The 124,819-nt window shown below is 45.8% G+C and overlaps 1 protein-coding gene and 1 long non-coding RNA gene across 2 annotated transcripts; both read right to left on the reverse strand.

Annotated features, from left to right (window-relative positions):
* Positions 1 to 1,529: 1,529 nt before the first annotated feature.
* LOC135917098 (protein mini spindles-like) lies at positions 1,530 to 75,757 on the reverse strand. The gene is made up of 15 exons (XM_070529270.1): positions 75,729 to 75,757; positions 73,862 to 74,713; positions 71,161 to 71,451; positions 63,633 to 64,484; positions 60,931 to 61,221; positions 57,352 to 57,577; positions 56,550 to 56,659; positions 53,109 to 53,228; positions 43,515 to 43,667; positions 36,680 to 36,889; positions 34,614 to 34,749; positions 13,910 to 14,103; positions 12,960 to 13,150; positions 7,306 to 7,477; positions 1,530 to 2,156 (listed from the first exon to the last, which is right to left on the reverse strand). Exons 2-15 carry the CDS (start codon positions 74,693 to 74,695, stop codon positions 1,959 to 1,961), a joined length of 3,978 nt encoding a protein of 1,325 aa, XP_070385371.1. The 5' UTR covers positions 74,696 to 74,713; positions 75,729 to 75,757; the 3' UTR covers positions 1,530 to 1,958.
* Positions 15,452 to 26,747, reverse strand: LOC139052114 (uncharacterized). The gene is made up of 5 exons (XR_011509701.1): positions 26,389 to 26,747; positions 25,373 to 25,478; positions 23,840 to 23,957; positions 21,336 to 21,448; positions 15,452 to 15,575 (listed from the first exon to the last, which is right to left on the reverse strand). It is a non-coding gene; the product is annotated as an uncharacterized lncRNA (long non-coding RNA).
* Positions 75,758 to 124,819: the final 49,062 nt, after the last annotated feature.

Genomic DNA, 124,819 nt, shown 5'->3' on the forward strand with positions numbered 1-124,819 from the left:
ACGTGCACAGCGGTCACAACGAAAACACTCGTACGTGTCCGGAAATACTTCAGTGCTTGCGACAGTTGGGTCAAGCCAAGATTCTGTTCCCAAAACAATGGTCGGTTGGATAGTACGAAGAAAAAAGTGAAAATCATCAATTTTATTTTTGACACTGCGGCAGTTGACTAACAGAACGCTGACGGGGCACATCGCAGCATTAACAGTAATTTGTCATTGCTCCCGTGCAACGCCGGCTTTACCGTCCCATTGAAAGCGCCTGCTCCCCAAGTGAAGCGTATCAAACTTCAGAACTGGTTTCAAGCCTTCTTCGCTGTTTTGTTTGGCATACGCCCATAATTTCTTTCGCTTATCACGGACAGTACGGGAAAAGTCTTCAGATATAGCAACGCTCGATCCCTTGAGCTTGAATGCTTTTGCAAGCACGGCTTGGCGGTCTTTGAAAGAATTGAAACACACAATGAGGGCCGATTTTTTCCTGCGCAGAATTTACCCAGCATATGTGCACGTTCAATAGCCAACGAAGGCAATTCAAGCTTCGCAGTGCACAGACTTATTATGAGCTCCTCAGACTGGGCTGCCGTCTCATTGGCATTAGAATCTGCCAAGCCATAAAAAAGCAAATTATTGCGCCTCCCACGATTTTCCAAGTCGTCCAATTTTTTAATCATGCCTGCCAAAGCATCATGATCGTGTCGCTGCTGATCTTCAACGTTAGCCAAGGTTTTTTCAATTGTGTCGATCTTTGCTAGCTTAGCTTCCAACGGAAGAAGGCGAGCTTTAACGTCAGTAACGTCTGCGGTGAGCTGCGATAACTTCGAAAGTATTGCACTTTGACCCTTTAACAGTTCTTGGATTTGTTCAGCAGTTCATGGACCTGCGTTACACTCAATATCTCCGCCAAGAAGCAGCAAAATAAGTAGATAAAATGCCGCGCTACGAAAAAGTGAAAAATGCCGCTTAATAATCTCACCCTTGCCTCTTCAAATCCTACTCTCGGACTTATTAAACATAACTTAAAAGAAGCCCCAATGCATGTAAATAATTAGCATACACAACATTAATCCGTCCTAAACTAGAATACGCGTCTGCCATCTGGGATCATGAACAAACTTATATCATCAGTAACATCGAAGCCTTGCAGAACCGTGCTGTGCGATTTATATTTTCAAATTATTCACGTTACACCAGCGTCACCTCGTTAAAGAATAAAGCTGACTTGGACAACTAAGCACTTCGCCATAAAATTTCTCGCCTAACACTTTTCCATAAGCTTTATCGCCATCCATCACTTCATGATAATTTCTTTCGTTCACCAACAGTTATTTTTCCACGCCATGACCACCCATACAAAGTCAAACGAATTGACTGCCAGTCATCCCATTATGCATATTCGTTCTTACTACGCACAATAACTGAATGGAACGCCTTACCATCAGTCATTGCCACGGAACCAGACTTGACTAAGTTTCAACATTTAATTCGCTCACAACTCGTCGACTAATCATAATATTATTCTTTTTTGCGACTTTTACAGTTTTCGATGTTTGTTGGTGTTTTTCTTGCAGTTGCCTTATGTTCTCCTAATATGTACTAATGTTTTCTCTGTAATAATTGTGACCTAATTATCTTGCATATTACCTATATTACCTATGCATTACCTACACGTTCGGCCGCCTCGGTAATTGCGCCGACGTGTGTCCAAATCCAGGTGACGCTATTTGCCGTGGCTGTGGTGCCCCTAGTCCCGACGAGCAGCATCAGTGTACCCCCAAGTGTAAACTCTGTGGTGGCCAGCATCTCACGCCTAATAAGAACTGTGCTCAAAGGTTCAAGATCCCATACATCGTGCGTCGTCTTCGCAGTGAGCGCGCCAAGATGGCCGGTGCCACGTCACCGTCCCCTCAGCCGCGCTCGGGCACTGAGGAACTCGTCCAGGCTTCGTCCACTCCGGGTGGTCAGCGCAGAGGACGCTCCCGTTCCAGGGGCCGTTCGGGAGTCCGTTCCGTATTCAGGACCCACTCCGCCTCCAGGGCACGTTCCGGCTTCCGCCGTGGGTCCAGAGAACGGGCCTGTTCCCGGGGACGCTCCGGTTCTCGGCCTCGCTCCAGCTCCAGGCTGGGGCGCGACACGTCGAGGCGGACCAGGTCCCACTCCTGCACACCTACCACCCTTAGAAGCAAGTTAACGCTCTCCTGGGCCGACAAGGTTCGAGTGGGACATGAGGGTCCAAGAGGTGACGACTCGCCTCGCGATTCACACCACGCACATGCGCTCGAGGAGCTGCGACGAGTTAACGAGTAGTTGAGCAAAGAAAACGCGCAGGTTAAACAAGAAATGCGCTGGCTAGCTGCGGAGATGGCGGAGATTGGGAAACATGCGTTTTCACCCTTCTCACCGCAACCCCCTTTGGCCCCTGTCGCTATGGATACATCCGAGACATCCCACGCGGCGCGCGCGCCCAAGCGTCGAGCGGTAGAGAACAGAGAGGAAGACGAGTCTATAAAATTGCTCTCAGAACTCAAGAGTGCCTTCGCTAGCATGCAGGCTAGCTTAGCAAAGGTCCAGGAAGCTATATCGGACCCAACAATGGGCTTAGGTGCACTCAGTGAAAGGATAAGCAAACTAGAGGACGTTGATGCCAGGAGAGAACCCAGCCCCGCTCCTTCGCAGGTCGCAGCATGACGTCATGTACTAGCACCACCGACGGAGGGCGCGATTTTCAGGGCCATTCAAGCCTCCTCTCAGCCTAGCCATGGATAGTGCGGACAAGAACTTTAGTATCTGGCAATGAAACTGCGGAGGGTTTCCCGACAAGAAGCCGCTTCTGCAGCAATATTTAAGAACTCTCACGGTTAAGCCCCAAATCATCGCTATTCAGGAAGTTGTAAGTAGTACTCCTATCAAACTCGCAGGTTATCTGGTAGCATCCTCACATGCAGGAGGTAGGGGAGTTGCTACCCTTGTCAACAAAAGGTACAATTGCCTCTCTCGCGACCTCGGCGCAGTTGGTGATGGCATCGATCAGTACGTCATGACTGAAACCCTCATGAACCCACCCAGAAAGGGTCTCAGAAGAAACAGCCTCTTTATCCTCAATGTATACTGCAGCCCCAGCTACTGCAGGGCGAGGGTGAACTCTCTCCTCAAAAGGGCCGTCAGCCTAGCCGGTGGTCACCCCCTTGTAGTCGTCGGGGATTTCAACGACCCACATAGGGTGTGGGGGTACACCCATGACACGCCCAAGGGACGCGAACTGTGGCAGACTGCGATGGAAGTGGACTTGACCCTTATCACCGATAAGGATTTCCCCACTAGGAGAGGTAGCTCCGCATGCCGGGACATTACCCCAGACCTCTCTTTTGTCAAGAACGTAGGGGAGGTCAAGTGGGTAAACATGGCTCTAGACCTCGGAAGTGACCACAACGTCATCGAAGTTTCCCTCCCGATTGCCCGCTATAAGACGAGAAAATTCAAGTTCATCGACTGGGACGTTTTTCGCAAGATCAGAGCCGAGCGCGCACCGATGGCCGGGACAGATTTTGAAGGTTGGTGCAAAGGGATCAGGGATGACGCCGCGGCGGCAACCAAGGAGGTCGTCACTGAGCTCGACTTTGACAAGATGGATAGCAGGTTTGCGCACCCGCTGGAAGCCAAGCGAGCCCTCCTTACGAGATGGAAGGGGCAGAAGCATAACAGGAGGCTCCGCAAGAAGGTTTCGGAAGTTAACAGGGAGATCGAACATCACTGCAAGAACCTGTGTAAGCAACAATGAGATGAGCTCTGCGAATCCGTCGAGGGGCCGGTCAGATCAGGCAAGAGCTGGGGTCTGCTCAAACACTTTCTCAATGAGGGTAGCACCAGATCGAGCCAGAGACGATCCCTCGCACGAGCCATCCACCTCGCTACGGACTCTACCACGGACGAGTTGATTGTCGACAGGCTCATAGACAAGCACCTGCCGGTCGCGGATAGCTCTGACCCTACCCAGTTCCCGGACTACGCGGAGTGTGTGGTGCCGGAGTCGGACCAGGACTTTACCACGGCCGAGATCCGAGATGTCCTCTTCTCACTCAACGTCAAATCTGCCCCTGGCCCAGATGGCGTCACTAACAGGATGGTGAGGAATCTCGATGATGAGTCGATCGACTTCGTCACTGAAAGGATTAATGAAGTCTGGTGTAGTGGACAGGTCCCCCCACAGTGGAAGGCGGCCTGCACGGTACTCATCCCCAAACCCGATAAAGCACCAGGAATAGAGGATCTAAGAGCAATTTCCCTGACGTCGTGTGTCGGTAAGGTTGCAGGGCATCCCCTGCTCAACCGGCTCAAGGTGCACATCGAGGCCGATGACATCTATACCCACAATATGATTGGTTTCAGAGCCGGCCTCTCGACACAGGACGCCATGAAGCTGATAAAGCATCAGAGCATCGACCAGAGCACGGGTGATACCGGAACCATTCTTGGATTTGACCTGCAGAAGGCGTTCGACAATATCTCACACGAGTTCATTCTCCAGTCTATTGCCGACCTCGGGCTCGGGAAGAGGACCTACGACTTCGTCCGATCCTTCCTTAGCCAGAGAACTGCCAAGCTCAAGATAGAAGGATACCTTTCGCAAGAGATCACCCTCGGTTCACGCGGCACGCCTCAGGGCTGAGTCATCTCGCCAACTTTATTTAACATCGCAATGATCGGGCTTTCTAAGGAGCTCACGAAGATTCAAGGAATCTACCATACCATCTACGCAGATGACATCACCATCTGGTGCGTCGGCGGGAGCGACGGCCAAGTTGAAGCCGCCATGCAGAGCCCCATCGATGCGACCGAGCGCTTCCTCCGCCCCACTGGGCTCAGATGTTCTCCATAGAAATCTGAGCTACTTCTTTTCAAGAAAAGACCCAGAGGCGGCGGCCATCGTGATTGGAAACCGGCGTCTGAAAGCGAAATACGGCTTTTCACTGGTGACCGGTCTCCGGTGCCCAGAGTCGACTCAGTCCGAATATTGGGGATTTATATCGAGTCTAACGGTGCCAATGGAACCGCACCCAGAAAGATCACCGCAAAGACGGAGAGTGCTCTCGGCCTCATTCGGGGGATCGCCAACAGGCACCGGGGAATCAAGGAAGACAACCTCATCCGCATTATACATGCTTTTGTTCTCTGTCACCTTTCATACTCGGCGGCCATGCATAATTTGCATGTTGCAGAGAGGAACAAGCTCAATTCACTCATCAGAAAGGTCTTTAAGCTCGCGCTCGGCTTACCTGCAAGCACCCACACTGAAAACCTGGTGAAGCTCGGAGTCCACAACACACTCGAAGAAATTATCGAGGCACAAGAGCACTCACAGCTGCTCAGGCTATCCGGCATCCCGAGGGGCCGCAAGTTACTCGGCGAGATGGGCCTCAATCCTGTCGACCAGTGCCCTGAAGCCGTGCGGATTCCCAGAGACATCAGGTCTCAACTGCACATCGCACCTCTGTAGAGCTGTAGAGTAGAGCTGTAGAGTAGAGCTGTAGAGCTCGAGTAGAGCTGTACCCCGGGCACGTCGTGCCCGGGGTACAGCTCTACTCGAGCATGTCCGCCATAACCACATTGAAGCAAGCTTCGTGGATGCCGCGGCATATGTCCAACAAGAGGCATTCGCCGTCTCTACCGTAGACTCCAATTGAGGGCTCACTTGCCGCGCTACGGTACGCACTTCGGGGCCCGTGGTAGCCGAACAGGTTGCATTCGCACTGGCTGTGCTCGATAGTCGCAGAGAGGCAATATATAGTGATTCAAACGCAGCCATTAAGCCCTACCAAACCAGTATGATCTCCCCACAGGCCCTCCGCATTCTCCAAAGCGCCAAAAGTATCTCTCCGCATTCTCCCATTTGGTTTCCCGCTCACTTGGGGTCGATTGAGGGTTATCCCTCTAGCCCTAACGAGGGCGCACACGAGGCCACGCGAGGACTCACTGACCGCGCCGCCTCAGCAGTAACCCAGCCCCGCGGGGAACCCTAGCTTACGTTTGATGAAATCACCACACACTACTATCTGTCAAGACGGGTATTCCCCATCCCGCACCCAGCCTTATGCAGGGCGTGGGTGGTTACCCTTCGACTTCTACAAGCCCGTTCGTACCCTAACCTCGTGGTTCTTCATGCCATTTACCCTGAAAGATATCCCAGTGCGGACTGTCCTGCCTGTGGACTGAGGGCAACATTGGACCATGTGTTGTGGGAGTGTGAAGCCATCGGCTCCTCCTTCAGCGAGGATAGGTGGGCTGCGCTCTTGGGCAGCCCCGAACTCAACGACCAAACCCTGGCCGCCCAGAGTGCCCGCGATCGGGCCGTCCAGCTCGGCTTGGAGGTCCCTACGTGGGACTAGCCGGGTGGCGCGGGGTCTTCCCTGCGTCTTCTCTGGACCAAAATAAAGTTATTTCACTCACTCATTACTTCTGTCACACTCTCTTGTTTTTAGTATGTACAAACTATGACCAGTGCTTGTGATTGCCCCCCCCCCCATGTAATACCCTCGTAGTGAGGGCCTTTGGGGGTATTTTGAATAAGTAAACAAATAACACTTTACATCAGCTCAGCAAACACTGCCTTGCTGGCACCTTAAGCCACCGTAAAGCAGCTTACAGGAGAGATAGAACATCTCGTGTTAGTATTATAGGTCAATCTTGCACAATAGCAGTCCCCAAGTGATAGAGGCCATAAACAAACAATCAAGATGTTTGCAAAAGAAACGCTGCAACGAGGATCAGGAGAGAAAAAAAAGTAGGGGGGGAGGCTGTGCTAGCAGTTTGAGGGATCCTGGCCGGCTGATGTACACAAGGGACAAAGAGCCATGGCCGCAATGTAACAGATGCAGTTATACAAACGGATATACAAGAAAACATTGAAATACATAAAAGCATTATGAAATGCAGTATGTGCGTTCACGAAGAAGTTAAAATACGTAAATTACAGACATGTTCTCTACAGCCTTTTGAAAATGGCACTATTATGATTATTGCACTTTTACCCGTAAGATTACGGGTAGAGTAGTTCAGCATCTGATCTCCGTAGCTTGTATGGCTTTTACTTATGTGTACTGTTTTGGGTGTCGTGTAGCATACACTGGAATGTTCGTAAATCTGCTATACTGATTGTTATATTGCTTTTAGTTATTGCAACCTTATATTGGTGGCAGAGTTTTTAATAAGCGTCACCACTGATCTAAACATCAAAAGGTGAAAATAGATGTTGATAGCAGACAAAAAGAAATTGATAGCAGACAAAAATAAAAAAAATGAAAGTGGGCTTACCTGTGGGGCGACAGATGGCTCAGCCAATATGGCATCAGCATCCACCCCCTGAAGGCCTGCGACTTTGGATGGTGCCAAGGCCGCTTGCTCCAGCATACGTTCCGAGTCCGAGCTGACAGTTAGGGACAGCGACCGCGGACGTGCCCCTGACTGAGTGCCCCTCTTGGGACGTCTGCGGCGAGGTAACAAAAAGAAAAGCCATTCTTGGATACTGCAGTAGTTGGCACCTACACAGACTACAGTGTGGCCCCCTGTTAAAGCCGACTGCAACAAACTTTTACTTTGGCTAAACTTGTTATAAATAGGGATAGCTTTTTAAAATATGTGCCACAAACTACCTGCCGACTTAAATTTTAGGAATTCGATTAAAATTGAAAAGTCCAGACTTCAATAATTTGTTGTGGCTCATTACACTGGGTCCACACACTGGGTCTGCACTGGGCATTTTATGTTGCATAATAAGTAGAGGAATGCAAATATTCGAAAATGTTCGAATATTCAGTCGGATACGAATATTTGAATCAAATAGAATATATCGCTCACGGTGCAAGAGTAAACACTGTTCTTAGCATTTTTCCTATGTAATCTAAGAATATTGGGGCAATTTTCTGCTGAATCTTGCGATGATTTTGTGCTGCTAGCGAAATTTTGCCTGTAAAGCACACTTAGCCACTAAACGTTTCAGTTTACGGGAAAGTCAGTCTCTTAGCAGCAAGGGGCACGGGTTTGCGGACAGCGAGGGTGCACTTTTACAGTGAAGCTGTTTATGCGGATCCTGTTCCATCGTTGTGAGTTTCATCCATAGAGCTTGAGCTCATCTCGTAAGCTTCATCCGTAGAGAAGTTTCCAAAGGTGAAAAATGCAAGAAGCGCCAATCGACATATGTACCAAAAGAGATGGTATACTTCCAAGTTTCCAAACGTGAGTGCTAGCGAAATACTCAGTGCAATAGAAGAAATGGAGTCAGAGAGAACACTGGTGTGAGACATGCATCAGATTCCTCTCATCCTCATTGTTCGCCTAAATTGTCATTGTTACTGTGGCAGAAAAATGGAGACTAGGGCATTGAACTGAAAATGATGCTCGACATCAAAGACGAGGACACCTGTAGTGACCTTCAAGAATGATTATCTGCGTATACAAAAAGGCACCGAGAAATGGCAATGCAGAACGGAGTGCAAGCGGAGCGGTTGTATGCAGCTAAATGATGATTCTCATTTATTTTTTTTCGTGGTCTGTGTTCTAAACACAAATCTGAATAGCGAGCTGTCAAAGGACTCCAGTGTTTACCATTCGTTTTTATGCAAGGTGGAAAGCAAGGAAAAGATGCCGGAGACTACATAAAATTTTTTTAGATCACTGTAGAAGCACTGCAAAGTACTGCTCATACATTTTCAAGGAAAGAAATGTGAGAAAAAACGCGCTAACCAGCAAGACGTACTATCCAAAGTCACTAAAAAACTTGGCAGGCTCAGGTGTAGTTTACATTTACGTAATGCAAACCATGATGCGAATTGTTGCAGCATGAGACGCCTACGTGCACCGAACTAGTGGGGCTCAAGTGACCCGAGATCCATGCTGTAGTTATCCTAATGCAGAGTGTTTTAACCCTCTGAGGGTCAATGACGTAAATATACGGCACCGCGAACAAATCCAAAAATTGTCGATGCCGTATATTTACGGCACCGTCTGTACGTTTAAAAAGCGCGCCAAAATCCTAAAATTTTGTTTTGTATCATGTGTTGCCACTATGTGGAAATGCACGGAATTTCTTTCGCGTGCCTCCCTATTTCTGTTTACGCTGCATGGGTTGTTTTAGATGATGATGATGTGTGGTGTTTTATGGCGCAAGGGCCAGGTTTGACCAAAGAGCGCCATGACAGGTGGTAATGTTCACGATGTATTGTGGATGACATGCACAATGAACTCATCGTGGGAGATGTGATATGGCTGTAAAAGGGCCTAAAAAACTTACGCTGTAAGTGGAGTGGAATATAGAGGTGCTAAAGTAATGACGGTGACTAGGATGTGATGTGGGCTATGACAATGGGCTTTCGTTAAAAGATGATGCAACAAAACCATAACACTGACACGAGAGTTTCAAGAGAGCCCTTGAATGCAGGGCTGTTAGCCATGTGCTTAAAAGTTGCTTGGCCAGATGATATTCAGGGTGTCCGTTTCGGCTAAAAACTCTAAGACTGTTTGCAGATTAAAAAGCGGTTCATCGCTAAGAAAGAATGCAGGGTGAAAGGGTAATTTCTCGCGATATGCAGCAGGGAAATACTTTTTCCTCTCTGTTTCTATTGCAGGGCACTGAATAAGAGCATGGAGGACATTGATATTATTGCCGCACTTAACACAATTTGGAGGATCGCCCCCAGTCAAGAGATGAGAGTGGGTGCCGTATGTGTGGCCTATCCTTAATCGGCAAAGAAGTACTTCTTTGTACCTTGCTGTTTTCCCATTTATCCAGTTCCCCAGTTTTGGTTTTATTATGTGAAGCTTATTCATTGCTTGTTTATCCCATTCGCCTTGCCAATGATTCCGCAATTTACTGCGTAGAAAAGGCTTTAGGTCTGCGGCAGGGATGGCGATATTGGAATCTGCATCGCTAAAAATTACTGAACCAGCGCTTTCGTCAGCCGCTTCGTTGCCTTTATACCTTTGTAACCAGGTACCCAGCATATGACAATCACTTGATTGCACATTTATAGGGAGCACAGCAGACTGTACAGCTCACTAAAAACTGAGTTTTTATATTTTATTGGTCTAAGTAGGGCTCTGACTACACCTAATGAATCTGTAAATACAATAGCCCTAGCACGTTTTGTGAGCCTTATGTTTTGAACAGCCGATAGTATAGCGTAGGCTTCAGGTGTAAATATACTTGTGTGGAGATTTAGTGCTCCGGATACTGAAAATGAAGGTCCCAGAGCTGCGTAGGAGACTCCTTTAGAGGACTTGGAAGGTCCTGTATAATATTCTATACAGGAGTACTTCTCCTGAAGTTCACGAAAATGAAATTGTATATATGCTTCGGGGTACCCTCTTAGATATTTCTACGAAAGAGACGTCGCATTCAATGGTCTGCCATTCCCATGGTGGGGTTGTTTTAGAGCTAGTTTGCTCCCGCGCGTCTGTATACTACCGCTCGCGAATTGGTGTGCACACGGGCAGGCAGTGGTTTGGATTTCGTTCCACGGGGGGTTTCGGCTTCTTTCGCTTGCAAAATTGATGGCTGTCTCGTTACTAATCGCTCAAAGGGCTACCGCTTGTTTCTCACTCGTTCAGTGCTCGCAAGGGTGTGCATAGGAAGAATGCCGCCATGCATGCGCTTCCGTTTTTTTTTTTTGACACTCCCAACAACTAATTGCCTCTGGTTGACGATAAGATGAAGATTAGCGGAAGTTTGTCGCACGTTTTGCTTTTTTGACTGGCACACAACCACACAGTTTTCTTCGGTGCGCGCAACTACGCAGTTCGATTACGCTATGGACGTAAATATTAGTGTAATAGCAGGAACAGGTGAGAGTTGCGAAACATTCTCGTGTGCGCACTTTCAAAGCCTTGAACTATGTATACAACAATGCATCAAATTTTTTCATTCTTATAAGTTTACTTCCTTATTTACGGTGATTATTCAAGAATGAAGAGTAAACATATACCAATGCAAAATATTTTTTTCTCACTTTACGGTCACCCTAGAAATATTACGGTAAATTTTTTTCGAAATAGGTCCCTAAGAATAATTGGAATCTGCAATAAAAAAAATCGACCCTCGCCTGTCGCGTATGGCGAAAAAAATCGACCCTCGAAGGGTTAAGAGAGTGATGGGAAACCAGGGAAAAGTGAGCTGATGGCAACCCCAGAATCAGATGCATACGATGCTGCTAGAGCGAGACATTATGCTCACTTTGTGCTGTCTGCAGCAGGGAATAGTGGCACGATTGGGGTATCACCTAGTAAAGGCATGCAGTATGCCTCCTACGGCACATTGCCATATGTGTTTTGAAACAGATAGGCGAAGATGCTTATCGCAATAGGATTGGCGGCAATAGCTGTGAATGCCGTGTGTGACGACCTAGGAGGAGATTTGGTGATTCAGGAATAGAAATCTGAGTGCGTGCCGATGTCTTCTTGCGAGATGGCCTGGCGGGTATTGCGGGGAAGCTGCTGCAGTAGTCGGCTATTGCTCGGGCCTTTTCTTGTTTACACAGCGGCTGGAATACATATAATACGACTGCAAGTTTGGCTATGTACTGAAAGTTGGTGCCAAATAATGTATGAATGAATGTATGGACCACTAAAGAAGTGCACACTGTATTCGGTCATTTTTTGTGTTCTCAATTGTGAATGTTGGCACCGGGAAATCGTACGTAGTGGGATCATATCAATGAGGGTCTACTGCCTATGTTCTACACAGTGCAGGATAAAGCTGAAAAAAATGTAGCTCCGTGGAAACAGCTATCAAGATTTATGGAGAAATAATGGACCCAAAGCTCAGGCCAGCAGACCTCGGCCAGTACTATGTTGCTCTTTCTCTTCCATCGCGTACAATGGCACTGGAAGCGCTCGTTCCTGCAACATATTGCACTGAATTGTCACAGGTTAAAAGAAAAGAAAAAAATTGAATGGCTTTGTGGGGGTTGTTCAGATATTTCTTCAAGCCAGCTGTGGTTGCTGAATAGGATAGCTAGTTTTGTGGCATAGTTTATACTACACGGTCTCAAGCTACACGGTCTCAAAATTCTTATCCTATAATTGTAGCGGTCGCCCTCTGTTGCCGTGGGGACTTATGTTGAGCCTGTGGATTTGTTATTTTTTTGGGGGGGGGTTTCTTATATTTCCTCGTTCTTGAAACGCGGGAGATGGGGTGGGCCTAACGTTTCCCACTCCCCAAAAAGAAGAAATATAGGAAAACAGAGAAATCCGCAGACTCAATTTTAGCTCTCAAGGCAACAGAGGGCGACAGCTACAATTTGGGACAACCCCTCTTTATGCCAATGTTAGACTCCGGCAACTTTCGCCCGTTGGCCAACAAATGCGCACTATAGAAGCGGGAAATAAGTTTTTCTGTTCTTTCTGTGTCCCAAGTAAACGGAAGGAAAAGATGTGGGCAAGCTCATGGAGATGTCCCCGGTTCTGATAACTATAGATTACTCTGTTAAACGTATCAATCAGCCGAGCTATGACGTCATCTCTGTTACGGAAATGCCGTGCTTATTAGAGACCGCTCTCAATTATGTAGAAATACTTTGAGGTTTGGTTCTATCTTTTCATTTTAGCATTTATGCTAAATATATGTTAGCAGTGTTCGTATTTTGTTGGCAACACTGGAAGTAGCCTCAATGGGCCACTTTTGTTCACAGTCTATGTTGAGACGGCGTAGGTCAGACTATAATTTGGCCCATGTCTGTCGTGACTTTATTTGATTCTTTTTTTGATCAGGAGCCACTCTTCACGTCTAGCCAGCTTTATTTATTTATTTATTTATTTGGATGGACCGGCGGATGCACAGACACTTCGAGAGCTAAAGAACGTTTAAAAGCAGTAAGCTGTGCAAGGGATGACTTTGGTAAATTTGATATCTGTCACATCAAAGACATTCCCTTACACACTTTTTTCAAGACATCGCCAAACCAAATGCTTCGCACCTGTGCACCACTTCCTTTGGCTCAGGCTCTGGCTTCATCATCGTGGCAGATGCAAACACAGCCGACTGCTGTCGTGGTGGTGTCAGGTTCTTGACGGGCGGGGATTCCTCAGGTGGCAACGCCATCATGTGGCAGGTGCGTGACGCCCCCTTGATGCGTTCTTCCAATAATGGCTTAGCCTCGTCCGAAAGCTGCGCACAATTGGTTGCACCGCAGTCTTAACATTGTGTACTAATAGGTAAAGGTTTCTGCACAACACATTATAGACACTATAGAAAGGAAGTGCCGGCTTCTTTGATTTGTGATTGCAATATCTGCCCGTTATGAGCAGGCAACATTTCTCTAACCTACGACTTGCACTTGGAAACATCACAACGGCGCATTTTCCTTTTGCACCGCAGCAGAAAACCAGATGCTCTGCAAAGGCAAATTTCCTGTTAAAGTATTTTTTAAAGAACATCCAAATTCAAGACGATGACTTAGAGCACATCCATCAAGCATCAATATTGAACCAGATAACTACAATGGCCAAAAATTAATCAGCAGAAATTTTACAGCAAAATTCCTTTCCACCTACAACCAGCTGAAGCATGCCATTTCACAGATTGAGTTGTGAAAATGTAAACACAAATCTAATTGAAGTGCATTTACGGAATGCACACGACAAGGAATCTCTGGTTCTGCCATCAAATAAGCGAGAGAATGCATCTGAGCTTGGTGGACAACAACACAAAGCATGAAAACAAAGGAACAGAACAAGACAAAGAAAGAGACAAACCTTACGTATTATTACACTCACTGTGAGCTACAAGAGACCGCTTTGCCACATGTCTTTGCATTGTAGTTAATACCGAGTGTTATAGCACATTTCTCACTTTCTTGACATCCTGTTCACCACACTATTTTCTTGCTCGAGGGAGAAAGCTTGAATTCCACAGACACAAACCTACCTGGCCAACGTACTCGAACACCCTCTCCTCCTCGCAGAAGTAGGCCTGCACGATGCAATTCAGCGCTGCATTCCCGACAGCATTGTCCGTGTCCAAAATGTGCTTAGCCACTTCCTTGAGAAGCACTTGGGGTGTGGGTTCCAAGATCGGAAGGCCGAGAACTTCGAAAAGGAAGCGCACTTCCTCCAAGCACTCTAGAATACAGAGGGACAATCACCGGAAAAACCCCGCATAACTGTGAAGGCAGACACAGAGTTTTTATTTTTATTTTTTCCCCCAGTGTATTTCGTTCTCAGATAAAGGGACGCTAAAGAGAAACAGCAAATCAGTTTATAGACCTTCTACCATGCTCCTGCGGTGACACGGCCATCGCTTGCCTCAGCTTGCCTCCACTGGCTCTGTTTACACCGGCGTTACAATGCACCCTTCCGAGCTCATTACGCCTTGTCTATAACATTATTTTCTATGCAATCACTCAGAAATGCTGCAATCAATGCTACAAATCTTTACGCCATGCTCTGAGCTTAAAACATCCATGTATTGAAAGTTCTGCAGTAGCTTACAGAAAAAAGTAATATCGTCACTCGTGTACGTTGTGGTTCATGACGAAACATTCAGCTTTGAACATTGTTACATAGCATGTAAACCACTAATTAAATCATCGGCACTTTAAGAGTGCACTTTCAGTGAATGAGGCCAGACATGAGTGGAGACCAAATAATATTTACAAGCGTAAGAGAGTTTACTAAGTTTATTGTGTTATTTGGCCATCATATTTTTCTGGGAGCTTTGCCTTTGATAAACAATAATCGCAAAGTTGTTTTGCTAGAGCAAAACGTTAGTTTGGGTTAGATGAATGTGACAATCTATTCTGGGGTTGTGGGGGAAAGAAACAAGGATGAAGAAAATGTTGGAGGACGGTACTTACAATTAAGCAGACTCATCAGAATGCCGTTAACAAGTGGTACTTCATTTTTCAATGCCTCTTCATTGCGAACGCAAAACATTGACCTAAAGCTTTTAGTACGAAGATCAATGCGAGAATGCCACAGCTGCCAATCCACGAGATAGGAAGCAACCTTACCCAACCCTATTGAAAAAATATGTATGAGAATTTCACGAGAACTTCTGTACGCTATTATTGCTCCGTAGACTCGACGACGTCGTACATCACATGTGTACGAGTGGACATCGTCAATGAGCGAGATCGTTCTCGTGTGGGTATATTAAACGAGATTATTCTCGCATAGCTGTGCTTGACGAGATAGTTCTCGCACGGCAATGCGAAACGATATCGTTCTCGTTTGTGTATGCTACATGAAAATGTTCTCATTCAGCTATGCAAAATGACACCATTCTTGTTTAGCTGCATTCTACAAGTGTTCGCATTTGTGTTGAATGAGTTCTTTTGTTCATGCAATATTTTTGGTGAAGTTCCACACAGTAACACATTCTGCCAACATTGCAGCGATTAATTTCGATCACGTGAGTCGGCCGATGTGCCAGCTCAGAGACAAAGAGGACACTTTTTAGGGCCCACAATTAACACAAACCATCTTTATTTTGTATTCCGAAGCATCGTGGCCAGGTGCTTGTTCAGGTCCTTCAGCCTCCTTGCCTCCGTATCCACAGTGTTCGGCGTTTTTGAAACAGTGCTCGTATGCATCTGCACAAAAATGTAAACAAAGCAGCCGGCCCTGTTAGATTACAACAAGCCATTGGAACTGACATGCACAATAGGTAGCTCCACTGCATAACTGAGTTGGCTGGTTCTTGCATGATATTGTGTGTAAAGCGTGAACATCTCACAGAGAAACAGGAAAAAGAGAACACGGAGGCTCATGAGTTTTCTACCTACGTAAATTGATATTTCAAGATTAACCACAGCAGTTGAAAGCAAGTGCTCGTCCTCGCATTGTCTTGTTCTCGTCTGTTAAATGTTCGTGTTTCACAAAGAATAGAAATGGCTGCAGAATTGCAATACAAGACCACTGAAATAGTCTAATACTTTTCCACAAGTATTTTACATTAAATGAACAAGTATAACCAGCACAATGCGTTGGCGGGCTAGTTGGTGCGAATCCATGAATACTTTGTTTAGCGCGAAACGACACACACAAGAAAGACGACAGGACAAGGCGCTACTCTGAACTGACAGCATTTTATTGCGTCACTCCTTTATAGACCGCTCGAACCAAAGGAACATGCGCAGTGAGCACCATGCGGTGCAGCCACCAACAACATCCGATCCAAAGAGCGCACTCATGTGACAGAATCCAAAAAACCAAATTCAGCGCTGTACAAAGTTAAGGAAAGCACACTACTGCACTGCGACTCCAATGACTTAATGAAAAATGCTTCCGATAACTCTCGGGCGGTGGTGTCACGGCTCTTTTTCAAGATCGTGGTATCAGAAAACATGGGTTTGCATTTGGACGTTTTACAATGCTGAGCCAAATGGGAACCTTTGCCTGTTGCTATGGATCATGTATGGCTTATGTTCTCTAAGGCGCTCGTTAACACAGCGGCCTGACTGCCCTACATACACTTTGCCACATGACAAGGGAATCTTATATAAACGACACCGACGCTGCATTCTACAAACTTCACATAGTTCTTTTCACAATCAGGTTTTTAACTTATTTTAGAAATACGGCAGCACAACATTGACAGTTTCTGAGGAGCGGAAAACACTACCGGAATTTGGTATTTAGTGGCGACATTATTTAGATTGTGAGCCAGTCTGTGGCAATACGGCACAACTTCAGGCCTCTTCTTTTGTGTGATGCAGTTACTTTTGTGCCGCTTCCCTTTCAGTTTCTGAAGCAATACTTCCGAGACTGATGTTACCACCACACTTGGGTAACCAGCAGTCTGCAGCCTATTTAACTGTGCAATGAAACTCATGTTCGCAGAGTGATGACAAGATTGCATTAAGGAAGATTCTAAACACATCAAAGCAATGGCGCGTTTCACAGTCTTTGAGTGCGCAGACGCATAAGGTAAAAGTTCCTTACGTGCGCGTGGCGAGTAGATCCGACAGGCGTGGCCTGTTTGTAAGGATAGCTTCAAATCTAAAAACTGGAGTTTACCGTCCCTAGATAGCTCATGTGTGAAAGTTAAACCTTTGCCATTGTCATTGAAAAGTGTTAAAATATCAGCTACCGTCACGGAGCATTCGTTGTTGGTCTGTTTTATCACAACAAGAAAATCGTCAACATATCTAAAAATTTGAACCGAGTCATTGTTTAAGGCACTCTTAAGAGTGCGGTCGACAAAAGATAAAAAAATATTACAAAGAGCAGGCGCCACACATGAACCAATACACACACCATTTTTCTGGATAAAAAGGTTATTTTCGAACAGGATAAAAGTTGCACTTAAATAAAATTCAAGAAGGGACATGAAACCTTCTGAAGACAACCCGGTGGCATTGCAAAAATCTACCTCGCCACTTTCTTCGATGCACGTCATCACACTGCGAAATAGCTCATCATGCGGTATTGAATAGTAAAGATCTTCGACATCAACAGAAAAAATGTCGGCTACTGAATGGTTGTCTTCCAGAAAGGAAACAACATCGAAAGAATCCTTTATGCCATAAGGATGATCAATAGTTAAATGCTTCAACTGTTTTTGCAAAAAGCGGCTAACCAAAACCTGCCAATAGTTGTTTTCACTGACTATTGTACGGAAAGGCACATCCGGTTTGTGTGTTCTTGCAGTGAAAAAAAAACATCTAAAGCAAGTACCTTACATTGTTTACCATCTTTCACAATCTTGGTGAGGCCTATATTTTCCAACAAAGAAATGGCTTTGCGTTTTACCTTCTGAGCTTTCTCATTTGCCAGAATGAAGTGTTTGTTGACAGCCTCAATGGCTTTTTTGTTGAAGACAGCAGACGGAGCTATCACAAACCCGCCCTCTTTGTCACTCAGTAACAGCCGCAGTTCATTGTCTCTAAAGAAAGATACTGTCCTTTTGATCACAGCTGTCGAAGGTGGCGCGCTCCCAGTGGCGGTCCTACGAAGGTTGTACACCCTATCGAGGAGGCACCACTCCTGGTCCTCTAGTTCTGCTTTCCTTGCGATGCGCCTGTTCAAAGCCAGTAGCTCATGTGCAGGAATTCTTGGTTCCGTGCTGTACTTCGGCCCATTCTTTAGCAATGCAGCAACTTCGTCAGGAAGCCTGACGTCACCGAGTACCTGGAAACCAGCGGTGACCGGTTGCGTTTTTTCCTTTCTGCACGGTAGTCTGGACCGGAGGAGTAGCAGCAGCTGTGTCCACCAGAATTCTGTAGTCCAAGTTGATAGAAGTCTGTAGAAACGAAACTTCTTCTAGGCCACAATAGGTGCATCGCGCGAGTAGCACACAGGTCTCAACCAGTCGTACAGAAGGCGTACCTGCCCCCAAATTTCAGAACGAAGAATCCGACACATTCGCCGCACGTGACCGACGGAAGGCCTGACGTTCCCGAAGAGACTCGCCACATCTTGAGGAACATGTCCATTCTTCATGCAGAACGTAAGCATCCTTGCACGGCACACAGCAAAAGCTATGTGACTGACCAGAACAGCAGGATCAGGAGACAAATATCAGTGGGCCCTGATATTTGTGTGTCTGTGTCATAGGCCTCACCAAGATTGTGAAAGATGTAAAACAATGTAAGCTACTTGCTTTAGAGGTTTTTTCACTGCAAAAACGCACAAACTGGATGTGCCTTTCCGTACAATAGTCAGTGAAAACAACTGTTGGCAGGTTTTGGTTAGCCGCTTTTTGCAAAAACAGTTTAATCATTTAACTATTGACGATCCTTATGGCATAAAGGATTCTTTCGATGTTGTTTCCTTTCTGGAAGACAACCATTCATTAGCCAACATTTTTTCTGTTGACGTCGAAGATCTTTACGATTCTATACCGCATGATGAGCTATTTCGCAGTGTGATGATGTGCATCGAAGAAAGTGGCGAGGTAGATTTTTGCAATGCCACCGGGTTATCTTCGGAAAGTTTCATGTCCCTTCTTGAATTTTATTTAAGTGCAACTTTTATCCTGTTTGAAAATAACCTTTTTATCCAGAAAAATGGTGTGTGTATTGGTTCATGTGTGGCGCCTGCTCTTTGTAATATTTTTTTATCTTTTGTCAACCGCGCTCTTAAGAGTGCCTTAAACAATGACTCGGTTCAAATTGTTAGATATGTTGACGATTTTCTTGTTGTGATAAAACAGACTAACAACGAATGCTCCGTGACGGTAGCTGATATTTTAACACTTTTCAATGACAATGGCAAAGGTTTAACTTTCACACATGAGCTATCTAGGGACGGTAAACTCCAGTTTTTAGATTTGAAGCTATCCTTACAAACAGGCCACGCCTGTCAGATGTACTCGCCACGCGCACGTAAGGAACTTTTACCTTACGCGTCTGCGCACTCAAAGACTGTGAAACGCGCCATTGCTTTGATGTGTTTAGAATCTTCCTTAATGCAATCTTGTCATCACTCTGCGAACATGAGTTTCATTGCACAGTTAAATAGGCTGCAGGCTGCTGGTTACCCAAGTGTGGTGGTGACGTCAGTCTCGGAGGTATTGCTTCAGAAACTGAAAGGGAAGCGGCACAAAAGTAACTGCATCACACAAAAGAAGAGGCCTGAAGTTGTGCCGTATTGCCACAGAGTGGCTCACAATCTAAAGAATGTCGCCACTAAATACCAAATTCCGGTAGTGTTTTCCGCTCCTCAGAAACTGTCAATGTCGTGCAGCCGTATTTCTAAAACAAGTAAAAAACCTGATTGTGAAAAGAACCACGTGAAGTTTGTAGAATGCAGCGTCAGTGTCGTTTATAAGATTCCCTTGTCATGTGGCAAAGTGTATGTAGGGCAGCCAGGCCGCTGTGTTAACGAGCGCCTTAGAGAACATGAGCGATCCATACCAACAGGCACAGGTTCCCATTTGGCTCAGCATTGTAAAACATGCAAATGCAAACCCATGTTTCGTGATACCACGATTTTGAAAAAGAGCCGTGACACCACCGCCCGAGAGTTATCGGAAGCATTTTTCATTAAGTCACTGGAGTCACAGTGCATTAGTGTGCCTTCCTTAACCTAGTAAAGCACTGAATTTGGTTTTTTGGATTCTGTCACATGAGTGCGCTCTTTGGATCGGATGTTGGTGGTGGCTTCACCGCATTGTGCTCACTGCGCATGTTCCTCTGGTTTGAGCGGTCTATAAAGGAGTGACGCAATAAAATGATGTCAGTTGAGAGTAGCGCCTTGTCCTGTCGTCTTGTGTGTGTCGTTTTGCGCTAAACAAAGTATTCATGAAGCATAACCAGCTCATGCAAGTGAATACACAGATTTCACAGCTTTTTGCTACCGCACTGCGGAATATGCAGATGGAAAACACTGCATAGATGCCAGTGCAGAATTGTTTATAGGAAAGATTAATGCACCTTTAATACCACTATAGAAACTAAATGACAGTTTTTGTTAGCATGTTAGAGCACTCAATATGACCAGCTTCTATTACATAACATTTCAGCTGCTGTCTGGCCCTGCTCCCGATACTGCACTGGTCAAACATAGGTGCAACCACACTCTTCAATGGCTTTTTGTATTATTGCGTCAGTTTTTTAAGGCTAATTTTAGCCCCCCCCCCCAGTTATCTGGGAGCCGTTGCATCACAGTGACGACAGCTGAGACAAGGATCTGTTTGTACGACAAGGTTAATCTTCCTCTTTTGCTTACTTAAACCTCCCCTCACTTTACTAATTATGTGGCACAGCAACACAATTGTTATATGCCGCCTCTTTAAAAATGCCTAATTTATTGTACAGGCAGAAATAGCTTCGCTAACCGCAGCACTACTCAATTTTCATTAAAAAGAATATCTTACTCCTGAAGCAGTGCAACAACTACAGCTACCAAACTGGTTGTTTGCTGGTGCAAAATATTAATAAGCTTACCGGCTAATGTAAAAACTACAATATTTTTATCGTCATATCAGCATTCATAGTAGCCATGCCATGTGTCGCATTCGCAGTTGTGCAAGCAACATGCATTGCCGATTTATCTGTTAGCATTGCCCTTTCGCTTCTCGCTTGATATTGCTGGGCAAGCAGTCAAACTGGATAGTTAGACACTGCCTGTCACCTCCTTACCTTCCTTATGAATTGTGCATTAAATGAGGATTTTTTCTTGGTGAAACAGTTCTAGTTTGAGGCCTAAACAAGCTCCAAGGCAGTTTGCATTTAAGGAGTGTAACCATCCTCTGAAAACATGTACATGAGGAACACTGCAGAAAGAGCACTTCAAAAAAAAGAACACGAGTGTATTTATCCCCAAGGCCAAACCTTGTGTCTTCTTAAATATTTATCAAGTCAAACTCAAAATTGGTACTGAGGTGCAAGGTGTCCACAACATATTACCTTGTGAAAGCACAGTGGTGCCTGGATGTTGTGGGACCAGCTCGGACGTGGAGATCAGCACTGATCAGCAACACTGCAGTCTCCTTACAGCTTTTCTGCAGGCCCAGCCACACCTGCAATAAAACAAGTGAGCTTGGTGCCACAAAGTACTGTATTTACTCGCATAATGATCGCATTTTCTTGTAAAAAAAAATGGTCACAAATTCAGGTGTGTGATCATTATGCCGGTTAAATTTCCCGCAAAAAGAATTTTTTTCATCCCGCGTTTGCTGCGGGATGGCAATAGGTCAAGAAATAAGTGGCTGCCACTGTATGTAGTGCGGGACACCGAAACAAAAGTGGCGGCCAGCATAGCAAGCTGAAAACACCAAATGCGCCAAACGCGATTTTTTTTCTCTCGAGTACATTACTTGCATTGAAAGTTTCTTCCATATCAGTAATGAATAATATCGTTAATATCGGTAAGTTTGTGGCAATAACGTCGCCATGTCCACTATGAGGGGGCAGAAACAGATGGGCACGCTTAGCTGCCAGTGACATAGAAAGACACGGCGGGCATGCTGCAGAAACTGCGGCATTTGTCTTCACTACTATCCTAATACAGCACGTTTGTGCTAAGGGTGGGCAAATATCTTAGCTGTGTTACAAGTGTCGGCGTATGGATAGGGTACACTTCTAACGTATCAGTGTAAACGTGGCTGCTATTGTTGCCGCTCGTGATTTGTTGCGTGCCCACGAGTGCAGATGAGAAGAATCGAAAGGCATCTTTTTTGTTGCTGTTGACCACAACCATTACAAAGCCTACACATAATAAAGGCAATTTTGGTTGTAGCTTTTTTGTCATGGAAGTGCGGAAAGTAATGAAAGGAATGAAAACGAGCATCTGCTTAAAAATGTTTGGTGCGTGCAGACCACTTGGTTTATCTTGAAGAGTTGTTCGCGTAGCATTCGACAGATGGTAAGCGCGATCATTAATAGCTAGACTTGGCACATGACATATCGCTGCAGCAAGTTAGGGGTGCAATCATTACACAGGAAATAAAAAAAATCGAATTTGGACGACAAAATTCAGGGCTGCGATCATTACGTGAGTGCGATCATTATGAGAGTAAATACGGTAAATATAGAAAGTGACACTGTGAACAAAGCAATACTTATTAGGTATGAAATGCTGATATTCGCCCGTAGAAAGCTTTAAGTAACAAAGCCTGCAAGATAAGAAAAATGCAATGTATGGGCCATCTGTACAAGAACATTAATCAAAGGTCCCTTCATTTTTTAGTCCCTTCTCCTCCTCATGCATAGATGGCAGTCAGGTTAAGTAAACTGGACCAGATTGCCACATAGTGTAAGCAAAGGTGGTCACTTTGTGGGCCAATTATGATACAATAGCACAACATGCATCCCTACAGTTGTTTTAATGTGTTCCGTAATGCTAGCCACCTTGTAGGCCCTACAGTGTCAAAGCATCCATAACTTTAACAGCGTTACCCAGTAGGGATAACCAATAAGTGTCCACAGCAGCACAACTCAGCATATCTATCAGGAGGCTTTCGTTACACTTTTACAATTCTCCTCTTATGGCTTCATCCCAATTTTTGTCAATACAAGCTTGAAGCCTCTGCACAATCTGAATGCAACAGGGCACTATAAAAAATACCACATCTTCCTACCCAATTCCATGCTTAATATAAGACTGGAAAGTTCACTATCATGTGCAGAACAAGCCAAATTGTTCTGGAATCAAGTAATCTTCCACTACCTGTGAAAAAAAAGCATGCAAGAAAGAGTACGTCGAGCACAGGGGTGTTGATGGATATTAAATACCACTGTCGTGCAGTAGACACCACGTCAACAAAACAGGCCAATGTATAAATGACTGGATCTGCAACCATGTCAACTGAATGCTCAGGTCATTTGGTGGTGCAAAGCTCACTTGCATTATTTTGTTTGAAAACTATGCAACTGTGGCAATGTGTTACGAGCATAGGGCTGGCAAGATTTGTGAGCCTTTCCTTACATGTGTTACAGAGAATCTGCGAGTTGGCTCGCCCTCCAGTGGATTATCAGATAGCAAGACTGCTTATTTATCATTGTAAAACAAGTGTCATAGTAGCCATGCTTCTTTTCGCAGTTGTGTGAGCAACATACATTGTGGATTTATCTGTTCTTGCCCTTTCACCTCTCACTTTATATTGCTCTGCAAGCAGTAAAATTGGATGGCTGTTAGACTGTTATGTCCTGTCACCTCCTCACCTTTCTTATGAATTGTGCATTAAATAAGGCTTTTTTCTTGGTGAAAGAGTGCTACTTTAAGGCATAAACAAGTTCCATGGCAGTTTGCATTTAAGCATCCTCTGAAAACATGTACATGAGGAATACTGCAAGAAGAACGCTTAAAAAAAAGAACACGAGTGTATTTATCACCAAGGCCAACCCTTAATTGTGTCTTAGCATATTTCTCAAAACTGATACTGAGGTGCAAGGTGTCTATATCATATTACCTTGTCAATGAAGCAAAGCACAGTGGTGCCTGGATGTTGTGGGACCAGCTCGGACGTGGAGATCAGCACTGATCAGCAACACAGTAGTCTGCTTACTCTTTCTGCAGGCCCAGCCACACTTGCATTAAAACAAGTGAGCTTAGTCTCACAAAAGTATAATATAAAAAGTGACACTGTGAACTAAGTAATTCTTATTAGGTATAAATAGGAATGAAATGATATTCGCCCATAGAAAGCTTTGAGTTAACAAAGCATGCGAGATAAGAAAAGTGCAATGTATGAGCCATCTGTGCAAAAACATAAATCGAAGGTCCCTTTTTTCGCTTCTCTCCTCGTTTTCGTGCATAGATGGCAGACAGGTTAAGTAAACTGGACCAGACTGCCACGTAGCGTAAGCAAAGGTGGTCACTTCTTCGGGGAGCAGCCTGTAGGCTGCTTCTTGAAAGAGTATTAGAAAATGCTAATAATGCATATATGCATTATTCACAAGAGGCCTTGTTTCTCTCAGAATGCCACAGCCAATCACATATGTCAAACTGACCATTTTAAAATGCATGAAAAGTACAGCATAGCTTTGAGGGTACCCCAAACTACTGAAATTCACATCAGCCAAGTTCAGCAGACAACACCATAATCAAGCCTCTAGAAGTTGTGCATATTATTGCAAGTTGACAGAATAATGAGGAAGAGAAGGTGAGGGAGATGGTGCCACTATAGCATAGTTCAAACTCTATCCCACATCATGTGCAGAAGGGCAAAGAATGCGCAGCTTTCAGTTATACTCTCGCCTGTGACAACTGCACCAGGTTTACTGACATGCGTAACAAGCAGTATGTGATACCACGTTATTGCATCCTGCAACTGATGTGACATCAGAGATCAGCTTGAAGCTTGACGCTAAGCTATACTAGGGACACATAATGAACTGGCTACATTAAAATCTAAAGCAAAAGTGTTGAACATTGTTTGCCAGCTTGTGCACTTCATATTTTACAAAAATTCTAGACAGAAATCCTGTGTTGGAAAGACAGCACGCACTTTCCTAAAGCTTTCTCTCAGCATCCACACTTTTCTATGCATACATTATTAACCATTATTTACCTTGACACACTGTACACAAGCAGCACACTTGGAAAAGCAGAAACTAACATGTTTTTAGATCAGTGAGTTTTTCTCAGTGCTTTTGTTGCTGCAAACTTAGCCTGCTTCTGGAACGTATCTTAATGAACTTACCTAAAGCATGTGTCCCTTTGCTAATTTTACTAGGGATTTTTCATTGCTAGCAATTAAGAAAGCAAAGCGCCAGGACTATTTTTTACGTGCATTTTCGCAATCCTATGCCACCCCATTTCTCAGCAGCTTTAGAACATCTTCACAAATAAAACTTCGTTCTCATTACTTAATGGAACATTAGTAAAATTGTAGAATAGCAAGAATTTATAAATTGCATGAGAGACTCAGAAAAGTTGACAGGTGCCAAATACACGAACAGACCCTAGAACACATAAATGGCTGTGACCGTTTAGTACGTACCTTGTCAAAGCAGGCAGATCAGATGCTTTGTCGTGCTGTTCAAGCTGCATAGTGCCGCAGCCTATGTGGTGCAGAGATGCCTCCGTCTCAGGAAATTGTGACATCCCTAAACAATAAATGTTCAGTTTATTGTAATCACTGCTGAAACTGCAAACTTGTGATTTGACAACATCGCGTCAAATTGGGGAAAGCTCTCGTACAGCCAGCTACATGAAGCTGCATCCGCTTAGAGAAATTAAATATTTCATTCTTACATCACAGGCGGTTATTCAACGTGTCAAAGGCACGAAAACAAACAACACTAAACACAAGAAATACAGGTTGCCTTGGCGACAACCTATAAGCATCAAAGTTTGCATCCAAGCTAAAATCTTCTCACGAGTCAGATCATTTGGATGCCGTCGCGCGTTAACGTTAGCTGTGAAAACATTTGCGCAACACATCAACGTACTTCTAGAATTGTCTATACGATTTCTTGCTGAGAAATTACGTATAGAAGCAGTGACATTTCCTGCTTGAATTTTTTTGCCCGTTCAGACGAAGCGATGACCCGGCGCTAGCATACTTCATAACAAAAAGAAAATAAACAATAGATGAAGCACTTAGAACATTAACCTCGGGGTAATTTTCGTGAAACTTTTTGCTAAATGTGCACTCCGATATCGAACGAACATTAGGAAATCACTATTATTGTTCTTGTAGCTGTACTAATCATCTTGTGCTGCGCATGACAAGGTACAGTGCTCACGGAATGAAACGCGACACGGAGCATTTAGTAAAGCCTTGCAAACGTGCAAAGTACGCGAGAGGACCATGTCATGTCGCAAGGAATTTGGTGACCAAAGGTGACGAGGACTCCGATGTACGTGTACGCACCAAAATTACGTCGATGTGACACGAACTACAGCCGGTGAAAACGAATATATGCGCATTACTAAGCCCTAAATTGACGCGTTTCATTCCGTGAGCACTGTACACTACATGAACCATAAGAAGGCGCAAGGCGCCGGACTTACCGTCTGAGGCGAGCGCTCCTTTGTGTCCGTTCACGCCGCATCGACTGCACCAACAGTCCGTCCAGCGTAGTGTTGAATTGCGGTGAACTACAGCACGCGACAGCACAACTATCAACACATTCTTCCGTGCACTGTGACCCGATGCGGGAGCGGCGAGACAAAGAAGCGCGAATTGACCGCACTACGATAATCAACAACGGCGCACCGCAAGAAACATACAGCGAGCTAATAGCGTTGCACAGGCCCCAGGGCTTAGTGATCGTTAATTCACACAAAAAAAAAGGAGCACATGTTCTCTAAGCACCGCGTAAATATGATCAAACGATCAGCACCACATCGGCTGCCCGCCGCAACAACGCCTATAGAGCGATGGCCTATAGTCCTCTTTAAGTATCCCAATTCCTCGGCTATGCGCACCATGCAGCCCGCTGCCGTTCCCGCCACCGCAGCACTGCCATCGACCTCCGCGCCAAGCATCCGAGCGTCGTCTGCTATAGCCTGGCACAGTTATGGTTGTTAGTCGCGGCACTCGGCATTTACATGGTGCTCGCTGAATAAAGCAGCCGTTATTTCTTTCTGTTGTTGTTTAAGCTGAAGTATAATATTCTACAGACACCATACCTGAGAGTGCACGTCCGAAGAAAGTGAGATGGAAAAAAAGGTGGGCCTACAAACCAAAGTGCACACGCAATGTTAACGCTTGGTGACCCACACGTCGCCGGTACTGGCGTCTCCATGAGCGCAAAACTTGGACCGGACGCAAAAGACCTCGACCGCCAGCCACGTGCCCGAGGACAGTTACAAGGCACACGCAATGAGAAAATAAAATCGGCTACAGCACAAGAAGCGCAAACACCCGCAAGTAACGTGCACATGTCAGCAGAGCAGCGCCGCTCACTTGGTGCAGAGCTCGACCGCAGCGCCCTCACAGTCCCCGGAACAAGTCGCGCCCTGCTCGAAAGGAAGACTCGTGCAACTGAGAAACTACTTCGGTCCGAAATGAAGGGAAATGACGTCGTTTGTTTACTTCGCCGTCTGTGGTTCCGGTAACTGTGATCGCATGAGTAGCGTGGGTAGTAGAGGCGTATTATTTCCATGTTTTTGCGTGTTTCAGGCGGCCTTTTTCAACAACTTTGCTGACATTGCTTTCAACAGTGAGGACAGCCTGTGGAGCAGCCCTATCAACCGGACAGGGCCGTAAAATCTGTTTGAAGTTCGCAGCACATCGTCGTTTGGTTTGTGAATGTTAGAAGGTGTTCGTTTCTCAGCGGCGTAATCGACGACGGATTTGGCGTCGAGTGGTGTGCGCTTTGTTCCGGCTTGTGCGCCGTTCTACGGATGTGTACTGTTAATGAGTGGTGCTGTTTGTGCATCGGGAAATGGTGCCACGCCGGTGGGATTTGCTTTTTTGTAAAAACGTCCGTGCCGTCTTTGTCGAGTGCTTCCGGAAACTGCTCGCCTTTTGTGCGTGCGTGTGTGTGCGTGTGTATGTGTGTATGTGTGTGTGCGCGCGCGCGCGCTTCTGATATGCGTGGAACGCGTAGGAACGTCCGTACAGGCTTTCGCGAGTGCTTTCGGAAACTGCTCGCATTCTGTCTGTGTGCGCACGCGTGTGACATTCGTCGTTATTGCGATTTGCAAAGGTGTTTTTCATTTGGTGACTGCGTCTGCGAATGCCAGGATGCGATACACGTTCGTCATTTAGAGACGCTGCTTCAATGTAGGGTCACTTACATTTTGGTTGCTTGGAGGTCAGCTTTCAACGCATGGCAAGGCATTGCAGTGCGCTTAACCATCATTGGCACACGAACTGCTTTGTTATTTCTCCTTTAATTTCAAATTCAGTTTTGTGTAGTATGTAGGGAGATAATGGTCACCAAGATGCGACGCTCATCTCGTTTTTTGCCACTGCTGTGCACATATGAGGATTTTTTACTAGGTCAAGCCCTCTCAGCAAGTTGTGAAACACTTAGTGCAAATAATTTTTCACAGCAGTAACTGTGATCATTACCACAATTGATCACATGACATTTTTAGAGATTGTTATTTAATTACAATATTTTTAATTTATTTGTGACAAAGTGCGATGGATTTGACTGCTATTTTGGCTATCTGTTCACCAACCTATTTATACTGTCTTGTGGTTCTGCTTTTTATTTTTATATGTGGGCGTGCATGGCCAATCGCACGCTTGCCTTCTACAATTGGACATAAACAGGCACTAACATGCTCTTAGCAGATTTGTATTTGACACTATTGTGATTGACGCACTTGGCTATTTGGAAAATATGCAGGTTCAAGTTCGCCCTTATACTACCTCTGACTGATATATCTGATGCAAGCAATATTATTAGGATGTGACAAAGTGCATACATAATTTATCACTGATCAAACTGCTTGCAATAAACTTTGCCAACTCGTCCTTGTTTGAAGCATCTCCAAAGTGCTATAATCACATTGCCAGATTATTTTATTGCGTGCACAAACAAACATGTAACATTTTATTATGAAACTTTTATGGTACCTGACTCCTATATTGCAATAAAATCTTAGGCAGATCTACTCTCTGTACTAGGGATTCAAACTCTGCTGATAGCTTTTGACAATATCATTGTGCTATCCAGTGCTTACTGGCTGGTCGAGGAATGCGTCATGCAAAGGCAGTAGTATCGCCATAAGTGTTCATCCGAGAATATGTCCCCAAGTGAAAATCATTGCATCAAAAGTACCGACACCAGCTTTGATGGGGATGAAATTCCAGAAGTTGAGCTCTGAACGTCTTATTTGCTCTGTAGTTTATGCTGGTATATATGTGTCAGAATGATTCAATGTGATCATACAGCACATTGATCACACTCTTGCATTTACTACGAACAGCTCATAAATCTGACTGTCATTAATGAGCTTTTGTATGCACTACGACTTAAGTGCACACACTTTTTATACAATTCAGTCATCTTCAAAGATCAAGTTGCTCATACGACTACAGTGCGTACACATCACATGCCACCTCACACACGTCATACATAATCTCGTCAGGTCTACACAACTCATCGCACACATGTCACTCAAGCTCTATGCATTCATATCGCACATCGCATAAATCTCGTGCACTTCGTAAATGTCTGCGTAGCGCATCACACAGATCTCGCCCGTTTTCTCTGCGAGTTCGTTCAATATGCATTTCATATCGTTCTTTTCTCGTCAAATCTGTGCGACATGCATCCATCTCGTTCTATTTCTCGTCAAATCTGTGCGACATGCATACATCTCGTTCTATTTCTAACACAAATTTTTCAATAGGGAAGTGCGTACACGTACAGCATATTTAACAGATTTTCAAACCAAATTGGGTTTAGTGTGCTCATTTTCATTATTTGAAGAGAAAATGAAGGTCAATGTGCCGCTTTAAAATTCTGCACCAGAACAGCAGTGCTGGCACATATTATTGTCTGAACTCACAGTCCACTTTGTGATATTAGGACTCACAGTGCCACTAATCACAGCTGTTACAGCTCATGATCATGACAATGCTTTCTTTACTGTAGAGCCTTTATATAGGCACCCTAACCCCCCCAAAAGTGTCACATGCTTATTATACAGTGGTATCCCAGTCAAAAATTCCATCACGCTATTGGCTTACATTTCTGATGGCTATACGTAATTTCGGACCTTGAAGGTCTACCAGTCTGATGGTCTACCGGTCTGATGGTTTACCAGTCTGTTGGCCTACCAGTCTGATGGGCTACCAGTCTGATGGTCTACCAGTGTGATGGGCTACCAGTGTGACGGCCTACCAGTCTATTGGTCTCTACCAGTCTACTGGTCTACCAGTCTAGCGGTCCCTATTAGTTTGTCCGTTAATGGCAGAAATGCATGATTGCATCAATTTTAAGACATATTGGCACAGCTAGTCCTACGCAGGCTGAAGGAATAACATTCTTGTTGTGCGTCTCAACCAGCTTGTATGCCAGTAAGTAGGCAGGCATGTGCGCATTCCACACTCCATTGTTAACAGGACAAACAAAATTGAGGAAATTGAAGCTTTATTTGCACTCGACGTGACCAGTTCGGTTTTGTCGTTACATTGATGAAATCAGTAGTGCAAAAGAGCAACTGTCTGGAAGACTGGAACAGTTGCCTCCCCTTTTGAAGCAGATGGGAAGAGAAAAAAACATGAAATGCAGAATACTGTCCTAATGAAATATATACACCATTCATATTTTTCAGAAAGGGTACTTTTACGGAACTGTACGGAAGAAAACATATTAGATGTGGGCAAGAATACAGGCTTACAATATTAGAGATAATTAAAATGACAAAATTGTGCTAAATGCTTTATCATAAAGTCGCAATCATTCAATAACAACAAAGTGACATGAAAAACTGCCGCATTCTCTGCTGTTAAAGATGCTTCCTGTATTAACCGAAGATGGCATGAATGGAATGAAGCTTTCATTATTCTACTTTCTTTGGCACAGGCTCGGTGAAATGTTCCGCTAAAATGCCGCATTGTAGCAGGGTGGCAGCACAGAGGACTGCTCTTGCTGCAAATATCTTACCACTATGATTATTATATAACTACTTTGTTGTCATAGCAAGATTAAATGCCTGAGGATGCAGAAAACAAAAAAATACACAACTGACCAGAATATATTATCACTGGATAAATGAACAAAGGCATGCAGTTTACAGGTAACACAGAAGCCAGACTATAGATTTCAAAAGCTATATAGCATAACCACTGTCACATAACAAATAGGGCTGTACTATATATACAGTAGCCGACTTTAAAAGGTGCGGCAGACAACAGAGGGGATCACAAAAACATACATATAGTCAGGCAGCCTGGAAAAAAAAACTTGTTAACAGGCCAGTTTGTAAATTGCCACCTGCTTGCTCAAAAATAGCCAGCCTGTCCGAGACACTTTATTCCTGTTAAGGAACTTCTATATCACAGCAAGGTTTGGCTAAGGGCTAGTTCGTATTCCATGGTATCAATCGTCACTTACAGCGCATACATATACGTCGTCTATGTATGCGCTGTAAGTGACGATTCTATACCACAATCAGTTGTGACCAGTTAGAAGAGATGCAACAGTATCCTTTGGTAATAAATAAATCAATAAACAAATAAATAAATAAAAATTATTATATCCTTCCCACACTTGCATTGACTACACCTCTGGTTGGTGCAGCTTTAGCACAGTCCGTTTTTTTTTTGTAAAACGGATGTAACAGTTGCAACAAAACAGCACAGACAGTAGAGTAAAAGGGCAAGAACAAAAGAAGGACACAATGGGTAACACACACTTGTGCTTGAGTGTGTCCCATCCCATGTCATCTTGTTGGTGCTCTATTACTCTTTCTGGGCAACAAGCAACAGGAGGTTCAAAGGCACCAAAATTGCACATCACAACTTTCATGTTCAGCACCGTAGCGTCTGTCACACTCCCGAGACAATAGCTCAAGTATTTGTGTGTGCCCTCACTAAGCGGGCGAACGAAGAACACTTAAGTCTAGTGTTGACTGCTTGGACTATCGCCCCTTTTAGGAAGAAAAGATTCTGGGCATGTGATGAAGAGTTGACTGTGCCCAATGTGCCATGAAGTCTCTAGAACATTCTACATGAGACTGGTTTAGACGACTGCCTCTAGAACCTGCGAGACATGCAGACAGTGCAAAATGGGTTTGCATGATAACGTATTCTGTGGACAAGATTACTCTTGCGTGTATTGCGTCTACAGTGCGCCTCCGCATATTGGATGTGTATATATTAGCTCATATATTTGTGGGCTGCATGCATAGATAACAGCCTTTATCATGGAAAAAAATAAGTCAGCTAGCTGCTACAGCATTTGCCAGTCTATGTGGCATATGGCAGATTCTTCACGCTCACGTATGCATCTTGGGGGCTATAGAGCATATTTTCACTGTCTGGCTTTGTGTTACATGTTAACCTTGCAGTTTACACATTTTGTGACAGTTGCATTGCATGGGTGTGCTCCATGTTTACCAATAATCAATTGATGCACTGACTCAAAGCTAGACTTAAACACTCAATGTCTGCAGGAACATTGAGCCTTCTGCTTGAAGATAGTTCGGTGCACCCACAGCAACAATATGAGAACAGTATCCAATTGCTGTATATCCTAATGAAAATTTGTTAGCTGTTAAATTAATTGCTGTGCTGATAAAAATTTTGTTAACTCGCTTCAGAATGAAAGGCGTGCAATGGAATTCTGTTCATGCACCATTTAACGCGCATGCATGCAGAGCTATCGCATACGCTATAGTAATGATCGGCGATAGCATATATAGCCCAGTTAAGTACATGCAGACATTAGATTTCCCGTTTGTAATCGAATTGGGCCGCACGCAACATACGGCATTGCGTATACATTGTGAAAGCTCTTCGTTTTCCTAGCCGATGTATGTTTGGTGCATGAGATATACATCACAAAACTGCACAATCGCTCGCGCTCAGGGAGGTCGCGTTTAGACCACGATTCTACTTGTGAAATGCGCGCCGCAGTTGTCGCAGCGCTGCATTCAAATGGTGCGTACACTCGATTCGCTGTGAGACCTCAACAGCCGTTTACGCCAGTTCTGGACAGTTTCTTCACTAAATGATGCCTTGCCGATATACCGTTCTTTGCCGTCACGGAAATGCTTTGATCCTTTACTGAGGACGTGTTTGTTTAGCTGCCAAAGCTATAGGAACGCACCGCCGCGGCCTTATTGCACTGTGTATATATTGCGCAGTGACGTTGTAAGAGCGGACGGTTTGGAAAGACGCGCACACGGAGAAAACAAGCAAGCGCAGGCACAACCCACAGATACATAGTGTATTGCTCGGCAGCCACAAAAATTGAGTACGAGATCTTAATCACCCGCTGAGCTTATGAGTTGATGACAAGTCACCGAAAAAATTTGTAGCGCAGCCTTCATTCCGCTTCTAACTGGCCCAAGTTTGTGATGTCGATTATATGTACTATATATACATAATATACTCACGCGGTAGCTGTGATAAAATAGCGGCAATTAGTTTCTGCTTCCCTCGACAGTCTTAAGGAAGCGCAACTCATGTTATTGTGTAACCGTAATTAACATGAGGTGAAGATATATCCTTCACCGATGTACTGTGGAAAGCCACTCGGTTGCGAGTTGCCTCATGCATCTGCCGATTTCGGCACCACAAGGGGTAAATAAAAGTAAAAGCACTAAACAAAGACTGATCGCGGTTTTGATTACTGCAGATTTTTTATGAGGTTTTATACGTTCAACTTGGTTAATCAGCTGCGCCGACGTTTTCGTTTCGGATGGTCATGATGCCCGTAGAAATCTATCTAACCTTTAAGTGCCCTACTGGTGTACGAAAGCTACATGTAAAGGATCTCCAATAAACGACAAGACTCTTGGTGGCATTGGAGGGTTGCCTGTGAGAGTTTTTACATGACTTTTAAGAGCCCTGTTTGTATTGGGAGGGTGCATATAGACACTCTTGACTGAGCTTTAAGAACCCTATTGTTATTGGGAGAGTACCTGTAGGAATCCCTGACTGACCTTTAAGAATCCTATTGTTATTGGGGGAGTGCCTGTAAGAATTCCTGACTGACGTTTAAGAATGCTATTGGGTATTAGGAGAGAGCCTGTAGGAATCCCTGACTGACCTTTAGGAATCCTACTGCTATTGGGAGAGTGCCTGTAGAAACTCCTGACTGACCTTTAAGAATCCTATTGGTATTGGGAGACTACCTGTAAGAATTCCTGACTGACCTTCAAGAATTCTACAAGTCCATCAAGATAGCCCTGACGGATTTTTGGACCGGGATATGACGAGTACCTGGGAGGTTTCTTAGCAAAGAGCTTCTGCTGAAGGCATTGCCGACCTGGAAAGGACATCTCTGTTTACGATAAAGGCAGCATTACTATTAGTGCGGATATGTTGGCTTCTGATTAAATATTTAGGTACTACACTTCAGGCCGAGTTTGTGACTAAGTGTTAAACACAGCTTTGTTCACGAATCGCAAAGGCCCTGCAACCGACTGTAAGTAACTTGAGAGTTTTCACATAGCGCCCCCACTGGAACGCACCTAAAATAACTAGGTTTTGATCCTGCAACCTTGTTCTCAGCGTCACAATTCGGTGGGTGCCGAGCCACCGACACAAATAACGAGCTATACGAGGTCGAGCTGCTGAAAAGGACAAGTGCAGTACGCACCTGCCCGTTGGAGTGCGTTCTTGGATGAGAGACCCTGCATGAGGTAGTTGAACACCCTGAAGCCTGGGAAGACCTTATAGATGCGTCGGAATACATTATGCACCCCTTTGCGCACCATGTCCTTAGGATCCCCAGCCTACAAGAAACGGAGGCAAGCAAAACCTTTACAAACTTGTGCCATGCTATTCAATTCATAATAGAAAATTTGAATAGAGTTTGCTGAAGAGTTTGAATAGAGCCCCGTAAGTAGAGTTTGCTACTGTATTCATACTGGATTCTTGAAGTTTCTGTTTGAATATAAGATATAACAGCATTGGTTGAAGTTAGCAGGGAGACAGTAAAATGAAAAGAAGTTACTGTTCAGTTGTGAACAAGCCAATGCTGCTGCAGAGATGCACGAATCGCAAAGCAAAAGCACGGAGTACATAAAAAAACACCCACACCCTTTCAGAGCATATCTTGTCCCCAAACAATAATTCATCTGTCCTGCTTGTGCTTCCTTCCTTCAAAACTCTGCGCTTGCTACTTTCCCATAAAGACATGCTATTTCACGCTGATTACGTGCATGCAATTTGCAACTTAGAAATAGTACTAAGCGTACAGTGTTAAAGAAAGGAAAAGCTTGCAAGAAATGACGATTATTATTTGAGGACAAGATAAGTCTTAAAAATTGCCTACTTTTCTTGGATTAGCTCGTTCCTACTTAGCATTTTCTAGTAATTCAGTAAGGATGCATTGCTTTGAGGCTGTCCTATGGCTATTTTCATGTTTTAGGCAAAACTGCTTATTCATTCGACAATCTCGCCACCACGTTTCCTACGCTTTAAACAATCGGGTGATGTGCTGTTTTTATGTTTCATAATTGTCATGGTATGTCAGGTATGATCACGTCTAGTTTGTTTATATAGTTTACAAGCTTCTTAGTTGACAAGAAAGTCCATTTGTGAACTGAATTATATCAAGAAATGTTAATAAGCCTTCTTTTTCTTTACTACACCGACTTGCAATGCAACCTATATTTCATTTCAGAAATGAGGAAAAATTCAGTATCTTCAAATTAAAATTTAATTCATAACACAAGGTCATGCTGTAGGCTCCCCTTTATTTAAAGCTTATTTTTCTCCAACATTAATAAATTCCACAATTTCAACACCTTCACGACAAATGTTGAATTCAATGTGGTTTGCACAAATGAAGTTTTCATAAAGTGGTGAGACAAGATTGAATGAAAAGTAGCGAATGGAAGAGCTCCTTTTCCGTTCATAAAACAAATCGGCCATGCCTGCTTACTTCATCTCAAAAGCCGATAGCCTCAAGATATGTGATGCAGTTTTCAACTCAAAAGAAAGAGGGTGCAAAAAGAAAAAGAAAGAAAGATTTTCTATGTTCTTTCTTTCACTTGAATTGAGTCACTGCTTCTGTGACAAACTTGCAGCAAATGGTATGAAAGTATTTCTAAATGTGCCTACCACACAAATACTTCACAGAGTTATGAAACTTTCTTCTCTTCAGACAAAGTTCAGATAAAGATTAGCACATTGAAGATTTACAGTCCTGATCAGCACAGCAGCCATACAAAATGTGCAGCTGTACAAATAAGCTGGGCGTCCAAACGTAAGTGGCCCAGCTAATTCAGCTAATTTGGCCCGAAGATGTACCACAATATGTCATTTCCACGAGCTGCCACCTCACAGGACAAAAAGTACAATTTTGCAAGCAATTCGAGCTCTTATTCAGGAGCCCCAGACGTAAGATGTCAATGACTGCTGCACTGTCGATGAGAGCTTCAGTAATATTGCAATCATGAACATGTAGCGACTGTCCATCACTATGTTGTCCCCGCTTCATTAAAATCCAGTTCACCTTGCCTTGCCTTGCCATGGGGGTTATTGCCCCTTGCTCTTTCTTGGAACCGAAGCGGCCGCCCTTCTAGGCCGCCGTGCCACTCGGTAAACCTGCTTTTACTTTTGAATAAATCACTCGATTCTCCGTTCTGAACCTGTCAAAATGAACTCTTTGCCTCTGCTAAACCGAGCTCGCAACAAATAAACTATCATTTACAGCACCTTGAGGATCAGGTATGGCAAGAACGAAGATGCCTCAAGGTCATGCATCTTATAGCCCGCGTTGTACAGCGCTTGAAACAGCGCCTTCAGGTACTCCAGGGCGTGTTGCAGACTCTTTTGGTTGGTGTCAAAGAAGCGAAGAGTGAGCCACTTGAGCACCAGGTCTACATTGGCGCTGGTGGCTTCCACGCCACCGGAGCTGCTCAGAAACTGCATAGGAACACCCAAGAAAGATTGTGCATGAAGTAGGCTCCTAAAAAAACACAAAAAACAAACAGAGCCACTTATTCATCACCCATAGAAATCAATCAAATGATTCAGCTGATGTGATCAATTAAAATGCCTACTGATTTCAGGGTTGTATGAAGATACATTTAATAAAGCGGCCATGGCACCAAAATGTCTAGCTTGAGTTATGCGTTGCATATTAGAATATAAGCGTCCCACAGCGAGCTGGCAAAATTTGAGCACATCCTGGGTGATATAAAATTTGTCCTATTTTTTTTAAATGTCACAGCTGAACCATACAGCAGCCTGGCAACACTAAGTGACGACGAAATGAATTGGCACTCCAAGAAACTGCCTTGGAAACTGCACCAGGGATTGGCTCCTTTTCGCAGCTTGGGCTATTAAGCAAAATACAAGAAAGAAATTCAATCCCGACTGGGTTCAATCCGAATATAAATCGCATCGCGTGATACCTGTGTACGTAACAATGAAGCTGCACCTGCTCATTACCATGGGTGCCGACGTGGTTGACCTGTGCAGCGCAGTGATGGCTATGTGCGGAACGGTGATTGAGTCATGTGATGCACGGTTCATGCTTTCACTGGTTGCAGAGAAAGGCCTTACGATAACCTACCTACCGTAAAGATGGGACAGTCCTTTTATATTTTGGAGGAAATTTGGAAGGCAAATCTCTCTCCGCAATAAATGATTGCCATGAAACACGGATCAACTATTAAACTCAGAACCTCATTGGTATTCAGTACAACATCACGTCACCAGTTCTTTAGCCTCAGAGGGGAAAGTAAGCACCCGATTATACTGTATTCAACAGACAGTATATTGATAAAAGAATATTTTCCCGACCTTCATATACTAGAAATGAGCTGTAGTCAGCGCTGGCATACTAACTTGAAGTTCCCTTTATTGAAGGGAAAAAAAGGCAAATACTAAGTCAAACTAAAGTGATAGATTGGTGCCCAAGAATCTCCAAGGCATCAGTATTATCACAAACAAAGCATTAATAATTGAGAAGTTGAGGTAAATGCAGGACGTGATTAGAGAGTCCCGAAGGACATTCAAGCCTTTGCAAAATGAAGAAAGCACTCCTCAGTTAAATACCATCACTAGTACTCAACCACTCGTTGCAAAAAGACATCCTTGTATTGTATTACAAGACAAAATAAATGCTACTTGTCCAGTTCTATTTTATTTTTTAAAAAAAGCTCACTGAAATTACCCTTGACAATACCACGGGTGGTCGAAAGGTTTCGTTTTTGCTCGACTCCGTACCGCCCATGCTTTCGCGTGTCAGTAGTTTTGTTGTTGTGTAGTGCTGCACTTGTTTTGGTGGCTTGCGAAACTAGAATTATCTGCTACTTGCAGTTTGTGCAACTTCTATGTGATGTCACGGGATGCCCGAATGGTCTACGCGACTAGACCAAAAAACAGATGCAATGGTGAATCCGTCGCTCTGTCTTGGCTTGGTACAGCCATCTGTCGGGTGGTATTTTACTCAATGACGGCAGCAAAGGATGGTGATGGCGTACGCAACGTCACCACTCCCCCGGTTTGGTGGCGGGAGATTTGAATTTCAAAAAAAGGTATTCAGACCCTTCAGATGCAATTTTCTCATGAACTAAGTTTTTTCTTGGCATGAAACAGGCATGGTGAGGTTTCTGGAATGCTATTTTAAATCCTATTTTCACTTGCCACCGTGTTGACCTTGCAGCAGCAGCAATGGAAAACTCAAACTCAGCAAGGCCACAAGTCAGTTTCTCCACCAGGCTCCACTTCTCTGCGAATACCTTCATGGAAGTCAACGTAGTACTAGCTGCAATGGATACAGAAGGGCCATCATCCCCGATGTGATCCATGACGGCGACGTATAAGTGCTAAAAGCTACAGGAGCAGGAAACATGTCATGGCTACCATGTTTTAACGTTACTATTTGTGGTGACTGCAGTATAGGAAAGGTCCGTGCACCACATTTCACCAATTAGACGTTTGTGATCTTGTATGATGAGAAAAATAGCTCGTATAAGTGATTTAAAGCGCTTCAAAGTTCTTTCATGTTTGAAGGGCAGGCAGTAGCGCTGAAGTTCTGCAGTTTCTTAGCAACTCCAGGCACTGCATTCTTCGGTATCAGTAACTGAAATCGACAACTAGTATGCATTGGTGAATGCTAAGCCCAGGCGAAAACGAAAAAGTAGTGATACCTTATGTGAACAAAAAATTGTAACTATGGCTTAAGTGGTCAGCGATAACCTTAGGGTCAATGGCGACAGAGAGGGGGATTCATTGCAACTATATTTAAACTAGAATTACTTATTAAGTGGGGACACATTAACAAGGCTTTACTGTATCGGCTTACATACACCTGAGTTACGCGAAAGCTTTTAGAGACCTTCATAACTAGAACTGAGCTGTAATCAGTGCTGGCATACTAATTTGGACTTCCCTGTATTCAGAGTAGACCATACTGTATATCATGATTTAAATGTACCCAAGTTACTGATAACTTGCTACACCCTCTTTATGCAATGCTAGGAGATTCAAGCATGTGCAACACAGTCTTTTCTTGCACAAAACTTGCGCACATTAAAATTTTATGATAAATCTGCAGGTATTTGATTCAAAATTTACTATTTGCACATCCCTAGTCATCACTTTCTAGCATCTGCATGTGCAACAGAGAATAAACGCCCTAAAAGAGGTACTGTAATGCCAGCGAGTTGCAGCTGTCACACAAGTGACCTCGTTTCAAACACGCATTTTGACCGAACAGCAACTGCCTCAATCAGTAGCTAGCTGCTGAATTTTTTAAGCACACATCAGAATAACAATGACAACCTCTGAAAAGCACCACTGTATAAAAAAAATGCAAAAGAGAAAGCTAATGGTACATTTTCAGTCTGTCATTTTGCCATTTCCGTACTCGAAATGAACAAAGCCTAATATTGTATTTACTCGTGTAATGAACACACACCCCAAATTAGTTGCGAAAAATCTAATTTTTTCTTTTTCCCCTCACGTATTAAACAGACCTCCAACTTTACTACTGTGCAGTCTTATAATTGAACAGCCGTGCTCAAGCTTTTTGAAGAGGCTACCATCTGACTCGCGCACATGTGTTTGAAGCAAGCGCACTTAATACTTAACGCATCCTTACTGCCAGTGTTGGCGCAAAGGCACCTCGCAGATTCGACAAAGAAACATAACTGGCTCTCTGCAACATACGCAGTTTACGTACTTTACGCTGACGTAATAGAAGAGCGTGCGGGCGACATGTGTGGTCAGGCGTGGTGCACGGCAGAGTTAAAGGCCCCCTGAAATTGTTCGGACAAATATTGTAGACGCGTAGGGTACAGCTTAAGTACAACATTCGCACCATAATTTAAGGGAAGCGTTACGTAATAATGGAGCTGCAAGCTGTTACTACAAGTTACCCTCCTCCCTTGCCATGCTTTTCCTCCTCAACTCGTTCGCCGAGCGATCGGGACTAAGCTCGGCCTTCACTGGTTCTGCGTCATGATGCGACGTCACATCGTCCACTTCCGGTTGTTTTGGAGCCCGCCACCGCCCACACGAAACCTCTCCGCTAGCCGCTTGGACGTCGACGCCAAGTGAGGGCTATCGAAGCAGCGTGCGTTGCGAGCATTCTGTAGTAGCGCCGACCGTGTCTGGTATTACGGTAACCACAGGCAAGCTGGGTGTTTCGGCAGATGGCTGTAGGTATAAACTCAAGCTGGTGAAGGAACTTTAGCGTAGACGTACGTGAGCGGCCTGATCGGTCTGCACGATCCAGCCACTTGTTGGCGCAGAGCTTAACTAGCCAAACAAAGAGCTAGTATTGCTCTAACCAAGCAGAAAACATTTTAAACATCTACAAAAAAAAGTGTTCATGATTATACAAAAAAAATTACACCACCAGCAAAAAAGAATACGTTTTGTTACTGCTACTGTGTGGTTGAGTTGTATGCCACCAGGTGGCTGCACCATGCAGGCCATTCACATTTGCGCTTCTGCTCACCTGTTAAACGTCACAGTCAAGCGGCCAGGCCCTGTCCCCTTGCGCTTACCATAATACCGAACTCGCGAAACACTATTGCGTTAGTAATCTTCCGGTGTAAAGTGACGGCCGCAATCGTGCAAATCCTGGCACCGATCGGATAACGGCAGTCCGATGCGCTGCAGCCAGTCCGCTCGTCTACTGGCTTGCAGAGAAACAATGTCGCAGCTGGACGTTTGCAGCCCACAATGCAACAAAGTCGAACCATAGCGCTCGCGAAAAGACAGACCTACTCTGACCGCGGAGCTCTCGTCAAAATGAAGTACGTTGTAATACAAGCAGACGAGATTTGCTGTGTGCCGGAAGTGCTTAACTGTACTGAAAAATTGCTCTTGTGCATTCTCTTTATGTTACTTTCTTTTTATAAAAACACGTCAACAAACATTCTAACTATCACGAACATGATTTGTTCAACATAAAGTTGGAAAAATTATCGATCACGCGCCCTGATCAGCCAATCGGATAGTTCGCCCCACTGACGTCGTCTGGGTAGGGGCGGCCTAAAATTTCGCCGAGCAGTGTGCTGCAATCGGCAGCGATGTGCATTTTTAAAGCCTGATAATAAATTGCACGCTTTACGCGGAGCACTTAGATGTGTCAATTAATGATCAGAAGGACCTACTCTAACGACTCACTACTTTTGTAGAAAATCGTCCAAATCGTTTCAGGGTCCCTTTAAGTGAAAAAGGGGCGGCTGACACTTGATCGGCATAGTGGTTTATAGTCGGGCTTAGTGTCGAATTAGCGTGTCGGTGGCTCGCATTTCTGCCTGCCATGGGTTTCGACGTTTGTGATGAGACTTAAAAGGCCCCTCACCAAGTCTGGCCATGTTGAGCTGACAAGCACAGAGCATACGTTGCGTGATAACGATCATGTCTGCAAAGTACTACATCGCTACGTGCCCCGGAAAGATATGAAATTTCAAACTGAACACCGTTTTTCCTTCTCGTCATGGCCGCTGCGCTCCAAGCCGGAGGATGGTGTACTCGCATACCTGCGCATATGTGCTCGAGTCCTCAGTGTGACGTCGCTCGTGGTGACACGTGACTTCGAGAATTATTCAATGCACCATCTGTTATTTGTGTGATCTGTTGCTTGAATTGACGAACTGAAGTTTAGAGAAATAAAACACACAAACGGAACGTTTGTGTGCTATTTGCTTTACTTCACACCGAAGCAAGAGTTGTACATCCGCTTTGTCTGATTGTTCCCACGGTCGTGCGGTCACATGCGCAGGCACCGAAACTATGCCATTTTCTACCGTGTTCCAGCGCGTCATCATGCTCTGCAATCCACTTGTTCTGCCTCAGTATTCGTGTAGCACTGAATTATACTGATAGTCATGTGTCCTTGTGAATGGCGTGCAAAATCGTGTGCTGTGCGAAACGATAACAGCTCGCGTGCAACGCCTCCAGTAAAAATGTGCATCGCCGAAAAAAAAGAAAGAAAGCGAGGAGAAAAAAGAAAGTGAAGGCGGGGCCCGTGACGTATGTGTCACACGATTCTCGAGGTCCAGCATGGGAGAACGCACGGGAGGAATTTCGCTTGCGAAGGCTAGACAGGGGAAGTGGAGAGGAGTCTCGCTATGCAATGGAGCCCTCCTGCTGAAATCATGGGTTCGCGGCACTGAAATATTTGTATCTCGACTATTAACGAGCCGACATGAAAGATTTTTTTTCGGCAGAAAGCTTCCCAGAGGACACGTAACAACTTCCAGCATATAACCAAAATTTCCTATGGGGCCTGGTGAGGGTCCCTTTCAGTCGAGTTATACACCTGCTGCGGGACATAGAGTTTATTTGCTCACAAAACGGAAATGCTGATCAGACACCGATAAACTTTGATATGCAGACGAGCAGGATGGTCCAGGAAAGAGATGCACACAGAGTGCTTGTCAAAATAGGTGTGTGCTTCAATGTGATGCTTGCGATAACAGCAGACGGCCGGAAGCGGCTGCGAGGAAGAGCTGTGGCGCAATTGGAGATTGCAGACTTTGTGCAGCTGACGCGTTGGTTCTTTATTCTATGATGGAACCACTATGCGGATGACATGGCCAGCGACCTGAATGGCAGGTATGGTGGTTGCGATAGAAAATCAAGTTACAGGTTGCAAACGGTATACATGTATTTTTACTACAAAGATAAGTTACCTTATGCATGTTCCAAATCATTACCGTCTTACTTTACTATTTTTGCTGTTTTGAAAATGTCTCCATGAAATTTACCCCACATAACAAATGAAGCCCCAACTTTGCTTCAGTGAATTGGGAAAAAAGTGTGTTCATTACGTGACTACATACAGTACCGTAAAGTTAAGTTTTGGAGCAATTTTGACCACCCAGTGTTCAGCTTTATGCAAAATCCAGGCACAAGAACTTTTACATGTTGGCTCCGTTGAATAGTGGCCAAGAATCGATCCTCCCCCTGTAGTTCTGTGCAACGCCAAGCAGCATAACTCAATGATGACCAAGCCTCTGCAGTACACATTTAAACACAAGCCAGTCAATGAACAAAAAAACAGAACCATGAAAAGCCTGACCTCGTAGAGCATGTTAATGGCCTTGATGTGCATATTGAAATCAGTGCTGAAGCAATTGGCCACCAGTGAAGGGGCCCAGTTAGCCTCCACCACCTGCCCCTTCAGCTGCTGGTAGAACTCCTCACGTGGAGCGCTGAAGTTCCACTTGAGCAGCTGTGACAAAAGAAAGTAAAAAAAAGGAAAGGAGACTTTACTGAAAACATTTCCCAAATGAGAGTTATACATCCCATATTTCAAAACAAGTGGCAAACAAGCACATTTACGACAGCGGCACATTTATGAGAGCCGCCTTACATTTTATAGGCGCTTCCATGGACACATAGGCGGAATCAAAGAAGAATGGTGCGTCCCTGTTATGGCATGGTTTTGCTGATAAAGAGTTTTGGTATGAGCAGTCTTTCCACACTAGGTAACTACACTACTAACTACACAGCAGTAACTACACAGCGGAGCAGGCTTGCAATTTTTCTACATTTATAGCATTCAGGGAAATGCTTGTCGTCACTGTTCCATAATGAGGCTGTTTAGGCATGTTGGCAAGACATGACAAAAACACTTAAGCACACAACCATACGAGGACAGTGAAAGAAGACAGGAGACACGTGAGCACTAGTGTGTCTGCCTTCTTTCACCGTCCTTGTCTGATTGTGCACTTAAAAGCTTTCTGTTGCTGTTCCCATGTGGATGCATGCGTGGGTTGCACTTGGTGCCATAAACCAATTCCTTTTACAAGTTTTTATAAACATGTCCTACGTTCTGCCAGACAGCAGAAGCACGTAGCAGACGGTTTCAGTTTACTTCAGAAATTTGTTCTTTGTGTGCAGTCATAAATTTTCAGATGACATTGTCCTGTTCAGCAACACTCGGGACGAGTTACAACAAATGAGTGAGGATCTTAACACGTAGAGTGTAAGAGTGGGGTTGAAGATTAATATGCAGAAGACAAAGATAATGATCAATAGCTGGGCAAGTGAACAAGAGCTCAGAATCACCAGTCAGACTCTGGAGTCTGTGAAGGAGTTCGTTTACCTAGGTCAATTACTCACAGGGGACCCTGATCATGAGAAGGAAATATATGGAAGAACAAAAATGGGTTGGATTGCATACGGCAGGCTTTGCCAGATCCTGACTGGGAGCTTACCACTATCAATGAAAAGAAAGGTGTACAGTCACTACATTCTACCGGTGCTGACCATGTGGGGCAGAGACTTGGAGACTGACAAAGAAACTTGAGAACAAGTTAAGGACCGCGAAAAGAGCCATGGAACAAAGAACGTGAGGCATAAAGTAAAGAGACAGGAAGAGAGCAGTGTGGATCAGAGAGCAAGCAGGGATAACCGATATTCTAATTCATAATTAGAGAAAAAAATGGAGCTGAGCCGGTCATGGATTGCGTAGGTTAGATAACCGGTAGACCATTAGGGTTACAGAGTGGATGCTAAGAGAAGGGAAGCACAGTCAAGGACGGCAGAAGACCAGGTGGGGTGATGAAATTAAGAAATTCTCAGATGCTAACTGGAATCAGTTGGTGCAGGGCAGGGGTGATTGGAGATCGCAGGGACATAAATAACTGGAGATCGCCTTCGTCCTGCAGTGGACATAAAATAGGCTGCTGGTGATTATAACTGCTGCTCCAATACTGCATACTATATGGTGTACGTGGTATTAAAGGGTCCCTGAAATGGTTAGAACAAACTTTATGGACACGTAGGGCACAGCCACCTTTCATATGGGATGCGGTGCGGGGTGGCGGAATCCATGAAAGAATGGCAACAGCGACGCTTTTGTGGATCGCTCATACGGCGACAACTGATAAGGTGAAAGCCCTAAAATTAGCCATTTCAATCATCAGTTGAACGACCCGTCAGAATAATTAACAATTTGCCATGGTCTTCTGAAGTTTGTGATGTTGAGATTTCACTGTATTGCTCTCCCCAAGTAAAAAAAAAAGTTTGAGCAGCGTAATCGTGAACACTTTCTCTTTTTAAATGCACAAAATGTTCCAATTATTTATAACTAGGAGCTTCAAAATTCGGCTAATTATAGAGTTTCCTATGTAGCCGTTATAGTTTGAGTTATGCGAGGCACCGTGGCAAAATATAGTCATTAAATTTTATTTTATTTCCTTAAAGGCCCCAGTGAAGGGGTATTACATAAAGGGCGGGTATATATGAAAAATTGAAGGCCATATTTTTATTACAGGTTAAAGTATTTAATGTGCTAGGACAGGTTATGACTGATTTCGTTAGAAAGGCTGTTCCAGTCTGTTGCTGCACGAAAAAAAAATGAAGACGAAAAAGGTACAGTGTGCGTATGCAGGCGCGCGACTTGTGGATGACCGGTGCGACTGGAGATGCGTGCCAGGCGGAGAATGTATAGTGTATTGCCAAGTGAGCTGTAAAAGAAATTCTGAAAAAGAAAAAGACTACCAATGCGGTGGCGATATGCAAGCAATGATAAGCTGGAGTCTGTTTTAAGTGCCAATATACTCATGTCCTAGGAGTACTTAGAATGAATAAAACTTGCAGCTCGATTTTGAAGGCATTCCAGTTGATTGATGTGATATACTTGATGAGTGTTCGAAATGAGGGGTGCACTTCTAATTTCGCCCCGATGAGAGACTGATAGGCTAGTAATTTTACATTTTTGGGGGAGTGGCGCAAATGGAGTTTTAAAGACCCGAGTGTTCTGTTAGTAGATGAAATGATGTTCATAATATGCGTTTCCCAGATTAAATCACTACAAAGGGTTACTAAGAGATATTTGTAGGAAGGAACTAATTCAAGGTTGATGTCAGCAATTTGGTAAGAGAAAACAAGCGTATTTCTGCAGCGGTGGAAGGAGACAGTCTTACATTTGTTTGGGTTTAGTTCCACTAGCCAAAGGTTACACCATTCCTGTATACTTCGCAGGTAGGTCGCTTTGAAGGGACATGTTATCAGAAATGCTGTTAAATTTATGATAAATTACACAATCGTCTGCAAACACACTGATGTTAGAAGATACATGCATTGGTAGGTCATTAACGTAAATTAGAAATAGTAGTGTACCAAGGACAGTCCATCATTGTGGCCACTCTTTCTTATGTAAAAAATTTTCACAAAAAGCATCGCACTGTAGCTTATTTAGCTTTTTGTATAGCACCGCAAATTGCCAATGTCTAGCCAAACATTGTGTAAAATTACTGGAACTATGCAGAAGTCGGGACTTTTGAACAAATTTTTGTTTCCAGTTCCCTGCAATATAACCTTAAACTTTTGCTAATAGTGCTGAGAGATATCGCAATTTCAAGTAGATATCAGCATTGTTCCCATCTTCAAGAGTATGTATGTCGAGTTTCGTTAGTACTATAGGGCAATTATAAGTGTACAAGGTTATATTTATGGGATTGTGTAAAAAGTTAGTTGTGTCCCAAATACATGTATATTTTTCATAGTTCAAGTAATCGAACGCACTGTTCAGACATATACCGGTACTTGGGGGTCTACAAACAGCTATATAAGCTACAGCACAATAGTTTTCATGAAAATTTATTGCACAATAGATGCACAATAGAGTGCCCGCAAAATCCCAACATTTTGCCTTTGCGTAGGACATAGCTCAAGAACTATAGCAGCTACATAAGAACTATTGACGTACAGTCAAACCCACTTATAACAATTTTCAAGTGTGACATTCCATTGTTATAACCAGGTTGCACGAAAAGAAAAAAAAAGAAAGGAACATTGGGGATGGAAGAGCTGTTGTCAGAAAACTATAATGGAGGGGAGGCCAATTCCTTTCCCCACCACCTTCCTCCATCTGGCTATCAATTGTGTCGATTTCTGTAAGTGTTTAACTATGCTTCCTGCGCACTACGATCACGTGTAACAAGCCGCGGCTGTCGGCGTTCAAGAATGGCACTGCTATAACAACTAGAAAGAGGGGGTCATGGGCGGCAAGTGACATGCGAGCTCTGCTGAGGCATCACTTTGGGGGCCCCAAAAGGGGCCTTTTAAATAATGCGCGAAGATTGCCGCGGCAGCCTCTCAGCTTGAGAAATCCAGAAGAAACGCTGGGGTGAGATCGCCACAAGCATCTCGTCCTGTACTTCTCGCCGGCTTGCATGAGAAAACCCCCTGTCAGTCAGCCTTGCTTGATTTACGTGAACCTTGCCGACATCCTCCTCCAAGGCATCGACGTGCTCCATGTAGTGCAGCGGAAGGTCCCTTGTGAAAACGAAACCTCAGAGGGACTGAATCATCTGCAGAGCTTTGTGCGAGGACAACGTTGAGGCAGCCTGCCCTATTGCGTCATTGCTGCTGTTGTCACCGTCACTGTCTCTATTTGATGCAGGCACATTTGTGACGATGGCCTCATCGGTTAGAAGTTCCGATGTTTCTAATGCGTCGTCTGCATGTAGAAACTCTTCCTAGTCCTGAAGCATCCTTGTCAACTGTAGACCAAAGTTCACTTCTTCGGTGGGAGCTTCGCAGGCTTCGTATATGCCATTGCTGCCTTGGAAAAAGCATGTTTTCCTAAAGTAGTTCCCCACCATAAAAGCACTTACTTTGGACCACACACCGAAGATAAACTGCACGGCCGTCAATAGGTTGATCTTGAAGTCAGGTTGCTCCCCGCTTGTCTGTGTGGCCATGTCCATCAACAAGACTAACTTCTTTAGGAAGCAGCAACGATACATGACCCCAAATATGGTGATGACGTCGGTGCCGATGGGCTGCAAACGTGGAAGTTTCTTTCCTGCCCTCGTGTTCGGTAGCAGGAAAGAAACTTCCATGCTTGACAGCTTAGGATTGGAGTGGTGGGCACCACAAATATCTAGGATGAGAGCCACCTTTCACTTAAATCGCTCAATACATTGATTTAACTTGAAGAGCCACTCACGAAAAAGTTGAGTCATCCATGCCTTGCGTTTGTGACGGTAGTGTACCGGTAACCTGGCAACACCATGGAAGCAGCAGTGATTTTTTTATATCTCCCAATGACAAATGCAAGGCTCTTGTCGTTCTTGTCCATGTTGGTGCACAAAAACACAGTGAGGCACGCAGCTTGCCATTTTTTGTCGCCCTCACATGTGTCAGCTTCGAGTGCATACGTCTTGGACGACAACATCTGGAAGAATAGTCCTGTTACATCACCATTATTAATGTCGCTGTCAACGTAGTTGTCGACGATACATGGCAGCGTCTTCTTCACCCACTTCTGCTTTGCCTCCACGTCAAGTGAAGCGTCCTTGCCAGTGATGGCTTTGTAAACAATGCTGTGCCTCTCTCTGAAGAGCTGTACCCAGTCGCCACAGGGCTGGAAGTCCACATTGTTGACGAGTAAGGCAAACTGCTTCGCCTATGTGGCCAGAATTAGCCCACTGATGGGCAAGTTTATGGCACTGGTACCAAGAAACCACTTGTAGAAGGCCTCTTCTACCTCCTTATAGGCACCTTGTCGAACTTCTCTGCTGAGTGCCTGATTGTAGACACAATCGGTTGCGATAGTCCGTACTTCTTCATCAAGTCACAGACTTTTGCTGTCTTTGTAGCCCTTCACGATACTGCACTTTGTTTCCAAATGTAGAACAGCGCGTTCTTTTCACCGCCAATGTTGTGCATTGCTGATGATCAGGGGGGGATCAGCCATCTTTCGTTTCAGCGGCGAGTCAAACGAGGCGAAGAAACCATGTGGCCAGGAACGACTACGATGCAACCAACAAAGACATGCACGAGTGACTTAATCCGTTGGCAGAACTGTGCAGAGCCAGCCTGCAATCAGGGAGCAGCACTGTCAGTGCAGTTGGCGCAGTCCATTCGTGTCTGGAGGGGTGGAAGGACGATGGCAGAGAGGCGCACGAGGCTGGCAATGTGGAGAAGGCAGGAAAACGGGTTCTATTTTATGAGTGCGCAGCGGGTGATGGAGAGGCGGGAATTTCTTTCTTGTTTTTCCTTTTTAAGGATTTCGCATTCCATTACTTTTAGGCACAGACGCCCAGCTGCCAGACTTCATCGTTATAACTAATATTGTGGCATGAGGGCGCTATACTAAGTGGCTTATTTCACCATATAAAGCACAAAAGTTGATGGTGCAGCAGCTCCTTGTTATAACCAATATATTGTTGAAACCAGTATTGCTAAAAATGGGTTCGACTGTATTTGAAATCTGCTTGACAAACTCCATAAATTGGTGAATTTTCTTCTAGTACAACTAGAAGCTTTGAGAAGCATCGTCCCTTAAGGGGGTATGGTAGGGTAAACCACCCAAAAAAAATTGAATTTGCAATTTTGGCACAGAAAAATCGACTCCACTATTATGAACAAACCTGCTGAAGTGCGACCTCGAGCACCCGCTCAAAGCGGTTCAAATGTCACGCCGAAGTGTGCCGCATGCGTTGGCTTTAAGGCTGGTGGACGGAAGCCAGTTTGTTTATCATTATTGTGCGCGGTTTTCTTCGTTATGGCGCGGTTTTTATTTTTCTGCTCGTGTGCGTGTGTGATAAGTAAATGATTTGTACTAAAGTATTGGATATTAACTAAAACAAATCAAAAGATCCACCCAATCGTAGCAACAGCCACAAAGGAATCCCATACGGGTTCCTCGAAATAAAAGCATCATAGTTGATGAAAAATGTGTCCCGGCCTTGGGCTTCAACCTGAAAACACCACCTTTCTGGGGCAGCCACTCTAGCATCTAAGCTAACATGGTTGCGAGGAGATGTCAGGGCGAAGTCGAATTTGTTAACAACTCAAAGCAAGAGTTTGACGTAATAGTCCTTTGTAGAAAAGAACTAATACGTCAAACTCTTGCTTTTGCTTACGTGGTCATGGTCGCCTCTGTTTCGTGTTTCAAATGTATTACTTGCCCAGAAAATGGAACGATCGTCCAGCAAATGGAACAGAAAGAGAACTTGAAAGGTAATCAGTCTTTTGAGAAGATGTATTCATGGACAAACACAGAAAACCAAGGAGTCTCTCGACCAACTCATCTGGTGTCACTTCCCTAAGAAAACTTTGTCAGTGCTAACACATTGAAGACAGCAACAATGCTGTAGCCTACTTCAATGATGGTAATTCTGCACGAAAAGCTGTTCTGGAGGCCCATGGAATTTTGCCAGGTCTGTTTTGTAATATTGCCATCGACAAGATGGACAAAACGCCTGTTGACAGGGCAGAATTCTATGACTCTGCCGAGAGCAAGGAAGGACGACGGATAAAAAGGAACACTAAGAAGGCTTTTGGGGGCACCTTCAAGAAAGTCAGAAGTGATATGCAGTCTCCAGGGGCAATGTGAGCATCCACAAGCAGTATTGGAACATAATGTTTTTTCTCAAATTGCATTTTTATGAATATTTCAAATTCAATGTACCTTTTCTCGGAAAGTATTCATTCCATTCCAGTGAAACTTTCTACACATCTACTACAACCAGTCATAAATATTCTGAACTAAAAAATCTTTGATGATATAAATGATAACACTGAAAACATTTACACTATAGAAAACCCCCCTTGTGGCTTTGTGCAAGGAGAGAGTGGATATAATATCTTTTTAGTTCAGCTATAACCTAAGGGTATTTAGAATAACACTGTGTAATACCATCACATTCCTCTGCGTGGTTGGGGAGAAAAGGTACATCAAATAATAAAACACACCTGAAATTTTGGAAGTGGGTCACAGGAAAGGCAAACCATCTAGACACAAACAAAGTGTCTTGAGTTGTACCCAAGAGCATGTTTCGTAAGCACGTGAAATTTGATGCGACTATCTTCAGCCGTTTCTAAAATATTACGTTCAAACCAACATATACCATTTACCCCTACCATACCTCCTTAAAGAAAAAGTTCTACCTGTGGAACTGACGCAGTAAGTAACTAAAAGATGCCTTAATTTTTACTGCTATGTCCTAGTAGACTAGCATTGTGCACACACTAGCACAAAAAGCACCATATGGTTATCATCAGTTATGCACGGGAAGTATCAGTGCTTCCTGCTTCTCATCGACGTTTCATTTTTTCACACGCGTGTGTTCAAGCTGATTCAGGCAAGTTGCGATTGAGTGTTTGTCATGAGCACACCATGCCACAGAGGCAATTCCAGCTACATGCCTGCAACTTCCCATAAAAGTTACTCAGAAGGCGACGATGGCTACTAAGAAATGCTATTCATAGAAATTCGCATCGGAGGATGAGGTTTTCGATGGCTTCGAATGAAGTGCAATAAATGTTGGTTTACTGCACGTAAATGTGCTCCGCAATGGGTACGTTTGTCATTGCAAAATGAGTGTACATGCATGCATTTTTCCATCATGCCAACAAAGGGCAAATATACGAGTAGCATATACTGATGAGACTTGTACACAAACGTTTGTTCTTTGAAATTTGCAAAATGGAGGGGTGCGACGTGCACAAAAGTGACACTTATAAATCTGGAAAATACAGTATAGTCGAACCCACTTATAACAATATTCAAGTGCCACAAAAATGTCATTGTTATAACCGATAACTGTTATTACGGCGTTGCATGACAAAGAAGAAAAATATGATGGCAGAGCTGAAGTGAGAAAACTATATTGGCGGGGAGGCCAGGGCACCTCCCTACCACCTTCGTCCATTCGGCTGCTGATTATGTTTGCTTGTTTACTTGCTTCCTGGGCGCTCTGATCACGTGCAACAAGCCGTGGCTGTTGGCGTTAAGGCAACTGCAAAGAGGGCGGCACTCAATATGGGAGCTCTGTCGAGACATCGCCTTGGTGGTCCAAAAAGGGGCCTTTTGAAATTGTGAGAAGCTTGCCACGGCAGCCTGTTGGCTTGAGAAATCCAGAAGAAACGCTGAGGCAAAATCGCCACAAGCATCTTGCCACGTACTTGCCACTGGCTTGCATTAGAAGAACCCATGTCCGTCAGCCTTGCATGCTTTACCCGAAGCTTGCCGACATACCTCTCCAAGGCAACCAGTAGCTCTGTGGAATGTTCCTCATGAGAACGAAGCGCCGGAGGAAGGGATTGAATCACCTGCAATGCCTCCTGTGAGGACAACGTTGAGCCTGCCCTACTGCGTCATCGCTGCCGTTGTCGCCGTCGCTATCCGATGCAAGCACGTTCGCAACGATCGCCTCATCAGTTAGAAGCACTTAGCTTCCAAATCTATAGCCGCGCGCTTTCTTTACACCGACAACGGCATGCATTGCCAATGATCAGCAGGTGGATCAGCCATCTCCAATTTCGGTGAAGAGTCAAATGAGGCTGAGAAACCACGTGGCCAGGAACGATTTCTGTGCAACTCACAAAGATCAACGCAAACGAATAAAGCTGTTGGCAACACTGTGCTGAACGAGGATCCAGCGAGCAATCTGGGAGTAGCACAGTTTTTCTTTTCGAGGATTTTGTATGTCACTACTTTTCGACATAGACACACAGAAGTCAGACTTCGTCGTTATAACTGTTAATGCGGCATCGAGGCATTGCAGTAAGCAGGTTATTTCACCATGAAAAACACACAACAGTTGATGGTGCAGCAGTGTATCATTGTTATAACCAATATATTGTTAAAACCGATATCGTTACAAGTGGGTTCAACTGTATGTCCACACCGCATGGCTATAACACTAACCAAGAGGGCCCTTTCGAATGCGATCCGCCTTTCTTTCAATTTGTTGACAGGCAGTAGAGGACTCATGTCCACCTCCTCCTTCTGAGATGACTTGCCAGGGCTCCCGGGCTTCACAGGCTTCTATATTCCAGTCAAAAAGGCAAAAACAAGGACAACAACAAGGAAACAAGGACACAAGGATAAAAACAGGGACAAGATGCTAGCACGACTAGCATCTTAATTTGTTCTTGCAAAGAAAAAAATATTTCTAAAGCTCCTCTCATTTGCTTACCCCTGATCTAAGCAGGTTATTACGTAATGCGCATGGCAGCACGAGTGCTGCTATGCGCATTGGAAGAAAATATGAATTGCACAGAATGTCAAGCAGTGGCCTTGTTTTTCGCTGTACTTGTCCACATACACACACAAGAAAACAAAGACCATCCCAACCTTTGACGATGTGCTTACGGTTGATCCAAGAGAGGATTGCATCTGTGATGTGCAATGAGAATATGTAAGCGTACATTGAAATCCTAGCATGTGGCCAAATTATTCCACTGAAAGCTACTGATAGAATAAGCTAGACGTCTTAGATGCCATCACGCACTTAATCAAATGGCTAGATGCCTTTACTTACATCTGAAGAGCAAACCAGAAGCAGGGTAGGTAATTTAAGCATTCTCTTATCCACCGAGCATGACTAGCCTGCCCTGGCTGCAGAGTACTGCTCAAAATACTGACAAAGTGCGAAAAGGAGTGGAATAGAATCGCCACATTATCCTGACCCAGGATTGCCCTCAAGAAACTCCTTGCGTTATTCCTGCAAGAAAATGGACACCTTGCTAGCCACACCAAATGGCATGCACTCAAAAAAAGAATATGGAGTTACCAAATTAGCTTCTTGTATATACCATATTTGCTCGCGTAATGAACGCACTCATGTAATGACCACACCCCCCAATTTGCTACTGTGCAGTCCCACGATCAAACAGCTGTGCTGCAGCTTTTCGGAGAGACTGCAATCTGACTCGCACATGTGATTAAAGAAAGCGCACCTAATGCTTAATGCCTCCTTTCCGCCAATGCCGGTGCAAAGGCACCTCGTAGATTCGAGAGAGAAAGAAACGCAACTGGCTCTCTGCAATATATGCAGTTTACATACTTTATGCTGATGTAATAGGAGAGTGCACTTGCATGCGGGATGCGCAGTCGGGCGCGGCGCACGGGATAGATGAAGTAAAGGAGGGGCGGCCGGTACCTAATCGGCATAGTGATCATAGTTGGGCATAGTGTCGAATTTGCGTGTCTATGGCTTGCTTTTCTGCCTGCCTTGGGTTTCAATGTGTGTGATAGTCCTTAATTCTAGTTACATTCCTGCTGCTGACACAGAGTTTATGTGCTCACAAAATGGAAATGCTGATCAGACGCCGATAAACTTTGACATGCCGACGAGCAGGAAGGTTGAGAAAAGAGACATACACAGTGTGCTTGTCAAAACAGGTGTGGGCTTTAATGTGATGCTTGCAAGAATGGCAGCTGGAAGTGGCTGCGAGGACAAGCTGGGGCGCGACTGGAGATCGCTGTTGGGAGCACGCATTCAGTTTCACCATGTGCGATTGGCGTAGGTCGCACTAAGTTCGAGTGGCTGCCAGGATGGTTCTTTATTCTATGGTAAAACTACAATGTGCATGAAGCGGCCAGCGGCCTGAACAGCAGGTCTGGTGGTCCCGATGTGGACTAAAGTTACGGTTTGCAAATAGTATACATGTGTTTTCACTGCAAAGATAACTTATCTTATGCATGTTACAAATCATTACAGTCTTACTTTTCAATTTTTGCCGTTTCGAAAATGTCGAAATGAAATTTACCCCACATTATGAATGCGCCCCCCAACTTTGCTTCGTTATTGGGAAAAGTGCGTTCATTACGTGGGTATAAATGGTATTCTTGTTGAAGAATTCTTTCATATATAGACAATATGAAGAAGTGATGGCACTAAGACACATGCTGTCGTAAGTATTGAACACATGTGCAGACTTGCTTTCCTTGTCTGGCAGGCAACGCAACTTACAAGCTTGTAGCCCACTTCCCAGTGACTCTGAAAAAGTCCTCATGCATTTCTTACTAATAGATTTTTGCTGAGCATGTCTTAGGTCAGCAACTACTGCCTTTAAAGGCACACTAAAGGCAAATACTACGTCAAACTAAATTGATAGATTAGTGCTGGATAATCTCTGAGGCGTCAATATTATTGCGAACAGGGCCTTATTAATCGAGAAATCGAGGTAAATGCAGGACATGATCAGAGATTTTCCCGGTACATTCAAGCACATGCCCGATGACGAAAGCACTTCTAACTTAAACTGTCACTAGTACTCAACTACTCGTTGCAAAAAACATCCTTGTATTGTATTTTAAGAACTAAAATGCTACTTGTCCAGTTCCATTTCATGTTTAGAAGAAAGAACTCATTGAAATTACTGCTGACAACGACGCGGGAGGCCGAAAGGTTTCGTTTTGGCTCGACTCTACGTTGCCCATACTTTCGCATTTCGTGTACTTTCCTGAATGCGTAGTGCTGCGCTGATTTTGCTGGCTCGCGAAACTCGCACAAACTGCAAGTAGCAGAGAATTCAACTTCCATGTGATATCGCGGGGTACCCGAATGGTCTGCGGCACTTGACCAAAAAGAAGCTGCAGGGGCAAATCCGCCGCGACTCTGTCTTGGCTCGGTGCCGCCATTTGTCGGATGCTGTTTTACTCGCCGATTACCGCAAAAAGTGCGGTGATGGCGTATGCAACGTCAGTTGGTGGCGGCAGATTTGAATTTCGAAAAAGGTATTCGGACTCTTCAGGTACAATTTTCTCGTAAGCTTAGTCCTTTCTTGGCATGAAACAATTGTTGCGAGGTTTCTTGAGTGGTATTTAAACAGGCCACCTCGACTTTGCATTTGCTTTTAGTGTCCCTTTAAGTCGCATCATATTGTTGCGCGATGAACATGTCAGTAAGAGGAGCAACTATTACGGGGCTATACTTACATTAAAACAAAACTTTTTTTAAAGCTTAACCTCATTAACTTGGCTTTTACACAGAGGGAATCCCTGGATATTGTCGTTATCTATGTCTAGAAAACATGTGCATGGTGCCCTACGAGGCCTGCACAATAGCGGTGATGGATGCCGACAGCTAAAGATGGGTTTCGGGTGGGGGAAAGGGCCTATAAAAATGCATCACTGCCAAAAACCCTGTTCTCACTGTACACTTGTACTGCTCCTTGCAGATTGCCACCTTTGCTTCTGCTTGCTTGCTTAGTATGGTCACATTGCCAAACCAAGATAATACCTTTTTTGGTGCCACGTACCTTGCTCCTCGAGCTGCTCTTGCGCAGGCGGCCCCCAGCACTTCCCCCAGCAGCACCCTCTTCCTCCTCAAGTGTGACCACCTCAGGATGATTGGTCAGCTGTGCTTGCGCAGCCATCGGTGGTGGCGCAGCCGCCGCATGCGTGCTCCCACCCCTCGGAATGGTGGCCTTGCCCTGGGGCGGAACCTTCACCGGAAGCTGTGACCGGACCTGCGCAATTTTTTTTACACAGCACTGTGAGTGAGCAATGGTGAAAGAGAATTTTTACCACAAGCTTTTTACACCTAGAAGAAACATACTTATCTAATACGAAAGTTGGGAAATAAGATGTAACTTGAGTGCAGTGATGGCGTATGCAACGTCAGTTGGTGGCGGCAGATTTGAATTTTGAAAAAGGTACTCGGACTCTTCAGATACAATTTTCTCATAAGCGTAGTCCTTTCTTGGCATGAAACAAGTGTTGCGAGGTTTCTTGAATTGTATATAAACAGGCCACCTCGACTTAGTATTTGCTGTTAGTGTCCCTTTAAGTGGCATTATGTTGTTACGCGACGGACAAGTCAGTAAGACGAGCAACTATTTACAGGCTATATTTACATTTAAACAAAACTTTTTATAAAGCTTAACCACAATATTTTGCCTTTTACACAGAGGGAAGTCCCTCGATATTGTCGCTATCTATGTCTAGAAAACATGTGCATGGTGCCCTACGAGGCCTGCACAATAGCGGTGATGGATGCCGACAGCTAAAGATGGGTTTCGGGTGGGGGAAAGGGCCTATAAAAATGCATCACTGCCAAAAACCCTGTTCTCACTGTACACATCTACTGCTCCTTGCATATTGCCACCTTTGCTTCTGCTTGCTTACTTAGTATGGTCACATTGCCAAACCAAGATTATACCTTTTGTTTGGTGCACCTTGCTCCTCGAGCTGCTCTTGTGCAGGCGGCCCCCGGCACTTTCCCCAGCAGCACCCTGTTCCTCCCCAAGTGTGAGCGCCTCAGGATGATTGGTCAGCTGTGCTTTGGCAGCTATCGGTGGTGGCGCAGCCGCCGCATGGGCGCTCCCGCCCCTCGGAATGGTGGCCTTGCCCTGGGGCGGAACTTTCGCCGGAAGCTGCGGCCGGACCTGCGCAATTTTTTTTACACAGCACTGTGAGTGAGCAATGGTGAAACACAATTTTTACCAGAAGCTTTTCACACCTAGAGGGAACATACTTATCGAATACGAAAGTTGGGAAATAAGATGTAACTTGACCTTAATAACTGTTGGTAACACTAGGTCTGGCATTTCAAAACTTTGAGATGTCCCGCGATGTTCATGTCGCTACACAATGTTGCAAATTTTTTCCAGTATGATGACGTCGCTCATAAATAAACAAGAGCGCGGTGAGTGTTTCTTCTGGCTATTCTCATGTGTGGCAGCCCTAGCAACCACAGAAACAAGATAAGCCAGCGTATCCCAACTTGTCTACCACTTTGGTACTGGAACCAAAGCTACTTCGTAGAAACCAGCAATATAGTTAATTTGGAGGCTCCGATGCTTTCCAGTATCTTTTCAAAGGTCGTGACCTTCACTTAATGCAAAAAGTAACGATTAAAAAATGTAATGTTGGTACTCCTTTAGCCCCTTCAGTGCCGATGACAAGAGAACTCTCCATCACAATGAGCATCCTCTGGTGCCGTTGACGAGTTCAATTCCTAGTGGATATTTGGTGATTTTTGCGCATGGTGTAAGTGTTCACTTACTGGTAATTTTGACAAGAAAATAATACACAATGAGGTCCAAAACATTTTTTTGTACTTCTTAAATTTTTTTTGCAATGTGGTTGTGGCAGTTAATTGGTTAATGCTCAGAAGCATCTAATGCTGCAGGCATTGTAAACGCCTCGGTCAATGTGATGGTGGGCAGCCATCAACAGTCATGGTTTCCCAGGCAACCTAGTTGTTGTACAAAACAAGTCCACTGCTGCTTCAGTGGGCTCACGAGAAATGGCATATTCCTGCACACAGCTTCATGCTTCTAATGCATGCATTGTTACAGTAAAGCTAGACCACACAAATAATGCTGACACAAATTATGCGATCATACAATTCCGTTGTGCGGAAAAATGCAAGAATTCCAGCATTGACTGCTTCATGCGTGAATTTCATGATTGAGTGGTTTCGCAAACCTTCCTAGTGATCACAATAAAAAAGTGGGTGAAAAGAAACTCAACCTTTCGAACTATTTTAATCAACGGTGCAATGAAAGGTCATCTGGTCAGGTAACATGATAAAGATGTTGCAATCACCAACCAAGCCAAGGTTAAAAATGTTTCAAAACCCATCCTTGTTCCCACGTTTGCGTGTGTGAGAACATAAGCCCCCCCCCCCAAGTGCCGAAACATCCATTTTTCACTTAGGGTTGGTCAGTGACCACAACTTTTTTAATGAAATATATTGTGCAGCGCCCAATGTTTTTAGTGATATTTCTGTTTGGCAATTTGCATACATGCACTTTTCCTAAAAACCGGCAGCACTACAGTAACATGATCCCTTTTTCACCTCAGAAAGACGCCATGCTCCAACACACCGGCAGAATCAAGCCAATCAAGAGTCAACCTAACATATCTAATTTGTTGTGCTGAAATGGGTGCATCTTTAGAATTTGCATGCAGCTGTTCAACAGGATTGCTAGTACACGTGCGCAAACGCTCATGCCAGCAGCAGGACGCAGATTGCTGCCTTTCACTCCCCTGCCGAGGGGTGGTGCATCCACTTGGCTTTGTTGCAGTTTTAAAGTCAAGCTGAGTACCTGTCACTTGCGTCTCTGGGAGACATTTAACACAAGTGCGAAATCACTGTTCTCTGCAGTGCTCGAGTTTGGAAATAAGAGTTGAGCAGACCGTAAGAAATGTTCAGCTGAAGCTAATAATAATATTATACTAAGCTAATACTGCCTTGGCTGCAGGGTACTGCTCAATCTACTGACAAAGTGCGAAAAGGAGTGGAATAGACTCGCCACATTATCCCGACCCAGGATTGCCCACAAGAAACTCCTTGCGTTATTCCTGCAACAAAATAGACACCTTACTAGCCACACCAAATGGCATGTACTCAAAAAAAGAATATGGAGTTACCAAATTAGCTTCTTGTATATACCATGTTTGCTCGCGTAATGAACGCACTCATCGAACAATTCATTGGAAACCGATCACCATGTGTATGGCGCACTTTGGTCATATCTGGCCCTTGCGCCATAAAACCCCATACATCATCAGAGCCTGCCTGCCAAGGATAAAACGGGTCAAACAGAAGTACCACCAAACATTTCTTGTCAATGTGCTGTTTTCCTTGACAGGGTGCCTTAAGGTTACAGAAAACAAAGCAAAAGAGGAACGATTGATTGGGTTTAACATTGCAACACAAGCCACGACAGATGCTGTAGTGAAGGGCTCCGCAGATATTTTGACCACTTGCTTTCTTCAATGTGCATCCAAAGTGCAGCGAATAAGCATGTTTGTCCTTTGCCTCCTATTGAATATATGCCAGCCTATGAACTTTACAATTCGTAAAATCTCGCGGAAACTGGAAGGGGCAAAAGGAGGGAGATAGCACGCTTCATTCTTTTTTAAAAGCTCCCCATCACGCATGCCTTTTCAGGGACACATACACACTAGAGTAACGAGGATGTAGCTTTATACGCAGTCCACCGAGCAGCAGAAAACTTGGAAGAGAAAATACTGACAAGCAACAAACTGTTTCTAAAAAACAGGGACAATTTCGGCAACGTAGCTGTTGCCAATTTCACCTGCTTCAAGAACTTGTTTGTATAAGCTTGTTCGAAGCAAGTTTGCAGCCTTCACCATCAAGAGACTTGCAATGGAAGGTACAAAGACCGATTTCTGATAGATTTTCACGAACAGAGTATTCGTGAAACTTGCTCCAGCGTTTGTAGAATTGTAAAACAGGCTCAAATTTGTAAAATTCAGGAGACATGGCAGGTATGCCATTGGAATGCAGCCACCACGGCCGAGAATTGAATTCACAACCAAGTTTGAGCTGAACGGCAGAATATCATTGTCACCGAACCACTACAGTATGTAAAGTGGAATAATGAAGCACGGACCTTAAATTAAACTCTGGGTGCTGATGTGCCGAAACCATAGAATGATGAGGCACGTTGTAGGAGAGTACTCTAGATAATTTTACCCACCTGGGGTTTCTCCCTCCATTCTTTTTTTTCTTCTCGGAGGACTTGTCACAAGGCATATGAGAAAAAAAGAAAGCAAAGTGAAAGGCTCCAGCTCCGCATCCTGTAGAAACTGCAGTAATGACCCTGCAAGATTATTGCCTATCATCCAATGGCTGCGACTTAAAATTTGTTTTCCCCATTTAGCCCCCATTGGAATGCAGCCGAGGCAGCCAGGATAGATCTTAACTTTCAGCTCAGCAGCCTAAAGCCATAACCACTGAGCTACCATGGCAGGTGGCACAAACCTTGGAAGAAGCACTGCTGCCTGACGGTGCTTTCGCAGGTCCAGACGCTTTGGCACTTTGCATTGCTCTTGCAGGTGCAGACGTCGGTGCAGTGGAAGAAGCAGCACCTGGTCTAACAAGACGGGCACCACCACGAGGCTTGGCCACGGCAGTTGTGGCCTTCCTTTCCTCAGGCACTTTCGGCTTCGCCTCTGCTTTATGCTTGGCTGGGGAAGCAGCTGCAGCAGGCTTGCGGGGGGCCTTTGGAGGTGGTGCAGCAACCATCTGTGCTTTCTCGCAACACTCTGTGACCTGAAATGCGATGTTCAAGCGACACATCTCAACATCTGAAAATGAGAATGATTGAAAGCTGGCACACTGTACTAATTCAGGAATGGGATAATAATCACATTAAAAAAGTGAACAGGTTAATGTTAGTCTGGTAGCTGTAGGTGCTTGTGCTTGCTTACCCCTGCGCGAGCAGCAGACAAAATTTTCCACAAGTTTCGCTGTACTGTGGTGGGGGCTACACAGTTGTAGCCAGCAAACAAAACAGCTCACTATGGCTGAAACTGCATGGTGCCGTTATGTGATAAATTTCTTAGTACTGCCCCCCTCACTGGTTCTACAAATTGGTGGAAAGTAAAAATTAAAGTGTGCGACAGCTCACAAGGCAGGACTACCGGAGAAATCACTGGTCAAATATGCAAGACTGGTGCTGCACTCAAGTAAGGCTTTTTTCATAGCTAAAAAAGTACCAGCAGAGACCACGAAATCGCAGTCGCTTGGTCCAGTGAAATTATCTCTCGTGCCCATGCTATACTCAAGCTACTCAGTGCCAGCTTTTAAGTCTGCATGTATACAACAACCCAATTTTCTTCGCAGGCCCATGCAAGCATGCAGTCAACACCAGATATGTGCCGACGCATGCAGGGCAAGGATACAGCACTGTGCGACACCGCAAGGTTTTTTTCATTCCTTAGTTGTGGGAAAGGAAAGGAGGACAGACAAAGTTTCATCAGCACCAGCGACTAGCCAACGCTGCTAGCTGACGAGGGTATAAAAGAAAGGGTCAGTACAGAGCAAGAACACCTCTCTTCAGTGCCATACCAAGCTGACAGCAGAGACTGTCCCTCCTGGTCCATGAGGGTGCTGGCATTGCAGGCCATGGTTGTTAGGAGTGCATATTAGCGCAATGAGGAAATAAAAACTTTGGAGGAAGGAACAGTGTCTGCCCTGTTCCACCCACTTCTTTATTAACCCTTTAACTGACACGATACAAAAGACTTGGCCTAGAATTGTATACTGCTTTAATACTTCAAAAAATTGCACAAAGACAGCAAATGAAATATGAAAATGTTTCTCCAAAAGCTAAGCAAGATACAATACCTCAGAAATATTACTGGGCTGCCAGTTAAAGGTAAATTTATGGTTTAAGACTGGCGTTTAGTACTTTGCTTTAACCAGGTCAGCGTGTGTTCTTGAGATGCACCTCTATTGAGGAAAAAATAAGGGCTTGCCTAAACAAAAGGAATAGTTTTCACAGTGGAGAGAATATGATCACCACATTCCCCAAGAGAGCGATGAAGCCTATGGGTGTTGTGACCCAAACATCTGGTACTGCTGCTCAATATCGACATTTTTATGAATGACACTGTTGAGCACGTAGCTAAATAAAAGTAAATTTAAAGAGGCCCTGAAACATTTTTCTTACTAACCATATGATGACCTCACTATTAAAAGACTGTGTTTGACGAATCTCATGCTACAAAAATTTTTCAAATCCTTCAACTATAAGTAGAGTTATCCCACCCGATAGCCAGCTTTCTCTCTCCTTTCGTCTCTGCAAGCACGTTAGATGCTACACTGCGAAGCCAAGAGGGTGAAGCTATGGCCAAAACTCGAGCGTCACTTGCGGCAGCGAAAAGGCTTGTCACAGCATTGTGTGGCAGCTCGGAGGCCATGCACAGCAAACACAGCTATACGCAGTGCAAAGATGAAATATATTTTTTGTTCATGAGATTGCAGACATAAGTATCTTTTATTTGGTTAACTCAAAATTAGCAAATACATATTACTGAGAATGGTCTTGCAATCTCAAAATCAGGCAATAGCGTTTGTGGGTCCAGCTGCTTTCGATGACACTGCGGAAGCTAGCGCAAGAGATTTATCAATGTATTTGGCAAGAGATTGTACTTTCTCTGCTGCATACAGTACAGTAATATCTGGCTTATATTCACGGCAACCCCTACAATAGATCATCAATGTTTTCTTACCATGTTCAAAAGGTGTTTCAGGGCCCCTTTAAGGTCCATTTCAATAATTGGATTTGTCTAGTTTTCACAGATGTTCTTAATAAGTTAACAACATTGTTGAGCTGCCAATGGGTTCAGTCTGTTTCCTCGTTGCCCTAATAATCATCCCTTAGTCTTTGACCAACTCGGCAAGCACGAAATTCTCATGAACTACAAGCTTGTTTGCAAACACTGGTCCATTGGCATGTCATGATCGATACACAGTGCAGGACCACATGACAGAAAAGGAGAGTAGGCGAGAATAGCCAGCCTACAACAATTAGAGCATCTCAGGCACAAAGCACAGACCAGAACACCATCCTGGGCTAACAATACACAGAATAGGCCTCATATGTAGGTATGGTTGCACTCTCAATGCTTATGAATGAAACAGTGCAGCAAGGGGTATAAGAAGGAAAGAGCCATTACCTTCTCCATTTTGAGATTGTCCAGGTCACCAAGCAAAGGTGTCAACACTCGCTCCCCTACCACTTTCATAGCTGTTCCCAAAGCTATGCTAGCAGTTTCCCTCACTGCTGGGTCATAGTCATTCAGAGTTTTGAGCAAAGACGTCACCAATGCTTTCAGCAGCGTCTGGTTCAACACAGCTGGTGTGGACCTTGAGAAGACACGTGCCAAGAACAGGGTCGTCTCTGCCTTTATCTGAGGATTCTTGTTCTCCAGAGCTCGTGTCACCTTATCTATGATTGCATCCAAATTTGTGGCCTGGAATGCATTGTCCAGTGCTTCTCTCAGAGCCATCACCACATTCTGTTTCTTCTCCTTGAACTTTTCTATGTATGTGGAGATGCACGAATTTGCATATGGGTGAAACTTTTGCCCCAGACCGGCTGCCAGCCCTGCCAAGCACTTGGCCGCAAGTGCCACCACCATGACATTGCTGTCGTTGGCCACTATTCTCTTCAACACCATGACGAAATCACCATAGTCGCCCGGTTCAAGCTTAGGATTGCTGGTGAGCTCGAGAAGTTTTTCAAGTGCCTCTTTTCTCTCTTGCCACTTTTTGGCCTGGCACTGTTCGTAAAAGTCCTTGGGAAGCTTGGAGAGGATGTCAACAGCTTCCAACAGGTCGTATCCATCAACAGTAGCTCCACTGTCAACACCACACTCATCGCGCTCTTCAACACCATCCACACCATCAGTACCGGCCTCAGCTGCCTCAGCGGCCTCAGCTAACAGCATTACCTTATGCTGACAACGGTCTTCCACAGGCAACTTCAAGTACTCAATGTCATCAGCCATTTTTTGCTTTAGAACAGCCTGTAACAAAATAAAACAGCTTGTAAAAAATCAAAATGCCGTCACAGCTCCTTAGAAACACATACTACAGTCGTAAGCAACACAGCACGGGCTTAGAAGCATATTTTGTTGTGTTTGCAAGCAGCCTAAAATTGATACTTCCAGAACGCAGCAATAAATTTTTAGCTACAAGATTAGAATGCCCGAAAATTGAGCCTCTCCTTCAATAGTAATCAGCATGAACTCTCCTTAATCTGTGTCTTTACTCTGTACTTTAATAAAGAAATACTATCAGACTATTGCACTGCTGTTTCAGAGATTTAACAAATATCACCAAAGTGGTTCATACAAACATATGCCCTACGTAATACAGTTACGAGCGCTCTCCGTTGATTGTTATACGGCCGCAGAGGGAAGCCTCTAAATGAGTGAATTAAAGGTGACAGCAGAAACGTAGTACAGATCATGCAACTTAAGTCAACACGCGACGGGAAAACAGTTGTTCACTCCCACCAGCAAGACCTCACAAACTAGTTCGACGCCCACAAGAAGACAGCGCAACACGCTTTGCGAGACCATCGATTTTTCAGCGTAAAACGAGCAGTTGGTGCCGCTGGAACAACGCTGTCCGTGGCCAATTTAACAAGCAAGGAAAGGGTTGCCACATCCGCATCTTCACAAGAAAACTTCAAGGAAATTGTTCCCTTCCGACATTCCTTGTTTGCGCCAAATCGATCGTAGTTATGGACACACATACAAACAAGTTAAAAGAAAAGTTACTGCTCCGAGGTTGTAATAATGGAAAACAGTGACAGCGGTGACAAACGGAATTATTTCGTTCCAATTAACGACCGCAAATTGACTGTTTACTTTTAAATAGTCATTCAGGAATAGCAGCGACAGATATCCTCTCTCCGCGTGACCCCACGCGACGGATAAAACGGTGATGCCTCGAATGAAACAAGCGTCATTACAGAAGCAATCAGCGCGCGATGTAGCGACGGTCATCAAGGTCAACATACGCGCGGTCGCCTACCGGACACGTCAAATGAAAAGATGGGGAGCAATGCCTTGATCTGGGCTAGTTCGCTCGTCCTGCTGACAGCATTCTAACAGCGCAAGGAACGCATACAAAAAGGAGAGAGAAGTATCGTTGGTATACCTTATCGTCTTCGCCAAAATGATCGTTCTAACAGCGCAATGATGATGATGGTGATGAAGCCTCAGGTAATGGCACAAACCCACTGACGGGGATAGGCCACGAATCGGGTGGTAATATGACTCAATACATAAAAAAATTGGTTAATAAATAAATAACTAGAAAAAAGAAAGGAAAACAAATAATCCAAGATGTAAAATAAACTATGAAAACGTGAGATGAGGTATTGATCAATAAGCCTTGCGTTGATAGCAATGTTAAAAAAGAAGGAAATACTTAAACTTGAGTAAGTTAAATTATGAATAGTAATAGTAAGATTTGAACTGTGAATTTGTGCTTTTACTTTTTGAATTTTTTAAACTGCAGTAGAAATAAATCAATTCTTAAAACTAAAAACTATTAACAAGGCATTCTTTTTGTGCCACATAGGAAATTATAAATGGCTAGGCAAACGTTCCTGTGGCTATATGCCAAAACTGTTGCTCCAAGGGAGAGTATAACAGTGCTGCTTAAAGGTAATCCTAAATTTTCAAGTGGAATCTCTAGACATAGTTTTCGATGATTAGAAAACCGCCGGCATGATAATCAAAAATGATCTATAGTTTCTGGTTCATTACAGAGGTAGCATAGAGGGGATACTGCCAGACCACATCTGTGCAAGTAAAAATTAAGTGGTGGAATACGGCAATGCAGCCTAGGTAATGAAACTTCAAATTTCCGGTTAGGACACCATTGCCGGTTCCCAGAATAATTTAAGTGTAAAATATCTGTAGATTTTGCTAATGACAGAGCTTTTTTGTCCTCGCTCAAAGAAAATTTCCGATATCTGGCTGCAGTAATGTGCGCAGTAGCCGGCAGCACAAATAGCACAGGACCTGCTAAAGAAGCTCTTGCTAAGGAATCGCCTTTTTAAATAATATGAATGTCTCGGTGGCCAGGGACCCATACTATATGCACTAAACTTACGTGAGGTGGAGCTAATAAATAAAACGTGTTTCCGGTTGGCGACTTTGTAGACGCAGTAAGTGCGCTGCATACAGAGAGAGAATATGTGACGATAATAATTCTTGTAATATGAATGAGTAATTTTCGCAAGGCAAGAACTATTGCCAGAAGTTCGGCATGAAAACTTGATGTGTAATCTGGTAGGCGAAGTGAAAAAGACGAATTGAGGGATGGTGAGTAGATACCCACACCTGCCTTCTCTTGAAACGAAGAAGCATTGGTCGCAATTACGTTTATTCTGAAACGGGCCAAATAATGTCAAGGAACGCATACAAAAAGGAGAAAGAAGGGTCGTTGGTATACCTTTTCGTCTTCGCCAAAGCGATCGTAGTTATGGATACGCACACAAACAAGAAAAAAAAACGTTACTACTCCGAGGTTGAAATTATGGAAAACAGTGACAACGGTGACGAACGGACTTATTTTGTTCCATTTAACGACCGCAAATTGAGTGTTTACTTTTAAATGGTCCTTCAGGAAGAGCAGCGACAGGTATCCTCTCTCCGCGTGACCCCACGCAACGGATAAAACGGTGATGCCTCGGATGAAACGAGCGTTAATACAGCTGATGATGATATGTGGGGTTTTATGGCGCAAGGGCCACTAATGGCGAAAGAGCGCCAAGCAATGTTTTAATGGATTCGGTGATGCAAATAATGATCAATGGCGTCGTGGTTGGCTATAACAATGGAAACTGGCTGTAAAGGGGCCTAAAGACAATCGCAAAATAAATATTTATCTATTAAAATTGTCACAATGACTTTTCAGATGCATTATGAATTTAAAAGATATGTTCTGATGGAAGGAGGGAATAAAATATGTAAATACCAATAGCACTATTACCTCAAGAAGCCCTCAAATGCAAGGGCCTGTGCACGTGCTCGATAAAATGTTGCTATCGCAGCAGCAGCGTCTGGTGAGATGCTACGCTACGAATCTCTTCGGCCTATAACTTGCAATGAATTAACATCTTGCAGAAAGTTAAAAACTGACCTTCTGTGAAAAAATGGGTCAGCACCAAGCAACATTGCAGGATGAAAAGGAATGTTCTGTCGGTAGACTAGAGTGAAGTGTTTTTTCCTTTCAGTTTCCATTTCCCTACACTCCAGCAAGACATGGAGGACGGTTAGTGTCTCGCCACATCTACAGCATATGGGAGGTTCGTTACCGGTCAAGAGATAAAAGTGCGTGACATACGTATGACCTACCGAAGGCGGCAGAAAATGACCTCGATTCGTCTTATTTTCGTTATCGGTGGCAAATTTCCTAATTGTAGCTCGATTGAATTTAGTTTCTTCGAGGTTTCGGTGTCCCACTTGTGTTGCCAATGCCTTCCAAGTTTTTTGAGCAAAAATGGCTTTAAGTCTGATGCAGAGATACCTACGGGACAGCTGCCAGCTTTCGTTGCAATGGATGCGGCAATTTCATCTGCAAACATGTTGCCCTTAATGCAGCCTAGTAGCCGCTACCAACAACGACTACATCTTTTGAAATCGCAGTTGGCTCCCAGCACAGACGCAGAAGCGTTGAACGAAGCCACACGGGCTCGCGAAGGCAACGACGGTAGCACGTTGAAACAGTCGCAGGCCACAATGGTCCACGGCTGGATTTTGTTCCGGGATTTTGTAGAGGGCGAAAAAGTAGACGCAAATTCTGCGCTCTCTCCGGTCGTCTCGCTGCCGCCAATTGACCACTTCCAACAACGAATACGTTCTTTGTAGTTGCCGTTGGCTCCCGGCACAGCGCAGAAGTGTTTAACGAAGGCACACGCACCCCGCCAAGGAACGACGGTAGCACGTTGCAACGCAGTCTTAGGTCCTAGTGGTCTATGGCTGCATTCCGTTCCGGAATTTTCTAGATTGCGAAAATCTAGACGCACGCCCTATTCTGTGCCATCTACGGTCATCTCGCTGCCGCCAAGTGATCGCTTCCAACAACGACTACGTCTTTTGTAGTCTTAATTGGCTCCTGGCACCAATGCAAACGCGTTGAACAAAGGCACACGCCCCCCTTTAAGGCAGCCAAGGTAGCACGTTGGAACGCAGTCGCAGGCCACAGTGGTATATGGCTGGATTTCGTTCCGGGCTTAGCTGGAGGGCGAAAATGTAGACGAACTCCCAATTCTGCGCTCTCTGCGGCCGTGTCGCTGCCGCGAAGTGACCGCTTCCAACAACGAATACGTGTTTTGCAGTCGCAGTTGGCTCCCGGCCCACCGCAGAAGCGTTTAACGAAGGCACACGCACCCCGCCAAGGCACCGACGGTAGCACGTTGTAACGCAGTCGCAGGCCATAATGGTCCATGGCTGGATTCCCTTCCGGGCTTTTCTGGAGGGCGACAAAGTAGACACAAGCCCAATTCTGCGCTCTTCCCAGTCGTCTCGCTGCCGCCCAGTGACCGCTTCTAACAACGACTACGGCTTTTGAAATCGCAGTTGGCTTAGGGATTTTTCACTTAGGGTTGGTCAGTGACCACAACTTTTTTAATGAAATATATTGTGCAGCGCCCAATGTTTTTAGTGATATTTCTGTTTGGCAGTTTGCATACATGCACTTTTCCTAAAAACCGGCAGCACTACAGTAACATGATCCCCTTTTCACCTCAGAAAGACGCCATGCTCCAATACACCGGCAGAATCAAGCCAATCAAGAGTCAACCTAACATATCTAATTTGTTGTGCTGAAATGGGTGCATCTTTAGAATTTGCATGCAGCTGTTCAACAGGATTGCTAGTACACGTGCGCAAACGCTCATGCCAGCAGCAGGACGCAGATTGCTGCCTTTCACTCCCCTGCCGAGGGGTGGTGCATCCACTTGGCTTTGTTGCAGTTTTAAAGTCAAGCTGAGTACCTGTCACTTGCGTCTCCGGGAGACATTTATCACAAGTGCGAAATCACTGTTCTCTGCAGTGCTCGAGTTTGGAAATAAGAGTTGAGCAGACCGTAAGCAATGTTCAGCTGAAGCTAATGCTAATATTATACTAAGCTAATACTGCCCTGGCTACAGGGTACTGTTCAATCTACTGATAAAGTGCGAAAAGGAGTGGAATAGACTCGCCACATTATCCCGACCCAGGATTGCCCACAAGAAACTCCTTGCGTTATTCCTGCAACAAAATAGACACCTTACTAGCCACACCAAATGGCATGTACTCAAAAAAAAAATATGGAGTTACCAAATTAGCTTCTTGTATATACCATGTTTGCTCGCGTAATGAACGCACTCATCGAACAATTCATTGGAAACCGATCACCATGTGTATGGCGCACTTTGGTCATATCTGGCCCTTGCGCCATAAAACCCCATACATCATCAGAGCCTGCCTGCCAAGGATAAAACGGGTCAAACAGAAGTAGCACCAAACATTTCATGTCAACGTGCTGTTTTCCTTGACAGTGTGCCTTAAGGTTACAGAAAACAAAGCAAAAGAGGAACGATTGATTGGGTTTAACATTGCAACACAAGCCACGACAGGTGCTGTAGTGAAGGGCTCCGCAGATATTTTGACCACTTGCTTTCTTCAATGTGCATCCAAAGTGCAGTGAGTAAGCATGTTTGTCCTTTGCCTCCTATTGAATATATGCCAGCCTATGAACTTTACAATTCGTAAAATCTCGCGGAAACTGGAAGGGGCAAAAGGAGGGAGATAGCACGCTTCATTCTTTTTTAAAAGCTTCCCATCACGCATGTCTTTTCAGGGACACATACACACTAGAGTAACGAGGATGTAGCTTTAGACGCAGTCCACTGAGCAGCAGAAAACTTGGAAGAGAAAATACTGACAAGCAACAAACTGTTTCTAAATAACAGGGACAATTTCGGCAACGTAGCTGTTGCCAATTTCACCTGCTTCAAGAACTTGTTTGTATAAGCTTGTTCGAAGCAAGTTTGCAGCCTTCAACATCAAGAGACTTGCAATGGAAGGTACAAAGACCGATTTCTGATAGATTTTCACGAACAGAATATTCGTGAAACTTGCTCCAACGTTTGTAGAATTGTAAAACAGGCTCAAATTTGTAAAATTCAGGAGACATGGCAGGTATGCCATTGGAATGCAGCCACCACGGCCGAGAATTGAATTCACAACCAAGTTTGAGCTGAACGGCAGAATATCATTGTCACCGAACCACTACAGTATGTAAAGTGGAATAATGAAGCACGGACCTTAAATTAAACTCTGGGTGCTGATGTGCCGAAACCATAGAATGATGAGGCACGTTGTAGGAGAGTACTCTAGATAATTTTACCCACCTGGGTTTTCCCCCTCCATTCTTTTTTTTCTTCTCGGAGGACTTGTCACAAGGTATATGAGAAAAAAAGAAAGCAAAATGAAAGGCTCCAGCTCCGCATCCTGTAGAAACTGCAGTAATGACCCTGCAAGATTATTGCCTATCATCCAATGGTTGCGACTTAAAATTTGTTTTCCCCATTTAGCCCCCATTGGAATGCAGCCGAGGCAGCCAGGATGGATCTCAACTTTCAGCTCAGCAGCCTAAAGCCATAACCACTGAGCTACCATGGCAGGTGGCACAAACCTTGGAAGAAGCACTGCTGCCTGACGGTGCTTTCGCAGGTCCAGACGCTTTGGCACTTTGCATTGCTCTTGCAGGTGCAGACGTCGGTGCAGTGGAAGAAGCAGCACCTGGTCTAACAAGACGGGCACCACCACGAGGCTTGGCCACGGCAGTTGTGGCCTTCCTTTCCTCAGGCACTTCCGGCTTCGCCTCTGCTTTATGCTTGGCTGGGGAAGCAGCTGCAGCAGGCTTGCGGGGGGCCTTTTGAGGTGGTGCAGCAACCATCTGTGCTTTCTCGCAACACTCTTTGACCTGAAATGCGATGTTCAAGCGACACATCTCAACATCTGAAAATGAGAATGATTGAAAGCTGGCACACTGTACTAATTCAGGAATGGGATAATAATCACATTAAAAGTGAACAGGTTAATGTTAGTCTGGTAGCTGTAGGTGCTTGTGCTTGCTTACCCCTGCGCGAGCAGCAGACAAAATTTTCCACAAGTTTCGCTGTACTGTGGTGGGGGCTACACAGTTGTAGCCAGCAAACAAAACAGCTCACTATGGCTGAAACTGCATGGTGCCGTTATGTGATAAATTTCTTAGTACTGCCCCCCTCACTGGTTCTACAAATTGGTGGAAAGTAAAAATTAAAGTGTGCGACAGCTCACAAGGCAGGACTACCGGAGAAATCACTGGTCAAATATGCAAGACTGGTGCTGCACTCAAGTAAGGCTTTTTTCATAGCTAAAAAAGTACCAGCAGAGACCACGAAATCGCAGTCGCTTGGTCCAGTGAAATTATCTCTCGTGCCCATGCTATACTCAAGCTACTCAGTGCCAGCTTTTAAGTCTGCATGTATACAACAACCCAATTTTCTTCGCAGGCCCATGCAAGCATGCAGTCAACACCAGATATGTGCCGACGCATGCAGGGCAAGGATACAGCACTGTGCGACACCGCAAGGTTTTTTTCATTCCTTAGTTGTGGGAAAGGAAAGGAGGACAGACAAAGTTTCATCAGCACCAGCGACTAGCCAACGCTGCTAGCTGACGAGGGTATAAAAGAAAGGGTCAGTACAGAGCAAGAACACCTCTCTTCAGTGCCATACCAAGCTGACAGCAGAGACTGTCCCTCCTGGTCCATGAGGGTGCTGGCATTGCAGGCCATGGTTGTTAGGAGTGCATATTAGCGCAATGAGGAAATAAAAACTTTGGAGGAAGGAACAGTGTCTGCCCTGTTCCACCCACTTCTTTATTAACCCTTTAACTGACACGATACAAAAGACTTGGCCTAGAATTGTATACTGCTTTAATACTTCAAAAAATTGCACAAAGACAGCAAATGAAATATGAAAATGTTTCTCCAAAAGCTAAGCAAGATACAATACCTCAGAAATATTACTGGGCTGCCAGTTAAAGGTAAATTTATGGTTTAAGACTGGCGTTTAGTACTTTGCTTTAACCAGGTCAGCGTGTGTTCTTGAGATGCACCTCTATTGAGGAAAAAATAAGGGCTTGCCTAAACAAAAGGAATAGTTTTCACAGTGGAGAGAATATGATCACCACATTCCCCAAGAGAGCGATGAAGCCTATGGGTGTTGTGACCCAAACATCTGGTACTGCTGCTCAATATCGACATTTTTATGAATGACACTGTTGAGCACGTAGCTAAATAAAAGTAAATTTAAAGAGGCCCTGAAACATTTTTCTTACTAATCATATGATGACCTCACTATTAAAAGACTGTGTTTGACGAATCTCATGCTACAAAAATTTTTCAAATCCTTCAACTATAAGTAGAGTTATCCCACCCGATAGCCAGCTTTCTCTCTCCTTTCGTCTCTGCAAGCACGTTAGATGCTACACTGCGAAGCCAAGAGGGTGAAGCTATGGCCAAAACTCGAGCGTCACTTGCGGCAGCGAAAAGGCTTGTCACAGCATTGTGTGGCAGCTCGGAGGCCATGCAAAGCAAACACAGCTATACGCAGTGCAAAGATGAAATATATTTTTTTGCTCATGAGATTGCAGACATAGTCATCTTTTATTTAGTTAACTCAAAATTAGCAAATACATATTACTGAGAATGGTCTTGAAATCTCAAAATCAGGCAATGGCGTTTGTGGGTCCAGCTGCTTTCGATGACACTGCGGAAGCTAGCGCAAGAGATTTATCAATGTATTTGGCAAGAGATTGTACTTTCTCTGCTGCATACAGTACAGTATTATCTGGCTTATATTCACGGCAACCCCTACAATAGATCATCAATGTTTTCTTACCATGTTCAAAAGGTGTTTCAGGGCCCCTTTAAGGTCCATTTCAATAATTGGATTTGTCTAGTTTTCACAGATGTTCTTAATAAGTTAACAACATTGTTGAGCTGCCAATGGGTTCAGTCTGTTTCCTCGTTGCCCTAATAATCATCCCTTAGTCTTTGACCAACTCGGCAAGCACGAAATTCTCATGAACTACAAGCTTGTTTGCAAACACTGGTCCATTGGCATGTCATGATCGATACACAGTGCAGGACCACAAGACAAAAAAGGAGAGTAGGCGAGAATAGCTAGCCTACAACAATTAGAGCAGCTCAGGCACAAAGCACAGACCAGAACACCATCCTGGGCTAACAATACACAGAATAGGCCTCATATGTAGGTATGGTTGCACTCTCAATGCTTATGAATGAATCAGTGCAGCAAGGGGTATAAGAAGGAAAGAGCCATTACCTTCTCCATTTTGAGATTGTCCAGGTCACCAAGTAAAGGTGTCAACACTCGCTCCCCTACCACTTTCATAGCTGTTCCCAAAGCTATGCTAGCAGTTTCCCTCACTGCTGGGTCAGAGTCATTCAGAGTTTTGAGCAAAGACGTCACCAATGCTTTCAGCAGCGTCTGGTTCAACACAGCTGGTGTGGACCTTGAGAAGACACGTGCCAAGAACAGGGTCGTCTCTGCCTTTATCTGAGGATTCTTGTTCTCCAGAGCTCGTGTCACCTTATCTACGATTGCATCCAAATTTGTGGCCTGGAATGCATTGTCCAGTGCTTCTCTCAGAGCCATCACCACATTCTGTTTCTTCTCCTTGAACTTTTCTATGTATGTGGAGATGCACGAATTTGCATATGGGTGAAACTTTTGCCCCAGACCGGCTGCCAGCCCTGCCAAGCACTTGGCCGCAAGTGCCACCACCATGACATTGCTGTCGTTGGCCACTATTCTGTTCAACACCTTGACGAAATCACCATAGTCGCCCGGTTCAAGCTCAGGATTGCTGGTGAGCTCGAGAAGTTTTTCAAGTGCCTCTTTTCTCTCTTGCCACTTTTTGGCCTGGCACTGTTCGTAAAAGTCCTTGGGAAGCTTGGAGAGGATGTCAACAGCTTCCAACAGGTCGTATCCATCAACAGTAGCTCCACTGTCAACACCACACTCATCGCGCTCTTCAACACCATCCACACCATCAGCACCGGCCTCAGCTGCCTCAGCGGCCTCAGCTAACAGCATTACCTTACGCTGACAACGGTCTTCCACAGGCAACTTCAAGTACTCAATGTCATCAGCCATTTTTTGCTTTAGAACAACCTGTAACAAAAAAAAACAGCTTGTAAAAAATCAAAATGCCGTCTCAGCTCCTTAGAAACACATACTACAGTCGTAAGCAACACAGCACGGGCTTAGAAGCATATTTTGTTTTGTTTGCAAGCAGCCTAAAATTGATACTTCCAGAACGCAGCAATAAATTTTTAGCTACAAGATTAGAATGCCCGAAAATTGAGCCTCTCCTTCAATAGTAATCAGCATGAACTCTCCTTTATCTGTGTCTTTACTCTGTACTTTATTAAAGAAATACTATCAGACTATTGCACTGCTGTTTCAGAGATTTAACAAATATCACCAAAGTGGTTCATACAAACATATGCCCTACGTAATACAGTTACGAGCGCTCTCCGTTGATTGTTATACGGCCGCAGAGGGAAGCCTCTAAATGAGTGAATTAAAGGTGACAGCAGAAACGTAGTACAGATCATGCAACTTAAGTCAACACGTAACGGGAAAACAGTTGTTCACTCCCACCAGCAAGACCTCACAAACTAGTTCGACGCCCACAAGAAGACAGCGCAACACGCTTTGCGAGACCATCGATTTTTCAGCGTAAAACGAGCAGACGGTGCCGCTGGAACAATGCTGTCCGTGGCCAATTTAACAAGCAAGGAAAGGGTTGCCACATCCGCATCTTGACAAGAAAACTTCAAGGAAATTGTTCCCTTCCGACATTCCTTGTTTGCGCCAAATCGATCGTAGTTATGGACACACATACAGACAAGTTAAAAGAAAAGTTACTGCTCCGAGGTTGTAATAATGGAATACAGTGACAGCGGTGACAAACGGAATTATTTCGTTCCAATTAACGACCGCAAATTGACTCTTTACTTTTAAATAGTCATTCAGGAATAGCAGCGACAGATATCCTCTCTCCGCGTGACCCCACGCGACGGATAAAACGGTGATGCCTCGAATGAAACAAGCGTCATTACAGAAGCAATCAGCGCGCGATGTAGCGACGGTCATCAAGGTCAACATACGCGCGGTCGCCTACCGGACACGTCAAATGAAAAGATGGGGAGCAATGCCTTGATCTGGGCTAGTTCGCTCGTCCTGCTGACAGCATTCTAACAGCGCAAGGAACGCATACAAAAAGGAGAGAGAAGTATCGTTGGTATACCTTGTCGTCTTCGCCAAAATGATCGTTCTAACAGCGCAATGATGATGATGATGATGAAGCCTCAGGTAATGGCACAAACCCACTGACGGGGATAGGCCACGAATCGGGTGGTAATATGACTAAATACATAAAAAAATTGGTTAATAAATAAATAACTAGAAAAAAAGAAAGGAAAACAAATAATCCAAGATGTAAAATAAACTATGAAAACATGAGATGAGGTATTGATCAATAAGCCTTGCGTTGATAGGAATGTTAAAAAAGAAGGATATACTTAAACTTGAGTAAGTTAAATTATGAATAGTAATAGTAAGATTTGAACTGTGAATTTGTGCTTTTACTTTTTGAATTTTCTAAACGGCAGTAGAAATAAATCAATTCTTAAAACTAAAAACTATTAACAAGGCATTCTTTTTGTGCCACATAGGAAATTATAAATGGCTAGGCAAACGTTCCTGTGGCTATATGCCAAAACTGTTGCTCCAAGGGAGAGTATAACAGTGCTGCTTAAAGGTAATCCTAAATTTTCAAGTGGAATCTCTAGACATAGTTTTCCATGATTAGAAAACCGCCGGCATGATAATCAAAAATGATCTATAGTTTCTGGTTCATTACAGAGGTAGCATAGAGGGGATACTGCCAGACCACATCTGTGCAAGTAAAAATTAAGTGGTGGAATACGGCAATGCAGCCTAGTTAATGAAACTTCAAATTTCCGGTTAGGACACCATTGCCGGTTCCCAGAATAATTTAAGTGTAAAATATCCGTAGATTTTGCTAATGACAGAGCTTTTTTGTCCTCGCTCAAAGAAAATTTCCGATATCTGGCTGCAGTAATGTGCGCAGCAGCCGGCAGCACAAATAGCACAGGACCTGCTAAAGAAGCTCTTGCTAAGGAATCGCCTTTTTAAATAATATGAATGTCTCGGTGGCCAGGGACCCATACTATATGCACTAAACTTACGTGAGGTGGAGCTAATAAATAAAACGTGTTTCCGGTTGGCGACTTTGTAGACGCAGTAAGTGCGCTGCATACAGAGAGAGAATATGTGACGATAATAATTCTTGTAATATGAATGAGTAATTTTCGCAAGGCAAGAACTATTGCCAGAAGTTCGGCATGAAAACTTGATGTGTAATCTGGTAGGCGAAGTGAAAAAGACGAATTGAAGGATGGTGAGTAGATACCCACACCTGCCTTCTCTTCACACAAAGAAGCATTGGTCGCAATTACGTTTATTCTGAAACGGGCCAAATAAAGTCAAGGAACGCATACAAAAAGGAGAAAGAAGGGTCGTTGGTATACCTTTTCGTCTTCGCCAAAGCGATCGTAGTTATGGATACACACACAAACAAGAAAAAAAACGTTACTACTGCGAGGTTTTAATTATGGAAAACAGTGACAACGGTGACGAACGGACTTATTTTGTTCCATTTAACGACCGCAAATTGACTGTTTATTTTTAAATGGTCCTTCAGGAAGAGCAGCGACAGGTATGCTCTCTCCGCGTGACCCCACGCAACGGATAAAACGGTGATGCCTCGGATGAAACGAGCGTTAATTCAGCTGATGATGATATGTGGGGTTTTATGGCGCAAGGGCCACTCATGGCGAAAGAGCGCCAAGCAATGTTTTAATGGATTCGGTGATGCAAATAATGATCAATGGCGTCGTGGTTGGCTATAACAATGGAACCTGGCTGTAAAGGGGCCTAAAGACAATCGCAAAATAAATATTTATCTATTAAAATTGTCACAATGACTTTTCAGATGCATTATGAATTTAAAAGATATGTTCTGATGGAAGGAGGGAATAAAATATGTAAATACCAATAGCACTATTACCTCAAGAAGCCCTCAAATGCAAGGGCCTGGGCACGTGCTCGATAAAATGTTGCTATCGCAGCAGCAGCGTCTGGTGAGATGCTACGCTACGAATCTCTTCGGCCTATAACTTGCAATGAATTAACATCTTGCAGAAAGTTAAAAACTGACCTTCTGTGAAAAAATGGGTCAGCACCAAGCAACATTGCAGGATGAAAAGGAATGTTCTGTCGGTAGGCTAGAGTGAAGTGTTTTTTCCTTTCAGTTTCCATTTCCCTACACTCCAGCAAGACATGGAGGACGGTTAGTGTCTCGCCACATCTACAGCATATGGGAGGTTCGTTACCGGTCAAGAGATAAAAGTGCGTGACATACGTATGACCTACCGAAGGCGGCAGAAAATGACCTCGATTCGTCTTATTTTCGTTATCGGTGGCAAATTTCCTAATTGTAGCTCGATTGAATTTAGTTTCTTCGAGGTTTCGGTGTCCCACTTGTGTTGCCAATGCCTTCCAAGTTTTTTGAGCAAAAATGGCTTTAAGTCTGATGCAGAGATACCTACGGAACAGCTGCCAGCTTTCGTTGCAATGGATGCGGCAATTTCATCTGCAAACATGTTGCCCTTAATGCCGCCTAGTAGCCGCTACCAACAACGACTACATCTTTTGAAATCGCAGTTGGCTCCCAGCACAGACGCAGAAGCGTTGAACGAAGCCACACGGGCTCGCGAAGGCAACGACGGTAGCACGTTGAAGCAGTCGCAGGCCACAATGGTCCACGGCTGGATTTTGTTCCGGGATTTTGTGGAGGGCGAAAAAGTAGACGCAAATTCTGCGCTCTCTCCGGTCGTCTCGCTGCCGCCAATTGACCACTTCCAACAACGAATACGTTCTTTGTAGTTGCCGTTGGCTCCCGGCACAGCGCAGAAGTGTTTAACGAAGGCACACGCACCCCGCCAAGGAACGACGGTAGCACGTTGCAACGCAGTCACAGGCCACAATGGCCCAAGGCTGGATTTCGTTCTGGGATTTTCTGGAGGGCAAAAAATTAGACGCCTGCCCTATTCTGCACTCTCTCCGGTCGTCTCGCTGCCGCCAAGTGATCGCTTCCCACGACTACAGCTTTTGTAGTCACAGCTGGCTCCCGGCGCAGACGCAGAAGCGTTGAATGAAGGCACACGCCCCTGCCAAGGCAACGACGGTAGCACGTTGCAACCCAGTCACAGGTCACAGTGGACTACGGCTAGATTTTGTTGCGGAATTTTCTGGAGTGCTAAAATCTAGATGCACGCCCAATTCTGCGCTCTCTCCGGTCGCCTCGCTGCCGCCAAGTGACCGCGTCCAACAACGACTACGCCTTTTGCAGTTGTACTTGGCTCCCGGCGCAGACGCAGACGCGTTGAACGAAGGCACACGCCCCCCTCAACGCCAACGAAGGTTGCGCGTTGCAGCCCAGTCGCAGGTCACAGTCGTCCTACATTGGATTCCGTTCTGGTCTTATCTGGAGGGCAAGAAATTAGACGCACACCCGATTCTGCGCGCTCTACTGTCCTCTCACTACCGCCAACTCCCCCGCCAAGGCAACGATGGTATCACTTCAGAACGCATTCGCTGGCCACAGTGTTGCACTGCTGGATTTCTTTCCGGGCTTTTCTGGCGGGCTTAAAAGTAGACGTATGCTGAATTCTGCGCCCTCTCCGGTCGTCTGGCTGCGGCCAAGTGACTGCTTCCAACGACAACTACGACTTTTGTAGTCGCAGTTGGCTCCCAGGGCAGACGTAGAAACATTGAACGAAAGCATACGCCCCCCTCCTAGGCAATGACGGTAGCACGTTGCAGCGCAGTCGCATGCCACAGTGGTCCATGGCTAGATCCCGTTCAGGATTTATCTGCAGGGCGAAGAATTAGACGCACCCGCAATTCGGCGCTCTCCACAGTGCTCTCGCTACTGCGAGCTCCCCCGCCAAGAAAATAACGGTACTACGTTGCAACGCATTCGCATGCCACAGTGGTCCACTGTTGCATTCCGTTCCGCGCTTATCTGGAGGGCGAAAAATGGACACACGGCCAATTCTACGCTTTCTCCGGATGTCTCGCTGTGCCAAGTGAACGCTTTCGACGAAGGCTACGGATTTTGTAGTAATAGTTGTCTCCCGGCGCAGACGCAGCAGCATTGAGTGAAGGCACACGCCCCCCGCCAAGGCAACGACGGTAGCACGTTGCAACGCAGTCTTAGGTCCTAGTGGTCTATGGCTGCATTCCGTTCCGGAATTTTCTAGATTGCGAAAATCTAGACGCACGCCCTATTCTGTGCCATCTACGGTCATTTCGCTGCCGCCAAGTGATCGCTTCCAACAATGACTACGTATTTGTAGTCGTAATTGGCTCCTGGCACCAATGCAAACGCGTTGAACAAAGGCACACGCCCCCCTCCAAGGCAGCCAAGGTAGCACGTTGGAACGCAGTCGCACGCCACAGTGGTATATGGCAGGATTTCGTTCCGGGCTTAGCTGGAGGGCGAAAATGTAGACGAACGCCCAATTCTGCGCTCTCTGCGGTCGTGTCGCTGCCGCGAAGTGACCGCTTCCAACAACGAATACGTGTTTTGCAGTCGCAGTTGGCTCCCGGCCCACCGCAGAAGCGTTTAACGAAGGCACACGCACCCCGCCAAGGCACCGACGGTAGCACGTTGTAACGCAGTCGCAGGCCATAATGGTCCATGGCTGGATTTCCTTCCGGGCTTTTCTGGAGGGCGACAAAGTAGACACAAGCCCAATTCTGCGCTCTTCCCAGTCGTCTCGCTGCCGCCCAGTGACCGCTTCTAACAACGACTACGGCTTTTGAAATCGCAGTTGGCTCCCGCAGCAGACGCAGACGCGTTGAACAAAGGCTCACGCCCCCTCCAAGGCAACCAAGGTAGCACGTTGGAACGCAGTCGCAGGCCACAGTGGTCTACGGCTGGATTTCGTTCCGGGCTTAGCTGGAGGGCGAAAATGTAGACGCACGCCCAATTCTGCGCTCTCTCCGGTCATCTCCTTGCCGCCAAGTGACTCCTTGCCGCCAAGTTGTAGTTTGCTCCCGGCGCAGACGCAGACGCGTTGAACAAAGGCACACGCCCCCCTCCAAGGCAACGAAGGTAGCACGTTGCAGTGCAGTCGCAGGTCACAGCCGTCCATGGTTGAATTCAATTCTGGGCTTATCTGGAGGGGGAAAAATTAGACGCACGCCCAATTCTGCGCACTCTACTGTCCTCTCGCTACCGCCAACTACCCCGCCAAGGCAACGATGGTAGCACTTTGGAACGCATTCGCAGACCACAGTGTTCCACGGCTGCATTTCGCTCTGGGCTTCTCTGGCGGGCTAAAATGTAGACGTGTGCTCACTTCTGCGCACTCTCCGGTCGTCTGGCTGCAGCCAAGTGACCGCTTCCAACGACGACCACGTCTTTTGTAGTCGCAGATGGCTCCCGGCGTCGACGCAGAAGCGCTGAGAGAACGCACACGCCCCCCGCCAAGGCGACGACGGTAGCACGTTGCAGCGCAATCGCAGGCCACATTGGTCGATGGCTGGATCCCGTTCCTGGTTTATCTGGAGGGTGTAGAATTACACGCACCCCCAATTGTGCGCTCTCCACAGTCCTCTCGCTACTGCGAGTTCCCCCGCCAAGTCAATAACGGTACCACGTTGCAACGCATTCGCATGCCACAGTGGTCCACTGTTGCATTCCGTTCCGCGCTTATCTGGGGGGCGAAAAATGGACACACGGCCAATTCTACGCTTTCTCCGGATGTCTCGCTGCGCCAAGTGAACGCTTTCGACGAAGGCTACGGCTTTTGTAGTAATAGTTGTCTCCCGGCGCAGACGCAGCAGCCCTGAATGAAGGCACACGCCCCCCGCCAAGCAACGACGGTAGCACGTTGCAACGCAGGCAAAGGTCACAGTGGTCTATGGCTGCATTTCGTTCCGGAAATTTCGGGAGTGCGAAAATCTAGACGCACGCGCAATTCTCCACCCTCTCCGGTCGTCTCGCTGCCGCCAAGTGATCGCTTCCTACAATGACTACGTCTTTTGATATACCAGTTCGCTACCGGCGCTGACGGAGAAGCGTTGAACGCAGCCACACGCCTCCCGCCCCCCGCCAAGGCAACGACAGTAGCACGTTGCAACACAGTCGCAGGCCACAATAGTCCATGGCTGGATTTCGTTCCGACCTTTTCTGGAGGGCGATAAAGTAGATGCAAGGCGAATTCTGCGCTCTCTCCGGTCGTCTCGCTGCCGCCAAGTGACCGCTTCCAACAGCGAATACGTCTTTTGTACTCGCAGTTGGCTCCCGGTCCAGCGCAGAAGCGTTTAACGAAGGCACACGCACCACCGCCAAGGCAACGGCGGTAGCACGTTGCAACGCATTCGCAGGCCACAGTGGTCCACGTCTGGATTTCTTTCCAGGCTTATCTGGAGGGCGAAAATGTGGACGCATGCCTAATTCTGCGCTCTCTTCTGTCCTCTCGCTACCGCCAGCTCCTCCGCCAAGGTAACGATGGTAGCACATTGCAACGCAGTCACAGGCCACATTGGTCCACAGCGGGATTCCGTTCCGGGCTTATCTGGAAGGCGAAAAAGTGGACGCATGCTCCATTCTGCGCTTTCTCCTGCCGTCTCGCTCACGCCAAGTGACCGCTTCCAACGACAACTACGGCTTTTGTAGTGTCAGTTGGCTCCTGCCACAGACGCCGAAGCGTTTAATGAAGGCCCACGCCCTCGCTATGGCAACGACGGTAGCACATTGCAATGCAGTCGCAGGCCACACTGGTCCACGGCCGGATTCCGTTCCGGGCTTATCTAGAGGGCGACAAATTGGACGCACGCTCCATTCTGCGCTTTCGCCTGTCATCTGACTGCCGCCAAGTGACCGCTTCGAACAACGACGTCTTTTGTAGTCGCAGTTGGCTGCCGGCGCAGCCGCAGCAGCATAGATCGAAGGCACACGCCTCCCGCCATGACAACGACGGTAGCACGTTGCAGCGCAGTCGCAGGTCACAGTCGTCCATGTTTAGATTCTGTTCTGGGCTTATCTGGATGGCGAAACATTAGACGCACGCCCAATTCTGCGCACTCTACTGTCCTCTCGCTACCGCCAACTCCCCTGCCGAGGCAACGATGGTAGCACTTTGGAACGCATTCGCAGGCCACATTGTTCGACGGCTGGATTTCTTTTCGGGCTTTTCTGGCAGGCTAAAAAATAGACGTATGCTCAATTCTGCGCTCTCTCCATTCGTCTAGCTGCGGCCATGTGACCGCTTCCAACGATGGCTACGTCTTTGGTAGTTGCAGATGTCTCCCGGCAAAGACGCAGAAGCGTTGAACGAAGGCACCCGCCCCCGCCAAGATGACGACGGTACCACGTTACAGCGCAGTCGCAGGCCACAGTGGTCCATGGCGGGATCCCGTTGCAGGTTTATTTGGAGGGCGAAGAATTATACGCACCCCTAATTCTGCGCTCTCTATTGTCCTCTCACTTCCGCCAACTCCGCCGCCAAGGCAACGACGGTAGCACGTTGCAACACATTCGCAGGCCACATTGGTCCATGGTGGAATTCCGTTCGGGGCTTATCTGGAGGGCGAAAATGTGGACGCACGCTCAACTCTGCGCTTTCTCCTGACGTCTCGCTGCCACCAAGTGACCGCTTGCAACGACGACTGCGGCTTTTCTAGTCTCACTTGGCTCCCGGCGCAGACGCAGAAGAGTTGAACGAAGGCACACGCCCCCCGTATCGGCAAGGACGGTAGCACGTTGCAATGCATTCGCAAGCGACAGTGGTTCACATATGGATTCCGTTCCGGGCTGATCTGGCGGGTGAAAAATTAGACGCAGCCTCAATTGTGCACTCTCTCCGGTCGTCACGCTACCGCCATTTTACCGCTTCCAACTACTACTACATCTTTTGTAGTCGCAGTTGACTTCCAAGGCAGACGTAGAAGCATTGAACGAAGGCGCATGCCCCCGTCCTAGGCAACGACGGTGGCACGTTGCAGCGGAGTGGCAGGCCACAGTGGTCCATGGCTGGATCCGGTTCCGGGTTTATCTGGAGGGCGAAGAAGTAGACACACCCCCAATTCTGCGCTTTCCACAGTCCTCTCGCTACTGCAAGCTGCCCCGCCAATGCAATAACGGTCGCACGTCGCAATGCATTCTCACGCGACTGTGGTCCACGGCTGGATTACATTCCGGGCTGATCTGGCGGGCGAAAAATTAGACGCACGCTTAATTCTGCGCGCTCTCCCATAGTCACGCTGCCGCGAATATGCCGCTTCCAACTACGTATACATCTTTTGTAATCGCAGTTGACTTCCAGGGCAGACGTAGAAGCATTGAACGAAGGCGCATGCCCCCATCCTAGGCGACGACGGTAGCACGTTGCAGCGGAGTGGCAGGCCACAGTGGTCCTTGGCTGGATCCGGTTCCGGGTTTATCTGGAGGGCGAAGAATTAGACGTCCCCCAATTCTGCGCTCTCCACTGTCCTCTCGCTACAGCCAGCTCCCCGGCCAAAGTACCGATGGTAGCACGTCGCAGCGCATTCGCAGGCCACAGTGGTCCACGGCTGCATTCCGTTCCGGGCTTATCTGGCAGGCGCAATATTAGACGCACGCTCAATTGTGCGCTTTCTGCGGTCGTCTCGCTGCCGCCAAGTGACCGATTCCAACGACTACATCTTTTGTAGACGCAGTTGGCTCCCGGCGCAGACGCAGAAGCGTTGAGCGAAGGCACACGCCCCCCTCCAAGGCGATGACGGTAGCACGTTGCAGCGCAGTCGCAGGCCACAGTGGTCTACGGCTGGATTCCATTCCGGGCTTATCTGGAGGGTGAAAAAGTAGACGCCCGGCTAATTCTGCGTTGTCGATTATCCTCTCGCTACCGCCAGGTGACCGATTCCTAGAACGACTACGTCTTTTGTAGTCGCAATTGGCTCCGGGCGCAGATGCAGAAGCGTTGAGCCATAGAGAAAGGGATTGAACAAGAGCGGACACTCGGCGAAAATTGGAAACAGGAAACACGTCATGCTATACTTTTAACATCGGCGAATTGGGGCAGCGAGCATCGAGAAAAAGAAGAATGTAAAATGAGATTAACAGGACTTGTTTTATTTTTTTTATTCTTTCCCGGAAAAATTAAAAATAGTTGCGTATAAATTAAATTAAACTTTGCGGCTTACTTCCGTTGCCTAGCGACAGGCGAACCGGCGAATGACGAGCCAGATGTTTGCGTCATTCGTCAGACACGCCGCCGAAGCGAGAGAGACCGGCCGCGCATCTGAGCGTTGGACTGTTTGGACGCCCGTCTGCCTGTTTTTCCATTTTGGTATTTAGCCTGGTTTGGTGGCCTCCCGGCGAATTATTGCGTTCATTCGGAACATCGACAAGGCAGCACTGCACTATTGGACTACGGCAAGGTGAGAAACTTTGTTCGACAGTCTGCGACGCACTTCAAGCAATTAGGCTTCATCATCATCATCATCATCATCAGCGCCCACTGCAGGGCAAAGGCCTCTCCCATACTTCTCCAACAACCCCGGTCATGTAGTAATTGTGGCCATGCCGTCCCTGCAAACTTCTTAATCTCATCCGCCCACCTAACTTTCTGCCACCCCCTGCTACGCTTCCCTTCCCTTGGGATCCAGTCCGTAACCCTTAATGACCATCGGTTATCCTCCCTCCTCATTACATGTCCTGCCCATGCCCATTTCTTTTTCTTGATTTCAACTAAGATGTCATTAACTCGCGTTTGTTCCCTCACCCACTCTGCTCTTTTCTTATCCCATAACGTTACACCTATCATTCTTCTTTCCATGGCTCGTTGCGTCATCCTCAATTTGAGTAGAACCCTTTTCGTAAGCCTCCAGGTTTCGGCCCCCTAGGTGAGTAGTGGTAAGACGCAGCTATTAAACACTTTCCTCTTGAGGAATAATGGCAACCTGCTGTTCATGATCTGAGAATGCCTGCCAAACGCACCCCAGCCCATTCTTATTCTTCTGATTATTTCTGTCTCATGATCCGGATCCGCCGTCACTACCTGCCCTAAGTAGATGTATTCCCTTACTACTTCCAGTGCCTCGCTACCTATTGTAAATTGCTGTTCTCTTCCGAGACTGTTAAACATTACTTTAGTTTTCTGCAGATTAATTTTTAAACCCACTCTTCTGCTTTGCCTTTCCAGGTCAGTTAGCATGAATTGCAATTGTTCCGCTGAGTTACTAAGCAAGGCAATATCATCAGCGAATCGCAAGTTACTAAGGTATTCTCCGTTAACTTTTATCCCCAATTCTTCCCAATCCAGGTCTCTGAATACCTCCTGTAAACACGCTGTGAATAGCATTGGAGAGATCGTATCTCCCTGTCTGACGCCTTTCTTTATTAGGAATATGTTGCTTTCTTTATGGAGGACTACGGTGGCTGTGGAGCCGCTATAGATATCTTTCAGTATTCTTACATACGGCTCGTCTACACCCTGATTCCGTAATGCCTCCATGACTGCTGAGGTTTCGACAGAATCAAACGCTTTCTCGTAATCAATGAAAGCTATATATAAGGGCTGGTTATATTCCGCACATTTCTCTATCACCTGATGGATAGTGTGAATATGATCTATTGTTGAGTAGCTTTTACGTCACCGCTGCACCTCTTTACGTTAAGAGGTGCAGCGGTGGCGTAGAGGTAGAACACCCACCTCGCGTGCAAGAGGTCCGTGGTTCGAATCCCCGTGCCGGCAATTTTCCACCGGATTAAAAAAAATCCGCGTGGTTGATAAAGTTGCACAAACAGGCCTGGAGTGTGGCCTGATCCCGGTGACCAGAACCGGTAACGCACTCCCGCACCAGAGCAGGGTTGGCCACCCTGGTGCAGTACTTGGCCACAACCTCCTATATGAACACAACAATCAATTAGCCTTACTGTCCGGCAACTAGGCTAGACTTGTGATGCAGTTAACGAAAAACAGCGTGGCCGTCGTGGAGCAGTTAATTTGAATTAAAGAATCGCACTGGGACATGTTTGCGATGCTTCCTGTAAGCCCCAATATTGTTTTAACTAATTTCGGTAGTTTTTGGGCGCGCTATAGTCGCACAGGGTGCTGTGACGCAGTTTCGCGTGTACTGAATTTTACTGTCACAAGTTTTGGCGCTTTCTCTGACTGCCAACATTATTGAAACTAATTTCATTACTTTTTGGGCTACCTTTCGAGCACTGGAGTGCGCCTGGCACTGTGCCTCGGTTAGCGAAAATCAGCTCGGCCATGCTGCGCGGTTTCGCGCTTTAATGCACTGACAAGTTCATGGCAATTTTCTTTCTCTGACGCTCAACATTGTTGAAAATTATTTTCGATACTTTTATGTTATGGGGCCCGCTCGCCGCGCCTGTTGTGACGCAGCGAAAAGCAGCTCGGCCGTGGTGACAGTTAGTTTGGCGCGTACTGAATCTTACTCCGACAAATTTGTCGGAATTTTTATGTCCCCGCAAGAATTTAAGCCTTCTTTCGGTACCCACGCTTGTCGAAAACGCGACGAGCAATCGTCAAAAGTGATAACACGGGAGTGCGTTGCTTGCGCCTGCTGAACGCAGAAGTGATAAGCCAAGGAGCTCAAACGCCAGGAACTAGTAACTCGAAAATTCTGTCTTCTGAACGGCACCCACGCATTTTGTCTTGAGTGCGAGTAGAAGGAATTCTGCGAGCGTCCAGCATGCTCTGGTTGAGAGCCTGTTTTGTGGCCACCTCTGTGTATTCGTAGCGTACTATCGCGTCGGTTGTAGCCAAGTTCGCGAAACGCGCCGTTGCCCGCGCATTCGTGCTATTAAAGTGCAGGAAATAAGTATTGGGAAGAGGGGAATGTTTGAAATTAGAATGTGCTTGTGGTATGAACGGTATTGCTTGGGATGAGTCGGGTATTTTCTATGCCGTGTGTGTAAATACGAACTGCTTTTGTTTGTAATGCCACCCACTCACCACTGTCGCACGCTTCGCCTCTACAGGCATTATTCTTAGATGTTAATACCAAAATAACGCTTGTAATTTTTTTCAGCTCACGTCGTCTGGTGGAGCTTCCTGCGGAAACTACTGCTGCTTACCTGGTGCCATAAACGTTAATTTTTCCTCATTTCACAAGGTGTCTTGCGTCTTTAAGAAATTGCACGTGGCACATATTCAATGGAGGTTTGTGAAGATCGTTCGCAATCAATTTTACTTTATAAAATAATTTGCACATAAATATTTAATTAATAAAAAATGTATACGTAAATAATTATTTGCTGCAAAAGCAAAAAAAACGGAGCCGGCGTGACGCGCACCAGCTAGAATTCAAAACGCGCGCGCACAAAACCGAAACCGGAAGTGTGATTCAGGTTTTAACATCGACGGCTTGGTGCGCTGCAGTGAATTCGGCCGCTGGGCTCTATGGGAGTGTCCGCTCTTGTTGTATTCCTTTCTCTATGATTGAGCGAAGGCACACGCCCGTCGCCAAGGCGACGACGGTAGCACATTGCAATGCAGTCGCAGGCCCCAATGCACCACGGCTGGATTTCATTCCAGGCTTTCCTGGAGGGCGAAAAAGTATGCGCACGCTTAATTCCGCGCTCTCTCCGGTCGTCACGCTGCCGCCAATTTACCGCTTCCAACAACGACTACATGTTTTGTAGTCGCAGTTGGCTCCCAGGGCAGACGTAGAAGCATTGAACGAAGCCACACTCCCCCCGCCAAGGCAACGACGGTAGCACATTCAAACGCAGTCGCAGGCCACAATGGTCCACGGCTGGATTTCGTTCTGGGCTTTTCTGGAGGGCGAATATGTAGACGCACGCCCAATTCTGCGCTCTCTCCTGTCGTCTCGCTGCCGCCAACTGACCGCTTCCAACAACGACTACTTCTTGTGTAGTCGCAGTTGGCTCCCGGCGCAGACGCAGAAGCGTTCAACGAAGGCACACGCCCCCCGCCAAGGCAATGACGGTAGCACGTTGCAACGCAGTCGCAGGCTGCAGCGGTCCATGGCTGGATGCCGTTCCGGCCTTTTCTGTAGGGCGAAAAGTAGACGCACGCTCAACTCTGCCCTCTCTCCGGTCGTCTCCCTGATGCCAAGTGACCGCTTCCAACAACGACTACGTCTTATGTAATCGCAGTTGGCTCCCGGCGCACACGGAGGAGTGTTGAACGAAACCACATGCCCCCGCCAAAGCTACAACGATAGCACGTTGCAACACAGTCGCAGGCCACAATGGTCCATGGCTGCATTCCGTTCCGGGCTCATTTGGGGGGCGAAAAAGTAGACGCATTCTCAATTCTGCGCTCAGTGCTGTACTCTCGCTGCCGCCAACTCTCTCGCCAAGGTAGCGATGGTAACGCGTTGCAACGCAGTCGCAGGCCACAGTGGTCCACAGCGGGATTCCATTCCGGGCTTTTTTGGGGGGCAAAAAAGTGGACGCGTGCTTAATTGTGCACTTTCTCCTGTCGTCTCGCTGCCGCCAAATGATGGTATATTGGAAAATAAACTCAGACAGACACTGAAATCCATCGAAAGAATTCATAGACTAGGAAAGAAAACACCGAGTAAGGACCGACCTGTAATTCTGAAATTTACTGATTTTTACTGATTTGCAGAACTGTTACAAGCTCAAAAATACTGAAATAATCACATCACAAGATTATTATGAAAGGGTTACTAAGATCGGCAAAAAGCTAAGGAAATGTTCAGTCTAAGAGAGGCGTAATGGTAGGCAAGTTAAAAATAATCTTCTTCAGGATTAAAAATTGTCGATGTTCTGTACACCTGGGATGAAGTTACCGGCAGAAGAGTCAACATGTGTGATACTTCCACAGACGCCGATCACGCGCGACTCAATAATTGCCGTAATGAAAGCTTTAAGCCTATAAATGTAAACACCAGGAGCGCACTTAATAAAGCAGTCGCCATTGAAAGTATAATCTTTTCAGCATGAACCACATATTATAGTATTAACTGCAACTTGGCTTCATCAGGACCTATCGGATGGTGAGGTCAAGCCCCAAATTATACAATGTTAAGAAATGACCCGACAGGAAGAGATAGGGGAGTCGCAATTATGTTTTAAATTGATTTAATATTTTCTGTACTTGATATTCCGAAGAATATAGACTGAGTTTGTATTAAAATTATAATGAACAACCGCGCCGTGTATATTGCTGGTGTCTACAGGGCTGCAAGTTCCCTACAGACATGCATTTTATTATGAAAACTTTTGTGGACACAAACTTAAACCATCATGACTCAGTACTACTATTAGGTGATTTTAGTTTGTCAGGCATCCACTGCAATGCGCTCTCATTTGATTCAACCGATACGTCCCGCTGGAAACAACTAATAGAGCTTCCGTTTTGCTACAATTTAACTCACGTCGTAGAAGGTTACACCAGAATATGTGCAACATCATCATCACTACTTGACCAAGTCTTTGTATCTTCCAAACTACTGTCATATCTCTGTCCAGGTGACCTCTATAAGGGCTTGTCAAATCAGAAAATGGTTATAATAGATTTAAACATCACTCCAGATCACCCGCACCGCAAACCTTCTAACATGGTTCTCAACTTTGCGGCAGCTGATGATGTCAGTGTGTTGGACTACCTGGTGCGTTCATTTGACGATTTCATGTGTATTTTTCAAGCCAGCGCTAAAGTTGACGAATTGTGGGATAGCTTTTCAAACAGAGTTGACTACTGTACGAGGTACTTTATCCCGAAGCGTTCAATACGCACAAAAGAAGAAGTATGCGTGGATCACAAGAAGCTTTATGCACGCCAAAGAAAAATTAAAACAGAAGCGTAGGGCAAACAGGAATATGTGTGATCCTAATAAAATAGGTGCCTTTAGTCACATGAGTAAGAACTTGAAACGTCTTGTGGGGGACGCTAGGGACAAGTTTTACAATGTAAGGCTCTAAAAGTTTTTAAGCGAAGCACCTAGAAAATTTTGGCGCTATATCAATCCTACAAAGGTTCAAAGTGCGGGAGGAAACAATAGTCAAGAACGCGCTGAAAACCTTAGTTTTTTTTTTCATGAGCTTTCACTTCTGACGACAGTTTGTCGCCAATCTTCACAGAATCTCCTCGCTGCCCTTCAGTTCAAGACAAAGAAATCACGGAGAAAGGGGTCTTAAAATAACTTCTTCACTTGGGTGAAAAGAAAAGCCAAGGTCCTGACGGAATTCCAAATGAATTTCTCTTGTGATATGCAGAGTGGGTTGCCAAATACCTGCCTAAAATTTTTCAAGCACATGTTGCCATAGGATTTCTCCCGGTAGCATGCAAATGTTGCTAAGAACGGCCAGCTGCAGTGCAAGTTTTGCCAACCAGTTGCGGCTGTGGCGGCAACTTTCCTGGAGCGTCGCCGCACACCTCTAGCCACGTCGTGACTAAGTCGACTTTGTGTGAACAACAATACGTGCGTCCTGGACTCTCCGTCACTGGAGCCGAGTTTGACGAAGTCGGCATTGTGACTAAACGGGTTCGTCTGACCCACTATTGCTACGGAGCCGCGGGAACGTCTACTGACACCCCTTGCCACGCGCCGGCCAAGACACCAGACAATGGGCGGCCGGCGGGCGCGCTGCAGTTCGGGGAATAAATGCCCCTATGGTGCCGGGTCGTCTCCTCTACGGTGCCTGGTCAACTTGCCTATGGTGATTGGACGACCGTTTCCGTCACCTGAGTATCGGAATAGTACCAAGTGTTTAAAAACCATGGTTGTCCGGTTGCGCAGGACACTCTCTCTCAAGCATTCATGTTAGACTGATGTACTTTCTCAAACAGTCATGTTAGACTGATATAAATACTGTCTAATATATATAAATAGGTCTTGTTGTGAAACTTAATAAGAGGTACAAAATGAAGATTGTACAGGTCTACGCCCCTACATCCAGTCATGATGATCAGGAAGTCGAAAGCTTCTATGAAGACGTGGAATCGGCGATGGGTAGAGTGAAAACTAAATACACTCTACTAATGGGTGACTTTAATGCCAAGGTAGGCAAAAAGCAGGCTGGAGACAAGGCAGTGGGGGAATATGGCATAGGCACTAGGAATATCAGGGGGGAGTTATTGGTAGAGTTTGCGGAACAGAATAATATGAGGATAATGAATACCTTCTTCCGCAAACGGGATAGCCGAAAGTGGACGTGGAGGGGCCCGAACGGCGAGACTAGAAATGAAATAGACCTCATACTCTGCGCTAACCCTGGCATCATAAAAGAAGTGGACGTGCTCGGCAAGGTGCGCTGCAGTGACCACAGGATGGTAAGAACTCGAATTAGCCTAGACCTGAGAAGGGAACGGAAGAAACTGGTACATAAGAAGCCGATCAATGATTTAGCGGTAAGAGGGAAAATAGAGCAATTCCAGATCAAGCTACAGAACAGGTATTCGGCTTTAACTCAGGAAGAGGACCTTAGTGTTGAAGCAATGAACGACAATCTTGTGGACATCATTAAGGAGTGTGCAATGGAAGTCGGTGGTAACTCCGTTAGGCAGGATACCAGTAAACTATCGCAGGAGACGAAAGATCTGATCAAGAAACGCCAATGTATGAAAGCCGCTAACCCTACAGCTAGAATAGAACTGGCAGCACTTTCGAAGTTAATCAACAAGCGTAAGACAGCTGACATAAGGAAGTATAATATGGATAGAATTGAACATGCTCTCAGGAACGGATGAAGCCTAAAAACAGTGAAGAAGAAACTAGGAATTGGCAAGAATCAGATGTATGCGTTAAGAGACAAAGCCGGCAATATCATTACTAATATGCACGAGATAGTACAAGTGGCTGAGGAATTCTATAGAGATTTGTACAGTACCAGTGCCACCCACGACGATAATGGAAGAGAAAATAGTCTAGAGGAATTCGAAATCCCACAGGTAACGCCGGAAGAAGTAAAGAAAGCCTTGGGAGATATGCAAACGGGGAAGGCAGCTGGGGAGGATCAGGTAACAGCAGATTTGTTGAAGGATGGTGGGCAGATTGTTCTAGAGAAACTGGCCACCCTGTATACGCAATGCCTCATGACTTCGACCGTACCCGAATCTTGGAAAAATGCTAACATAATTCTAATCCATAAGAAAGGGGAAGCCAAAGACTTGAAAAATTATAGACCGATCAGCTTACTGTCCGTTGCCTACAAACTATTCACTAAGGTAATCGCAAATAGAATCAGGAAAACCTTAGACTTCTGTCAAGCAAAGGACCAGGCAGGATTCCGTAAAGGCTACTCAACAATAGATCATATTCACACTATCAATCAGGTGATAGAGAAATGTGCGGAATATAACCAACCCTTATATATAGCTTTCATTGATTACGAGAAAGCATTTGATTCTGTCGAAACCTCAGCAGTAATGGAGGCATTACGGAATCAGGGTGTAGACGAGTCATATGTAAAAATACTGAAAAATATCTATAGCGGCTCCACAGCCACCATAGTCCTCCATAAAGAAAGCAACAAAATCCCAATAAAGAAAGGCGTCATGCAGGGAGATACGATCTCTCCAATGCTATTCACAGCGTGTTTACAGGAGGTATTCAGAGACCTGGATTGGGAAGAAATGGGGATAAAAGTTAATGGAGAATACCTTAGTAACTTGCGATTCGCTGATGATATTGCCTTGCTTAGTAACTCAGGGGACCAACTGCAATGCATGCTCACTGACCTGGAGAGGCAAAGCAGAAGAGTGGGTCTAAAAATTAATCTGCAGAAAACTAAAGTAATGTTTAACAGTCTCGGATGAGAACAGCAGTTTACAATAGGCAGCGAGGCACTGGAAGTCGTAAGGGAATACATCTACTTAGGGCAGGTAGTGACTGCGGATCCGGATCATGAGACAGAAATAATCAGAAGAATAAGAATGGGCTGGGGTGCGTTTGGCAGGCATTCTCAGATCATGAACAGCAGGTTGCCATTATCCCTCAAGAGAAAAGTGTATAATAGCTGTGTCTTACCAGTGCTCACCTACGGGGCACAAACCTGGAGGCTTACGAAAAGGGTTCTACTCAAATTAAGGACGACGCAACAAGCTATGGAAAGAAGAATGATAGGTGTAACGTTAAGGGAGAAGAAAAGAGCAGATTGGGTGAGGGAACAAACGCGAGTTAATGACATCTCAGTTGAAATCAAGAAAAAGAAATGGGCATGGGCAGGACATGTAATGAGGAGGGAAGATAACCGATGGTCATTAAGGGTTACGGACTGGATTCCAAGGGAAGGGAAGCGTAGCAGGGGACGGCAGAAAGTTAGGTGGACGGATGAGATTAAGAAGTTTGCAGGGACGGCATGGCCACAATTAGTACATGACCGGGGTTGTTGGAGAAATATGGGAGAGGCCTTTGCCCTGCAGTGGGCGTAACCAGGCTGATGATGATGATGATGACGATGATGAAATACTGTAAATAAAGCCGTATTCCTTGTTCTGGATGAGAAGCAGTCCTTCCCTTCATCAACGTCCTCAGCGTGGATAAGTTGGACGACGGCATGGGCCAGCTACCTTCTAATTCATGCCCAACTCCAATCTTGACAACGGATCACGAGTGATGGGATTGAACCCCCAATCCTAACAACATGCAAAAACTATACCCATTCATAAGGGCGGTTCCACATCCGTTGTCAATAAAGTTTGCCCAATTTTTCTTACATGTACCTGTTCCAAATTGCTAGAACATACTGTGTTTATAAACTTCATGGCATACCTGGACTGTAACAAGTAACAACATCGTACATCCTTCTCAACATGAGTTCCCGAAAGGTTTATTCACAGTCGCCCTGCTTATAGAAATCGTTCACGCGCTCTCTCAAGCAATTAAAGCCGTGAACAAAGTGATATAGTATTCCTCGATTTCGCAAAAGCCTTGCATAAGGTACCCAACCGAAAGTTCCAGCAAAAAATAAACCTATTCTCAGAAACCTCAAAATAAAAGGCTGGTCTTCTTCTTACCTTACCTCTCGAGAACAGTTCGTCGACCTTCGAGGCTTTCAATCTACTCTTTCCCCGATGGTTTCAAGTATGCCTCAAGGGAGCGTTTTGGGCCCATTTTTGCATTAGCAAAGTGCGAAAGGGGACCGAGTCCCGCTACACCACACGCCTCATGCATAATTCGTGTCTGCGATGGCAAAATGTTCTTTCGCTTTATCGATTGCATGCTAAAGGCATTACTGTAGACATTTTTTTCTTAATTTTGCTTCTTTCGACTGTGCGTTCCGATTTGTAAAAATACTCACTTGAATTAAGCAGTCATTATGCACTATCTGATACAGCCCTTCAATACCGCATACCCTGTTCTCAGTTGTTATGGTTTTTGCGTGCACAGTCAAAATCGACCTGTGGTGAAAAACGCAGCAACTAAATCCGAGATCTATTTAAAGCATAGGTTGCACAGGTGTGTTATAATCACATAGCGCATTTGTTCTGGCTTATAAGTTCGCCCTTACGAAGAAACTAAAAGTAGCAGAATCACGAAATAGAATAGCAGTATAATCATTAAAGTAATTACCAGGTGCCGTCTGAAAGCAGATAAACCAACCTGACGAGTGCCCAGTGCGTAATCTGGCAAGGTTCTGACTGGTGTTGTAGAAGCCTCGGGGAGCTTTTTTGGTTGCTGGGTGAACGTCGAACAAACTTTCTCGCGCCTGCGGCACTTGTGCTGACTCAATCATGCCGGATTATTCCTTTCTCGCACCTTGCGGTGCTCTACCTTCAATATACAATCGCTAATTTCCCTGAAGGAGCATTAGAGTCTGTAGCAGAGACCGGGCCTGCCCTCCTGGAGAGGTATCTTGGCTTGTGCCGGGCTTTTCCTGTGCTGCTCTCTGTTACCTTTCCAAAGCATTTTTATTGACCCGCTTTGAGTTAAATAAACGTCTTTCTGCAAAAACATGTGCAAAAATCAGTAGGCGCGAGCCACGGAGTTAGTGAAACTGAAGCAAAACAGGTACACTCTGCCACAACATATTGCGGGGTGCGTGAGCACGTGGTGAAACAACCCTCCTACCCTTCTAGCCGCACACCCCTGGTGTCGAGACCGACACCTGCGCGCATGCGCGTCCCCCCGAGAGTGCAAGCGTGCATGTTCCGCGCTGCCTCCTTGCGCGCCGGCGATATCAGAATGTAGCCGCGAAGTGCCCCTCCAGTAATTGGCGCTGTGGCGGCTTCGATGGGCAAAACTATGCTAAGCGTGTTTAGAAGCGGGAGTGCGCGCGTGCCGCTGCGGCCGCTTTTTGTCGAGTCACGATCGCTGATGCATAGGGCCCGGTGGCAAATGCAACAAGTCATTTTTCATTTTTTTTTCTGCGCTGCACCTTTTCGTGGTTGATCGTCATTTTTCCTTTCCCTTTTACAAACAGGGCGTTCTCCCGCAGAAGAGCGTGGCAGAAAACGCTCTCTATAGAAGGAGACAGGCAAGGCGAGAATGAACTCTTGATTCCGTTGTATAAACAACGTTCTGCCCGTGGAAGCCACCACAACGCCAATAGCAAGAGGACCACCTCGCGGCTACATTCCGATATCGCTGGCGCCCAAGGAGGAAGCACGGAAACATGCACGCTTGCATTCTCGGAGGGACGCGGATGCGCGCAGGCGTCGTTCTCGACACCAGGGGTTCACCGCTAGAAGGGGAGGAGGGTCGTTTCGCCCCGCACTCGCGCGCCCCGCAATATAATGTGGCTGAGTGTACGTGCGACATACCTTTAACCATAGCGCTATTATAATCTCAAGTGTTTCCCTGGGACCCCCATTGGCCGGTTACACGTGCCCTCCTGGAGTAGTACTTGTAAAAACTTCAATATATCGTCGCGACGAGAAAAGCACCCAGCAACGAAAAAATCACTCTGCAACTTCTACTACACGAGTCAGAACCTTGTCCAAAATCTAATACAACACTGAGGCGGTATCAAGTCCACACGGGCTAAAATGTTTGGCAGCTTACAAACATACTACCGTCGCGCTGCTCCATGATAAACTGACTGCAGTATAATGGAGTGGCGCATGTCCTTGTACTTGATGCACCCAATCAGGTTGTTCTATGGTGACACAGTGCACTGTGACTGGGGCACAGCGGGGACGACTGAGAGCGAGCTTGAACAAAGAACCTGGAATGCACATAACCTGAATGTATTTCTAAGCTAGCAATACAAAGCCAGAAGACTGCTTATTCCTGCGTCATAAATCTTATGCTGTCAAACTCGATGGACGCTTTCATCCGTAACATTGCGATTAATTGCGTAGTCTCTATCAGTGTGGCTAAAAGAGTCGACAAAATGCTGCAAGACGATTCAACCTCCAGTTGAAGCCGATACAGGACTTAGCCTTTCTGGGCGAGTTGGGGGTGATGTAGGAACTCAGCCACTGCGTACCGCAATCAATCGCGTCACCCTTCACGTTAGGGGAGTAGCAGGAGCGTCGGAATGTAAAATTGTTTTACTGCACTAACTTCGCAATCGGCTGACAATTTTTTTGCCTATCGTAATTTGATGATTTATTTTACATGACTTCCTGGGTTTTACATGTTAAAGCTGCTACCTGTTCGTGAGGCATGCCGTAGTGGAGGAAAAGCGAACTCGGGGTAATTGTTACAGAATCGGGCTTGTGTGCTAGTTTTCAGTTCGGCTCTGGCAACTACAGAATGTTAGGGATTTCTATCTTTTAAAAAATAGCCCTAAGTCCGTAATGATAAAGCAATGAATGCTATAGCAACATGTTAGAACATAAGGCGAATTTTAATGCTTGTACCTCTAGTGGCAGTATGTTGTGCCCTACATTTAAGCTAACGCACGCGGTTTGGTGTTTGTAGACAAATGAACTATATTATACGAAGACTGCGAGCAGCATCGGCAAGAACTACCGGGTCTTGTCGGCGTTGTCATTTTGTGTTGAGCTTACGTTCACCTACTGTCACATTATCACGATGGGCATGACGTGTGCGTCTAACTTGCGCTTTTGAAGTGCACGGTTTTCTCGACGTTGTCGCAGCGCCACGTCTGGGCGCCTCTGGTGTTGAGCTTCAGCTTGGTCCGCACACGCATCCACACATTGTTTCACCATTTGCGCCAGCGGAGTGGCTATTTGGCGCGTATGCGGGCCCACCTTGATTCAGTGCAATTAGCGTTGCGCTGGAGCTCCACAGCCGGCGTCCTGACAACACGCGGGGGGCATGTTTGCGCGATGCGACGAACGCGGTGCTTCTATACGGAAAGCTCGCACCGGCAGGTGACACTCTATAGTTACCTTACCGTGAGTACTACATGTGGCGAAGCGTTTGCACGAATCGGCAGGGCATGCCGGGACTCCATAGGCTGTGTAACAATTCGTTCCAGCAAGCAAAGCCTGCTAAACTGAGGTTTTAGCATACAACTTGCGTGCACCAGTAAGTGTGATTGGAACGATTAGAACACACATGCGACTAGTCATCTTTCGCACTTGGCGTTCTCAATTTGACGCAAAGGGAAATCGTACAGTTTACTCTTTAGTCTACAGGTAAGATTCTGGGAAAGTATGTTCCTTTCTAAGCGTTTTCGGTCCACACCTAATGACAGGCGCAAACTGTCATTTGTTGGTTCACACCTGGAACACATGACGACGAAGAAAACGTTTGGCAGGCGACTCGCTTCTTTTTAACAGTATGCTCAGAAGAGACAGACCAATGACATATATTTCAAAAGCATTTATTGTTAGGCTACTTGGTAACACACCTGAGATAATTAAAAGGCCGCACATAGGCACACTAGCAACCACGCACACCCGCACGCACGCAGACACACTAGATATGTCCACCCACACAGCACAGTGGGTGGTAAACGTATCTAGTGCGTATGCTCGTGTGGGTGTGGGCGTGGTTGCGAGTGTGCCTAGGTGCGGACTTTTAATTATCTAATACCCATGAGAGAGCTCCGGCTGCAGTGGTGTCACACATGGGATGCACTGCAATTGACACAACATCTGTGTTTTAGTTATAACGAGAGCTGACTGCACAAATTTGACATTAAACCATCGCTGGCTTCGGACGAAGCCCATTTCCAGTTTATTGCCGAGTGATTCTCCCCTATTAGCCCTGGAAGCGGACTACAGGGGTGCTACGAGCATCGCTCGCGTTACGTCAGGGCACAGACTCGCGCCTGTTGTCTGCTGGAATTCGGGTGGTGTCGTGTGCCTATTGTAGTGTTTCCGTTTGTTCGCTCTCGTTCCCTGTGCGTATGAATTGATGATGTTTGTCTCAAATATATAGCTTCGCGACGTCTTCTATCGCGAAAATTTATTCAAAGAGCGGATTTCTTAAACGACAATACAGTTTTCAAACGCAACCATAAAGTACCAGCCGAAGGAGCACAGACCAGTCCCATGCGAGTTTTACAGTGAAGCTGTATACCTCTACCGTCCAAGGACATTGTCGTGTCGTTGGCGTGGTAAGGAAAAACTCACTCTACGTGGGCCGATGCCGGAGATTGTGCAATGCAGGGCCGACCTAAAGTGGTGGTGAAAGCGCGCGTTAACCACTCTCCCACGCGGCCCGATCCCGAAGATGGTGCAAAACGGGCAAACCCCCGGCGGAGGTGACGCAGGCGTTAAGCACTTCCCATTTGTAGGCCGATCCCGAAGATAGTTCAAAACCGGGACGACCCGCGGCGTAGGGGAAGCAGGTGTTAAACACTCCGATACGTGGACCAATCCAGAAGATGGTGCAAAACCGGGCAGACGCATGATGGAGGTGACACAGGCGTTAAGCACTGCCTATACGTGGGCCCATCACGATGATTGCGCAATACCGGGCCGACCCACGGCGGAGGTGCAGCAGCTGTTAAGCGCTCCCCATACGTGGGCCGATCCCGAAGACGTTGCAATGCTGGGCCGACCCGCGGCGGATGCGCAATTCTCCATTAAGGGGCCCACATACACAACGTCGCTGGTCATCATTCTTCACAGAGTGGATTGCTAGAATGCGTGGATCGATAACCACAAAAAGATTGCATATAAGAATCCAGTTATTGTACGATACCTGCCGCGGTGCAACAAGTATGTCCCAAATGCTGGCCATGTATGACTTCTACATTAGTTACCGTGATTTGAATGAGCTGGATCACGTTTGCTCACGACGAGTAGCTTATAGTAAAATATCGAATTTTCCGATTTCTTCCCAGAAACACTCTGCAGTAACACGAGGACTTCACTAACACTGCAGTTAAATTCTATCTGCACCACTTGCTTTTTTACCTGCTGCTCAAAATTAGGCGGTACTGCACGTATTTACCTTAATGCCGGTAATTAGAAGTAAAGATTATTGAGGCTTACAGCTCTTCGCAGAATAAGAAAATCAATTTGCAAATATGTATTCCCTATTCCGTGCTACATGTTCAACTCACGTGAGCATTTGACTGGTGTTTGTTACTTGATGAATATACATGACAAATCTGTTTGGCGAACTGACACAGGCTGCTCAGCCCAACGTTTTTAGTGAAATATGCCTTTTGGACCATATGGCTGCAGCCAGAAGAAGTCGAAGCGACATTCTGCAGTAGAATGAGACATATTGAATATATCATAATTCCCCGGCGAAGGGTAAAAAATGCAGTGAAATATGTACGTCTTGTGATGTCTTATTTATGAAGATTTGCGAGGTTCTCTTTTATGTACTGATGATGCGAATAGTTCTCCATTTGTATAATTAAACAACGCCGAATTGAGACATGGTGAGGCTTAAGATGCTTGAATGTTCTTTTTCTAGACACCCTAAGCTGCGCTGTAGAACCACGAGTATGCTTTAGGCATTGCAAGTGGGGCTATAAAAACTGTTTCATGATTTCAATTCGAAGTTGTAATGAACTGATAGGTTCCGTGAACAATACGCGCCTCACCATATGGACAGTTGGTTGCTATCGTCGGAAGAGGAGTGTGCCATACTTTCGTATAGACGCTGCTGAGGGCCACCATGAAACATTTAATCGCTTGCAATTGATTGGCTCTCGAATTTAACCACGATACGTTTCTTTCAGGTGATTGCTACTATGCTATTTGTGAATTAACTTTGTTAGTACTCTACTTGATCGCCGTCTTGTTAGCAGCCATGAACAATTTGTTTTATGCGGGCCTGTTTCAGAGAGCGGTAAAAGTAGCAGGAAACTTGTTCATACGAAATGCGCGCCTAAATCTTTCTTTTACGCCCTAATGAAGTGGGCATATGTGACTATAACAGCTCACCAGAGTAATACGAATCATGATGACAGATTCAGGGGGGGGGGGCTAGCACCGTCTTTCTAACACGGATAACACGTTTACACCAAATCCCAAGATTCTTCTACCTTGTAAAATGCAATGTCTCTCATACCTTAGTGCTAAGGCAATGTTAACTGTTTAGCGAAGTATCATACACAACTTCACTTGTTGAATTTATTGACATTCTTCTTGCGAAACATTTACAGAAACGGCACATATATGCATTGGAAAACCAGTAGACCCCTTCAATAGGTTGCGATATCCAAGCCGCAAATTTCCACGACTCACGTGCTTTTGAAGAAAGAACTGTGGTTCAGGCATGGCAGCAGAAAGAAGCCGACATATACTTCAATAAGTAAGGCTCAAGCCACCCATGCCCCAAGCAAACACGACGGGAACGAGCGCATGCGGCAACCGAGCGAGCTGGAGCGAGTGGCGTCCTTGCCATGACGTCACTAGCGAGAGGGCGCCACGCCACTTTCTCGCTGTTAATTGCTGAAAAGGAACCTTCGGTAAATAATTTTGCTTAATTTTCTTTGACTATGCTTATGTTCCGAATGTGTTTGGCACATTTACGTAGAAAATAAGCATTTTTAGGGCCGTATATATATGCCGTCATTAAAGGTTAATGTGAGTAACGTTTGTCAGAAAACGTATTAGAGCTAACGGAATCTGTATTTTAATACACATTTAATGACTAAAAATCGCGTGGAGCGACCAGATAATTGTTATTGCAATAAAACTCGCCAGGTGTCTCATGCTAAACAAATCATACTAGACGCCAAAGGATCTTTTCCTGAACACGTCAGCCAAACACTACTCAATTCCATGCTGTAGAGAACGTATAATTTCTTAGTAAAGGTTGGTCATGCTTTTCTACGGCTCCCTCAGACCCCTCCATCTAAGCTTCGCATGACGCCGTGGCGACCTCATGTGACTATGGACAAGGTTTGAGACTACGTCATGAGCAACCTTAGTTTTACCCAACGGCCACAAAAGTCTTGAAGAGTAACAATCTTCATGACACGACGCACGAAAATTGCGAAATAGCGCTCATTCCGCTGCGTTCAGAGTGCGCACATGAAAATTGAGTTTTGTACGTGCGATGCTCGGCTGCCATCATCTGCCCGAGTTGGGCCGCTGCCTCCGGCGTGCAAGATGGTGGCGTCGCTGAAGTTTCGCTAAGCGCTATCACAGTGACCGTCTGCACGCTGCAGTGCCCTAGGCTTGGCGGTCTTCTCGACAGCACGTCCATTCTCTCTTGGTGCCGCAGTAGAACTACGCGTTTGCGGGAGCTTTCCACAGGATTTGACCAGTACGCAAAACGACGCCTTTGAATATGCCCTGCATTGTTCTCGAAAGAGAAGCTGCGCAGGCGACTTCCGTCTATTGGAACATGTCGACGAGGTGTTGGATATTTAAACGGCAGTTATGGGGCCCTATAACGTAAAACTATCGCAATCTGTATTTATTCTAATACCCTGACGTCAAATTTACGTAAACTCCGATGGAAGCGTCGGGTGGTAACCAGCAGCGTTGTTTGAAAACCCCAATCAAATGCGCTTCTCGTTTATAGGATGTCACTTTCTTTTGGTATCAAAGCAAATAGCATTGCCTACATTAACCAGTTCCTTTTTGTTGCAACTTAACGCATTTTCGAAGTGCGCGCACCTTTTATCGCCTCATCTGGCGATGCTTCGAGTTCAGACTATCACTACTAACACGTGATCCTTTCTATCTTCCTGCCACTCGGCTACTTATAAATACGCTCTACACCTTTGAATAAACGTTCATTTTGTTCTACTGACTACGCTGATGCTTTACTGGTCTGGCGTTATTGCGAGCACGCCATGGCTATGTTACACTTTTTAACTGGCTGAAAAGAGGCAAGCAGCAGGCTCAAGTGGAGAGTTTCAACAGGGCTGAGCGAGCACAATGAAAGTAGACAACCGAATGAGTAGGGCGGGTTCAGTGTCTGCGAGTGGTCCGCTTCCCCTTACTAAACTTGAGGTCTCGGTTCGAAAGTCGCGCCGGCGTGCAACGTAAGATTAAAAATGGCGCTAAAATGGATGCGCAGCAAAGTTTAGTTGGTAGAGCAACGTTATATAAGGGCTGAAAGGTCTCGATAACTTTATAGGGCCACGCAAAATCTTTTATTACACGCAAGTGAACCCAATTGCTCCGGCAGGTGCGAGTACCCAGTGCCTGAGAGATCGAAGGCAGCCATCTTCTATTCCTTTGGGTATAGGGTACTCTCCGGCTATTCAGGAAAAAATCTCAGTGCCCTTTCACTCTGTGAAAAAGGAATACCAGTGAAGCTGTGTATGTGGGCCCCTGAATGGCGAATTGCCCCTCCGCCGCGGGTCGGCCCGGTATTCCACTATGTTAGGGATCGGCCCACGTCTGGGGTGTGCTTAACACCTGTTTACCTCTACTGCGGGTCAGCCCGGCATTGCACTATCTTCGAGATCAGCCCACGTATGGGCTCAGCACCTGGTTCACCTCTGCCGCGAGTCCACCTAGAATTGCACTACCTTCGGTATCGGCCCACGTATCGGGAGTGCTTAACGCCTGCTTCGCCTCCGCCGTGGGTCGGTCCGGCATTGCACTATCTTTGGGATCGGTCGACGTACAGGGAGTGTGTAACGCCTGCTTCACCTCCGCCGCGGGTCGGCCCGGCATTGCACTATCTTCGGGATCGGCCCACGTATGGAGAGTGCTTAATATCGTTTTCACATCCGCCGTGGGTCGAGCCGGCATTGCACTATATTCGGGATCGGCCCACGTATGCACAGAGCTTAACGCCTGCTTCACCTCCGCCGTGGGTGAGCCCGGCATTGCACCATCTTCGGGATCGGCTCACGTATGTGCAGCGCAATAACGAATTCCCACAGTGTTTAGAACCTCCACCGCTGGTAGGCCCGGCATGGCAATGTCATCGGGATCGGCCCACGTATGGGAAGTGCTTAACGCCTCCTTCGCTTCCGCCGCGGGTCGGCCCGGCATTGCACTATCTTCTGGATCGGCCCACTTATGGGGAGTGCCTAACGCCTGCTTCACCTCCGCTGAGGGTCCAGCCGGTATTACCCTTAGAGGAAATTATGATACGTCAAAAATGAACCAACTGCTTCGTTTGACGTGAACAAAGCAACTAAAATTTATTTTGATAGTGATGACCATTGCAGAGAGAGTTCGGAGGAGCATAGAATTCCCCGTTGACGAAAAGAATGACGCTAAAGTTGGCACCGTCTTCATACTTTCCCCGGAATGAGCTTCAGGTCATTCTTCCATGTATTCCATTGGGTACAACAGTTGAATCGGTCTTCTCAATGTGTTTCCATTAGGGATGCGCACCATGCAAACTCTGATTCTTCCATCTCGTCCGAGAAGAACTTCTGACACTTGTCAAGTTTTGCACAGTTGCCTTGGTAGATAGGGTTCATGGACTAAACCGAAAGTTGCTTTTATCAGCGCGCTTGAAGAATTTGGCTTAGAAAAATGAGCTGATCGGAGATTCGTCACGTACTCCTTTTGCCAGTGACGCAAAATTGGTTGACCATCCTTCGTCGGTAGTGCCAGCGACGAGTGCGTTGACCAGGTTCCTGAGCCACCTCTGCAGCGGAACCATGGTAAGGAAGTGTGGTCAGTCGTTTCCCCACTAGAAATTGCGATGGTGCTAGAGGTTCGGGTTCGCGCGCCTCCGTGTGTACGTAGGTCAAGGGTCTAGAGTTGATGACAGCTTCCATTTCAGTTTGGATTGTCGTGACCTCCTCGAAGTTGCAGTAGATGTTTCCGAAGACCTTGTTCAATAATGTTTTCCCGAACCAAACCATTCTTTCCCAGAATCCTCCCCACCGAGCAGCTTCTTCAGCTATATATTTCCAGCGGATCTCGTGGCTTGTGAAGAAGTTGTGAATTTATTCTTCTCTTAGTGTTGTACATAGTCGCCTTAGATCCTTAGAAGTGCGCTGGGATGTGCTCACGTTGTCAAAAACATTACTCGACAAACTCCTCTTATTGAGATAAATCTTCGGAACGCCATAAGGAAGTTTAAATTGAACGTTTCGCTCATCAATGCTGGGTGTATTGCGCGAGTCACTGCACATGTAAAAATAACGATGTAAGACTTCTGGCTATTTCCTTGGTCCTTTGTGTTCAGTGGGCCAGCAAACTGTACACCGGTAACATCAAAGGGTGGGCCTTGTGTCAGCTTCTCTCGAGGCAGAGGAGCGACTGGCTCAGTACCAGCTCGGCTGTTAAAACGGTTGCAAGTCACAATTTCTTGAGCACGTCTTTCACCAGTTGCCTTCCCCGCACGATCCAGTATAATTCTCTCAGTTCGGTAAGAGTATCCAGTGCGCCAGCACGCAGGAGACGGTGGGCGCTTATCATTAGCTTTGTGGAGGAATGACTCGACGGCAAGATAACAAGATGATTCACGTTGTAGGACAACTCGGCTCCACTGAGCCTTCCTCCCACTCCCAGCGCTTCATCGTCGTCGTAGGCAACGCTGAGATCACGTATCGGGGAATGTTGAGCGGCGAAGACACTGAAGTTTCTCCTGGAAGGCCTCGAATTGTACTTGAAGAATCAAGCAAGTATGTGCCTTTTGAACTTCCTCTTTCACAATAGGTCCCTTGTATTTCTGGCAGGCGTACTTAGCGTTGTGGAAAATTCGTAAAACCCAGGCTGTCACTCGAACCAGTCTAGAGAGGGAGGCATTTTTCTGCAGAGGCAAGACAGATTCTTTTACAGTCACGTTCTGAACGCGAAGGCTTCTTCTTGCCTCCTCTGCGATGATCATGTCAGCGATGTCTTCATGCCTTGGCCAGCAAGTAGATAGCTGAAAAAGCCAAGCAAGTCCATTCCACCAAAGTGAGCTCGACATGAATTCCTGAGGTATGACTCCCCTTGTCAAAATGTCTGTGGGATTTTCGATCCCAGAACAGTGATTCCAGATGTCTGAATCCAATAATTGCTGAATTTCCAACACTATGTTGGTGACAAAGGGCTTCCATTGTTGTGCAGGACCTTGCACCCAATGCAGCGCGATAAATGAATCAGTACAGAGATACCATTTGGGCATTGGATGGCTCAGTGATCGCTCCAAATATTCCCTCAGCCGAGCACCTATCGCCATGCCCATTAACTCCAGTCTTTGAAGAGAAATTTTCTTAATTGGTGCTTCTAGGGACATTGACAGGACCAAAATAACGTTTGATTCGTTGACCCTGGAGATGAGAAATATATAAATGCTCCATGTGCTTTGGGGCTGGCATCTGTGAAGACGTGTACTTCCTTCGAGCTAACGTTGGGTAAGCTACCATGTCGTTTTGGTACTGTTACGTGCGTTAAATGGCGTAGTTGGGTGTTCCAATGGGTCCAAGCTGCTTTGAATTCTTCAGACAGAGGGCCATCCCACTCAATAACGAATTCCCACAGTGTTTAGAACATTACCTTGATTGTCACAGTGACCGGAGAAATGAGACGATGTGGATGATATATACGAGCCGATGCCTGAAGGGTGAATCTTTTTGTCTTTGTGTTTCGGTCTAGAAAATCTAAGATGGCCTCCGTGGAAAATGCCAGATGATCTCTGTCCTTATCTCATACAAGTTCGAGGAGCCGTCAGACACCTGCTGTTGGACAGTCCACGTAGCCAAGGGTGCATCCGGTTCCTTCATCGTTAAACAGCTGTTGCAGCTTCTTCGAATTTGATTTCAGCTTGTGCAGTGTTATGGTTGCTCGATTCATAAAATCTAGTGCTCCTGGGTGGAAATCTGTACCCTCCTCCATTGTGTTTGCTCCTGTTATGAGGTCGTCCACGTAAAGGCTCTCGCTGATGGTTTTTCTTATTTCTCGATAATCTCCAGACGTGGACAGATGGTTGCGCACGGTGGCTGCGAGGAGGAATGGACTACTTGTCACTCCAAAAGGAACACGTGTCATTCTCCAGACCTCAATAGGAGGCTCTGGGTATTCATTAGCTGGAAGATGTCCATACCAGAGAAATCGCAGGGCATCGCGATCCACTGGTTGCACCGAAATTTACAGAAATGCTTTTTCAATGTCTTCACTTAATCCAATACGGTGAATTCTGAAGTTCAGAAAAACCTCAAGCAAATCTGGATTCAAGTTACGTCTTGGTTCTAAGGCTTCGTTCAGAGATATACAACCTGCAACGTGACAAGATGCGTCAAATACAACTCTAATCGTGATCGAAAGGCTGTCAGGTCTAAAAACTGCACGATGTGGCATGTAGTATAAGCTGCTTACATAGTTGGTTTCGTGCGATGGAAGTCGTTCTGCGAACCCTTGTTACAGGTACTCACCGATAGCCTCGTCATACTTTATTAGTATCGTCTCATCTTTCATTAATTTTTTCGTGAAATTAGTCAAGCGCTTCTTTGCAACAGCTTCTTTGTCGACGAGTTGCATGTTCAGGCGTTTCCAGGGCAGCGCTACCTCATAAAGCTTGTCCATTTTCTGTACCGAAGCCTAAAATTTACTCATGACTTCTTTGCTTTCTTCGTTCGTTTTGGCACAAGTGCCGATAATTCGAATGCTCTCAAGTTGCCAAATCGATTGAAGCTTTTTGGACAAGCTGGTTGTGTCGGCGAACACTCCGGCATGAAGCACTGCCACGGCTGAGCAGCAGGCAGCTGAGCTACTGCTGGGAATCACTCCTTGCAGAGTCCAGCCAAATTTGGTTTTTACCGCAACTAGTGCACCTTGCAGCTTCTTGACTTCATACACAAAGTCCAGTATTAGTCAGCACCGATATAAATGTCGATCCCGCTTCCCATCGAATGGGCTGGTGCAACAGTCACATCTCCCAGATCATCCCTGTCCTCTTGCTTATTTTTTAGGATTTCCTCAGGAACATGAAGCCTATCAGAGCAGATCTCCGGTATTTCTAGAACTTCGATAGAGTGGTCTTTACGGTCGTATTGACTTCTTAGCCACATCCTTACTCTTCTGCACTTCTCATTGATAATGTTTCCTGCTCCTCCGAATGGGTAGATAGTGATATCCTCTTCACCTACGACCTCTAGTAGCAGTTCACGTGAAAGGTTTTTAGCGACCAAGCTTCGTTGGCTACCTCCGCCAAACAGGAGACGAGTGAGCGCTATTCTTCGTCCCTCTGCCCATACTTGAGCGGTTTAAAGCAGCACAGTGGGTACCTTTCCAGATTTCTTTTCTGTCCAAGAATGCAGCTCTGTGGCTTTTTTCTTGGGTGGCTTCCATGTCGCGTCACACATCTGAGTCAGATACCTTCTGCCACATTGCTTCCATTTTATTATTTTGTTGCGGCATTCCGTTGAAGTGTACCATTTCATTCAGCATCCGAGGCACCGGCCAGCTACAGTTAGCCTTTTCTTCTTTTCATCCAATCACATCTGCGCCTGACAGTCGTGTGGTATGGTATGAAGAACTTTATTTAGGTCCTGAGGGATCAGTCTGGGACTGATTCGGGCTGTTCCCACGTGGTACAGAGAGGCCGAGCCCTCTGTGTCACATGGGTCCTCTCGACAGCCATCAGTTGGTCCGCCAGCACTTCACCGTGCAGCATCCGCTGCCACCACTGTTCACATCGAGAACCATAACCGGCCAACGCCAAGCAGCGCCAAAGCATGTGTTCTAAATCGAGCAAACCCCCACACTTGCTACAATAGACTGAAACCCCGCAGTCCGGTTTAGTTTTATTCATGATGACCGCGTTAGGGTACGTTCGTGTCTGCAGAAGCCTTAATGTAACCGCCTGTGGCCTATGTAATTTAGAATGTGGCAGGGGGAATGCCATGCGCCCTAAGTAATGCGCCCTAAGCTTGGTTGTTTCGTTGTAGGTTAACAGTTGGTTCCTGTATTCAGGAGCGGGAGAGCCAGCCCCTTCAGGGAATACACGGTACACTAATTCTCGTGCCTCCCTGTTAGCCACCTCGTTGAGGGTACGCGGGGTTCCCTCCACTGTCCCCGTATGCGCCGGGAACCAAGTAACTGTATGCGAAGTGATAACCCTACCTTGCAGCAATCTGTTAGCCGGTTGCACAACAAGTTTTCTCGAAGGCTTCAATCGCAGATCGCGAGTCACTAAACACCAAAGCTCTTCTTGAATCAATTAGTGCTAGAGCAATAGCCACCTGTTCGGCAACCCCCGGATCTTTGGTATAAATGGAAGCGGCATTTCTAACGCTCCCTTTGTCATCTGCCACCTCCACCGAATAAGCATTTTTACCTTTAATCCATGCGGCTTCAACAAACGCAGACTCTTCCTCCTGATCCTTTGCCTCTCGCAACAAAGCCCTAGGTCTCCCAACCCGCCTCCCTACATTGTGCACGGGGTGCACATTCCGCGGAAACGACGAACCATGATATTTGCCCTAAGGTTCACGTTCAACTCGTGTAGGGGCGCCCCATCATGCGACACAGCCACTGATTCTTCAATTGACGCTAGAATATACCTACCCACTGGTGTACCTAACAACAGCTCCCTCTGTGCAGTACGCTGAGCCTCGGCAATTTCATCTAAAGTATTTTGCAAACCCAGTCGAAACAACATATCGTTTGACGTGGTCATAGGCAAACCAAGCGCAGCCTTGACGGCTTTTCTGAATAACGCTTCGAATTTATTTTTCTCCCCCGATTCCAATTTACCATAGCTGCCACATACGAGAAATGACACATAATAAATGCGTCAACTAAGCGCATTGCACCTACTTCTCCTAAACCCCTATGCCTATTAGAGATCCTTCTTATAAGTCTTATGGCCTCCTCCGTCTTCTTGGTAATGCGCTGAATGGTTCTAATGTTCGATCCGTTCGCTTCAAGTATAAAACCCAGGACCCTGATTGCTTCTACTTTGGGTATCACCGACCGTTCCCTAGTATGAGTTTTATAGCAAGGCTCAACTTCCGGTATCCAACCCTTCGGCCTTTCGACATAGCTTCTTAGATTTGAACATCAACAGCTCCCACTTTTTAGTGAAGCACTTGAGCCCTATGAGACCCAGATACTTCTCCGTAAGCGTTACCACCTTCTGCAGCTTAGCCTCAAGCTCTCCATCACTACCACCGATTCTCCATATAGCAATGTCATCCGCCTAGATAGAATAGCCAAAATCACGGACAGTGTCCAGTGTGTTAGCCAACTTCGACATCGCCAGATTGAATAACATAGGCGAGAGTACGGATCCATGCGCAGTACCACAGCAACCCAATTTAAGGACTTCCGACTTTATCTCCCCAAACCTGAGACATGACATTCCAACCATAAGGAAAGCCTTGACAAAATGCCGCTGCCCCATATTCAAGCCCGATACCACCCGTAGAAAGAAATGTCGGATTTCATGGAAAGCTTTTTCCACATCAAGTCCAATCAGTGCCTCAGTATCCCTTGTCCGCCTGTCAAGGAGGTGGTGCTTAATCCCGATCATAGCATCCTGCGTGGAAAGGCCGGGACGAAATCCTATCATCGAGTGCGGAAAGACCCCAATGCCCTGAACATAACGCGTTAGCCTATTTAAAATGACATGCTCAGGGACTTTCCCCAAACACGATGTCAGGCAAATGGGTCTGTGATTCTCAAGCCGTATGGCCTTTCCCGGTTTGGGTATAAGAACAGTAGTTGCAAGTTTACACTCTTCCGGGAAAGAGCCTTCTTTCCATCGGCAATTGATCTCCCGCGTAAGGAACTCAATTGACCAGCCGTCTAAATTGCGTACCATTTTATTAGCAATGCCATCCGGCCCTGATGCCGATCGACCATTAAGATTCTGCAGCGCGATCCTTATATCACTTTCAGTAAATTCCTCATCCATAGGTGCATTTTCATCCCCACATTATTCCAAAATCACGTCAGGTGCATCGTGCCAGGTCTCCAACGGAAGGTATCTCTCAGCCAAATCCTTCAAATCCTGCTCCGTCGAGTACCGAGACGCCTGATTGACCACCTTACCTATCACCGTCCTCTGATTATATTTAGTGTTTGTCTCATCTAGTAAATGTCTGAGCAAACTCCAGGCGCCTCCCTCTTAATGAGACCATCAATAGCATACTTCATCCCATTGCTGCTTGCACAGTACCCGACAATGGTGTTCAATTTCCTGATTAACCACTGCTATACACTTTTTAGGCCTTCTATTCAATCTCTGACCCTTCTATCTCGCTAACATCGACTGCTTCGCTTCCAACAAATGCGCCAGGCGACTATCCATGTGTTCCGTGTCAGTATGGGTCTGCACCTCTTTAGCGGACGCCTCAATGTCATTTTTAAGCTGACTAATCCACTTTTCGAAGTCAGCTCATTTCCCTCATCTTCGATCCTCTGCGCTCTTCGTTTCCTAAATGCATCCCAGTCAACCATTTTGAATGTGCGCTCCTTTTTAGTAGCCACTACCAAAGTAATCATAAGTATGTAATGATCGCTACCGAAATCTATATTATAATTGGACCAGGACGAATCCACCACCCCCCGAACAAAAGTGAGATCAGGTTTCGAATCTCTACATGTCGACGTGCCACATCTGGTGGGATACGAAGGGTCTGTAATCAGAGTTAAATTCAAGTGTAGTGCTCGCTGCCACAGTCTCTCCCCCTTAATAGTGCTATAAACATACTTCCACACATCATATGGTGCATTAAAGTCCCCTCCAATAAGCACCGGTTTATCCTTAGCCAGATTGGTTGCCTTGGTCAAGAGAGATTTGAAACTGCTTCGTGTCCTGGGGGCTACTGCACAGGTTAAGCAGCTAAACGCTCCTCTCACATGACCTTTGCTGACCTAAAATTACCTCCACCATTTTATAATAAATCTTGCACTCCGCCATGTGAAGATCATGTCTAATATGCGCCAACATCCTATTAATGAGTAGCGAGTCCTCCGCCCTGTTCATTATCGTCAACTTCCACTCTGAAATCCATTAAGGTCACGTTAGACGTAAGTGTTTCCTGTAACATGATAACTTGAGGTTTCACGCCATGGGTTCTAACAAACTGCTGCAGAGACGTCTTCTTATGGTTGAACCCCCTACAATTCCACTCCCAAATACTAAATGAACTATTTAATAGAGCCATCTCGACCACGGAAATTTGTTGAACTAGTTTTGAGCTCAAGTCCACTCGGCGACTTACCCTGCTGGGCTAGCGGCCGAGTGCACTCCCGCTCCATAATAGGCAACACCGTCTCGTTTAGATATATTTAAATTTTGCCTGATCTCTGATCCGTGATATTTTCTCGTTCTTCTAACCGCTGCAGTCTACTAATGATCTGATTTACACTTTCTTGCAATCTCGCCATCATTGCTTTCAGCTCAGAACCGACTTTGCCCTGAATCCGCACGGTCGAGGATAGGGCCCACTTTTTCGGAGCAGGCGTCTCCTCGTCCACCATGTTCTCTTCTGCAACCTGCACAGACCATGGTACCTCAACCCAGTCATCATGTTTCCTAGCCTGTCCTAAGCTATCGCTGTTACCGGAAGGTAAGGCGTTCCTAAGTTCAGCTATCTCTTGGATAACCCCGTCAATGGCTGCTTTTAGGCTATGATTCTCTCTCTCCAATTGCGCAATCCTATCCCTATCTCTATTGCCATCCGTATGCTCCTGGTGCTGCTCGCGCGCTCCGCCGGCGCTGATGCCACCCTTGACCTTGTCAGCCCAGGTGGTCTGGCTTCCAGCTGCGCCGCCGCCTCCCCCAGCTGCTGGAAAGCACACCCGCGCCTGCCTAGAAACGGATCCGCTCCTGGTCGTTGGAGTACCAGACGATGGCCGCTGCCTTAACCTGGAGTGGCTCCTAGGGCGCGAGCGTCCCTTAGAGCGTTGGCAGCTGCTCACCAGCTGCACCATCTCGGCTGCTTCCTGTTCCGTCATTAGCTCCGCCCTGGCTCTCTCCTGTCGTCGAAAACGCACGACGTAGGGAAGCTGGTACCATTATCTGCATTGTTCATCTGCGGTCAGGTATCGTCCGCGACATAGCTTGCAACAAGGCACACAGTTGTGATCCCCTTCAGGGTTCCGAGCCCTGCATCCTCAGCATTCAAAACAATCGGGCGCCGGACAGACATCCGCCCGATGTCCAAGCTTACCACGCACATAACATACATCCAACTGTTTTCGATACAGGAAGCACCGGACCAAAGTTGGCCCACATCTGACGAAATTGGGCACTTTCAAACCGTCGAAAACAATCATAACTGAGCCTGTGTTTTTGATTCGTTTTACCGCCATAGCCAATGTATGAAAGCCTCTAACCCTACAGCTAGAATAGAACTGGCAGAACTTCCGAAGTTAATCAACAAGCGTAAGACAGCTGACATAAGGAAGTATAATATGGTTAGAGTTGAACATACTCTCAGGAACCGAGGAAGCCTAAAAGCAGTGAAGAAAAAACTAGGAATTGGCAAGAATCAGATGTATGCGTTAAGAGACAAAGCCGGCAATAGCATTACTAATATGGATGAGATAGTTCAAGTGGCTGAGGAGTTCTATAGAGATTTATACAGTACCAGTGGCACCCATGACGATAATGGAAGAGAGAATAGCCTAGAGGAATTCGAAATCCCACAGGTAACGCCGGAAGAAGTAAAGAAAGTCTTGGGAGCTATGCAAAGGGGGAAGGCAGCTGGCGAGAATCAGGTAACTCCAGATTTGTTGCAGGATGGTGGGCAGATTGTTCTAGAGTAACTGGCCACCCTGTATACGCAATGCCTCATGACTTCGAGCGCACAGGAATCTTGGAAAAACGCTAACATACTTATAATCCATAAGAAAGGGGATGCCAAAGACTTGAAAAATTATAGACCGATCAGCTTACTGTCCGTTGCCTACAAAGTATTTACTAAGGTAATTGCAAATAGAATCAGGAACACCTTATACTTCCGTCAAGCAAAGGACCAGGCAGCATTCCGTAAGGGCTACTCAACAATAGACCGTAATCACACTATCAATCAGGTGATAGAAAAGTGTGCGGAATATAACCAACCTTTATATATAGCTTTCATTGATTACGAGAAAGCGTTTGAATAAGTCGAAACCTCAGCAGTCATGGAGGCATTGCGGAATGAGGGTGTAGACGAGCCGTATGTAAAAATACTGAAAGATATCTATAGCGGCTCCACAGCCACCGTAGTCCTCCGTAAAGAAACAGCAAAATCCCAATAAAGAAAGGCGTCAGGCAGGGAGATATGATCTCTCCAATGCTATTCACAGCGTGTTTACAGGGGCTATTCAGAGACCTGGAGTGGGAATAATTGGGGATGAGAGTTAACGGAGAATACCTTAGTAACTTGCGATTCGCTGATGACATTGCCTTGCTTAGTAACTCAGGGGACCAGCTGCAATGCATGCTCACTGACCTGGAGAGGCAAAGCCGAAGGGTGGGTCTAAAAATTAATTTGCAGAAAATTAAAGTAATGTTTAACAGTCTCGGAAGAGAACAGCAGTTTACGATAGGTAGTGAGGCACTGGAAGTGGTAAGGGAAGACGTCTACTTAGGACAGGTAGTGACTGCGGATCCGGATCATGAGAGTGAAATAATCAAAAGAACTAGAATGGGTGGGACGCGTTTGGCAGGCATTCTGAGATCATGAACAGCAGGTTGCCATTATCCCTTAAGAGAAAAGTTTATAACAGCTGTGTCTTACGAGTACTCACGTACGGGGCAGAAACCTGGAGGCTTACGAAAAGGTTTCTAATTAAATTGAGGACGACGCAACGAGCTATGGAAAGAAGAATGATAGATGTAACGTTAAGGGATAAGAAAAGAGCTGATTGGGTGAGGGAACAAACGCGAGTTAATGATATCTTAGTTGAAATCAAGAAAAAAATGGGCATGGGCAGGACACGTAATGAGGAGGAACGATAACCGATGGTTATTAAGAGTTACGGAATGGATTCCAAGGGAAGGGAAGCGTAGCAAAGGGCGGCAGAACGTTAAGTGGGCGGATGAGATTAAGAAGTTTGCAGGGACAACATGGCCACAATTAGTACATGACCGGGGTAGTTGGAGAAGTATAGGAGAGGCCTTTGCCCTGCAGTGGGCGGAACCAGGCTGATGATGATGAAGATGATGATGATGATGATGACCGCAATAGCCAGCGGATTTCGATCGTTAACAATGTTCCGGGGCCCTCCATAACGTTTCCATTGCGAATGACCCCCTTACACGTAGTGTGTGGGGCCGTCTCGTACGCACTGACTTCAAAATCCTTGTCTGCCACTCTGATTGACCTGAGTCTCACATATCGTTCAGCGTTGCTCCTTTCTGGCGTACTAGCCACCAAGATATTTCGCATAAAGTTAGGGCAAATAACATCGTCCCTAATCGGCTCAATACTGAGGCCTGCCGCCTCTACGATTGCCTTGCCCACCGCTGTAGAGCTAACTTTCTCCTTGTCTCGATGTTTTGATTCTCTGGCTGCGAGATTATCATGTTGCAGTGCCTTTTCCCGGCTCTCTACATATTTCAGAAAACCATGCAAACTCTTCATACCGAACCCGTCATCTTTGCTTGCAGCGGAATGTCCTCTTTGGTGTCCGGCAACAAGATGGGTTTGTTAGCATTCGCAGGAGTGCGGAGGAGTGCAGGGCGCCGTAACTGTCCGTTTTGACTCCGAGCGCCGTGAGACCACCGACATTGCGTTGGAGGTGGTCATAGAGTCGACGTAAGTAGATGTGCTCCGTTTTGTTCTGTACTGGCGGCAAGTCGAGTAATTGAGTCAAGTGTTCTTGAATCAGAACATCTCGTCGACCGAATCGCTCATCTAGAAGTTCGATAACAGTGGTTCAATTTGCCCCAGTCAATTATATGGCGGGAATGGCCGCTGCGGCTTTCCCCGAAAGCACCAATCGCAAGCACAGAAACGCCTCAGCGTTGTAGTGGCCGTTATTTCTATGCACTGCTTGCTCGAATTGCTCCCAGAAGGACTGCCACTCCGTGGCAGCGCCGCTAAATTGTTATAACTCGAACTTCAGCACTTTCACTTTGGACTTTGCCCCCACCAGAGGGCAGTCGTCAGAGGACAGCTGCCAGAGGACAGCCGCCAGAGGACAGCCGCCAGAGGACAGTCGCGTCGCCGCCATTTCTGCTTGTTTTGTTCGCAGGTCCTTTTCTGTTTCCTGGCGGAGTTTTGCGATGTGTGCGACGATACGATCGTTGTATTCTATGGTCCGTGCCTAATTTTTTTTGCGTCTTGGTCTTGCAGTGAAGGCTCGATGGCTGAGTCCACCTCGTTTAGCTGTATTTGGAGGGCGCTAAGTCTCGCAAGCCGATACATTAAGAGCTCTTTCTTCTGCATGACTCCCCAAGCATACGTCAGCTTCAGAAATCAGTTCAGTCACTTGAGTTCTCAGTGCACTTCTTTTAAGTTTGAGCAGTTCCATCGGGGCATCAATGTTTACGGTTCGCTTACCGTGATGGGGCTTGAGTCGTGGTGTGGGTTTCGGTTGAATGTGGCGTCCTTAGGCCTTGTTGTTGAAGGCGCGCCTCGTTGACCGTTTTCTGCCAGAGGCTTGTTGCTTCTTTTCCCCGAGCTCGTTGTGCTGTCGACTCCTGTTGACCTCATTGCCTCAATGGTAAGTTCGATCGTTTCTCCCGAGTTTCTGCATCAAATATTGAGCAAATTATGTCAGGTCAAAAAAGAACCGACTCCTTGGTGTGAGGTGAACAAAACAACTAAACTTTATTTCGGTAGTAATACCCGTTGCCGAGTGAGTTAGGAGGAGCACAGGGTTGCCCGTTGACGAAAATAATGAAGCTAAAGACGGCAGTGTCTCCACAGTATCTTTGGTATCGGCCCAAGTATGGTGAGTGCTTATTGCCTGCTTCACCTCCGCCGTGGGTCGTCCCGGCTTTGCACTATCTTCAGCATCGGCCCACGTATGGGGAGTGCTTAACGCCGGCTTCACCTCCACACACCGTCACACATCAGCCCGGCATTGCACTATCTTCGGGATCAACCCAGGTATGGGGAGTGGTTAACGCCTGCTTTACCTTCGCCGCGGGTCGGCCCGGCATTGCACTACCTCCGAGATTGGCCCACGGATGGAAAGTTTTTCGCTTACCACACCAACGACACGAAAATTTCCTTGGATGGTAGAGGTGTACAGCTTCGTCTTAAAAATCAAGTTTTGTTCGGCATATTAACACATCTTTAACGCGTACACATTATATTGAGGAAATGAGTTTTCATGGCTTTGCGACGTCGAGTAACAGACAGGTGAAGTGGATGCAGCCTGAAACTTTTTGACCAATAGCAGAGGGTTAATGGCGAAAAGCCGTCGAAACTGAAAAAAAATATTTTTTTTGTTCGATAGAATCATACATAATCAGTGCATACACATTGTCGCAGAAACGAGACGGGACAGCTGCGTTCGATGCGAACAAAATCAAGATTCTTCTCTGTCGTCTTGTCCACTCCCATGAGTTTCAACAGCTTCCGGCCGCGAAAAGTTTTCTCATCATTTGAAGCAGCCTTCAAGTGTGTAAATATCTTGTACAGGTCTCCGAAGGAGCCGTTCTATCGTTTTTAAGAGACAGGAGCGCGGCTTCGCATCGACTCCAGAATATACTTGAATGACATTAGCCAGGTTCGAGAAGGATCTAGGAGTGCGTGGGCCGATCAAAACGATATCTCCTTGGTTCACTGTCATTTCTTCCTTTCTTGCTTTACACTGCTCTCTAAGTTCTTTCAGATATTCCCTTATCCATCTTTTCCACCAATCTTTCGTAATTTTTTTCTTATTTCTCCACATAGCTTCTATGCTGTCCTTTTTCTCACCTTCAGTAATGTATTTAATCATATGCTCTCCACCGATTATATCAGCCAGCACAATAGGTAGAGGCTTATCCGGTTTGCTGTGTACATTGATCAACGGTCTTAAACTGCAGTTGTTATTGTTTGCATCTCTTCTCTTGATAGGACTTTTTCCAATAACTATCCTCACTGCTTATTTCATGCTTCGTACCATCCTTTCATGAAAGCCTCTCAACCAAGGTGCTTTTTCTGCGATGTACTTCCACCTGACTAAATGTCCTTGGCTTGCTCTTTTGTAGACTTCTTCCGGTAGTTGTTCAATCATACGATTGATATCTCTGCGGGCTTTCTTGAAAATCCTTGCGTTGTCACTGTTACTCTAAATGATGCAACATAGCCCTTGTCTTGCTTTCTTCAGCGAGTCTGCAATACCTTTAATCTGGCTGGCTATCAGCGACATCGCTGTAGGATCTTGATTTTCCTCCAGTTTCTTTTCAGCATCGCTCGCTAAGTTTGTTATTTGTGTTCCCAGAATTTTTCGCTTTTTCAAAATCACTTCTCCGTTCATCTTGAATAACTGAGTAAACTGCTAGTCGATTACAGATTCTAGCGGCGAAACATCATCTCAATCGTGGTCGCCCTCTGTGTCCGTGCCGCTCCTTGTTGTCGATGTCTCGTCTCGCTCTCGCTGCCGTTGGTTCGCCTTTGGGCCTCCTCTTCGTCCGTCTTCTGTGGCCAGTTCGTCGTTCTGGTAGTCCGTCGCCAGTCCGAAGAGGAGTAGCCGCTATGCTGGTCATGGCACCATGTCTCGCCTCGTTTCTGCAACATGGTGCCGTGACCAGGATAGCGGCTACTCCTCTTCCGACTGGCCACGACTGTCCACTCCCATGCGTTTCAACACACATCAGATGGGGTGCAATCGCGGTTTTTGTGACGTCGCGTGACAGACGGGCGAAGGCGGGGTGGTCCAAAAAAGTTTTTGACCAATCTCGGAGGGCTGATTGCAGAATTGTAATAAATTTCGGAAAGCTTTGCGTTATAGTGCCCCAGGTTACTGACCGGATTGCACGCAAGGCGGCAAATTAACGTGCACTGAAGACCTGAGGGCGCAATGTAAAAAGGGAAGGACTAGACAAAAAAGTTGGCTTGCTTCCTTCCCAACTGGATGAGCTAGAATGGCGAAGCCGCTGTCTTCATCTCAATTCTCACAAGGTGCGAAAAACTGACAATGCAAATCCTTCTTGCTAAGGTAAATGCAATAGCCGTTCAGAGCGACCTTCCGGAACTCTCTGATAGCAATGTGGCAGTTGTCAACAGCTTGCCGTCCAAACCTGATGAGGTACATCAACAACAGCCCATTCTTGCATCTTTCGCGATAAATAAGTAATACCATGCCATTTCATATGCCTTGTCTGTTGTCATATGTCTTCTTTGTTACTGTTGGCGTCACTTCATATTCAGCCTGTGCAGGCATTATCTTACATGCAGTCATTGCATTGAGGACTAAATGCAATGACAACTTTATGAAGATACAGCGGAATACAATGTCAACCCGAAGGAAAAACGGTCAATAAAACTCCAATGAAGATGCTATGAAAACACAACGTCATAAAAATACGCTGAATACCTCAAGAGAAAGCAACGCAATAATACTCCGAATAATATACAATGGATTCATGGTGGCCACTTTTTCATGACTTTTCAACAAATCCTCCATGAAATACCAACATAATGTCTACAATCTTTCTGTTGATGGTACAATGATATATCTACGGAAAATTAATGAATTTCCAACAACATGCTTTGTAAGGCAAACAAAGAGATACGACACATGCTCGACCAATTCACACTTACACGCACCCACGCATTCACACACGCCCAGAAATGCACCCACACACTCACGTTCGCGCAAAGGCAAACGCACACACACACACAAAGGGGACGTGCTCGTCTGCACACGCGCCAACTATGAACACACGCCCAAAAATCTACGCACGTACGCAGGTTCACACACACTCAAACAAACAAACACAGAATGAGATAGGACACATGCTCGCCCGCATTCACATTTTCACGTGCCCAGGCATGCACACGCGTACAAAAAAGTACGCACGCACGCGAGCACGTTCGCGCCCACTTACACAAACGCAAACAAAGAGATACGACACGTGCTATCCTGCATTCATATTTATACGCACCCACGCATGCTCAACTGCACAAAAATTCACGCGCGCACGCATACACGTTCACACACACACACACGCACACAGAAATGCACACAAACAGCGATACGACACATGCTCACCCACTTTCCCAATTACACGCACCTATGCATGCACACACGCACAAAAATGTACGCACGCACACGCGCACGTTCGCGCACACTCACACAAACGCACACACACAGATGAGGCTCGTGCTCGCGTGCATTTGCATTTACACGTGTCAACTTTCTACAGACGCCCACAAATGTTCTCACGCACGCACGCTCGCGCACACTCACCGAAAGGCACACAAAATGAGATACGACACGTGCTCACCTGCATTCAGATTTTCAAGCGCCCACGCATGCACACGCACACAAACATTTGCGCACGCACGCGCACACGCACACTTACACAAACGCACAGACGGAGAGATACAACGAATGTACTCCTCGCAATAATATTTACACGCGTCCTCTAATGCACAGACACCCAAAAATATGCGCACGCACGCACACACAGAGATACGACATATGCTCGCACGCATTCACATTTACACGTGCCCACGCATGCACGAAAATGTACGCACACACGTAGGCGCGCACATTCGCGCACACTCACAAAATCGTGCACACACAGAGATACGACACATGCTCACCAGTATTCACATGTACACGCGCCCATGCATGCACACACGCCCAAAAATGTAGGCATGCACGTTGGCGCACACCTACACAGACGCACGCACACAGATACGAGAAATGCTCCCTCGCAGTAACATATGAAGTTACCACGCATGCACACATGCCAAATATGTACGCACGCACGAACACTCACACGAAAGCACGTTCGCGCACATTCACACAAACACACACACACAGACATACGAGAAATGCTCCCCCGCATTCACATTTACACCCTCTGACGCATGCACGCACGCCCAAAAATGTACTCACCCACGCACATCAAACCAACGCACACATAGAGATACAACATATGCTCGCCTGCATTCATATTTACACGCCCCCACGCATGCACATAGGTGCAAAAATGTACGCACGCGCGCATATGGAACTGCACACACACACAAACACGCGTATGCTCGCACACGGATACACGTACTCGTGCGTGCACATATTCAAATACTGCGAAGCAAGCACGTGCGCACACGTAAATACTAGTACACACGCATGCACGCTCAAGGTGTGCACACTCATATAGACTCCCTCTCCTTCGATGTTGCCTCAGAAAAATATGCGCGTGCGAACAGACTGAATGCCAGTCGCTCTGCAATCACCGTTCAAAACTTCAGCTATAATAAATCGCTTTACGGCTTAAACTTGGCGATTGTTAAAGCCAATCGTTGATACTCGGCTATTATTAGCGGCCAGAACTCGGAGTGGCGCCCTCTTATGAGTGACGTCACCGCCAGGACGCTGCTCGATCCGGCTCGCTCGGCTGCCGCTTGCGCTGGCTCCCTTCGTCCATGCTTGGGGTATGGGTGGCTTCAGCCATACTTATTAAAGGATATGTCAGCTTCTTCCTGCTGCCATGCTTGAACCATAGTTTCTTCTTCAAAAGCGGGTGAGTCGAGAAAATTGGCGGCTTGAATTTCGCAAGCTACGTAGCGTTGAAGGGGTCTACTGGTTTTGCAATGCATATATGAGCCATGTCGCACATTGAATATTGCGTAAAAAGAATGTGCGCAAATTCAACACGCGAAGTTGTGTACGATGCTTCGCTACACACTTAAGATTCCCTTAGTACTTAGCTGTGAGTTACATTGCATTTTACGTGGAAGGAAAGTCTTGGTATTTGGCACCTACATGTTATGCTTGTTACAAAGGCACTGCGCAGCGAACTTATTACCACTTATCATGATACTTATACCTCTGTTGAATTGTTGTAGTCAAATATGGCCACTTTAATAATGTGTAAAAGAAAGAGTTAGGCGCGCATTTCGTATGAAAACGTTTGCTGCTACTTTCACCGCCCTCTGAAACAGGCCCCCATAAAACGAATTGCTCATGGCTGCTAACACGACGGCGCGTCATGTAGAGTATTGCATAGTTTATTCACAAATACTATAGTACCAGTACCAATCATCTCAAAGAAAAGTTTCGCAGTTCAGAACGAGAGCCAATCAACCGCAAGCGAATAAATAAATGTTTCATGGTGGCCCTCAGTAGCCCTTATCGACATTATGGCCCACCCGTCAAGCAACGGTAGCAACCGATGTCGTTATGGCAAGGCACGCATTGTTCGCGAGGAGGAGGAGGAGGGAAAACTTTAAAGTCAACACCAATGCCTAGTAAAGTAGTGCGCTTGCTCCGCTAAGGCCCGTTGTTGATCCGCCGAGTCCGAGTGAAGCCAAGCACTTGAGGAAAAGGAGAAGGGTAAGGAAAATAAGGAGATGAATGGCCGTGTTACATGTGTACAGAATGTGTTCTGTATCCACACTTATCTCCGGACAGTTGAGGCAGTGAGCTGTGCTACGCCAACCGTAGTTGCAGAAATCCATCAGTTCACTGCAACTTCGAATTCAAACCATGAAGCAGTTTTTTTACAGCGCCAATTGGAACGCCTGAAGTATACTCGAGGTACTACAGCCTTGCTTAGGGTGCCTAGAAAATAAAACTCAAGCACGTTGTGCTTCACCATGTCTCGATCCAACTCTGTTTAATTATACAAACGGAGAACTGTTCGCTTCTTCTGTACATAAAAGAGTAGCTCGCAAGCATTCATAAGAAAGACACCAAAAGCCTTACATATTTCACTTGATTTTTGAACCTCCACCGGCGAATTATGGTACATACAAGAGGTCGCATTCTACTAATGATGGACGCTTTGGCTTCTTTCTGGCTGCAGCCATACAGTCCAAAAGGCATATTTCACAAAAAATTTGGGCCAAGCAGCCTCTGTCACTTTGCCAAACAGAATCATCGTGTATATTCCTCAATTAACAAACGCCAGTAAATTGCTCAAGTGAGTTGATCATGTATCACTGAAAAGGGAATATATATTCGTACATTCCATTTCGTGTTCTGACAACAGCTGTAACCCTTAATTAGCCTTACTTCAAATTACCGCCGCTTAGCACGTGAAGCACGTGCAGCGGCGTGAAGAGCCACCTAATTTTGAGAAGCAGGTAAAAAAGAAAGTGGTGCTAGTAGAATCTAAACTGCAGTGTTATGTCCTTGTGTTACCGCCGAGCGTTTCTCTGAAGAAATGCAGAAATTCGATATTATACTATAAACCACTCGCCGTGAACCAACCTGTTTTAGCGGATTAAAGTCAAGGTAGCTCTTGTAGAAGTCATATTTAGCCGGCGTTTGTGACATACTTGTTGCACCGCGACAGGTATGGTATCATAACTGGATTCTTATACGCTTTGTTTTTGCTGTTGTTAATCCGTGTATGAAAAACTCGCAATGGGCTGGTCTGCGCTCCTTTCGATGGCATTGTAGCGTTGCCTTTGAGAACTGTATTGTCGTCTAAGAAATAAGCTCTTTGAAAAATTTTTCGCCAACGCAGGCGTCTCAAAAATATATTTGAGACGACACCCATTAGTATACAATCAGAGGGAATGACAGCGAACAAACTGAAACACTGTAGAAGGCGCTCTGACACTGCCCGAACTGTAGCAGACGACAGGCGCGAGTCCGTGCCCCTGTAGTTCGTTGTCGGCGCTAATATAAAAATAAAATTGTTTCAAATTTTGCCACTCAGTTACACATCTGCATTGCCGTGAAGTTTCACAGGATGGTGAAGGTGCAATGTCCTCAATTCCTCAGTATGTCAATGCTAAAGGAACGATAGTACATTTTTTTAACGTAACACAAAGACATGCGCATGCTTGTTGTTATGTTGTGCAAGGAATAAAATCTGATAATAAAAGCGATGACCTAAGAAATAAACAACCCATTACTACGTCTGAGGAAGTAAAAATAGAAAACATATTATACGAAAAGCTCTCCTGAAAAAACCAAAACTCAAACCAAATCTTAAGATTTCTGTTTCGGCAATCTGGTGGAAGACTGTCGAACTTAGCTCTACGTGGCGTGAAAAAAAAGGTATCGCGCAGCCAGCATGATGCGGAACCACAGGTTCGAGCGAGTAAACAACTCACTCACGGCTTCCAACGTTTCCGCAAGTGAGACGCTCGGGCGCTTATAGATACCACGTGAACTTACGCGACTGTGTTCCGAAAATCGCTTTTGGGAACAGTGTTACGCCATGTGTAGAGAATAGAGATGTGCATCAATAGAAAGCAGAGTCTCCGGACTACATACGCTGCAGCGGCTATTACAATAGACGCCGTATTTTCACCACAGCTACTGTTTTTATCTCGAAAATTGAGTACAAATTTTCGTCGTGTCGATAGGCTTCCATGACTGAATCTTTGACAACTTGCTTGCCAGAGCATATTCACTGCATTTGGCTCGCGTGAATTGTCTTCCAGAGCATGTCTGTCACCTGCCTTTTTTCAATAACAGACTTCCAGCTTTTGGTATTCGCGAAAAACCCGCTGGTTCCAATGACAACGCGCTATCTGCGTGCCTGGGCCGCTTGGGGTGCTAGATGGTACGTATCCAGAAATGCTGGATATGACGGTTAAAGCATCGGGATGCTGCACTATATATATATATATATATATATATATATATATATATATATATATTAGATTATGGGGTTTTACGTGCCAAAACCACTTTCTGATGGTAAGGCACGCCGTAGTGGAGGACTCCGGCAATTTTGACCACCTGGGGTTCTTTAACGTGCACCTAAATCTAAGTACACCGGTGTTTTCGCATTTCTCCCCCATCGAAATGCGGCCGCCGTGGTCGGGATTCGATCCCGCGACCTCGTGCTCAGCAGCCCAACACCATAGCCACTGAGCAACCAGTGCGGGTGTATATATATATATATATA

Source organism: Dermacentor albipictus, unplaced genomic scaffold, assembly GCF_038994185.2.
Source record: "Dermacentor albipictus isolate Rhodes 1998 colony unplaced genomic scaffold, USDA_Dalb.pri_finalv2 scaffold_19, whole genome shotgun sequence".
NCBI lineage: Eukaryota > Metazoa > Arthropoda > Arachnida > Ixodida > Ixodidae > Dermacentor > Dermacentor albipictus.

What these genes read in the sequence shown, in the direction of transcription:
- LOC135917098 (XM_070529270.1), bottom strand. Translation starts at nt 74,695, where the DNA reads ATGGCTGATGACATTGAGTACTTGAAGTTGCCTGTGGAAGACCGTTGT. An exon ending in CAAGGTGCACCAAACAAAAG is followed by an intron (nt 56,660 to 57,351) that starts GTATAATCTTGG and finishes AAAATTGCGCAG; the next exon opens with GTCCGGTCACAGCTTCCGGT. An exon ending in TGTTCGAGTACGTTGGCCAG is followed by an intron (nt 13,151 to 13,909) that starts GTAGGTTTGTGT and finishes AATTGTGCGCAG; the next exon opens with CTTTCGGACGAGGCTAAGCC.